The 123,466-nt window shown below is 62.3% G+C and overlaps 2 protein-coding genes across 12 annotated transcripts; both read right to left on the bottom strand.

The window, feature by feature from the left end:
* Nucleotides 1-58,117: 58,117 nt before the first annotated feature.
* MICALL2 (MICAL like 2) lies at nucleotides 58,118-83,379 on the bottom strand. 9 transcript variants are annotated; one of them, XM_089895503.1, is made up of 18 exons: nucleotides 83,054-83,379; nucleotides 75,413-75,461; nucleotides 73,126-73,267; nucleotides 72,165-72,322; nucleotides 70,428-71,503; nucleotides 68,580-68,848; nucleotides 67,985-68,104; nucleotides 67,609-67,702; nucleotides 66,612-66,766; nucleotides 66,020-66,184; nucleotides 65,411-65,475; nucleotides 65,200-65,323; nucleotides 64,997-65,087; nucleotides 64,815-64,888; nucleotides 64,154-64,268; nucleotides 63,752-63,798; nucleotides 63,298-63,399; nucleotides 58,118-62,893 (listed from the first exon to the last, which is right to left on the bottom strand). In XM_089895503.1, exons 1-17 carry the CDS (start codon nucleotides 83,194-83,196, stop codon nucleotides 63,305-63,307), a joined length of 2,982 nt encoding a protein of 993 aa, XP_089751629.1. In that variant the 5' UTR covers nucleotides 83,197-83,379; the 3' UTR covers nucleotides 58,118-62,893; nucleotides 63,298-63,304. The 9 variants fall into 9 exon arrangements, 8 of the variants coding, with proteins under 8 accessions (XP_089751629.1, XP_089751632.1, XP_089751631.1 ...); XM_089895506.1 differs by lacking the exon at nucleotides 58,118-62,893 and having other exon boundaries at nucleotides 63,190-63,399; nucleotides 70,428-71,201; nucleotides 71,391-71,503; XM_089895505.1 differs by lacking the exon at nucleotides 58,118-62,893 and having other exon boundaries at nucleotides 63,190-63,399; nucleotides 70,428-71,201; nucleotides 71,325-71,503.
* A 9,244-nt stretch (nucleotides 83,380-92,623) lies between these two features.
* On the bottom strand, nucleotides 92,624-121,150 carry INTS1 (integrator complex subunit 1). Of its 3 annotated transcripts, none has more exons than XM_089895500.1 (47): nucleotides 120,836-121,150; nucleotides 119,964-120,254; nucleotides 117,499-117,695; nucleotides 117,273-117,410; nucleotides 116,866-117,025; nucleotides 116,615-116,720; nucleotides 116,331-116,517; nucleotides 116,100-116,245; nucleotides 115,846-115,987; nucleotides 115,413-115,589; nucleotides 114,751-114,859; nucleotides 114,030-114,150; nucleotides 113,525-113,602; nucleotides 112,784-112,941; nucleotides 112,053-112,149; nucleotides 109,711-109,802; nucleotides 109,471-109,531; nucleotides 108,432-108,629; nucleotides 108,027-108,156; nucleotides 107,590-107,769; nucleotides 107,357-107,506; nucleotides 106,788-106,967; nucleotides 106,605-106,709; nucleotides 105,448-105,615; nucleotides 105,260-105,371; nucleotides 104,201-104,362; nucleotides 103,411-103,557; nucleotides 103,013-103,111; nucleotides 102,644-102,768; nucleotides 102,025-102,279; nucleotides 101,358-101,517; nucleotides 100,977-101,117; nucleotides 100,637-100,811; nucleotides 100,421-100,547; nucleotides 99,557-99,687; nucleotides 98,978-99,065; nucleotides 98,659-98,885; nucleotides 98,318-98,441; nucleotides 97,241-97,374; nucleotides 96,682-96,874; nucleotides 96,036-96,163; nucleotides 95,684-95,796; nucleotides 94,828-94,941; nucleotides 93,888-93,958; nucleotides 93,430-93,516; nucleotides 93,160-93,269; nucleotides 92,624-92,981 (listed from the first exon to the last, which is right to left on the bottom strand). In XM_089895500.1, the coding sequence occupies exons 1-47, from the start codon at nucleotides 120,891-120,893 to the stop codon at nucleotides 92,630-92,632; spliced, it is 6,804 nt and encodes a 2,267-aa protein (XP_089751626.1). In that variant the 5' UTR covers nucleotides 120,894-121,150; the 3' UTR covers nucleotides 92,624-92,629. The 3 variants fall into 3 exon arrangements, with proteins under 3 accessions (XP_089751626.1, XP_022419201.2, XP_089751627.1); XM_022563493.3 differs by having other exon boundaries at nucleotides 92,744-92,981; nucleotides 93,430-93,521; nucleotides 120,836-121,149; XM_089895501.1 differs by lacking the exons at nucleotides 92,624-92,981; nucleotides 93,160-93,269; nucleotides 93,430-93,516; nucleotides 93,888-93,958 and adding an exon at nucleotides 93,989-94,249.
* Between the last annotated feature and the right edge of the window lie 2,316 nt (nucleotides 121,151-123,466).

Genomic DNA, 123,466 nt, shown 5'->3' on the forward strand with positions numbered 1-123,466 from the left:
GCCATGGGGTCTCCATCAGAGCTCACAGGGCCCAGGCCCTGCCCCCACCCCCGCAGATCTCAGGAGAAGCCTGGTCCGCTGGCTTTGCCTCTGTGCTGTGTGACTGTGGGCAAGGCCCTGCCCTCTCTGGGCTCCTGTCCCATCTGGGCCCCCTGCAGCCCCCCACCTTCTCACGGGGACCCCCGGCATGCACAGGCCCAAGAGGGCGCACGGATAGAGGAGGATGCCAGCTCCCCCAGGCTGCAGCCTCGTCTCGGGGAGCACCTCCACCCCAGCCACTGCACCCTCCACTCCCCTCAGGTCGGCTCCGTCTGCAATCGACACATTTCCCTCCTCCATATAATGCACGTTTTCCCCATCGGGTTTACAAATAACCTCAAATTTTACTGTTTTCTTTCCCTAATGAATTCTCCGAAACGTGTTACAAGCTCCCCGTTAATGAATGTGGAGCGGCAGGCCGGGTGCGCCCCGGTTTTCCGCGGCTGAATTAGCCTAGCTGCACACAGCACACAGCCCTGGCGCAGCCTGGCTCTCCGCAATTGTTGGGAATCCATTATATTGACAACATCCATTTGTGTAATTCCTGCATTAGGATTTTGTGCTAAACTGTGTTTGAAAGGCACCGCCGACCCTGATTACCTCTTTAATTGTGCTTAAAAATCCCGATTAATTCAGAGGCAAAGTCGACCGCGCTGGGAAGGGGCCTTGCTGGGCCCAAGCAGGGGATGGTTCCCAGGTCCCTGGGGTGGCTGGTTCCACGGGGACCTTCCTCTGTGATGCTTCTAGCGTTCTTGAGAGCCTCCTTCAGAGCTGCCAGAGAACTCTGGATCCGAAATGGGGTGGCTGGGGGTCTGGGTGGGCGGAGAAGAATGACAGTGGCTCCTGAATGTGGAACTGGGCAGACGACCAGGGAGCACCAGGCTCCCTGGGGAGAGCATGAGTACTGTGGCCTCTTCTTTACATGGGAGAAGGTCGAGGCAGAGACCAGGATGGCAGGGGGAAATCGACTAGAGGCGGATGGAGGGAATCTCTGCCCCCCGGCGGTGCTCGGCGGAGGGAAAACTTCGGATCCCGAATCCAGCTCGCGTGCACAGTTGGGGTGACCCCAACCACCCAGCCAGGGAGGCCCCTGGGTGGGGCAGGTGAGGTGACAGGCTTCTTGGGTCAGCCAGGCATTGGGGCAGAACTCGCAGGAGGGGCCTGTGGGGTGGCGGAAGCAGATGAGATGTGGCGGAAGCTCGGCAGAGACGTGGTCCAGCTGAGGCTGCTTCCAGCCCGACCCCACCTCAGGCGCTGTGTTCCCCTCTCTGGGCCCAGGGCTGGGGCACCCACGTCACTCGGTCACGATGCAGGCTGCCCCAGGGAGAGGGGTGTAAGTGCCCACGCATCTTCTCTTGGCCAGTGCAAGCAGCGCTCCGGGGAGGGGCACCCGTGAGCCACCGGCAGCTGGGAGTGGGGAGGGCCATCGTGGCCATCCTGGCCCTCACCTCCCATCACCCAGGGAGGAAACAGCCCTGAAATCAGGTCTGGAGCTCAGCAAGGCCGACGGCACCTGACCCCACAGGCTGATTAGTAGAGGGCAGGCGCGCACACAGGTGCACACACACGTGTGCACACACACGCAGGGTGCTCAGCGGCTGTCCTGGGGTGCAGTGCACCCATTTACAGGGTACAACTCAGTGGGTCTAGCATGTTCACAGAACTGGGCAGCCTTCAGCACAGTCAATTTTAGAACACCTTCATCACCCTCAAAAGCATCCCTTTCTTCGTTAAACTTGTTCCTGAGTATTTTATCCTTTTTTTGCACACACATTTGGAAAAACCCTCTGGTGTTGGTTTCGGGAAGGGGGTTAAAACAGTCCCACGTGGTGGCGGAAGAGGCGAGGTTCGGGTAGAGGGCGAATCACCCACCAGTTAGCTGTCTTCCGCTGGAGAACATTTATCCCCAAACGTAGCAGCTTGAATCACACACACTTATTATCCCACAGTGTCTGTGGGTCAGGAGTTTGGGAGCAGCTTGGCCGGGTGGCTCTGGCCCGGGTCTCCCACGAGGCGCCGTCAGGTGTGGGCTGAGGCTGTGTCACCTGAAGGCCTTCGCAGGAGGCGCTTCCCCACGGCTGCTGGAAGGAGGCCCAGGTTCCCCACTTCGCTGACCCTGCAGGGCTGCTTGGGCTCCTGGCCACCCCCAGAGCTGGTGACCCAGAGCACCGGGCGAGTCTGCTGCGCCTCCTACCACCCGATCCCAGAATCCACACACCGTCTCCTTTGCTGCATTCTCCCCGCTGGAAGCAGGTCCCAAGTCCAGCCCACACTCGGGGGAAGGGACTCAGCCTCCACCTTTCTGTGGACGGATTTCAAAACCCGCAGAGGAGGTAGACTTGGGGAAGCGCGTGGGGAGGACCGTGACGGCACCATGGCAACTGGCGTCTCCAGGTGTTTCTGCTCCAGGCTTCAGCAGAAAACACCTAAGCCCAGTTCTGGAGCCAGAGGAGACCAAGTCGGGAGGCCTCAGGACAGGCCTGGCCCTCAGCCCTGCTCAGCCAGGGTCCCCGGGGCCCTAGGCCTCCCCTAACTCTCTGGACACTGACCTGGCTCACTGGGGCGGGGGCCCCGCCTCCCCACTGTCCCCAACAGGAGAGCGGGTCCTCCCCCGGGTAGGCTCGCTTCTGCATCCCACAGGGATGGAAAACTTGGGCCCCTGGAGGGACCCCGTGTTTGGCCCTGACCCACAATCCTCTCCTCACATTTATAACCGAGTTTCCAGGCAGGATTCCGACAGTGATGGGTAATTAAACGGCAGGGCTCTGGGCCTCCCACCCGCTCCTGGCTGTGGCCGCGGGGTCAGACCCTCACCTTCCCAGGGCCAGGATGCCTCTTCCAGGAAGCCTCCCCCACACCGGCCGAGTTATTTACTTTCCTTAACAACCTTTTATGAGGGCCCTCAACGTGGCCTTCAGGAGAGCGGAGGAGGGCTCCGAGGTCGTCCTTTGGATGGGATTTTATTAACTAAAGTCGGCCCGTGGCAGGTTAGGCGGCAGCCCCTCCTCCCCCGGGCCGCACCGACCGCACACCGACCCTCCTGCTTCAGGTGTGGCATGGCTGCTCCCAGTTTAATTAAATCCTCCCTCCGCCCCCGACGGGCAGGAGACCCGTGGCAGCGCCTAACGCCCGGTGCCGCCACCTGCCTCTGAACAGCAGACCTGGATTTTTAAATGAATCCATTTTCTATGTAATCAATCAAAATCAATCAATTGTATTCGATTCTACAATTAATCAATCGTATTGAGGTATAATTTCCACGTGATAGAATACTCCCACTTTCAGCGGACGGTTCGATGAGATTTGACAACCACAGGCTCGTGAAACAGCCCCGCAGTCAAGACGGGGCCCCTCTCCGCATGCAGCTCGGGGGGCCCCAGGCCACGCGGACCACTGAGCACCTGAGAAATGGCTGGTGTCCGCCGAGGTGCACCGTGCATGTAAAACACACACTGGGTTTCCAGGACTTAGTCTGAGAAGAGAACCCCACAAAACAGCACACTAATGATTTCCATAGTCATTACCTGTTAAATGGTGACACCTGAACGTGAGTTAACGCAGTGTATTATTGAAACTGACATCACCTGTCTCTGTTGCTTTTTGAACACGCCCACGAGAAAGTTTAAAACGGCATCAATGGGCTTCCCTGGTGGCGCAGTGGTTGGGAGTCCGCCTGCCGATGCGGGGGACATGGGTTCATGCCCCGGTCCGGGAGGATCCCACATGCCACGGAGCGGCTGGGCCCGTGAGCCATGGCCGCTGAGCCTGCGCGTCCGGAGCCTGTGCTCCACAACGGGAGAGGCCACAACAGTGAGAGGCCCGCGTACCGCAAAAAAAAAAAAAAAAAAAGTTAAAACGGCATCAGTGGCTCACGTGATGCTCCTGTTGGCCAGTCCTGGTACAGAGCAAGGTCCCCGCGCCCCAGCCCTCCCCTGACCCGGGCACCGTACGCCTCAGAGCCCTGTGCTCCCGTCTGTGAAATGGGGACAAGGATGTTGCCGCGTGAGCTTGTCATAGGGGCTAAAGGACACCAGAGGTGATTTGTCTGCAGAAGTCCTGGCACTGGGCACGGGCACTGCACGCGTGGGGGAACCCCAGCTGGGTCACTGCCCCGGCTTCCTGACCCTGCCGTCCTGTGTAAGTTCCAGAAGGTGGGACACGTGGGGGGGAACCCCTCCTCTAGACTCCCTGGAGGGAGGAAACTTGTTCATTGATGGTATTTTCAGGCGAGGCAAGGACGACATCTCCAGCAACGTCCCCCATAGCATCCGTCCCATCTCTCGCTGGGCCCCTGCCCCCTCACCTGCCTGCTGGTTCTGCCGGGAGGATTCTGGGGCACCACCTCACCCCCAGGCACAAGACCACCCCAAACAGAGCCCGGTTTACACAACGCTTCTCTGAAGTAGAGCGCCTGGCTGGAAGGAAGTCAGCACCGAGGCCCCACAAGGAAGGGCCAGTGCTGACCACGGGCAGGGGCGTCTGAGCATCAGAGTGAACAAAGCGGTGACAGATTATAGCAGCTCGAGTAAAGAGTCCGCCCGTCAATGCCGACACACAGAAATAAACGGGGGGGGAAAGCGCCTCCTTACAGAATGGCACAAATGTAGAAAGAAATGGAATTAGAGGATTCACCTTTGGCTGCCAGCATAGAAATGATGGTTCCAGAATGAGTCGTGGATGGACGCTAAAGCCGTTGGGTGCGACGGGGAAGGAGAGAGTCAGTGCCTCCGCATATCTGCCCCCTGACAACTGCACTGATGGGTGTCCACGCGGCCTGTACCTCCTGGTATGCCGGCAAAGCCATCCCCACATCCATCACCCCAAAGTTTCCTCCTGTCTCTTGTAATCCCCCTCCCACCCCTCCATAGACTCTCCCCGAAGCCTCGGGTGACCACTAACCTTCTCTGTCCCTATAGATTAGTTTGCATTTTCTATAGATTCATATAAACAGAATCAGGCAGTATGTACCTTTTCTGGTCTGGTTTATTTCACTCAAGATAATAATTTTGAGGTCCACCCGTGCGCTATTGCATCAGGCATTCATTCCTCTTGGGGGCTGAGCAGTGTTCCACTGAATGGATGTACCACAGTCTGTTTATCCACTCGCTGTGGATGGACACAGTTTTTGGCTATCACCAAGTTGTTACGAACATTTGTGTACAAGTCTGTGTGTGGACATATGCTTTTCCTTCTCTTACGTAAATACCTAGGAGTGGAATGGTTGGGCTGTAAGAAGGACACATATTTCACATTTTAGGACCTGCCAGACTGTTTTCCAAAGCAGCCGTACCATTTTCCACTCCTGCCAGCAAAGTGTACAAAACTCCATTTCTTCCACATCTTCACCACCATTGGCCAAGTCAACCTTCTTCTTCTTTTTTTAAATTAATTAATTTATTTTTTGGCTGCATTGGGTCTTTGTTGCTGCACGCGGGCTTTCTCTAGTTGCACTGAGCGGGGGCTAATCTTCCTTGAGGTGCGCGGGCTTCTCACTGCGGTGGCTTCTCTTGTTGTGGAGCACGGGCTCTAGGCGCGCGGGCTTCAGTAGTTGTGGCTCACGGGCTCAGTAGTTGTGGCTCGAGGGCTCTAGAGCGCAGGCTCAGTAGTTGTGGCACACGGGCTTAGTTGCTCCGCGGCATGTGGGATCTTCCCGGACCTGTGGGATCGAACCTGTGTCCCTACATTGGCAGGCGGATTCTTAAACACTGCGCCACCAGGGAAGTCCCACTGCATGAATTTTAGAATCGGCGTGTTGATTTCCACAGGAAGCCTGCTGGGATTGTGTTTTGGATTGCCCCAAACTGCCTCCAGGGAGCTCCGATGTGGTCACCGGCACCTCAACAGCTATTTCTTGCTGGGCCCAGGGTGGAGCAGGGGGAGGGGGTGGAACCCCAGGTGCAAACCCTGGCTCTGTGCCCCCTTGCAGGGCAACCTGTCATTTCCTTTCTCTGAGCCTTGTGATTTGGGGACAGTGGCACTGAGGCCTAGGACTGTTGGGGCTTAAGGGTGGGGATGGTGTGGGGGCAGCAGCAGTGGGTGTGACTTCCCAGCCGGGCTCTCTGCGCTGCCCCTGCAGCCAGCCACCCTGTCCACAGGCACCACGCCAACTACAAACCGTCTGCAGCCACACCTGTTTAGTGAAGACGATGCTTGTCAAAGACACCTCGTTTAGGTAACTGGACCCTTTCCCCAAAGCCCAGTATCCCAAAGTTCACCCGCATCCTCTGATGCAAACAGGTGAAGCCCAATAGGGGGACCTTCCCCGTGTGCCGACTCGCTCCTCCCTCATCCATCCCCTGCATCCGGCCCTGCAGCTGGACACCTGCCTGTGGCCAGGAGAGCCCACCCACCCTGGGAGCTCCTCCCCCGAGGCCCAGCTGGGCAGGGAGTGCGCTCCCACCTTCCAGACACGAAGCTGAGCCTGGGGTTCCCATCACACGTTGGTTCCCCTCCTCTGGTCCCCCCTGCAGTCCTCGGAGCCAGGTGGGATCATCCCATCGTACCAAAGGCCCAGAGAGGCGCAGGCGTTCTCCCAAGGCTGCTCAGCCTGCGAGGGACGGGGCATACAAGCCGCCTGGCTCCCAGCTGACCCTGTGGCTGCCTAGAGGGTGCCTGCCCAGGCCCACCTGCCCCTGCCCTGCTCACCTGCCCTGTACCTGCTCTGTCTGCAGCTTCTCACCTCAGAAGTGCACCCCAGCTATTTACCATGGACCCATTTAAGTTGGTTAATTTTTAATAATGTTGAAATTTCCATGTGAATAATTCAGGTAAATTATTTATTAAAGCGCAGGATAAAGGGATCAGGAGAACTACCAGTCGACAGTGTTACCTGCCCCATGGGCGGGGCGGGTGGCCTCGTGGCCCAGGAAGGCCGTCTCTGGGTTGGACAGGGGGCGTGGCCCGCCACACATGCTCCGCCCTCCGCGGCCCCCGCTGACCGCCCAGTCGCCTCATCCTGCAGCCTGGTGGCCCCTGGCTTCCCTCTCGAGCTCCCCAAGTCCACCTCCACCAGCTGCCTTGATGCCCCTGCAGCCCCCCGAATCCATCCCCAGTGGCCGGAGGGAAATTCCTATGCACAGATCTGACTGTGTCTCCCCAGGGCGAGCCCTGCAGCAGTAACCCCAGGGCTCTTGGAGTGAGGCCCCAGGGACCCTGCGAGGCCCCTCAGGTCAGGGGATGTCGAGCTCCACCTGCACCCTCACGCCACACACATGCCCACCATTCAGGGAGGAAGGGACCTCCCTGGACCAAGCCCCGGGGACACCAGGCTGGTGGGGCATTTTCTGTACATCTGCCCTCCCCCGACGGGGGTTCCCTGAGCAGGGCAGGGAGATGCAGGGTTGGGGCCAGGGGCGCAGAGGCCGCCTGGGCGTCAGGAGCCACCATCCGTCCAGAGGCTCCGGCCCTGCGCCCAGGAGCTGCCCCGACACTGCTCTTTCCGTCCCACCCTCGTGTCTACTGCCCCCTCTCAACTGTCCCTCCAGAGTCCACTCTGCTTCCCAGGATGGTTCTAAAGGGTAAATCCGATCCAGTTCCTCTCCAGCTTGGCGCTTCCCCGTGGCCCCGAGCACCTCTGGAGAGAAGGCCGGGCTGCTCTGCTGGTGCCCAGGCCCCACCCCACCCATCGCACCCCAACGCTGCTCCACCAGGAGCACGGCCGTTCCAAAGGCAGAGGCACCGAAAACGTAAAACAACCCAATTCTAAAGGCTTAGCTGGGGGAGTGCACATGGAGAAGCAGGCTGGCGGAATGTGTGCGTGGGGTGTGGACCACCGGGGCAGCAGAATATCGGGGGGCCTTGTTTAGAAGAGTCTGGAGTTCAGGGGGGCTCTGGGTGGGGCGGTGGGAGTGAGTGGGGAGACTGGAAGTGGAGGAGGGGCCGTAACCTGCCCTGGGGGGAACAGCCATCCACGCTGCCTCCGGGACCCGCAGGGGTGCCTCGGCCCCTCTATCCATGGCAGCCCCGAGCCTGGCCCCATGGAGCACCTGCTCTAAGCTGGGCATTTTCTCCATTTTCTGTGATACCTCGCAGGAACCCTGCCATGGAACAGGATTCTCCCATTTTCCAGATGAGGAAACTGAGGCACCAGGAGGCAAACAGAGCCAGAACTGGCATCCAGGTCTACATGACGCCAACCTTCTGCTCGTGACCTGGCCCCCGCTGACCTGCACAGGCAGAGACAGGGGTACCTGGGAGAGCCCCCCGAAGGCCTCTGCATGGGACGGCGAGGGGAACCGAGGCAGAGAGCTGGGACCCACATGGTCCCGACCAGCACAAGGGCATCTTCCAGCGCTGGCTTGGCCTGAAGCCCAGAAGCCGATCCAGCCCCCTCGCTTGGGATCTAACTTTGTGGGGGGTTGGGCTGACGGGTATCCTCGTTTTACTGGGATTCAAGTTCACAGACCCAGCCCACCCCCTCCCACCCATCCCGGGGCCAGGGGTCTGCTGTGCCAGGCAGTGCCCCCACGGCCCCTCCACCATCCCTGAAGCCCATAGGTGCCCCTTTGGCCGCTGCTTTAACCATAGCATCCGGGCAGCAGCTGTGCCGGGCAGCTTCACACTGACGACAGAGGAGGGGCCCTGGGGGGACATGCAGTCCATGCAGCGGGCCTGGCAGCTTGAGGATCTCTTCCGAGTTGAACAGGTGGTGAAACCCGGGTGACCGGCCCGGTGAGGGGCGCCCAGGAAGGTGACAGGCAAGCCCAAGGAGGCAGCTCTGCCCCGGAGCCTGGCCCTCCTCTGCCCATAGAGGAAATCCAGCCCCTGAGTTGTGTTCATCACTTAGACAATGGCCCAGGTGAGCGCCAGGCAGCCTCACTCCTCCTGTGTTATCCCACCTGCAGGGTGAATTCCAGGGGCGGGGAGTGGAGAGAGGGGTTCCCAGAGGGTGGAGCTCCCTCTCTGTGGCCTGGCCTCGCCCCACGGACCCTGTAGCCCCACCCCCAGCCCCACGTGTGCCCCTGGCCCCTGAGGCTCACACATCATCACTTAAGGAACCTCACCGGGACCTGACCTTCCCTGAGCTTCCAGCCCCTCACGGGGTCAGCGGTGAGCCCCCAGGGCCGTTCTGGGCCCCATGTGCCATATTGCAGCCCCCAGGGCACAGCCCAAGCTATGGCTGGAGGCAGGAGCCTGGTGAGTGGGCTGCCGGGGAGCCCAGGCTGGCCCACCTCTAGGTCCTTTGATTTCCACTGTGAGCCGGCACCCAGGATGCTGGGGCAGGGCGGCGGTGGGGCAGGCCCTTCCTCAAATTCCATCCCCCAACACCCCACCCCAGGGAGGAGGTGGAAGAGAGATGGGGGGCAGCTCGGGGCTGGAGGACCCTCGTTCCCCAGGGATTGAGGACCGACCCTGTGGGGCCCTCCTCGAGACCTTCACTCTCCTTGGGACACCAGCCTCTCTGCCACAGCCTGGGATGTGGTCAGCTGCTTCTGCAAAGGCCCCCCAGCCCGTTCCAGGCTCTGCGTGCGCTGAGCCCTGGGGCTGCCCTACAATCACCTGTGACTTGGGGCTTCATCAGCCCTTAGCCGTCAAGCTAATGGAGCACCGTACCAGGATGTGATCGTGTAGTACGTCATATACCAGGGGTCGTATAGACATTTGAGTCCCGTGTCCTGACACCCCAGTGGCTTATTTCTCATCCACGTGGGTCTGCCCTGGGTGGTGCAGGGTACCGGACAGCTGGGGCCGGGCGGACCCTCAGAGGGCAGCCTTGTGAACGGGGCTCTGCTCCACGCAGCACGCAGGGATCCAGGGCCTCAGTCCGGCCGAGGGGAGAGAGGGCACTCCGTCTCTGGGCAGCTCTGAGCCTCAGATGCGGCATCTGTAGAGGGGGGATGAGCCCCCGCCCCTCTGGAACGGCACGGTCTCTGGGTCTCGCTCTGCCAGGGTCCTGCGGAGGCTGCAAGGGAGGGCTCTCAGGGGACCGGGGCAGGGGGAGGGGGTGGCTAGAGCCAGACGGCAGGGCTTCCATCCTGACTCCTCCAACTGCTGACCTGGGGCCTCCCTGTAAAACGGGGATAACTGCCTGCCTCACCACGTGGGGGTGAGGTTTCCATGTGCTATAACGATCATAAATGCTGAAAATCAGAAGTATTAATAAAACAGAGCCACAAAGTGATTACTGCTGTAACCACACCTGGGCACTGCTCCAGATTGATTTCTGGTAACAGGAACAGATGCACCCACCAGGCCCATGGCAGGCGCTTCGGAAATATTCGCCCATCTGGGGAGGGTAAGGAGCCCCCAGGTGGCCCCAGCTGGGGAGAGGGTCCCAGCTTCACCCCAGGGACCCAATCCCCCGTCAGGGCTGGACGGTGGAAGTCACACTGACCTGGGACGCAGGCGGGGTCAGAAGGGGATGGGAACTCCTGGAGACCCAGCCCCAAAGAAAATCACTCCCCATGCAGGGCCCAGGTAATAATAACAAACCATTATTAGAAATAACAATCAGTGGAAAAATCAAAATTGAGCATTTGATGATTTACATGTTTTCCTTATTAAATTTTCACCCACCCTAGGAGGGAGGCACTGCTGGTACTCCCACTTACAGAGATGGGGAAACTGAGGCCCAGAGGTTCAGGACCTGCCTGAGGTCGGTCACACAGCTGGTGCTGAGATTTGAGTAGGTTTCGGGGAAGGAGCCTGCAGCCTGCTGGGAGGGGGCTCCCGGGATGACTGAGGAAGCTGACCCTGGAGAGGGGCTGACGACCCGGGTCACAGGGGCACGCGTCGCCCCCGCCTCCCCACCCCAACTCTGTGGGCAGGGCCGGTGGGAGCCCACAGCCAGGACCCGTTGAAAGACACATGCCCGTGAAAACGCATCTTACGTGTTTGATTTAATCGCGGAGCACTGATCCCCCAGAGTGGGACACGACCCTGGTCACTTTGAGGAAATGAATTGCCTGGGAAAATGGAAATTGTCACTTTATTATAGGATTAAAAAATTCAATCCATTTGAATAATAATGGGAAACATGGCAAGCCCATGTCCTTCCCTCTCTCTCTTATTAACAAATGAGGTTTGACCCTCTCAGGGTCTTCTCACGGAGGGGGTGTCTCCAGAGAAAGGGTGTGGCTCCCGCATCCCAGCCTCTCCCGCCTCGGGGATCACAGGGACCTCTCCAGCCAGGGCCACCTGCCTGGTTCCCTGGACACCCCCGCTGGCTCCAGCCTCCTGCCTTTGCCCGGGCTGCCCCTGTCCCGGACGCCAGTCCCCGCTCCGGCCGCCCGAATCCTCCCTCTGGGCTGATATCACCTCCCGCAGGCACAGCCTGCTGGCCTTGGGAGCCATTCCTACACCCAAACTGCCAGGCGGGGTCAGCACACACGCCTCCCACCTGTCGGGGCGCCGGGACCCCACTCCTGCCTCGCCCGTCAGGGTGTTCACCTGCGATGGGTCACAGTGTCGGGACCAAGAGAGTCTGTATCACACTTGTGTGTTTCCTATTGTGGTAAAGACACATAACATAAAGTTTCCCCTCCTAACCGTTTTCAGGTGTGCAGTTCAGGGGCATTAAGTACATTCACACTGTCGTGTAACCATCACCACTGTCATCTCCAGAACTTTCCATCTTCCCAAACTGAGACTCTGCCCCCCATTAAACACTAACCCTCCATTGCCCCTCGCCTATATTGTACCTTCCCTATTAAATGATTAGGTCTGTATTATATTTCATACGTCATGTGCTACGCGACGTTATGCTATGGGACAGGGTCCCCAGCCTGGAACCCTGAGATATGAGCACGGGGCCCCAAGACCCCGATGTGCACAAGCCCCTGAGAAAAGCAGGGAGGGGTCTTGGGGCCCGCCAGCCAGCAGCCAGGACCCCGAAGTGACAAATCCTCACTGGAGACGTAAAGGAGGGCTGCCCAACTCTGAGGGTGCAGGACGTTGGGGAGACCCCAGCGGGAGCACCCGAGATCGTCGAGCGGAAGCCGGGAGCCTCCCTGGGGCTGGTAGCTGGGCCCCGGCCCCAGAGCAGGAGGGCCTGCCTGCGGAGCTCAGGGCTGGACAGTTGGCCAGGACGTGTCTGCACCCATCACCCCCCACCACGGGGCGCTTGCAGGGAGGGGCAACACGGAGCGAGCCGCTGCCTTCACCTGGGCGCCAGGAGGCACTGCTGCCCTGAGGGGTTGCCACCTCCACCCCGTGACCTCACGCCACCACAGGCAGGACCCCCAAACAGGGCTGAGCGATTGCTGCTGCCGTGGGGACAAGAGGGGCTGCGGAGAGAAGCCAGGAGGCGAAGTTGGAGCACGAGGAAAGGGTGTCCCGCCCCGTGGAAGCCTGCTGGGCTGGTGGCTGCAGAGGGTCTGGGGGCAGACATGGGGGTGGGGCAGGGGCTGGGTGGAGAGTTCCTCTCCCCCCACAGAGGTGGGAGGTCACGCCGCCCTCGGGAAAGGAGAGCAAGGTGACTCTCAGGTGACCACGTGCTGCCCCGGCCAACCTCTCTCCTTCCCTGAGGGGCAGGGGTGTGCTGGGCCCCAAAAGCATTGGGATGAATCTTCCTCACTGGTGTTTCCCAGGGAGAGAAAAGCCACGGAAAGCTCCGTGGTTCACACTGGGCTCCAGGCTCTCTGGCCAGAATGATGATGGAGACCCACACGGGGCCTCGAGTTCCGCCTCTGTCGGGGGCGTCTGCTCACCCAGCCGCCTCCCACAAGTTTGCCTGGGGGGGTGGGGGTCTCCCTCCCAGCTCTGACCACGCTCACCGCACCAGGGCCAGCCAGGGTCATCTTTGGCCCCCGCATGGCCTGGCATTTACGCACTGTCCTGGCCAGGCCGAGCGCTGCCCCCTGGCATGGCCCCGTTGCCAGCCTTCCTCTGGGCAGGACGTGGGGTCTCCATGGGGGGAAGCGGGTTATTGCCTTCCAGGGCGGGCTGTCCGCAGGGGCTGTGGGCAGGCGGGAGGCATCCGCCTCCGCCAGAACAAAATAATTAAAAGAGGATTCGCGGCATCAGGCCCGCCTGTCACGGGGGTGGGCCAGCGCGTCACTCTTCCCGGGCTGGGCTCACAGGGCAACACTGTGGCCGAGGGCGGGTGGGGAGGGGCAGGAGGTGGCGCCCGGAACCCCCAGGGGGACCTCAGAGACTCAGCTGGTCCCCCCAGGGATGGAGTGCAGACAGGGCCCCCTGGGGACCCCCAACCCCCGACCCTGTCCTGCCAGGCCATGCCCTCGGCCCTAACCCCACGCCTCCCGCGGGAGCCTTCCCGGACTACGCTTGGCTTTCTGGCCACCCTGCCCGGCCTCTCAGAGGTGGTCCCGGCCTCAGCTCTGCTCCCCTCTGCAGGATGGACAGGGTGAACCAGTGTCCACTGGCGCCCGGCCTCCAGCCCCTCCCCGGACCTCCTTGTCAGACGTGGGAGGAGTGACATCAGCCCCAGTGGGTGCCGGTGGAACTGGGGCTGGACCCTTTTCCAGCCAAAGCCACTGGTTCACCTGTCTTTACGTCCTGAGCCAAGAGCAGAGGGCTGGGCACTGGACCTCGCCCAGGGCAGTGCTATCCTGGGCTCCTGCGGCCGCTCTGGGCTGCCCTGTCCTGCCACCCACACCAGGGTCTCCAGCCTCCTGTCAGGCCCCCGTCCCCCTCCGGGACCTCTCAGGAATCCTTTTAGCTCCTGTTACACAGAGGGGTGAGAGGAAGCACACGTGTATTTTGCAGTCAGGCCATTGGCTATATTCATGTGCAAAGAATGTATTGAGCACCTACTGTATACCAGGGAGCATGGTAGGTACTGGAGTGATGGTGCCCCACAAGGTAGACGGGCCCTGTGCCCAGAGCAAGCAGTCCACAGGGACAGACACACGAAGAATATACCAACCTTGGATAAACAAATAATTGCAATTGGTAGAAACACAGAAAATCGTCCAGCAGAGGCTCTAAAACTGCGGGTCAAGGTCCCCAAACTTAAACCAACAAAAACATCATGAGGCTGACGAACTCTGTGGGTCAGGAATGTGGACGGGGCGCAGAGCGGACGGCCCGTCTCCGCTCCAGTGTCAGGACCAGAGCTCGAAGCCTCGAAAGCCGGGGTGACTCGGCAGTGGGGACCCAGCCGTCTGGAGGCATCTTCCCTTACATTTCTGGGGCCCCGGCCAGCTACCGTCTGACCATCTGGCCTCTTGGCCAGGATGCCTCCAGGTGGCTGCTGAGCATCCTCACAGCATGGCTGCAGGGTCCCAGGGACTCACTGGACCCCTGCAGGGGGGCTGGGAGGTGGAAACCGAGGCCCAGAGAGGCAACCCAACCTGCCCAGGGTCACACAGCGAGACATGGCCGGGCTAGAAATTGGGACCCAGAGCCATGTCCCAAAGCTCCATGCTCCACCCAGGCGCTCACCCCAGGGAGAATCCCCTGACTAGCTGTGTCCTGGGCGCAATCATGGCACTTGGCAAAGTCCCAGATAACTGAACGACACCCACCCTGGCCCCATGGAGGTCACTGGGAAGGAACAAGCAGTGCTCGTGTCTCTGGACCCCAGGCCTGGACTGGCAGAGGGCAAGGGGACGCCAAGGCCCCCTGAGACTTGGTTTCCCCAGGTGGAGCCTTGCTGGCCCTGGCTGTGAGGACGACCACGGGACAACTCACACCCCCCAGGTGTGAACTGCATTAACACAATCAACCTCCCACGGAAACAGGTGCTGGGAGGGGAGAAGACAGCCCTGCTGCAGAGGTGCTCAGCTCTGGCCGACTGGCTCCAGAATCCTTGTGCCCTGTTCAACCTCGGGATGGCCGTGGGGTCAGAAGATGTGGGCCCAGGAGCCCCAGCCCAGGAGCCGTGGGGAGATACACACACACACACACACACACCCACACACACACACACACACACATATATGCTGTCCCTGCTCAGCAGGGAACCCCTCCCACTGAGATGGGTGGGTGGATTCCCTAAACCCAGCACTGCCATCAGCCAGGCTGCAAGCTTCTAGAAGAAGGGCATCCCCAGGGGCCCCCAGGAGCATAAACAAGCCTGGGGGTTCCCGTGGGAGTGAGCCCGCCCCCCCACCCCCTGCCCTCCTGGCCCAGGGCCATCCTGGGGCTGCAGCCAGGACGTGAATCCTTTCCCCAGTTCAGGCTTCTACTTCCCCTTATGTCCCGAGTGCCAGGATTTCCAGGTCCCAGAGCCCCCGCTCAGTCCTGATGCAGCCAAGACAGGTCCTGGGCCCCAGCCCTGCAAGACCGTCGCCTAGAAGGTCGGGCCCCTTGGCCGATGCAAACCCAGCTCAGGACCGAGACACACCAGCTGCGGATTCTGCCCCCAGCCCTGCCGGGGCCTGTGCAGGCCCTCCCAAACACACATGGTGGGTTTTTATTAAACTTCCTTGTTAACTGCACAAGTAATGCACGAATACATCTGGAGTGAGTTTTAAAACAAATCCCAGACACCATATCATTTCACTCATAAATACTTCAGTATACAAATGGGGCTTTAAATAATTTGCTGTTAAAATGATGTTGGTTTCTCCTATGATCAACACAGTACATGCTGACAGAGCAAAGGAGGAGAGCAAGCCCGCTCCACGGCCCTGGGGACCGGTTCCTCCCCGCCCCACTTGCACCTGCGTGGTCTGTGCCTGGGGCTTCCACGTGCCGAGCTCCCTGTGTAGACTGGGGTGTGCACCCTGCCCCTCTCACTCCCAGGATTAGCGTTTCCCTGGGGCTGTTCCCAGCTCACGAAACGTCTGTCCCCAGGGCCTCCTTGGACACCTCCATGGGCACAATTCTCCGCGGTTATAAACACCGCACTGAACATCTTTGTGCTCCAGAGGATGTGTGGTTTTTGGATCATGCTCCCAGACTCCGGATTCCACAATCAAAGCTCCCATCCCCAAATGGCTTTCCAAGAAGACACAAACACTGTTGAAACCCTCATAAATCACAGTGGGGGCAGGGGCGCTCTGAGGCAGCAAGGTCACTCTTGCCTTCGGGGTGACAGCATGTGGGAACGTGGCCTGGAAGGCTGGGGTCTGTTCCTCGGCTACCCCGGTCACTGCCTTTGCCCACGGGAGCAGCTGGGCATGTCTGCCTCCCCACTGTCAGTTTCCTTGTCTGTCAAGCGGGCATACGTCTGTGTGGGCTGTCAGTGCTGTGTCTCACGTGTGTCCTCATGGGAGGCCGACCCCCAGCACCCAGAGGGACAAAGGAGTGCCCCGTCCACTTTCGTGTGACTGCATCCACTCTGGAGGAATGCAGGAGGGGGCTGGGGAGGGGAATACCCATTCTGGGTGTGCATTAAAGTATGTTTGCTCTTGTTCTCGCCTTCTCCCCCGGGGCTCAGACTTGCCCCCAGGGAAGAAAGGCAGCTTTGCCAAAGCCAAGCAGGAACGCTGAGATCTCAGCGTCAGGAGCCCCAGACCTCATCTCTCCCTACCTGCTCCTTTCCTGGGGCCCAGAGAGGGCATGTGACGTGCCCAAAGGCACACAGCATCTTGCAGCAAAGCTCAGGTCCACACCCATCCCCTCAAGCCCCCTGCTGGCTTCCTCTGAGCTCTGAGGTCGGCAGTTCAAGCAATCTGCCTGGCCGTGGACCAGAAGAGCCGGTGGGTGGAACACCACAGCAGCCCCCTTCCTGGGCGGCCTCCAGGTGCCAGCACCTGGCCAAGCTACACCTGTGTGAGCTCCCCGAAGCAGATGCTAACAACATCCCTGTTTCACAGTCAAGGAGACTGAGGCTGGGCCTGGCAAGGCTGGAGCAAGAGCACCCAGCCAGCTGGCCCTGGCCCGGGGGGGAGGACTGTGGCCATGCTTCTCCCCCTGCCCACTCCCCTGCCCTGTTGGAGTGTACATTTCTGTTCATTTGCTGGGGTCCTGCCTGGGTGGGTTCCAGAGGGGAGTGCCAAATGGAATAAAGTCAAGCTAGGTGAGAAATCCAGGCGGAGGGAATCGGGGGTGGGCTTGGCAGATGGAATTGTACCCTCCCCCTGGGGTACCCCAGGAGAGAGGAGGCGGGGTGGGGTGGGGAGGGATGGAGAAAGGCCCCGTCCTGGGCCCACCCCTGGTTCCTTCTGGCCCAGGTGGACACCCTGCACCCGCCTCCCTGCAGACACCCCACCCCCAGGCCAAGCCCCAGGTGCGCAGCGCCGCCGGGCGGCTCCAGCTGTCAGCCAGGCGATGAATTACACGCTGTAAGAAGGTGTTGACAGGAGCAGCTGGACGCGCCCGGGTGATGAAAAGAAGCAAATTCACTGCGATCCCCTTGCGGGCCCTCCGGAGCAGCGGCGGGCGCCCCCTGCCGGCGGCACGTGGGACCGCCCCTCCCCGGCCCGCGCCGCGATCCCATTTCACAGGTGAGGCCCCTGAGGCCCTGCGGGGGGTCGCCCAGGTACAGAGCCTCGAGAAGGGGCCCCGCGGGAGGAGGCACAGGGCAGTAGGGGGGAGCCAGTCGCTTCCTCTCAGCAGCATGAGGCCCAGTTTGCAGGGGGGGTGGGGTTACCAGGGGTCAGTGTGGACGGCACAGCAAAGATAGCTGAATGGAGGCGCGGCTGAGAGGGGGAGGGGAGGGTGAATGGAGACCCCTGGGGCTTCATGAACCCTCAGGTCAGGTGCAGACACTGCTTGGTTTCTTGGACCCTCCCCACTGCACCTGCTCCCGGACGTGGGAAGAGGGGTCCTTGGCGGCTCTGGGAATAGAGTAGGAAGACCCCCCACCACCCTCAGGCCGAGGCCCTCCCCACACAGACACAGCTTCAAAGACGGGAAATCAAGGGGAGCAGGGCCAAAGACCCCACAACACCTCAGCTGTGGGCTCCGCCCCCGCGTGCCCTTGCCTGCCCCCTCCTCCCAGCAGCAGGGGCAGAGGGAGGGGTCGAGAGTCAGACACACAGACAGGGTCTCGGGAACAGAGAGACAGAAACCCAGAGACATTTACACAGATGGGGCAGAGAGAGGGAAGGCATCAGCAGAGAGAGGAGGGGTTTCAGGGAAGATGTTCAAAGGGTTTTTCCCTGGGGTATTTGCACAAAGGATTTTCAAACAGTCTTTGTCTAAGACCGCCCAGGCTCAGCCCACTGCAGCCAGCAGTGACCACCCTGGGACCCAGGCAGGGTCGGCGGGCCCAGTCTTCTCTCTCAGCCCTGATACGGATGTCTGAGCACAGATATGGATACTTCTGTCCCATGCGGGCCTGGGGCACCAGGGAGGGATGAGGCTCACTTAAGGGTCTGGCACAGGCCAGCCAGCCAACACACCTGGTCTGGGCCAGAGCTCCCAGCACCCACCCTGCCCAGCTGTGGAGGTGCAGAGATGCAGTTGTGAGAAGGACATTGGAGGTGATCTTGGTCTCCGCTTGAATGCTCCCACTGACGGGGATGTCACTACTCCTAGAGGCAGCCCAAAGTGTAATTCTGGGCATCTCAGAGAATTAGAAAGTCCATTCTTATTTGAAGAGGATTACTTCTCCCTCTCAGCCCCTCTGACCCTGGTTTCCAACACTGAGCTCTGGAACCATGCACACCACAGACATCGCTTTGACATGCATTTATCAAGAACCTACTGTGTACTGGGGAATGTTGTTGGTGCCGAAGCCATTCCTTGGAAAGAGGCATTAAAGGAGAAAGCCCCACAAGGCCAGAGCAGAGGAGGCAGGGAGCGAGGGTTGACTCAGTATCCTGGTGTGCCAGATCTCAGGCACCCTCGTGACGATGTGGGGAGGGTATTATCATCACCACCACCACTATGCAGAGGAGAAAAATGAGACTCAGAGGGGTTAGGGCCCTGTGCTGGGCACCAGGCACCTGGGACAAGCCAGACCCTGCTTTAGCCACATGACGGGTTTAGGGATGATTATGTGACCTGACTGTGGCCTGGAGCCGCAGCAACCATCAAGGAGGGGCTGTGAAACATGCCAACACAGAAAGCATCAGAACTGAGAGATGGAAAGAGACTGGGTCTTGATGACATCATAGGAACTCCTGGATCAACCCATGCCTGAAGCTGGTCCTGAATTTTTTTTACTTAAGTGAAATAACAATTCCTTTTTTTGCTTAAGCCAATTTGAATTGAGTTTTCTACAGCCTAAAGAATCCTAATATCCAAGGGTTTCTTGTCCATAAGAAACATTCCTAATTTAAAATGTGTGAGTGCTGTGGAGGGAAGTAAGGGAAGGGCCACCCATTATCATCATAAAAGCCAGCATTCATCCAGGGCTTTGAATGTCCTAAGTGAGGGGCTGCGAATGGATTAGCTCATTGAATCCTCACAGCAAACCCATGAAATAGATTCTGTCACTAGCCTGTGTATTAGTTAGGACACATAATGCTAGCTGCTGTGACAAATAAACCTCCAATAAATGACACTGACTTAAAATCAGAGTTCATTACTTGCTCATGTAAAGTCCAGGTAGGTGTTTGGCAGCCTGTCTACACATGGTGATTCAGGGACCTGAGCTCCTTCCATTGTGGGGTCCCACCATCCCCCAAGGCCTTGGAATCACTGGATCTGCCCGGCTGGCCACAAGCCCGGGGGTGGGGGGCACACTCTTGAAGGGTCTTATGGGCCAGGCCCAGAGGCAGCTTCCATCACCTCTGCTATGTCTCATGGGCCACAACCCAGGCACGAGGCTGTTCTAACCGCAAGGGGGGTTGAGAGATGCAGTGCCCGGGAAGAGAAGGGAAAAGCCCAGTCTTGCTTTGAGAGGTCACCCAGATGCCCCAAGTCACACAGATGGGCTGGGACACAACCAGGATCCAGGATTAAAACCAGGTGATTGCTATCACCTCACTCCCATTAGGATGGCCACCGCCGGAAAAACAGAAAATACAAGTGTTGGCGAGGATGTGGAGAAACTGGAACCCTTGTGCACTGTTGTGAGCATGGAAAACAGAGCAGCCGCTGTGGGAACCAGCGTGGCAGTTTCTCAGAAAGTTAAATGTAGAATTACAATATGATCCAGCAATTCCACTCCTGGGTCTACAGCTAAAAGAATTGAAAACAGGGTCTCAAAGAGATATTTGTACACCCATATGCAAAGCAGCATTGTTCACAGTAGCCAAAACATGGAAGGAACCCAAGTGTCCATAAATGGATGAATAGTTAAGCAAAATGCGGTTCATTCACACAGCCTTAAAAAAGAATCAAATTCTGACACGTACTACATCATGGGACGAACCTTGAGGACATGATGCTCAGTGCAATAAGCCAGACACAAAAGGACAGACACTGTGTGCTTCCACTTCTACGAGGTCCCTGGGGGAATCAGGGTCACAGACACAGAAGGTGAAGGGTGGGGGCTGGGGGCTGGGGGAGGGGGAGGGGATTCAGTGTTTAATGGGGACAGAGTCTCAGTCTGGGAAGGTGAAATGCGCTCTGGAGATGGACGGTGGTGACGCCGCCCAACGATACGAGTGTGCTTAATGCCCCTGAACTGGACACTTAAAAATTGTGCAGGAGGTAAATTTTATGTCGTGTGTATTTCACCACAGTGAAATAAGTCAGGGGTAGGGGGAACCGGGAGCTCTTACACATCCTGTTTCCCTGCCCCTGACGTCTCCTGGTTGGACCCTCTCTGAGGGGGCGAGGTGTCTCGGGGAGGCTGGTCCTGTCATCAGGGCCATTTGCGTGTGATTGCCTCTGATTCTCCAACCAGTGCTTGTTATTTTCAAGTGGTTCATTGACCCAACAGTTAATGGTTTTCATGTGGGGCAGGGTTTTGAGCTGTCGTAATCGTAAGATGGTGGCTTTTTTCCCTCTAAGACGGAAGCCAGATGCGGACACCATTTCCCTCGCACGAGCACGCAGCTGCTCTGTGGTCTGCTCACACAGCCCGCAGCTTCTAATGGGGTGCTTGTGACTTTCCACCTCTAACGGGGTGTTTTCTCGGCTTTTGTCCACCCCCTGACTGGCCGTGAACTCCGCCAGGGCAGGAGCTGTGCCGGAAACGGGCCTGGTGCAGAGCGGGAACTCAGAAAATGTTTGCTAAATGGATGAAAGAGGAAAAGGGATGAAGGGCGGAACGTGGATAAATTAAGGGTGGAACGCGTGTCTAGCTTCGCCCCGTGGCCCCTCCAGGGGCAGCCCCGTCTTCTGATGGCTCAGCCCTGCCACCCGGCTGCCCTGCCCCTCCACCTCTCCCTCCCTCCGGCCCCCTTGGCTGCCCTCAGGGGCTGCAGGCTCTTCGGGACACCAGGCTGGCTTCTCCACCCTCCATGCCAGAGACAGTGGACTACGGAGCCCTCTCCCCTGCTCCCCCTCTGCCCCCTTCTCGGCCTGAAGTCGGCCAGGATGCCTCCTGGATCCGTCTTCCAGATTCCTAGCCCCACCTCCGTGTCCTTTAGATCCTGATTTTTGGAATAACCAGAGATGTGTACGTGCAAGTTGGCAATGGCTTAAAGGACTGATCGAATGTCGGGGAAGCGGCCTGGCTGTTTGCATGGCCGAGGTGATGGAGGCCGGCTTGGCCTTTCCGAGGGGCGGTTGGAGGGCCCACGGGGGCAGGTGCCTTGGGCCTCACAGGCGAGTTTGCAGCTGAGATCATCCTGAGGGTGATCACGGGGGCCTGGCATGGGGAGTGGGGTGTGGCGTTTATAGGGGCCGAGGCTCAGTCTGGGAAAGCGGGAAAGTTCTGGAGACGGACGCTGATGTTGGCACGACATTGTGAATGTCCTTAAGGCCACAGGAGTGTACGCTTCAAAGAAAGCCTCTTGACGGGTGACAGCAAACCACCCTCTCCTGTCCATCCCGCGGCCGGGGCAGAGGTCACTGACCGACCCCGCACCCTTTCTGGCCGAGCCTCGGGTATCAGGTCCCTACTGCTGCTGTAACAAATTACTCCAAACTCAGTAACTCAAACCAACAAGATAAAAATAGAGAAATCTGTTTTCTTGCAGTTCTGGGGGTCAGAAGTCTAAAATGAACCTGCAGGGCCGGTTCCCTGGGAGGCTGTCATGGAGAATCCCTTTCCTTGCCTTTTGCAGCTCCTACAGGCGGCATGCACCCCTTGGCTCAGGACCCCTTCCTCCCTCTTCTTGCCTCCCTGACCATGAGGACGCCTGTACTCCATCGGCCCTACCTGGGCGATCCAGGCTCCGCCCCTCATCCCAACAGCCTTAACTCACTGACAGCTGCCAAGTTCCTTTCGCGGTGTAGGTAACATTTTCACAGGCTCTGGGGATTACGATGTGGACATCTCCTGGAGGTTAATCCACACCTGGATTAGACCTCAGACTCCCTCTTACCTCAGTGGTCCAGGAAGCCACAGCAGTCAGAGCTGGTGCTGGTGTTGACACAGCATCATGGCACACACATTCCTTGGTGTCCAGCTAGACGTTACCTGTGTTCTTACCATCAGATAGATGATTGATAGATAAATGATATAGGTGGCAGACATAGGTGATTGATGGATAAATGAGAGATGACCAATAGATGGATAAATGCTGGATCGTAATAGATGGATAGGTACACGATTGACAGATACAGCTGACAGATGGATAAGCGGACAGGTGATAGGTAGATGGATAGCTGGCAGGTAGGCCTCCTTCTGGATGCGCTGAAACCCTGGCTGTAGCCCCAGGTCCTCACGGAGGTGGAGGTGACCAGGGCAAAGGGCAGAGGTGGGAGATTGAGTGGGGAGTTAGTGCTCTGCCCAGCAGGCCGAAGGGGCAGCAGGAGAGACAAGGGGGTGAGGTCATTGTGCCCCGAGGCCAGCAGAGGTGCCGGACAAGACGGTGGAGGGAGGATCTGGGCCAAGGTGGGTCTGAGCCAAGTGGGGGCTTCCTACAAGCCCAGGACCGGGGGGCAAGCCTCTGAAAGCCCCAGAAGGCGACGTCGGGGTGCTGAGCTGGTCCAGGCCCGCTTTCCCCCTTATTCTCCACAGCACCGGCAGGGTCACTCGTGGTGCCCCTCACAGAAGGGGCACAAGCTCCCGCAGCAGGGGTGAGCCCAGCGGGACCTCCCTGAGCTCTCCCAAGACGGGGGGGGGGGGGGGTGTCAGGCCACGGGGGACAGGTGACTCCCAAGAGGTGGCCCAGAGACAGAAGGGCCCAGAGGTATGTGGGGGGGAGCCCCTGGCCTGGGACCAGCCCCCCAGTCCCAGAATCACGGAGCCCGCGCGTTTGTCAGGAATTCAATTGCGTGGGAGAGCCGTTATTAATTGTATAGGCTTTGCTGGTCTGGAGGCCGCGCCGCGGGTGGAATCTGGGCGGCCTCATCCCTCGGAGCCCGGGGTCAGCCTGCGGGGGCGACGTGAAGGCGCTTGTTGAGGTATTAATGAGATGTCTCTAGGTGCAAATACTAGTTTAATAGGTGTGACTTACGGGGCGCCGGCTGCCACCCGCAGCTCCCCGCACGCCCGGGCCCCCCGCCTTGTTGGAATAAGTAATTAGACAGTGCGGACACTCACTTAGACACTGTAATAAAGTGTCAGCCGTCACCCATGTGGTACTTAATAAAATAAAATTAAGCAGTTATGACGTTTTTGTACGCGTTGTATTTCAACCACACTGGCCCCCGCCCCCAAGGTTTTAACCCCAAGGACATGGGGAGAGCCATGCAGAGACGAGCCTGGGGGAGGTGGGGAGGTGAGGAGAGACCCCCAGGCACCCGGGACGGGGACCGGGCGGGACAGGACGGACCCGCAGGGCCGGCTGCACGGGTGAGTGGCAGGAACCAGGGAGGCTCCGAAGACGCCTCCCAAGGTCTGAGGTCCCTGCTTTTTCTGCTTTCCTGTCACCCGCCCCACTTGCCACCTTCGAAGCCGCCATTCCCAAAGGCCACTGAGGCCCCAGCCACGCCGGCCGGGTGCCTGGGCTGGGCTGGGCCAGGATGGCGGGCGCAGGAGCTCCCCCCGCAGAGGAAATGGGCAGGTGTGATGGGGGCTGCATAGACCCCCAAACAGCTCCACCCCCAGCCCAGAGACCAAGAGTGGGCACGTCTTGAGGACGTGTGGGGTCCGAGGACTCGGGGTCACACCTTATCTCCACACGTGGGAACCCCCCCCAGCTCCCCTCTGCAGCTGAAACCTGCCGCGTCCCTGCATCCCACCCCCACCCCTGCTATAGAAACTGTTTTCTGATGACAAAAGTAATAGCCAGGGAGGGGGAGGGAGGGGGAGGGGCATCGGGCGAAGGGCAGCTCTGGAGAGCCTGACCGGGCAGGGTCACGTGGTCACCAGACCAGCCCGCCAGGACCCGGCCTGGGGCCCAGGGATCTGAGCGCCCAACCAGGGGGTTCAGACCACAGGGCACTCGGCGCCTCGGCCCCATCCAGAGGCAGCTGCCTCTCCGCGGGAGCCGCGTCCGCGGGCCCACACACGTTCCCGCAGCGTGGGCCCCTGCACGTGTTCGGGAGGTGCTCAGCTGCACGGGCCACGTGGCCAGAGACAGGAAACGACCCCAGTGCCAGGCGCAGGGGCCAGAGGCCTAGGCAGTGAGGAAAAAGCTCAGCCCACGGCCCCGTTACTCTTGATTCCGTGGGTGAGACGGCCAGGCGGGTGAACTCCAGGGCTGAGGGGGCAGGTGTGTTACCGACGTGCTGACCGTAAGGCCCCGGCTTGGGGCCCCTCGTGAGAGGGGAAGCCTGGAGGGCGGTGGACCCCGCCTGGGGAATCCGGCAGAGAAGGGCCCCTGGCCCTCCTCAACCCCCGTTCCCCCCACACCCACCCACCCCTCCTGTCCCTCACCTGCCCTGGGATGGGCCAGCCCCTCCCCAGTGCCCCGTCCATCCCTTCCCAGCCGCGGGCTGGGGGCGGGGACGCTTCCTGTCTCCGACGAGGCTCCCGGGGGGCTTAGAGGCTAACCCAGAGCCGTGGTCACTGCAGCCTGAGGCCAGAAGGAAATTGGAAACATGGCCCATTGTGCACTTTGTGGATTCATTTTGAGCATTTTAGATACTGGACTAAACTCTCTGACCTTGATGCTGGGTCGTGCCTGCCCACCTGGCCGACGTCCTGGCCCCGCTAACTCGGCAGCCAGGGCCTCGCATGCCGTCACGTCCACCGGGGCGCCCACTGGAGCCTGGAGCACCGAGGGGGCCCGTCAGCATCCTTGCCTCCAGCACCCGATCAGGCCTGGGCCTTCAGCAGAGGCCGACGCAGCTGGGCGTCTCAGGGCTGGTTGGTGACAAATACGCAGGTTTTGAGAGACAGCTGATCCGAGACAAGGGCCACCTGATGCCCAGCGGGACAGTGGGCGACCAGCCAGCTCTGTCTCTCCCACTATCTCCTCTCCTGATGTCTCTGTCTGTCTCTGTCTCTCTTTGTCTCTCTCCTGTCTCTGTCTCTCTCTTCCTCTCTCCCTTCCCCATGTTTGTAGCTGAATCGCTATGAATTAAACTTATGCCCAGAAGATGGGTTTCCCCTGAATTCGGTGATTCTCTGATATGTCACCACCTCCCTCTTCAGACGGGGAAACTGAGGCTCCCATGGGAAGTGTGATGAGCCCAGACCACCTGGGAGCGGCAGAAGGCGGGTGATTCCCACGCAGACCCATCTGTGGATGCCCTGGACGGCCCAGGAGCCATGGCAAGCTGGCAGTGGGCACCCCAGGGACCGTCGTGCTGATGGGGACGTCGGCGGTGGGGGACTTGGAAGGAAGGAGGTCACACCCACCCAGGCTGGGCAGAGCGGGTCCTGCCTCAGAGCCAGGGCACTGTTAGGGCACTGTTAGGACACTGAGGGTGAGGGAGGGGTGGTCCTGGAGCCCACCCCAGGCCCGGAAGCCTCCTGGACCTGTTTTCACGACCTCAGGGCCTGGCTGCGCACAGACCAGGACCCAGCAGGCCAGGCGAGCTGGGCTCCAGCCCCAGATGCCAGCTGTCCCCCACCAGCACCCTCTGGGAACCAGGTCAGGCTGCATGGGGACCCTCCTGCTCTTCTTTCCTCTCCCTCGACCCCCAGACTCCACTCCACAGCTAGGCTGCTGTGCTGAGCTGCGTTATTGGGGTCTGAGGTTTCCCACCTGCCAGACTCTTGGCAAACGTTTTGTTGACGTCCATTGGTGCGGTCTTATTGGTCAGTTATTTGCAGGGTGTGCGGGCTCTTTCCTGGCCCAACATGGGAGGGTGCAGCACCGGGGCCTGCACAGACCCCTCCTCACAGGAGACGTGAGCCCAGGATGCGAACCCAGCCAGAGATCTTCCCACAATGCCCTGTGGTCCTGGGCTGCAGCCGTCACCGTGCAGAATCCCTACCCAGGGCTTCCGCCCACCACACCCCTCCTGCTGTCCCCGATGCTCGGTGCAAGGGTGAGCGGGTGAAGGGTGATGCTGCAGGGCTCTCTGAGACCACGATCCCACCCCCCACTCTGGGGGAGGGACTGCCCTTCGGCCTTGCTGCAATGGCCTGAAAACCCCGGGATTCAGCCTCCCGCTCTAGGCCCCCGTCCCCCATGGCCTGGGCTCAGACCCTCCCCTCAGGAAGCCCCTCTCACACCACCTCCCTGGGCACTGGGGGTGGGGGGCAGGGTGCGAGGCGTGTGCCATCCTGCTTGGATCTGTGTCTCCAGGCACCTGCCAGGGGGCAGGGGGCTTCAGGGATCCCGTGGCTGCCCAGTCATGACCCCACTCTTCCTGCTCCGAGGACGCTTCTCTCTCGGCCTCCAAAGTCTTCAGCCAGATAACGCTTCCCATACCCAGGGAGCTGGTCCCCAGAGCCACCCTCTCGCCACCGGGGGACCTCCCTGAGGCCTGTTGCCCGGCAACCGCCTGTGCAACCAGGGCAACCGCCATCCTGATCTCACCAAAGCCCCCGTGTTCCCACTGCGTCAGCGCCTCTTGGCCCCGGGGGTCCAGGACAGAGCGGCCCGGAGCGGCAGCAGCCTCCCGTCCCATCTCTGGGACTCTTGGTTTCTCCCAGCCTCACAGGTCAAATGTCTCACTGGGGTCCACGTGGCAGCCTGATGGTGGGCGCCCTTGGCCCGGCCACAGGGCGTGTAGGACCCCAGTGGGCCTGTGGCGTCCAGCCCGGCGCTCAAGGCCCTTCAGTTATCCCTGTGAGCTGAGGGCAGGAGGGAATCTCTGCGTGGCCCTCAGCCACCCAACCCGTGAGGCAGTCGGGGTGCTCTGTCATCCGCTTGGGCTTTGTAAACTGTAAAGTGCCCCTGTGTCCCCATCTGGTGCCCAGGTCCCAGCCGCTGTGGAGGCCACGCCGTCAGTGATTCACAACCTGCAAAACTGTACCAACCGCCCCAGCTGCATTTGCATCAAAATTGGTTGCAAAGAGCAATTAGCACCTCATTAATAATCAATGAGGCGCCAATTTACACTACACCCAAGAGCGAATTGCAGACTCAGTTTGGCCTGTGACAGGAAGGGCTGTGGTGCCAGCCCAGGCAGAGAGCGTTCCAGAAGTGACGGGGCGGGGGCAGCTGGGGCCCTTCTCCACTCCCCTCTGCTCCCACAGAGGCGGGAAGGCTGGAGGGAGGGAGGGAAATGGATGAATGAATGAACGAGAGAGTGAATGAATGAGTTCTCACCTGTGCCGGCCAGGTGACGGCAGAGGCTCACCTGGTGGGTGCCAGGGCCCCGCTGGGGATGCAATGGGATGACGTGCTGCTCTTGGCTGCGGTGGGACCCATTGTTTCCCCCTGCCCATCATGCGGTAAGCGGGGCCTTTCCGGAGCACCTACTGTGTATGCTTCACTCTTCACACAGGGTGTCCTTCTGTCCCATTTCATAGGTGAGGACGCCAGACCCAGAGAGGGTGGCGGGACCTGAGCTTGGCCCCCTGGCTCCACACACCACAATCCCACATGCACCACGATGGCTCTCACTTTCTGTCCCCACCACTTGGTGGGCAACTCTGTTTAAGAACCCCATTCCTAGCACCCAACCCAGGAAGACTCGGCCTTACGAGGCAGGCGAGGCCCCTGTGGCCTGGGTCAGTCAAGGAGGGCTCCCTGGAAGAGGAAGAGAGAGGGCCGAGTCAGAAGACTTTTGCTTTCCTCTCCCCACAGACCTTACCTCTGCTGCCCCCCACCCTGCCTGGGTGCTCCCCAGACCCCTTCTGCTTTCAGGTTACCTGGAAGCCTCCTGGCCAGGGGCACCTCGGGGGCGGCCTCAGGGCTGGCACGGGGTGGGGCAGAGGCCAAGGAGAGCCCCACAGTGAACACCTAAGGTGACCCCTGAGGGAGGGAAGTGCTGCCCAGTGGCCGGGACGGGCTCGCATGGCCAGCGGGGCCACCAGAGTGCAGGGCGTTGGAGAGGAGCCGGGCCTGGGGCAGCTGGAGGGAGGGCTTCCTGGCAGAGGGAATGGCCGTGCAAAGGCCCTGAGGTGGGATGGGAGCAGACAGAAGGGCACGCTGACACGCGGATCAGAGAGGGCAGGTCAGAGTCGGGCGGAGAGTTCGGAATAGAGAGGAGGGGGAGGAGGTCAGCCGAGACAGGGGTCTGGGTTTTATTCTGGGGTCTTTGCAAGGGTCGGAGGGTGTGACCTGGGGTCCACTGGCCGCCGTGGGAGGTTGTTCGGGAGGGGACACGGCAGGAGCCTAGAGAGGGTCTGGGTGTCACAGGGGGAGACTGAGGGCAGCTTGGACCCCGGCGGGGGCACTGCGGGGGCAGGACAGGGAAGGCTGTTCTTCAGGTTCAGGCGGTCCTGCTTGTCGCTGGCGGGTATAAGGATATCCCCAGCCGGGGCCACGCGGGACCTCTCTGATTCCACCCGGGGCCTGGTCCCCTCGCCACCTCCTGCCTGCACCCACCACCCTCACCATGAGATTGAATTTACAGCGGACTCCAACACATTTCAATCCATTTATTGCAAAATTACTTTTCAATAATTATATCACCGTGCCGACTCTGTTGCATAATGAAATTAGCATGAGAGATATTAGAGAGAATATAAAATTATAAGAAATATTGAAATACCTCTTCCCGTCTGTCTTCATGAGGCCCCATAGCTTAACTGGGAAGCGGACACACCTCATGGATGGGATTGGAATGCACAGAGTGTAATTTTATAATGTCTTTTGTATAAATTAATTATAATGGTTATTGCAGCTTTCTATTATTGGATTGAAATTTCCCTCCACTGGAGCCAATTAGGGGAGAATAGGACCCTGGCTGGTGGCCCCGAGTCCCCTGGGCCCACAGAATGGAGAGGATGGGGGAGGGGCAGGAGGACAGGCCTGGGCTTTACCGTCAGGCAGGTCACAGTTCAAATTTGGGCCCTGCTGTGTGTCTCCGGTAAAGCCACTTAACTTCTCTGATCTTGGGTTTCCCTCAGCTACTAAAAGAGAAACCACTAGTAACTCAGCCACGTTGCCGGAGGAGGAAACGAGCACGTGTTCGGTGCTGGTAAAAGTTGGTGCAGCAGTTCAATGTTGCCGCAGAGCTAGCAGCTCCCAAGCTCAGTGGCTTAAAGCAGCAGTGAATGTTCGTTATCGCCGCAGGTCGGTCAGGGACGTGCGAGAGGCTTGGTTAAGGGTCTGGCTCAGGGTCTCCCACGGCTGCATCAGGAATCTGAAGGGTCGACCGCGGCTGGAATCTCCCGTCCAGGTGGCTCAGGGTCAGTGCCAGCTGGTGCCCAGGGCCTCGGTTCCCCCCCATGCGGCCCCTGCACAGTCATTGTGTGTCCTCACGGCATGCCGGCTGCCCTCCCTGGAGCCAGTGACCCAGAAGACCAAGGCGGACGCCACAGTGTCCTTTGTGGCCTGTGTCAGGGGTCACATGCCAACAGGTCCCTGGACTCGGATTCATCCTGTGGGGCGCTATGCAGAGGCATCAAGACCAGGAGGTGAGCATCCCGGGAACCACCTAAGAGGCTGGCTACTGTAACTCGCTTCTCCCCCGGGGGTTTCACGGACATGGGTCCCCACAGCTGGCCAGGGCATGCTGGCCCCGAGGGGCCTGCGTCCTTGTCTTGCCTCGAAGCGGGTGAGCCTGGGGAAACGTCTCTGGCCTCCACCAGCCCATCTGCAGGACCTGGAATTAATGAACCTGTGGCCGGGTGTACAGCACCAAAGCCGGGTCCCTATTTCCCGTCCGCTACGGCCGGGGGTCTAGCTGTTTGCATCTCTTCTGACCGTAGCAACTGCAACCAGGCCTCCTGCAGCCCCGGGAGGACCACTGTGCCTTCTGCGCGGGATGGCGCCAGGTGCCCTACTACAAGCCGGGGCCTCGGGGGCAGAGGGAGCTGGTGCTGGGGTTGAGAAGCTGGGCTGGCTGAGGTCTGAGACCTCACAAATGTGCCCACTCTGACTGAGCAATGTGGGGGCCATCCAGCCGGTCCTGGGTCCAGGTTGTTCCTCCCCTGGGGTCCCTGTGATTTCCAAAAGCCATGAGGAGTCGAGGGGGACACACCAGCAGCCCCTCCTGGGTCCCCAGCAACTGGACTCTGCGACGCTCTTGACAATGGGGGTTCGGAGGCAGCCACTGAGAGCCGAACGGGGGTCCCGTGAGTGAGACTTGAATCTGGGGGGGAGGTGGGTTGCCCTGCTTCCATCATCCTAGCGCAGGTGCAAGTGACTTATTCTCAGGAGCCCAAGAGGGCAGGGGCGGGACTGTTATGATCTCCCAGTGTCTGTGGGTCAGGACTCTGGCTTGGCATTGCCGGGCACTCCATTTGGGGGCTCAGGGCTGCGTTCTCATCTGCCAGCTCAACCGGGGAAGACACCCAGGGTGTTGGTGGCTTCCTCTCCTGGCAGGTGCAGGCTGGAGACCCAGCTTCCTTGCTGAGGCCGCTCTCAGGTCCTGCAGTCCCTGGCCACGTGGCCCCTCCCAGCATGGCAGCCTCTTCTCCGAAGCCGACAAAAGAAGAAGTCTCAGCAGCCAATCTGCCGGAGTGACGGAGCACTTACATTATGTGACCTCACCTCGGGGGCGGGCACCACATTCTTTGGTCTGCGGTCGGTCGAGTCACAGGTCCTGCCCCCCCTCGAGGTGGGGGTCATGGGGGCCTCTTCCCCGGAGCTGCACAGCGAGCGAGGGTGGGGCTAAAATCCAGCCCCGCCTGTCAACACCAGCCCCTCCACCGCTTTCTCTGCAGGCAGACATCTGGCTGTAGAAGGGAGGGGAGAAACAGTGGGGGAAGGAGAGGCGGGAACCCAGGCCCCAAAGCGCCTCAGAGGCCATGCCCGGGCCCGGGGGTGAGGCCACGGCGTCCCCACCGCGGAGGACCAGGGCACCGCTCTGGCCCCAGCATCCAGGGGTGGGGTCTCCTCAGCGGCCTCACTCTTCCGGCCTCGTCCAGAGACCCGTTCTGAGCACAGCCTAACTTATTAACGAGTACAGGGAGGAGGCTGATGGCAGCCAGAGCCAGCGGCCCAACCGATGGGACACCGAGAGCGGCGAGCAGCCCCTCTGCGTCTGGACTCTAGTGCAGGACGTGCGCTTTGCGAGGGGCCCCTGCCCCTAAGCGCGCCCCAGAGAGCACGGGGTTGATACGGCTGTTTGATCCCCGCCCATGAGGAGTCCCCCCAGGTTGTTATCAGACTACAGTGCCCTTTCCAGCAAGCCTCCGAGAACCCGATTCTTGGAAGAAGAGCGCCCCTTTCTGCACAGAGGGACTCCCCCAAACCCAGGAAAGCGGCAGAGGGGCCCAGAGCTCCACTCGCCACCCATGCAAATGAGCACCCGCCTGCCAGCCTCCAGGGGCCACGCGGCCCATGAGGCTGAGGCCTGGCCCCAACCAGGCCCCCCAGTGCCTTCGCCCCTGCCGCCTCTGTCCAGGTCCCACATGTGGGTCTGCTCTGCAGGGTGGGTAGCCAGAGGCCCCCGGGACCCCACCCTAGGTGGGGGAGGGGAGGGGGCTGGGGGACCCTGGGAAAGGGGAAGAGACCCTTCGCACTTGCCTGACGTTGGTCCCCATCCTCACGCTGTCCCCTCGACGGTCCTCCAGTGCTGGCCTCCCTGTTGCCCTGACCCCCACAAAGCCCATTCCAGGGCCCACCCCCAGCTCAGGGGCCTGGGCTCCACACGAACATTTCCCAGTTTATTTACTTGTTGAGCAGCTAATGTATTCACAACATTTCAGATTTTAAAAGGAGAGAAGGGGCTAGGTGTGCACCGCAAAGAAGCCAATGGCTCTATACGAGATCTTCATAATCACCAGAAACTGGAAACAACGAAACATCCCTGTGCAGGAGGATGGATAAATAAGCCATGGGGTATTCATGCCGTGGAATGCTACGCGGCAGTGAAAAAGACCACGGCTGCCCATGCCCGATGGACGGGTGTCACCGCACAGCTCTGAGTGAAGCGGCCTCACAGGAATTCCATGCAGGGGGTCCCAGGACAGGCCACGTTTGGTGGATTCACTGAGCTGCTCACCTGGGAAGCAGACACTTTGTGGGATGTGGCTTTTTTTGGCTTTTTTTTAAGCAGAGAAGGGTTTACAGAGAAAAGATTTCCTCTCACTCTGTCCCCAGCCACCCAGTTCCCCTCTCGCAGACAGTTAATGTTGACACTGCCCTAGGGGTCCTTCCAGAAACGTCCTGTACACGTAAGAGCAGGTAAGGCTCTGCAGGTGATTGTAATGACGACTGAGTCCTAGAGCAGCCAAGACCCCCGCAGCTGCCCACGGTTTAGTGAGTCATGGCCCCCTTCACTAGGGGCCTTTGCACGTCTGTGAAGGCTTACAGAACGATGCACAAATATAAATGTACACAATTAGTCTGGGGGACAAAAGTATAAAGTTGAGCACACATTTTCATTCTGTCAGATTCAGCCAACACCAGTCTGGTATACTAACGGCCCTGAATGGATGCAGCAGGTGTCACTTAAAGGACCTGGGAAATGCAAATCATAACCTCGGTGGGATGCCGCCTCGCCCATCACTAAGGTGGCTAAAGTCAAAAAGATAATAACAGATGTCCGTGAGGATGTGGAGAAAGTGGCGGGAATGTAAAATGCTGCCGCTGTTCCTTAAAATGTTAAACATGGAGTTACCATACCACCCAGTACTTCCACTCCTAGGTGTATTGAATTGAAACCATACATCCGCACGAAAGCTAGTATGTGAATGTTCATAGCAGCATTGACCGTAACGGCCAAAGAGTGGGAATAACCCAAATGTCCATCAGTTGATGAGGGATAAACGTGACGTAGCGTCTCCGTGCAATGGAGTATTACTCAGCCATAAAAAAGAATGCGGCTCTGACACCTGCTACACCGGGCTGAACCTTGAAATCACGATGCTCAGTGAAAGAAGCCAGCACAAAAGGTACATGTTGTGCGATTCCATTTATAGGAAAGGTCCAGGATAGACAAATCCATAGAGACGGGAAGTAGATTAGTGTTTCCAGGGCCTGGGACGGGGGATGGGGGCAAGTGGGAACTGCCTGCCAATGAGGATGGGGTTTTCTTTAGGGGAGACAAATACGTTTTGAAATCACACAGTGGTGAGGATTGCAGCGCTCTGGGAATGTACTAGAAACCTCTGAATGGTACACTTTAGAAGGTGAATGGCACGGCACATGAATTACACCTCCAAGCTGTTCAAAGATGCCGAAGAAGGGCCCGGCTCTTGGGCTGCCGGTGCTCTGGAGCAGGCGCTGGGACCACCCTGAGCTGGGGCACCAGCACAATGGCTCAGTCCTGAGTCCCTGCAACAAGCCCCCCGGAAGCACGTCCTCCTCGGGGGACCCCCTTTACAGCGGGGTCTGGGGCCCCTGGAGCCGGGGTAAACTGAGTCAAGGAGAAAAGGCGCAAACGGGTTTTCCAAGAGGCAGGCTGTCTGGGGCGGTGAATTTTGCACCTTCGGGAGGAAATGGCAGTGAGCAGGGCCTGGGTGAGGGGGGTCGTCCTTGAGGGGCCCGACTAAGAAACACTTTCCATTATTCATGGATTTTCCAGAAAACCTGAAAGTCCCGCTGTGGATCGTCCATGACAAACTGTCTCCAGAAACGTCTCCCAGAATCCAGCGTGACTGGCGGAGCCCGGAGAGAAACGAAGAAGCAGGTCTCTTGTCCGAAAGCAGGAAAAGGTGACACTGGAGGGCCAGCAGCCACGGCTGCTCGACCTTCAACGGCCTCCCTCCTACTCGTCAGAAACGCTCACGATAATGCAAAGAGATGTTAAAATATTTTTATTGTAGTAAAATACACACAGCCTACAATTTACCACCTTAACCGTTTCTAAGTGTGGAGTGCAGGGGCATTAAGCACATTCACGTGGTTGTGTGGCTGTTACCACCGTCCACCTCCAGAACTTTCTCATCTTCCCAAGCTGAGACTCTGTCCCCATTACGCACTCACTCCCCCTCCCCCTCCCCCTCCCCCAGCCCCTGGCACCCACCCCTCTGCTTTCTGTCTCTGTGACCCTGACTGCCCCAGGGACCCCGTAGAAGTGGGATCGCACAATGTCTGCCCTTTTGTGTCTGGCTTATTTCACTGAGCATCATGTCCTCAAAGTTCATCCACGCTGTAGCAGGCGTCAGTTTCCTTCCTTTTTAAGGCTGAGTGATATTCCATTGTGTGATGGGCCATGTCTTGTTTATCCATTCACCCGTTGATGGACCGTTGATGGACACTTGGGTCACTTCCACCTTTGGGCTGCTGTGAAGATAGGCATAGAAGTATCTGTTCAAGTCCCTGCTTTAAGTTCTTTGGGGTGTAGACCCAAAAGTGGAATTGCTCCTTCATATGGTGATCCTATGTTTAATATTTTGAGGAATCGTCGTACTGTGTTCCACTGTGGCTGCACCGTTTTACATTCCCACCAGCAAGTGCTCCAATCTCTCTGCATGCTCACCCACACTTGTTATTTTCAATTTTATTTATGTTTTTTACAGCCATCCTAACAGGTGTAAGGCGGTACCTCACTGTAGTTTTGATTTGCGTTTCTCTAACGATTAGTGATGCTGAGCATCTTTTCATGTACTTTTGTCAATTTGTGTATTTTCTTTGGAGAAATGTCTATTCAAGTCATTGAATAAGAATATGAAATTTTCTATTGCTCATGTGTTAATTGGGTTGAGTTTTCTGTTGCTGTTGTTGAGTTATAGCTTTTTATATATTTCTGGATATTAACCTCTTATCAGATATATGATTTTTCAAATATTTTCTCCCTTCTGTGGGAGCTCTTCATTCTATTGATAGTGTTCTTTGATGTACAGAATTTTTTCATTTTGATGAATTCCAGCTTGTCTACTTTTCCTTTTGTTGCCTGTGCTTTTGGTGTCATCCCCAAGAAATCATTGCCAAAAAGGTATTCCCATTTGTTTTCTCCTAAGAGTTTTATAGTTTTGCTGTTCTGTTCAGGTCTTTGATCCACCTTGAGTTAAGGTTTGTACGTGGTGTGAGGTAAGGGTTCAACTTACCCTTACCTCAGTCTTTGGCGTGTGGATTTCCAGTTTTCCCAGCACCGTTTGTTGAAAAGACTGAAAGGCTGTCTGTCCTTTGCCAGTTGAATGGTCTTGGTACCATAGTGGGTTTTATTTGTTATTTAACGTCATTCTAGGTAAAAAAAAAAAAATCTTTTTAGATTTCAGTTATTATCATGAATTTTACCACTCACCTTTATATTGCACAATGTCAGTTTTAAATGCAAATATAAGGACATTTAACTCATATGCAAAACCACCACATAACACAATTCGTATTTCCTCGCTCATACATCATACGTGTTCTTACCTGAAGAGTGGGCTGCGTTCGTTTGCCCAGGATGGCTGCCGTCCCCATGCTCTCCCAGAACCTTCCCGGTCAAGTGGTCGAGTCTATGTCCCCTCCCCTTGAAGCTGGGTGGACGTCAGTGGCTGCTCAGCCAGCACCAGAGCGACTTCCGAGGGAAGGTCATAAAAATGCCGAACGCTGCCACCTTGTTCTCTTCAAAGCCAATCACCGTGCTGGGAAGGAGCCCCGACATGGAGAAGAGCCAAGAGCCCCGCCCACACCTCACGTGTGAGGGCAAAGTAAACATCTGTTACTGTTCGAAGCCACTGGGTTTGGGGACGGCTCGTTACACAGCAGTGCGTAACTGATGGACCCGCCAAGGACTAGGCCCTGGGACGCTCCGGCAGTGCAGCCACTGCTGTCCCAACAGAGGCCAGGGCGGGGTGGTGTGTGGTGGGGGAGACCAGGAAGAAGTGGGAGGATTCAGGACAAGCTTAGGAGTAGGGCCACCACAATGGGTGGGATTGAACACGGGGAGGTGGGCAAGGCGCAGTCCTGGAGGGCTGTGAGCTGGGGGGCAGTGGCAGGGCTATTGGCTGAGCTGTGGCGTGCTGGGGGAGGACAGGCTGGGGACGGGGCATCTGGGATGCACTTTGGGACACCCCGGGGGGCAGCCAGCTGGCCATGTGGGTCTAGGGTTTGTGCCTGGGAGGTAAAGGTACAAGTCAGGGTAACTGAAGCTGTGTGTGTGGGCAAGACCCTGTCCTTCCCAGGCAGTTACGGGCTGAACTGTGTTCCCCTCCCCCTAGTTCATGTTGAAGTCCTAACCCCCCAAACCAGAGACTGTGACCTTATTTGGAAATAGGGTCCTTGCCAATGTAAGTAGTTAAGATGAGGTCCCACTGCTCTGGAGTGGGGGTGGTCCCCGATGCAATGACCACTGTCCTTAGAAAGGGGGACATCTGGACACAGACATGCACTGGGAGAGGCCATGTCAGGGGAAGACAGAGATGGGGCGACGCATCCACAAGCTGAGGAACATTTGAGATGGGTGGGTCCAGCAGCAGCAGCAAGGGGAGAGCCGGGGGCAGACCCTCCCTCAGAATGTCCAGGAGGAACCCGCCCCGCAGACATCTCCATTTCAGACTTCAGCCTCCAGAACTGAGAGACGACACATTTCCCTTGTTCTAAGCCACCGGATTTGTGGTTCTTGGTTCCAGCAGGAATGATCCCGGCCTCAGGGTCCCATCTGTCGCCTGGGGGCCGGGGGAAGGAGCTGCACGGTGGAAGCTGGCCTGGTATATCCCCAGCGGAGGCCCTCGATGGGGCTGCTAGGCCCGTCTCAGCACCTTGAACCTGGAGCACAGCCGTGTGTCCAAGCAGCACCCTCCCCCTCCCCCCTGCACACAGCACAGCAGCCCTGCTGAGCGCCAAGCTTCCAGGGGCAGACTAACATTGATTGAGCATCTGCTGTGTGCTTCACACATGCGTCCAACATGACGACAGACGAACTTCTATTCATCCTTCAAAGCCCAGCTCAGGAGTCACCTCCTCCACAAAGGCTTCCCTTCCCAAACTTTGGGAGTTTGGCAGCAACTCTCAAAGAGAGGGGAAGACCCCCAGCCTGCATGACCCACCTCTTACTTCCCACTGTTGGCACCTAAACAAAGGGCCAGAGCAACGGAAGTTCTTCCCAAGAGGCTGTGAGCCCCCAAGAATCTTGTTCATCTCTGTGTCCCAGCACTTGACACAGGGGCTTGCTCACAGTAGGTGCTTAATAAATGCTTGTTGGATGAATGAATGGACAGATGTTTGGTCCAGTGGAACTGGGCTGAGTCTCTGAGTTTACTCTTAAGGAGACGAACAAGTCCTCACTTTGCTAAATACAAGGAGAATGTGGCTGGTTGGCGCCCTGCTATGGGCACCTGCTGTCCACCAGAATCTCAGGGGGAATCCAGAAGGGCTTCCCGGAGGAAGCGACACCTGAGACCTCTCTTTGAAGCACAGGTTTGCCCTGCCTGAGATGAGGAAAGGGAGTGAGGTGGTGGGCGACGAGACCGGCAAGGGGAAGGGGGGGCTGCCCAGGGCCCCCATGACGCCCCACACTGGCAGATGCCACACCCCACGTTGCAGTCCCCACCCTCCCACAGGCCCCATCCTCAAAACCCTGGAGGGTCACCTTTGTGTACACCGAACAGGAGCCTCTGGGAGACAGAGGGCTGTGAGTGTGGGCAGGGGGCCTCTGGGCCTCCCGCCAGTCACCCTGGATAGGGCTGCTTTCCTGCGTGACCCTGAGCTTGGATGTCCCCAAGCTCCCCTGCGACCTCGGGTGACCCCTCTCCCAGCTCTGGGCCTCCTCACCGCCCCCCTGCCCCCAGGCCCCATCAACACAGGTCACACCTACACCCTGGTCACTTCCCCCAGCTCAACCTCTCCACCCCCAGCAGGTTTGCCTTCACTGCCCTCCTTGCCCCCAGGCCTGCAGCCTCCGTCCACCCGGAACACAGCATCAGGTGGGCGGGAGACGGCATCCCTGCCCCGTGTACATCCCGGCTCCTCCGCGGAGTCTGTTTGTTTTCATAACCAATTCAATATTTAAGACGCAGCGAGCCGCTGCCTGAGCTCGCGGGCTCCCCCTTCCTTTGTCTCCACTCCCCTCCGCCCCTGCACCTCCTGACAAACCGAGCGGTTCTGATGGAAAATTCATTAGTGGTCGGCCGCCCCCCTCCCCTCCCCCTCCCCTCCCCTCCCCCTCCCCTCCCCCTCCCCTCCCCTCCCCCTCCCCTCCCCTCCCCCTCCCCTCCCCTCCCCTCCCCTCCCCCTCCCCTCCCCTCCCCCTCCCCCTCCCCCTCCCCTCCCCCCTCCCCCCTTCCGCGTTCCCAGGCAGCTCGCGCCTGATGTGTCAGCCTCTCCATCGTGATTATCTGGAGACGCCAATTTCAAAGAGACATCTTAATAGTGATGTCAACGAATTAATTAGATGTGTTAATGAGCTAAAAGCAACCCAAATTAAATTAATGCAGTAATAAGCGCAGACAGCAAAATTAGCTCCAATTTCTCTAAATGATTCTGAACTGTACACAACACCTCATCTCGCTAGAACGTTACCATCCCCCAAAGCTAATCAAGAACCCGGCGCAATTGACTGCGTAATTACAAACAGGCGCGTGCACGGGCAGGCGCACACACACACATGCGTACGCGCACACACACACACACACACGCGCGCGCGGGCGGGCGGGGAGGATTCCGCCTGGGCCGGCCTGGGGGTGGTGAGGGCGGTAGATCCCCTGCAGATAGCCCAGGTCACCATCCCCACCCCCATCCTTCATGGATCTGGGAGGCTCAGCCTTTCCAACGCTAAGGTGAGTGCTGTGGGCAGTGTCAGGTGTCTGGACCAGGCCAGGCAGGGAGGAGGGACAGCTGGACGGCTCCCCCAGCGCCCCTGGGCATCTGCCTGGTGGTGGTGGGGGGGGGGGGTTGGCCAAGGTGGAGGAGGGGCAGGGGAGGGAGGGCAGAGGGAGGAGGGGGCCGTGTCGGAGGCAGAGGAGCAGGGGAGGGGCAGCACGAGCTGAGTTGTTTATTGCTTGCATCAGAATCTGAGTTGCAACTATAAAGCTAATTGTCCAGCCCGGCTGATTTCCCACCGGGCAGGGAGAGCTGCTAATAGCTTCCAAGCCGCTCAGGTACCTGATTAGCTGTAATTGCTGCTGGATACGGGAGAGGGGTGAGGACAGAAGTGGAGAAGGCGGCAGGGAGGGGGAGACAGGGTGTGGGTGCAGAGTGAGGCCAGATGGAGGGCGGGGCCGGGTGGGAGGGGCCAGGCAGGTGCAGGGGGAGGGCCGTGGCCAGAGGAGGTGAGGGAAGAGGCAGAGGTGACTTGGGAAGGGCCGGCCCCTCAGCAGCCTCTCTAAGGACCACCCCCCCATCCACACACCACGTGTGGGCCCAGAACCCAGAGCTGTACACAGTCGGTGCCAACAGGCGGGGGCTGGAGCAGCTGCCCCCACGGGCCCCGGGCTGGCAGGCGGCTCAAGCAGGACCCCCACCCATCTCCCACCCTCCCGCCTTTTAGAAGGGTGAGTTCAGTCTCCTTAGCCAGGGAGCTTCTTGTTCATTTCTGACCGACCTGGGGAGCAGTGAAGGAGCTGACTGATGAGCCCCGCCCATCACCGCCCAACTCCCCCCACCCCGGGCACCCCGCCCCCTGGAGAATGGCTCTCCCCAGAGCAGGGCAGCGGTGGGGTCCGCAGGAGGACCACACATAGGGGTCGGGGCAGGGGGCTGAGAAGCCCTATTGGCCTACAGGCCGCCTCTTCCCCGGGCAGGAACCCTCCTCTCTCTCCCGCCCTGTCCTTCCCTCCTCATTTCCTGGGTGTTTTTCGCTCACGCATTTGTTTGTTTTTCAGCTTATTGATTCACTTAAAATATATTCATCTTGCTCCAAACTGGAAGGAAGGTGACATCACCTCATTAACCCACCGGCGGCCACAAGCTGCGCCCCCTGTGGTGGCACCTCACCCCCCCCCCCCCCCCCCGGGAACCAAGGTGACTGTCACTCCCCTGCCCTGGCTGAGCTCCTGGGTGCTGAGCCCCTGACATGCGCACTGTTGATGGAGCTCGGGGCCCTGGGGGAGCCTGCACACCTGAGGGCAGAGGACAGGCCCCGGGAGGTGGCTTCTGGGGGGAGGGTGTGGGTTAGTGGGGTGCCAGGCATACATGGCAGGACAATGGGGGGCTGCTGGGGCTCCTCATGAGTCCCAGAGCCAGGCCTCACCCCCTTGGCCTCCGCTTTCAAACCTGCAAAATGGGGGCATCACAGCCATGCTTTCCAGGAGCAAAAAGGCTCAGGGTCTTCAGGGCCAGAAGACACGGCGGCCACCTGAGGCCACCCAGGCCACATGTCTGCGGATGAGGCGTTGCGAAGCGCTCATGAGGGCAGGGGGGTCCGTGCCCACCTGGCGTCGGGGTGTGTGGCCCCCACGGGTCCAAATTCCCAGCTGGGGCCTCGCTCCATTCTACAGGTGGGGAGAGTGAGGCTGGGGGCCGGGGTGGGTATTGCTCAAGGTCACACGGGCCCTCGGCACGTCCCCCTCCAGGGCTGAGTGGTCACCTTTGGCGGTTGTTTGAGGATTTTATTTCCCAGCAGCAAGAAAGGATTGTTTTGCTCGGCAAGAGTTCCAGTGAGCTTTCCCCTCTCTGGGCAGGGGTGAGTCCCAGAGCCCCTCCCCCCCCACCCCCCCACCCCCCCACCCCCCGGGGTGAGGACAGCAGGGGTGGGAGGGGCTGTGGGCAGGTGATGGAGAAGGGGCGGGGCCACACATCGGCCAGTCAGGTGGCTGGAAGTGGCAGCCGCATGGTCACGCTTTAGTCTCCATCCTCTGACACGGGCAAGTGGGCTGGGGGCTTCTGTGGGTGGGGAGAGCCCTGTCGCATCGCCCAGGTGCAGACAGGTGTATGTGTGGGCCGGCCGGCAGGCCTCGGGGAGCCTGGCGTTGGCGTGTCGGTCACACACCTGGAGGCCGCCCAGGCTCCCACAGCCCACACCAATTAGGAACTCACTTTACATTATTTTAATTTGTCTCTGGGGCCCTGGAAGGAAAGTCATGCGATTATTATTATTATTATATTTTGGCTGGAAATTGCAGCCATCGTTATATAAATTACATATAGTTGAATCCACCAGTTTCTTTTAAACGACCATGTTTTCCTTTCCCCAGCAACGGGCAGCTTCTCCTCACCACTCGCCTCCGTGCCCCTGGTGAGAACTTTCTGGCCCTGGGAGGAGGGGGGAGGCCTGCAGACCACCCGACCACCTCACCCACAGAGGACAGGGGGCTTTGAAATCCAACCCTTGTGGGTCTGCCCCTGTGGCACCACTGCTCGCTGTGTGACCTCGAGCTAGGTGCCTACCCTCTCTGAGCCTCAGTTTTCTCATCTGTGACAGCCTCTGCCTCAAAGGGCTGGCGTGAGGTTTAAAGGCAATAATGCCTAGAACGCCCTCAGGGTGGTGCCCACGGGCAACATCCTGCTGGGAGAACTCGGTGTTCAGCCACCCAGCCCGCAGCACGGACACCTAGTACTGGGGTCTGTTTTATCAGGTGTGGGGAACACACAGACTCAGAAATGATTGTCCTGAAAGAAGAAGTTCGTGTTATGATCACAGAGTTCCCTGAAAACAAGAGGCTGCACACACAGGGCCACGCCAGGAAGCTCCGGGGTCAGGCAGGAGGCAGAGGCAGGGGCACTTCGGGCCAGGGGCTGTGTCCCTGGTTGTCTGGGAGCTGTCCGGAGATGAGGGCAGGTGGACCGTGGCCGGGAGGGTGCCAGCCTGTGGGGAAGGGGGTGGGGCAGGCTCTGCATTAGGTGTTTGCATCTGAAAACACACTCTGGCAGGTGAGTCCTAACTGTGTCTAGGACTTGGCTGACCCCGGGGAGGGCTTAGCCAGGCCCCGATGTCAGCGCATCAAACATACAGAAAATAAGAAAACACAGTTAACACGATGGCATGAAAGTGATACCAGTGACTGATCCCTCTGTGAGGGCTGGGAGAGGAGGCTGAGCCAGAGCACAGGCGGGCACGCCGGGGCCCGGGGGAAGCCACGTGCTTGAGGCCACCCAGGGAACTGGGCAGGGCCCGGCGAAGACCAGCCTGGGGTGGCCTCAACCTCCTTGGGCTTCGGGCTGTTGGGAGAGAGAGGGGGGAGCCTGCCAGTGGGTTGGATGTGGGTGGACGCAGGCCGTGTTGGTCTGTGTCAGGGTCCCACGAGGCCGTATCTGTGGCACACGGGTGCATAGCCAGGGCTCCATAAGCACTCATTCTCTGGGTGACCTTGGACAAGCCCCTGCCCCCTCCAGCCCTGTCTCCCTGTCCACACTGCGGGGGATGCCATGTTGGGTCAGGGGCTAGTCTCTCAGATGGCACGTGCCCCTCGCCCTGGCACCCTTGCTTCTGGGAACGTATCCCACGATGCTCTCGGACACGGGGCCCAAGTGGTGCCCCAGCTGATCCCCGCACACCCCGTTTAGAGGTAACCTCCTGGAAACGATTCACAGAGGGGCTGGTGGGCTGGGGCTACAGACAGGACCCTGTGCCGGCCGGCAAGACGCAGGATGGACGCTGTCACCGTGGGGAAAGGGGGAGGTCAACTTTATTCCTCATACAACCACGGGGTGCTTCTGGGTACACAAGAGACCGCGGGCGGGCCTGGCAGCCTGGGATCTGCAGTGAAAGGGAAGCTTACTTGTCAGCCCATCCCTTCTGTGCCCGAGATTGTTTTTTACCATGTACCTGTGTTACTTTCTTTTTAAAGAAATTTCAAGCACTTCTAAGTGTACATCCAAGAAAATTGAGAACATTTGTCCATGCAAAAATCTGCACACGGATGTTCAAAGAAGTGTGACTTACAATAGCCAAAACGTGGAGACAGCGCAAACACCCATCACAGGATGAGTGGATAAACAAGTGTGGTCCATCGACACCAGGGAATATGATTCAGCCTCAGAAAGGAAGGAAGCACTGACCCCGCTACAACATGGATGAACCTTGAAGACGTATACACAAAAGTGAAAGAAGCCAACACAAAAGGACACATACCCCACTTATTAAAAAAGTGTCCAGGGGGCTTCCCTGGTGGCGCAGTGGTTGAGAGTCCGCCTGCCGATGCAGGGGACACGGGTTCGTGCCCCGGTCCGGGAAGATCCCACGTGCCGCGGAGCGGCTAGGCCCGTGAGCCATGGCCGCTGAGCCTGCGCGTCCGGAGCCTGTGCTCCGCAACGGGAGAGGCCACAACAGTGAGAGGCCCGCGTAGCGCAAAAAAAGAAAAAAAAAAAGTGTCCAGAGTAAGCAAATCTACGTAAACAGAGAGGGCTGGGGGCTGGGGAGGAAGGGGAGCAGGGCTTCTTTCGGGGGGGCTGTGACGGTGTTCTGGGGTCAGGTAGTGGTGACGGTCACACTGCTGTGTACACACTGAAAACGCTGAACTATACACTTTAGAGAAGACAGTTGTACTGTACAGTGTGTGAGTTTCCCAGGGCTGCTGTAACAAAGCACCACAAACTAGGTGACCTGAAACCACAGGTGCTGGAGGCCAGAAGCCTGAGCTCAAGGTGTCGGCAGGGCCAGCCTCCCTCCACACACTCGAGGGGAGGGTCCTGACTTGCCTGCTTGCCTCCTGGGGGGCAGGGGGCATCCTTGGCTAGTGGCCGCATGGCTCCAATCTCTGCCTGTGTCTTCCCGTGGCTTCCCCGCTTCCTGTAAGGACACCAATCACCCTGTTTTAGGGCCCACCCTAAAGACCTCATCTCAGCTGGATTACCTCTGCAAAGACCTTATTTCCAGGCAAGGTCCCATTTACAGGTACTGGAGGTTAGGACTTCAGCATGTCTTTCAGGGGTCACAGTTCACCCCACCGCATATGTGATTTGTATCTCAATAAAGCTGTTATTTCTTCTAGAAAGTTTTAAACAATAGAATGTAAAAAGAGAGAGAAGAAATATATCCCAGTGTAGGGGCACGGAGCCTGAATCAGTGGGGAGGTGACCTCACAGGGCAGACGTGACACCCCGCCAGGGAGACCTCTGCCACCCTGGGCTCTGTGATAATCTCTTGAATAACTTTCCTGAGAACAGCAGCAGTGATAACCGCATCCCTGGCCTGCGTCTTGGTCCCGCCTCCTCCTCTGCCCTGAATCACCAGGCCTTCCTCTAAGGTCCGCCCCTGGCCTGCCCTTGAGCTCTGGCCCCGCCCACCCCTCCTGGCTCCTCCCTCCCCTCCCCCCCACCCCCACCCCCCCGCAGGCCTGTCAGGCGCCCATGTCCCCAACTTGTAAAGTAACAACCTGTCACACGCACAACCTCTTTGCACCCAAAATGTTCTCTGATCTGTGTAAACTGCAGCGCTTGATATGAATACCTTTTGTTTGTGTGTCAGGGTTCTGCAGAATCTAATTAAGGCGTGTTCTCTGCGTATCCGGGGTGTTGGAACAATTCCACGGAGTAGACAATGCAAGCTGTTGACCTGCAAGATAAACTGTGCTTGCGAAGGATTTGGGGGTGGCGGGCAGGGGGCACACGGCTGTTCTTTTCTGCTGGGGCACCAGCCTCCCTGCCTACGGGTCACCCCTGTGTGTGGGTGGCAGAGGCATCTTCACTGGGGGACGTTTATCACAGCAACGGTTTTCTGTGTGTACTTCTGTGTATACACACGTGCACATGCACAGGTGCACACGCTCATGGGAGCTAGGCCTCCCTGGCTGGGCGACTCCTGTCTCAACAGCCCTCTCCCTGCGGTGTCTGCGAGGTGCGAGTACTGACCCATTACACAGATGGGGAAGCCGAGGCCTGTGATGCATGTGTTCAGGTGGGAGCTTGGCTGACTCTGAGCAGCCACTGGGTGCCAGAACAAACCCACGTCTGGGAGGGCTGGGCCTGGGCTCGGACCAGGTCAGGTGAAGACACCCAGCCCACCCTCCAGCGCAGGCCCAGGTGAAACTGTCATCCCTCCTGGACAGACGGGGAAACCGAGGCCCAGAGAGGGCAGGGGCTTGTCCATGACACACAGCGAGCTGGGCCCTTCCTGACCCTGCGCCCCACAGCCTGGAGGCTGAAAATAAGTGTCCATCAGTTCGAGGGCAGCTTTGGGACCCCTGGACCTGAGGCCCTGACCCCATGTGAGGTGACCTTGGCCAGCGCCCGGCCCACTGCGACTTCAGTTACCCCCGGAGGGGTAGGAAGGGGTGAGGAGAGCATCACAGCAACGCGGCCTGCCCGCCAGCCTGCCCAAGCGGCACCCAGCAGTGGCGGGTGCTGCCCAAGCGGCGCCCAGCGGGGGCGGGTGCTTGGAGCTGCCATCATCACTGCTGCTGTCCCAGCTCAGGACCTGCCTGCCCGCCGGTGTGGCAAATAGAGTTGTTCGCACCAGGTTGGGGTGAGGGGCATCCTTTGGGCTTTCCTCTCCCCGTCTGCAAGATGCACAGGGGATCCCAGACTCTGAGTGCCCCGAACAGAGAAAACCAGAGGCCAGGTCTGCTGAAGTCCGGGTGGGGAAAGACTCCAGGACCCGGGATGCAGGTGGAGGAGGCCACCCCGACGGGGCACACGGTGAGGACAAAGGCCTACAGACAGCCTGAGCTTGGGATTCAGGCCAGGACAGGTGTTTGGGTGAGAAAACCAGTGTGACCGTGCGCTGCGCGGGTCTGCGCCCGTGTGTGCATGTGTGTAATGGATGGGCAGGCACGCGGCTTACGTGTGCATGCAATCGGGTGCACGCAGCACCCGTGTACATCGTGTCCAGCCGTGCACGAGGAATACCTGCCTCGCGGACCCAGCAGGGCCTCGCCGCCCGCGCCCCTTAGGAAACGCCGCAGCGCCACCTGCCGGCCGCGCTCCGGCCCGCACAGAGGGCGCGGGGCGGGGCGCGAGGCCCCGCCCACCCGGGCCCCGCCCCCACCAGGCCACACCTCCCGGTGTCCCGCCCCTGGGGACGTGGCTCAGGAGGCGGCTCTGGGATCCCTGACCCACTGGTGCCTCGGAGAGGGGGGCGCCTGGGTCTGGGCTTTTGAGGTCCCGGGTGAAGTGGGGACAACTGCGAGGATTAAACGCCCACCAGGGGGACAGTGAGCGCATCGCCCCGATATGGCCCCATTTCACAGATGCTGAAAACGTCACCCGCCAAGGTCCCACGGGGGACGAGGCCGAGCGGGCTTTGAGCCGGCAGCCTGGGTGCAGTGTGCCTTCAGCCACGACCAGCAAACTGAGATGTATTTGTTAACTATTAACTGTTAATGAACCCATTCGCCCTCACACCGCTTTGTAGAGGTATATGCTGACAGCCGCTTCGGGAGTGAGGTGCTGAGAATTGCCTGTATCCGGAAGTGACCCGGCAAGACTCACCCCCGCCTTCTGGGCAGCCTCTAGTACCTGACGTGGACAGGAATTTGGGGTGCGGGAGGGAACAGTAGGATTTCAGAGCAAAGTCAGTAGTGCTTGACCCCCTATAGGCCTCGGTTTCCACACTGTACAGTGGGGTGGGTACGGGGAGCTAGAATAGATATTTTCTCAGGTTCTGTCCCTGCGGCTCGCCCCCCACCCCCAAGACAGTGCAGGATGCCAGAAATCCATGAAGGACTGCGCCGGTGCAGGGACTGGGGGTTCAGGTGGTCTATCCCCTGGCCCAGCCCCCCGAGGGGTCCCTCCCGACACCCATGGCTGTCCCTGACGGGAAGTTTGAGCCCCTCTGCCGGCATCTCCTGCCCAGGGCCCCACCCCCTCCAGCCCCCTCCAAGGAGGAGGCATCTCCGAGGGTACGGGGCTGCCGGGGCAGGTGGCATCGCCCCGGTGCCAGCCCAGCTGAAGTCGCCAGAGGAGCCGGCAGAGCCTGGCTGAAAGCCTCTTCCGAGTGCACGGCGAGCCCTGCACGGGGTGGGGGGGGGGGGGGCGGGAGGTCATGCTGGGGAGACCCTGAGGGGGGGGCGGGGCAGCTGCCAGCCTGGCTCAGCAATATCCCTGACAGGCTTGACCTTGGGCAAGGCCCTCTGCCTGGCCTCCTCCTTTCCTGGGCCCCAGGCCCCTGTTAGCCGAACTCCTGCCCACCAGCTACCGTGTCACTCGGGGGCCAGTCACACACAACTCCATTCACACCCCAACTGTGCCCCTGATGGGCTGTGTGGCCTTAGGCAGGTCGCCTCACTGCTCTGAGCCTCAACGGCCTCGTCTGGAAAATGCGCTGACACCTGGGCTGGCTCTGGCCAGGGTGTGGGCCCAGAACCAGAGGCTGGAGCAGAGGAGGGCAGTCCTGCAGCCCCGGGTCTGACCACAGCAGGTCTCAGGAGGCCCCACCGTGCACCGGTGCAGCATCGGACGCAGGTCACTGCTGTCCACTCCGTCCTCACAACTGGCCCAAGAGTCAGGCCAGAGTGCCTTCATTTTACAGGCGGGAAAATGGAGGCTCAGGCGCTACGACTTTCGCAAGGAAGTGACGAGTCAGCTGTAAGCGGGACTCGAAGTGGATCACTGCACCCCATCCTCAGGCCCAGGGATCCCCCAGTCTCACATCTGGCCTGGCCCGGGTACTGGACTCTGGGACTCCTGGAGAGAGGAAGTCCACACAGTTCACAGATGCTTGGAACGTGGCTCCTCCTCCCAGACAGGGGCGCAGCTGAGCCCTTCAGCCCATTTTATGGACAGGCAGCCCAAGGCTGAGGCAGAGCTGCGGGGGAGTCCGAAGTGTGCGTGCCTCTGAAGACCACCGCCGTCTGGACACAGCATGGGCGGCACGGCCACCCGGCTCCGCTAGCACCCAGCACGTGGCACACGCGGCCCGTTTCACCACGGTCACATCCCCACACCGACGCACAGGCCCCTTTGGGGCCCCAGAGAACAGGAGGAGCAGAGAGGTCGGGCACCTGCTTTCCTCCATCCTTGGGTTCAATCCCCAGTCTGCTCAGGGCAAGGAGGCCTGACACCAAGGGCTCAGAACTAATGTCCCTGCAGGCTGTAACCATTTGCCCAATCCCCCTCACACACACACGTGCACACACATATGCACACAGGTGTGCCCAGCTCACACCTGCCCACCCACCCACCACAGGTGTGCCTGCTAGGCTGAGCTAAGTCAGGTACCTACTTTTGTACGTTCAGACACTGGGCAGCCGATATAACCCTACAAACACCCACTGCAGTTGCTGGATGGATGGAAGGATAGATGGGGCAGGAGGGACAGACAGATGGACAAATGGAAGAGTGGCTGGTGGGTAGAGAGACTAAAACTAAGAGCGACCAAGTACACTGCTCACACCCCCTTGTTTCCCGGTGGAGATGGGTTACTCTGAGGCCTGCTATGAGCCCATTCCATAGATGAGGCAACAGAGGCAGGAGGTAGGAAGTGACTGGCACAGGGTCATACAGTGAGCTCTCAGTGACGCCCAGGACCTGGTCCTCAGGGAGGCACCTGCCTGGCCTAAGTGGCACAGGTGGTGTCGGCACCACAGCCACGCAGATCCCCTGAGACCACAGATGGGCACCCACTCTGGCACCTCCGGCAGTCCCGTCCCGGCGGGCCACCTCCTCCCCTGGGCCTGCATGTCAGGCCTCAGTGACCTGAGGACCTGCCCCACCCACTTCTCTAGAGCCCCTCTCACAACATGGGCCAGACACGAGGGGCTCAGAAGCAGGGCACGGTGGGCTGAAGCCCGGGAACTCTGCCCGCCCGCGGCAATCACAGCTCAGCATTACGCGGGAGCTGGTAACTAAACACTTGGGCGTTGTCAGACACCCCAGCACGGTGCCTGATGAATTAATTATGGGAACACTACACCCCCCACTTCTCAGCCTCCCCACTGAGTGTGGAGTGGTGGCCCTGAGCTCTCAAGTGGCGGAGACATTCTAGGACAGCAGATCCCATCCTCACGGCCTCCACAGCCCTCCGCAGGCCCCCTCCCGCCCCCAGCTCCGTCAGCCACCCACGCCCATCCCAGCGCCCAGGCCAGAAACCGAGGTCCTCCGGGCCCGCTCCCCCTGCTCCAGACTCAGCTCCGGAGCTGCCCACCTGCCCCTCCCCTCACCGTCCTCTGGCCACCCCAGCCCCTCTCCCCCTCCCCTCCCGTGCCCGAGTCCCGTCCACCCCACCCTAAAGGGCCGGGACGCAGCCGCTGCCCACACTGGCTTCCTGCTCTCCCCCACACCTCCTCCCCAGACAGCCAGACTCATGATCTCAAAGCCCAGATCTGATGGTGGGAACCTTCCTCCAGAAACCCAGAGCCGCAGTCTAACCACGGGAAAATACTCAGACAAACCCAAATCAAGGGGCGCCCTGAAAAGTACCTGACTAGCACTCCTCAAACCTGCCAAGGTCCTCAAAAGCAATGACAGTCACAAAACAAAGGAGGCCAAGGAGACGTGAGGACGAAATGCACGTGGGATCCTGGAATAGAAAAGGGATTAGCGAAAACGAGGAAATCTAAGGGATTAGCTACCAGGAAGGTACCAGCCTGGGTGTCTCAGCGCTGACACCCACCGGAGTGACGTAAGGTGTTAACATGAGGGGGAATGGCGTGCGCGTGCGCAGGGACCCTCTGTGCTGTCTTTGCAACTGCTCTGTAAATCTAAACTATTGTAAAACAAAAATTTGTTTCAAAATGAGAGAGTGTACATACAAGGGATCTGATTAAAGTACGGTGAAGTGTTCACAGTTGTTTAATCTTGGGGATGGGTCAATAAGTATCTATTATATTGTTTCCTGTGTGCTTGAAATGTCTCATAATTAAACATTTAAGAAAAAACAAACCCAGATCCAATATGTCACCCTGGCCTGACACCCTCCAAAGTCTCCCTTGAACTTTAGGATTAAGTGCAAAATTCTTAATCCCGCCCACAAGACAGACCAGGACCCTCCCATCCGCCACTCTGCCCCTGACATCACACAGGGCCTGGCCAGTCCCAGTGTCTGGCCACCTGAGGTCACGCGGGGCCCGGGGCCTTCCCTTCCGCCCAGTTCTGGCCCCTGGACCAGGCTCCCCATCTACAACTCTGGCAGGTTCAGCCTTGGCAGGGATAGGTCACAGGTCCCAGCCCACCGTGAGGTCACCTCACTGGACATCACTGGTTGTGGTTCACGAAGCCCTCCCCACCCCCAGGCCTGGGTCTGGGGGCCACCTGTGAGGCAGGCATTGTTCTCCCATTTCACAGATGGGGAAGCTGAGGCTGCCCAGTGATCAGAGGGATGTGGGCTAGAGTCCAGAGTCTGTCCCCCGGACCAGGGCTCTCCACCACGCTACCCTCCCGGCGTGGTTTCCCACCTGTGAAATGTTCCAGGGGCCATGAACACAACCTCCCGCCCAGCCTGGGTGGAAGAAATTGTTGGGCCCTCGTGTTCTGGGCCCTGTTACCTCTCCCCCCTCGGGGGAAGGACAAGGACACCGTATTAATCAATCGATCCATCAACTGATTAATTAGGCAAAAACTTCCTGAGCACCTAGTACGGGCCCAGCCCTGGGGACACAGCAGCAGCAGGTCAAGGGCCTGCCATCGCGGGGCTTGTGTTCTGTGTCAGGGCGGGTGGGGACAGTAAGGAAGCACGCACATGATGTACTGACTGGAGGAGTGTGACCGGACACAGGAGGGAGAGGGGATGCGACATCATGGGAGGGCTCCTGGGAGACCCCCCGAAAAAACAAGACCTCCTTGGGGAGGTGAGGGAGGCAAGCAACGACTCCAGGAGGTCATCCCAGGCTGGCAAGAACAGATGCAAAGGCCCTGAGGCAGGAGCTCACCTGCCCTCGCTGAGAACAGCAGAGAGGCCGGAGCTGCTGGAGCAGAGCGAGGGGACACGAGGAGAGTGGTGAGGGAGGCTACTAACCCCAGGGCCTCCTGGGTGAAAAGCCCCCCAGGAGGACACCAGTGGTCACAGGCCACAAAAGACCAGGCTGCTGGAGTCTAAGGACTGGCCCGCTGGTGGACCCTGGGTGTCATGGGCACCAACCGCACCAGGCTCATCCACCAACTTCAGAGGTGCCTCTGGTTTGGTGAATGTCCCCCCCTCCACCAACCCCACCACAGGACTGGCAGGGAAATGGAGGCCGGCAGGGGTGGGACAGGAGGAGCGGCCAACAGTCTTCAGAGTCTGCACAGCCCAACTCCCGTTCTACCAAAGGGAAACCGAGGCCCAGAGGCATAAGACCTGGCTCAGATCCCTCAGGAACTCAGAACAAGCTGCTCTTGGGTCCCCTGCTCTCTTGGCCAGGTGTGTACAGGTTGGTAGGCAGGTGCGTGGCTTACCTGGTGGGTCCCCTGCTCCCTTGGCCAGGTGTGTACAGGTTGGTAGGCAGGTGCGTGGCTTACCTGGTGGGTCCCCTGCTCCCTTGGCCAGGTGTGTACAGGTTGGTAGGCAGGTGCGTGGCTTACCTGGTGGGTCCCCTGCTCCCTTGGCCAGGTGTGTACAGGTTGGTAGGCAGGTGCGTGGCTTACCTGGTGGGTCCCCTGCTCCCTTGGCCAGGTGTGTACAGGTTGGTAGGCAGGTGCGTGGCTTACCTGGTGGGTCCCCTGCTCCCTTGGCCAGGTGTGTACAGGTTGGTAGGCAGGTACGTGGCTTACCTGGTGGGTCCCCTGCTCCCTTGGCCAGGTGTGTACAGGTTGGTAGGCAGGTGCGTGGCTTACCTGGTGGGTGGGTGTCCCAAGGCACAGCAGAGAGTTTTGGTGGGAGAACTTGGCCCTGTGAGGCCAGCTGGGCCCACCTACTTGGCTTCAAGAAAGGGAAACTGAGGCCCCAAGAGGGCCTGCCCCTTCCTAAGATGCTCCAGTGCACCTGGGTCAGCTGGTCCCCCATCTTCCTGCTCTACCGCCAGGCCTCGTGACAAAAAGAAGCCTGGGCCTGGGGCTGCGGCCCACCCTGGACTCACCCTGCCCCAGCCTCCAAGGAACAATTTACCTTTCAGAGCCAGTCCAAGATATTAATTAAGATAAATCTACCTCAATTTTGAGATTCTCTTATCATGTAATTTATCAAAATTATGTTAATTATTTCTGTAGGGCAGCAAAATTATTACCTCTTTTGTGTCTGATTTGTATTAATATTCATAATTTAATAATTCAGCATCCTGGCCATCTGGTCCTGGAGCAGCTCCCTCCCCTCCCTCAGTCCCAGTCAAAGGGTCCCCACCGCACCCGCCCAGTGTCCCTGGGGCTGGACCTGCCCCTCCCCGCGCCTCCGCCTCCAGCCCGGTGGCCACCGCCCCCCCACGCACACTGCCCCCGGCCCGCCCGCCCCCAGCGCCCGCAGGTTGGAGCGCAGGTACTGCGCTCACGCCGCCACCCTCGCCTGGCAGGTGAGCCAAGCTGAATTGACATTTTCCACACTCTGTGAGTTTTACACTGTAATTTGACATAATTAATGCCTACATTACTGCTGATAATTTAGCCAGTTAATTAAACTCGGAGGAGATAATTAAGGAAAGGCTACTGCTTGGATTGCTAATTGTTTTTGTCATTATTTCAGGGGCCGACAGCTGCCGGCTGAGTCATCCTGTTTTGTCAGCTGACGGGTCATGTGACACAGGGGTCCCCGGGGGGACCCCACTTCCAGGGGAGGGAGGCACGCAGCCGGCTACCTGGCTGCTGCCTGGAGCCCCGCCAAGCACTGCTGGACAGTCCCGCCCCTCCTCCCCTCCCCTTCCCCCTCCTCCCCCTCCCCTTCCCCCTCCTCTCCTCCCCTCCCCCCTCCTCCCCCTCCCCTTCCCCCTCCTCCCCCTCCCCTTCCCCCTCCTCTCCTCCCCTCCCCCCTCCTCCCCTCCCCTTCCCCCTCCTCCCCCTCCCCTTCCCCCTCCTCCCCCTCCCCTTCCCCCTCCTCCCCCTCCCCTTCCCCCTCCTCCCCTCCCCCTTCCCCCTCCTCCCCCTCCCCTTCCCCCTCCTCCCCTCCCCCTTCCCCCTCCTCCCCCTCCCTCTTCCCCCTCCCCTGCTCCTGTCAGTAGTGACAGCCACCCCCCACACCGAGCCCCTGCCTGAGAGCTGGCCTGGGGTCACTCGAAGGTCAGCCTGAGCAAGCAGGAGGAGGTTGGGGGACCCCTCCCAGCCCCACATCCGAGCCCAAGGGCTGAAGTGGCCCTGGCAGCACCCCAGCCTTCTGCAATGGTCAGATAGGAGGTAGGACTTCCTGGGCCCACTGGAAGCCAGAGTAGATTATCCCACATGGCAGAGAATGACGGGGGATTGTGGGAGCAGGGGAGGGGGAGAGAGGACGGTGGGGAGGGGCTGTGAGCCCAGCTCTTTGACATTGATGGGGTGGACGGAGCTGGGTCTGGAGAAGTTCTCTGACTCTGTTCCAACCCTCCCAAGGCCCCATGCCACCCACCCACCTGGTGGCAGGTAGATCTGAGACCAGAGGAAAGGGGGAGCTGCTGAGCTCCCCACCCCGCCACGGGCCACACTCCCTGGGACCAGCCGACAGCACCTCCTGCATACAGTCACCTGCACACAGTACAGCATGGGGTGTATCACTGTCACCCGGTGTCTCCATTTTCCAGGGAAGCCAGGGCCCTGCTCGAGGCCACACCACAGACCAGATACGGGTCCTGTGGAGGGCGGGAAGCAGGAGGACAGACGTTGAGCCCAGAGCCACACTGTCCCGGATGGGCTGGGACAGCAGCTCTGCTGCCTGAGCAGGCCCTGAGGGAGTGTGTGAGTGTGCATTCAGGACCAGGTCCTCATCTTCATGGGCTCACGGTCTGGGTGGGAGCACACACACGCCAGGGGAAAGGGCAGCTCCACGCAACTGGGCATCCCTAGGGTGCTCAACTTGGCTATCAGAACATGCAAGACAGAGGCTCAAACAATCCTGGTTTATTATCCCTCAGAACAAGAAGTCTACACGTAAGAAGGTTCTAGATTGGCTAATTCAGGGCTCAGCGACAGCCACGGGACGTCAGCTAAGACCCAGGACGCTTCCCTGTTTCTGCCCTGCCAGTCCCTGCTTGGTGGCCATATCTTCCCGCATGGTCCCAAGCTGGCTGCTGTGGCACCGTGAATCTCAAGTCCCACCATGGCACCCCACATCCCAGAAGACATCCAGCAAAGATGGGAGGGGAGCAGTGTCCCACATAATCATATTATTGTCTTAATGGGCCTAGAGAGGCCCATTAAGACAATAATTTGTCTCTCTTAATTGCAGAGAGGCCTAGAAACTCGAGGTTTTCTGCTGAGCCTCCTACTTCCTTTCCGCTATTGGCAAGAGCTTTAACTTGGACCAAAGGAACTGGCTTTCCTCTCACAGCGGAGCTCCTTTGTGCAATGCTGAATCAGTTTAGATGCCTCGCCTTGGACAAAAGTGCTCTTTTAGCAAATCCAGAACGTCCTCCCTTAGCTTTCAGGTTGGCCGCCTTCACCCCAGACTCACCTCTCTCGTATGACTTACCAAAAGCCACAAGAAGTAGTCAATTAATACCGATATTCTGAATATTTTCCTACTATTTTCACAGCCTTGATGAATTTGTGGTCTGGGATCCAAGGTACCACAGGTAACAGCTGTACCTAATTTTACGTGAGCTCATCACAATGAAATCCAGCTTCCCAACCGGTACAGGAGCCTCACTGCCCGGTACCCGTGGGCCCTCCCTTAGACAATTCCACATTTGAGGTTCTGTTAGTTGTCACACCCCCACTCCTGGAAACAAATTCCAGATCATCCACAAATATCAGAAAATCTGAGTAAAAGTTTAAACAGAAAGGGGATTATTTTCCCATATGTGGTGAGTTGAATGGTGCCCCCCACCCCCCGCAAAACTTCATGTCCACCCAGGACCTCAAAATGTGACTTTATTTGGAAATGGGGTCATTAGGGTGCACCCTAATGCATTGTGACTGGTGTCCTTGTAAAAAGGAGGCATCTGGACACAGATGCAGACAGGCTGACGGCCACAGGAAGCGACTGGAGGGAGACAGCCACAAACCAAGAACACCAAGGATTGCTGGCGACACCAGGAGCTGAAGAGAGGCCTGGAACAGACTCTCCCTCACAGCCTTGGAAGGGGCCAACCCCACCGACACCTTGGTTTCAGACTTCTAGCCTCCAGGGCTGCAAGAAAATTAATTTCTGGGTTTTTTTGGCTGTGCCGCACGGCTCATGGGATCTTAGTTCCCCGACCGGGGATCAAACCCGGGCCCTCGGCAGTGGAAGTGCAGAGTCCTAACCACAGGACTGCTGGGGAATGCCCAAGTTTCTGTTTTTTTAAGCTACCAAGTGCGTGGTATTTTGTTTTGGCAGCCCTAGGAAATTCATACACCGTAAGAAATCCAGAGGTAGGGAGGTTCTAGGACTAGCTAATTCAATGATGTCGTGAAAGACCCAGGTGTCTTCAATGTTTCTGCCCTGTCATCCTCAACATATCAGCCATGTTCCCCCTCATGGTCACAAAACAGCTGCTGCAGCACCATGCATCCAGACAGGTATCATCCAGCAAAAAAGAGGGTGTGTCCTCCTGGTGGCGCCTCCTTTACTGGGGATGAGAAGGGCCATGATTGGCTTGTATTAAATATGATTCATTTCCTAGGGTTGGGGAGGGGGCCATTTCTCCTGAGCCTACAGGACGGGGTGGGGTTGGGGGGCGACATCCAAACAATATAGGGAAAACCAGCAAAGTCTGCCATCATGCACACCCAGGGTCCCAGGAGTGAGTAGCAGACGAGACTGCAGCACACAGAGGCAGGAGGGGAATGTTGTGGGGTCTCTTGGGGGCGGGGAGAAGGGGGTAGAAATAGGTCCCCTGTGGGTGACTGGGCAGCAGACCCTCGGCCCTGCCCACTGCAGCCTAGTCAGAGCTCGGCTTTGGGCACCGGCCACCCTCACCGCCAGACAGCGTGGCCCCTGGACCCCCGGCACCATCACCCACACCCGCCCGAGGGAACCACGAAATCATCCGTGTGTGTCTCTGGCTCACCTTTAGGACTCAGGGCCCATCTGGGTCCCACGAGTGCCCCCGGGTGCCGGAGAAGGCGGGGAGGGCCTGTGGCCTCAGCAAGCCTGGAAATTATCCTGTTAGGGGTTGCCTCGCCTCCCAAAAGATATGCTGAAGTCCCAACCCCCAGAAGCTATGAAATGGGGTCTTTGCAGGTGTGATTGGTCAAGATGGGCACACGCTGGACTGGGCTGGGCTGCAGTCCGATGACCGGGGTCCTTATAAGAAGAGGGGAGTCTGGACGCAGACCCGCAGGGAGAAGAGGGCCGTGCGAGGACACAGGCGGGCGGGAGCGAGGCGGCCGTGAGCCCTCAGGCAGAGGCAGCCCTGCCCACACCTCAACCCTGGACTCCTGGCCCCCAGAACTGGGAAAGGATAAACTTTCCCTCTTGTAAGCCCCCCAGCCTAGGGTGCTTGGTTACAGCTGCCCCCCACCCCGGGACACTCGGAATCCCCAGGATCCTGCGGCCTGCGTGGAGGCCTGGATGCAGACGACACTCCCCAGTGCCTTTGCAGCCCGGTGCGGACACGCCGTGAAATTCTGAGTAGAGAGCACGTCACGCTGAGCAGCCCTGGGTGGGGTGGGGGTGACCCGAGCTGCCCCCACGTGTTCCCCCTTTCGCTGATCACGGGGTTCCCACCTAAAGCTGCTCCCCAGCCGAGTCTGAGCTGCAGCCTGAACCCCACTCCTGACCCAGGGCCCCTGCACAGCTGCCGCCCGCATCCGTCCCGACCCCACTCACCCTGCTTGCCTCTCCTAGGCTGTCCTTTCCCGCGGAGCCCCCTCTGGGACTGCAGCTCCCTGAGCTCGCCCTCCGTGCGCTGAGCCCTCAAGGCAGGAGCTGGCCTCTGGTCTGCGGGTGGAGCCCGGTTCACGGACGGACGTGCCCGTGACCTGTTGCTGGATGAGCAGGGTGTGGCGGTGCGAGCCCCACACGGAGTCTCCCCCGCAGCAACCGGAGGTTTCTCCCCCCCGGGGCGGGGGTCTCGGCACGAGGGTGGACTCCCTGGAGGGTAGCGGGGAGACCCCGAGGGTTTCAGCATCTGGGGCAAGTTGGGAGCGCGGGGAGACGCCCAGAGGACCAGGGGAGAAGAAAGCTCAGAGTCGGGACACATTTTGAGAGAAAATGAACAGGGAGTGGACAGAGCGGGGCGGGGGCGGGGGGCGATGGCAGCACCCACACCCCCAGAAGCGATGAGGAATGAGGGGACACGGAGCTGGCACAGGCGGACACCCCAAAACTGGCAAACAAGATCGTGATGAGCCGCTGACGTGGTCAGTAGCCCTGCCCACCAGAGAGAGAATGCAAGCCACGATTGCAAGGGCCGTGTGTATGATTTTGAATCTTCTAGTAGTTGCATTTAAAAGAAAAGTAAGAGGGACTTCCCTGGTGGTCCAGTAGCTAAGACTCCACGCTCCCAATGCAGGGGGCCCAGGCTGGATCCCTGGTCAGGGAACTAGATCCCGCATGCCGCGACTAAAGATCCTGCGCGCAGCCAACCAAATAAATAAATATAAAAAAAAATAAGAGACGAGATTAGTTTTGATAACATATCTTAGTGAACCCGATATATGTGAAATGTGTCCATCTCAACATGTGATCAATATATAATTCTATAAGCGAGCTGTCATATCCTTTCTGTGGGCTCAGTGTTGGAAATCCCGTGTATCTCTCACTCTGAGGACGCGTCTTACCTCGAACCGGCCGCACCGCAGGTGCCCGATGGCCACACGTGTTGCGCCCGCTGTCACCATCCCCCAGGGCCATTTGAACGCCCCCTCTTCAACGGGCTGACAGGGAGGGGCTCTGGCGGAACTCAAGGCTACAGCAGAGCATCTTTTGCTCCCAGGAAGCCCAGCAGACCAGGCCCCATCCTCAACGTCACACCTATGTTCGCCCACCAGCCCACCCTCTGTCCCGCAGCCCTGCGGACCTTCCTTCCTGGACTTCTGCCCTCCTCCCTGTGCCCTCGCTGGCCCCTCGGCTTGTCCCTCACTGTGCCACCAATTCCTGCATCTTCCCACCCCCCGCCCCCGTCCTAGACACAGCATTTTACAGCTAAAACTGCCCCCATCCCGAGCGGAGCCTCGGGCCCTGACCCCAGCCCCCCTCACACCCCCCACGCGCTCACAGAGGGGGTGGGTCCACCCCAGGCGCTGGCCCCAGAGCCTGACGCCTCCGCGCACCCGTCCTATCACCTCTTTCCAGAAAGTTCTCCCTCATCAATAAATGAGAATAGAAATGGCCCATATGGAAATATTGTCAAAACCACTGATTAAGTTTTACACAACAAGTGCGAGAGCAAACGAAAAGGTTTTAACTTTTTAATTTAAGGAACGAGGAATCTGATATAATTTCAATTTGTGATGAGATAAGATGTCCTCAAGTCTGTGTTTCGATTGGATTTTACATCCTCGCGGACTCTGCGAAGTGTCAGCTGCAGGCGAAGGTGCGGGGAATGCTCGTTATTAACAGCGTAACGGGCTGGGCGTTCACGCCATCGCCTTCATCGGCATCTCCTGGGCCCACCTGAGAGACCTCGTTAGCGCAGAGCCTGGAACTCCGGCCTGGGACGGGAGGGCTTGGGGAGGCACCTAGGTGGACCCGCAGAGGGGCTCTCAGGACCTGCCCCGGCCACCTGGGCACAGGCCGCTGCTAAGGGGGGAGGTAGGGGGTGGAGGCCCAGGGTAGGGGGAGCCCAGAAATCAGAGCTCCTGACTTGGGGGTGGATGGGAGCCGAAGCACCCTGGGGGGTGGGGGGAGGTCCCAGTTTGCAGAGGCAGCGCGCAGAACGGCGGGGTCTGCAGCGCAAGCCTGGTAGGAGGAGGGGCTGGGAGCCCTGTCCTCTGGCTGTACCCCTCCCAGGGGGTTGGGGGCCTGCTGGGCCGAGGGTATGCAACCACCCCGAGCTCACGTCCACCACCCACTGCACAGCTCCGGGTACACGGGCTCCAGAATGCCGTGACCTGATCGCACGGCCCCAACGCCCCCTTTGGGGCTTCATGAGCCCCCAACCACTTGTGTGCACGCCCCTGGGCCTACCCCGCGTCCACCACGGGCAGGGAGGTCCCTCCCAGGGCAGGACAGGCCCCCAGTGGGAAGCGAACGGGGAGGCCTGCGGGCCCTGGGGAGGCCCCTCCCCTGAGCAGGCCCAGCTCGACCCCTGGGCGCCCTCTGTGATTCGGCTATGAAGGCACAGCCAGCCCTGGGGTCAGTGGCCCAGGAGGGACCTGGTGGGTGGGAGGAAGCCGGGTCACTCCTCGATGTGTCACGTAGAGACCTGGGCAGCCCTTTCTTTCCGGGACCCCGAGAGATGCTGGGATGTGAAGACATAAGACCACACAGAGCTTCTGTTTGTGGGGCGACTGTGGCTCCCGCCCGCGCTCAGCCAAACGGGGCTCCTCCCCTGGGGAGCTCCCAAACGGGAGGGGGCCCTCGCTGGGGGAGTCCAGGCTCTGCTCCCCGCACCTCCCAGACGGAGGCCAATGACACCAAAACCCAGGCCCCGCCCATGCCCCTGCTTCCCGGGGGGCCAACCCCTGCGTCCCCATCCCGGTGGCCCCCCTCTGCCAGCTCTGCCCAGCCAAGGACAGCCCTGCTGTCCCCTCCTCCTCCTGCATCTGTCCTTTGTGCTGTGTGACCCAGGGAAGGCCCTTGCCCTCTCTGGGCCTCAACACTTTCCTCTGGGAAAGGAGGGGAGTTGGCTGGGGTGTGGGCACAGGGAGCTCAGGTGCCATCCATGGGAAGGGCCAGGCCAGCCTCAGTTGTCACAGACCGAGACTACTAACCTGTGCACACCCCCTGGCCTCCCCCCAGGCCCTGGCTGAGGGGGGAGGCTGGGACCAGCCAGTGGGGGATGCAGGGGTGAAGGAGGCAGGTGGGGACACCCCCCGGGGTCTCACAATTACTTACAGCCGCTGGGGCCTCATGTGCCCGCTAATCCCCTGCTCCTGGCCAGGGGCCGTGTCAGATGGGGGTCGCCTAAGGGAGCCCCTCTCTCTGACGCTCTGGGGGTGGGGGCCCACAGGCTGTGCAGACCCCTGCACAGGTGCGGGGTTGACAGCAGGTGGAAACTGAGGCCGGGGACGGGGTCGCGGCATCCCGCGGGCCAACCTCCCTCTGGGCCTGGGAGGCAGGGCCACCAGCTTTGAGATGTCCCAGAAAGCCCCGGAGCTCTTGAACCCCTTCCTGCATCCTTCCCGTCTCTCTCAGGTCCAAGCGGGGTGGGAGGGGCCTGCTGTGTGCCCTCCCACACCCCGTGGGCGCTCTGCCCACCTGAGCCCACGTACTTCTCCAGCCCCAGTGGGCCCCAACCACAGCAGGTCTGCGCCCGGCCCGGGGTTCAGGCAGGCTCTGTCCCCGGGGTCTATGGACACCCAGCAGCATCACTATTCCCCTTCCCAGATGAGAAAACTCGAGGCCGGAAAGGCCAGCCGAGTGGTCCAGCGTCACAGCTTGAGATGCAGTTTTCATTCATTCACTCAGTCACTCACCGGACAGTGTGCTGAGCTCCACCGCGTGCCAGGCCCCGTCCCGCGAGCTGGGGACACAGCCCAGCTCCCTGACTGGGGGACGTGGAGTATCCGTCTCCGAAGACAAAACCCCAAAATTCCGAAGGTGACCTCCAAGTGCTGCAAGCGGCCCGGGCGACGGGCCATCCGGGGCTCAGGGGAGCGTCTCCGAGGACAGGCCTGTCTAAGGAGCCAGGCTTGTGGACGGCGGGGTTCCAGGCGGAGGAGCTGCGAGGGCAGGGCCTGCGGCACGTCTTCCTGGACCGCGGCGGGCCGCAGAGCAGAGGCAGCAGTGGGAGGCCAGGGTGGAGGGACGGCGGGAAGCCGGCCAGCTTCCCCGGGGCAGCCAGGAGCCCCTGCTGGGTCACCCCCCACCCTGAGTTCCCAACGGCCCAGACCCTCCACACAGCCAGGTCTTAGTCCGAGGGTCGCCTCTGCCCTGAACGTCCTTCAGTTCAGGCCCCAGGCCCTCGGGGCTGCGGGGTGTGTGTGGGCGTGAGGGGCGCTGCCCAGGGAACGGCCCTCCCTGACCCACCTCCCCGCCCCGGACCCCGTCCACGGATGGGAACATGGTTCCGCTGGGCCATGTCTGGGGAAAGGCCCTGATACGTATTAAGCACCACCTGTGCGCACAGGCGGGATCTCAAAGCCCCAGGAACCACTCAGCAGACAGGGGCTTGCGTCCGGCTGGGCCCCCACTCGGTGCTGTGCCCTGCCGTGCCCGGCACCCCTCTGGGGTGTGGACCCCCTTGCAGTTGTCAGGGTCCCTGGGGTGGGTGAGCACTGGCTGATTCTCTTCCAAGTTGGGGGGCAGCAGTGAAGCCAGGCCCCACCTGTATCCTCAAGGGTGGTCCCAGGGTCCCTCCTGCCCTGCCCCCTGGCTGAATGGACGTTGCACGACCTGGTAACTTCCCTGCCCCTGAGGACACCTCCGTGCTTGTCCTGCCGTGACCGGGTTGTACGGGGCGTGAAGGCACTGGGCCCCCGGTGGACAGCAAGGACACCCTGCTGGCGGCTTGGGGCCTGGGGACGTGACCACCGGAAGGGGCTCTGCTACCCTAAGCCCACCCAGCACCCCCGGGACGGCCTCTGGGGTCCCAGGGAGCAGCCGTGATGGAGGGCAGCATGTGTGTCCCCAGCAGGACCAGCCCCAGTTGCCCACAGCCTAATGAGCTGGATAATACACGGTCGGTGGAATCCTCCCTGCCCTGTCTTAAAGATGCCTCGCACACCCCAGCCCACCCGGGCTCCCAGGACCACGTGGAGGGCGCAGCCCTGGGAGTGCTGGAGGCGGCCTCATGCTCCAGTCCCAGGCCACAGCTAACTTGCTGTGTGGCTCCAAGGGGGTTGCCTTGCCTCTCTGAGCCTCAGTTTCCTTATCAGTAAAATGGAGCTCCTTTCCTTAGTGGCCCTCTGCTGCCCCCTGGTGGTGAAGAGGCCACATTGCCGCAGGTCCCAGGTGGGGCATGCCTGGAAGGGCAGCGTAGGGGGCGCCGGGGTCTCAGCTAAAGGGTCAGGCAGGCTGGTCCAGGCCGCCCTCCACAGCCCTCCTCCTAACACGCAAGTCCCACCAGGGCCTCTGCTCAGAACCGCCTGAGGAAGGAAGCCAAGCTGCCCCACCTGGCCAAGTCCCTGCACGGTCCAGGCCCCACTGACCACGCAGGGCCACCCATCTCCCTCTATCACCCCACCCTCCGGGGGGGGCTCACTGTGATGGAGGGCAGCAGACAGTTTCTGAGCTCCTCCACCATCACTGCTGGTCCAGACACAGCCACGTGACCCCATCAACCTCACAGGCAACAAGCAACCCACCGGTCACCAAAGGCTCAGAGAGGGCAGGGCCCTAGCCCAAGGCCACACAGCCGAGCAGCACAGACATGACTGTGAATCCATCTCCACGCCAGGCAGCTGCCCTCCTTGCCCCAGATCACATCCTGACCTCAAGTTCCAAAAATCCCCACCTGAGCCCCTCCAACACCCAGTAAAGAAAGCAGGAGTAGTGAGAGGTCCTGGGGCCCAACACACTCGGCCAGGACCTCCCAGCTCTGTCCCTAGCAGGACCCACAGGTCAGGACCCGGCCTGGCACCCGGTGGGGAGGACTGGCACTTCGCCATCGCTGAGGGTCCAACGGGACCACCATGAAGGGCTCTGCAGTGCAGACAGCACAGGAAGACACAGCTACAGCCGCCGTACACAGGTGAGGAAGCTGGCGCCCGGAGGGGAGGTTACTCTGCAGGTCTCCCGAGGGTGGGGGGCAGCGCTGCTGAGGACTCAGGGCTGGGCCGCAAGGAGACTCTGCTCCCTCAGTCCTTCCCTGCACGGCTGTGGGCCCCCACCAGAAGTCGGGAAGGGCGGTGGGCCCCATTCCCTTGCTGGATGCCAGGAACTCGGTCCCAGGGTCCAGCTGGCCTCCGTCCTAAAGGTCAAAGTCACAGATCTTGACTGCGATCCCCACATGGGGGTAGGGCCAGCACCGACTGCAGCTTCCACAGACCCGCCCTGTCCCAGTTCCTGTAAGGCTCATGTCCAGCCTGTCCATGCAGCCAGGTCAGGAACGGCTAAAATGCCCGTGTCAGAGGGCCCGAGCCAAGCCCAGAGGGTCAGCGTCTTCTCAAGGCCATGGGCACATCCACGCTGGTGCAGAAATGGAACATGGCCAAGACCCCTGGGCTGCCCAGGAGCACGTGACCACATGGGAGAGGGAACCCAGGCCACATGGTCAGTTTCTTTATTGAGGCTGCTCAGACCCCACAGAGAGGGCGGTGCAGGTCCCACCACCCACGTTCCTACCCCACCCGCGTGAGGGTCCTGGAGCCCCACCAGGCAGCTACTCGGGGGTCCTGCTTCTGCTCTTCGGGGACCAGATGCTGGACAAGCGGAACCTGGGCTTCTTCCTCTGCTCCCCACCACTCCTCTGCAGGTCTGGGGGACAGACACAGATGGGTCACTCGCCCACCTGGTGGCCAGTGCCCTGCGGCCTTCCCTGCCACCCACAGAGCCTCCCAGGCCCCAGCAGAGCCCAACCCTCTGCCCTCCCCGGGGGAACCACCGTGCGCCTGCCCTTAGAGTGTCCACTGGGCTGGGCACGGCTGGAGAGCAAAGCAGTCCCCTCACCCCGACCACAGGGCCATCCGTGCTTCTTGGATCCCTCAAGCGATGGGGAACTCACTCCCCTAGGGTGAGCCTGCCATGTGGGTCCCAGCACCCACTCCTACAGGAGGCCCAACTCCCCCGGGGTCCAGCCCAGCCCCGACCTCCCACGCCACCCAGTCACCCATCTTCCGGATCATGTTCTGCAGGATCTCGTCCTCCTGCTGCTCCCTGAAAGAGAACGGCCGTGAGGACCACGCCCGCGGTGGGCCTGAGCCCACCCAACACCGGGGCACCTGCCCTCTCACCCGCCCATAAGCCACACACTGGCACCACCCTCTCCCCTCCCAGGGCAGGTGCCTGGCCCCTCGGGGCCCAGCCCCTCAGCAGTGGCCTGGGGACAGGAGGGGCCTGGGTGCACAAGAGGCCTCATCGGGGGAGAAACTCGAATACAGGCTGCAGGGCAGGGCCTGCCCTCGGCCTCTGGCCCCACCTGCAAGGTTTACGTGGCGGGAATCCCCCTCCCGATGGGCTCCGCCCTCCCCTGGGCCCCAAGGCCCTGCCCTCCCCTGGGCTCCACCCTCACCTGAGCCGGTCCTCATCCAAGAGGTCGATGATGTCACTGCGGTCATTGACGGTGTTCACGTACTGGTTCAGCAGGTCCTGCTCCCGCTGCCGGTCCTGGGGGGACTTCAGAGCCTCTGCAGGGACAGCTGGCATCAGCCGGAGCCCTGCTGTCCCCACGCTGCTCAGGGACAAAGTGACCCCACTCCCCAAGGGTCAGGCTCCTCCACTGGAAGAGGGGGTGGGGTCTTGGGGCCTATGGTGGGCTCTTGGCAACGCCGGTTGAATGAATAAGTGAATGTATGAATAAATGAGTGAATGAATGAATGAGTAAATGAACAGCCGTATCAGAGACTGGGCACTCACTACCCACCCCCTGCACACATTAACTCAGTCCTCACAACAGCTGAAGGAGGCGGCGCTAGAACTGCCCCCACTTTGCAGGGATGAAACCCAAGCACAGAGAGGTTGAGTGACTCAGCCAAGGACACACAGCCAGGAAGTGGAGGAGCTGAAACTCCACCGCGGCTCGAGAGAGTGTGCCATGATCGCCTCCTCCTGGCAGCCACCCGTGAGAGGGACTTGGAAAGCCGCACCCGTACCCGCCTCCTGGGACTGAGCCCCCCTCACACTCCCTCCCACCTCCGCTGGCCTGGGCTCCACGCTGGGTGCGGGGGACGCACCCGGCTTGGCCATCAGCCGGCGCAGCTCCCCCTCGATGTCCAGCTGCTGCTCCTCCAGGCGCTGGTCCCTGGCCCTGCCGCGGTGACACGGATGTGAGCCCGGCCCGGCCACTGGCCTCCCCGCGCCGGACAGGCCCATGCGGGGAGGAGCACCTTCCGGAGGCCTCAGGGGAACCACTCACCTGTGCGTCAGCTCAGACTCCAGCCTCAGCAGGAGCTGCTTCTCGTGGACGAGCCGGAGCCAGGCCACCATGAGGGCGTCCTCAGAGGCGCCTGCGGAGAGGGGCTGCTGGGCAAGGGGCGGGCGGGCCTGCGCGGGGGCGGGGCCCGGCCCCAGGGTGGAGCCGGCAGAGGGGTTTGCGGAGAGGGTCCGCCCGGGGCTCACCCTCCTTGGCCGCACGCAGGCGCTTCTCCAGCTCCACACCCCGGAGCTCCAGGGCATCCAGCTGCCTCTCGATGTCCTGCACCTGCCGCTGGATCTCCTCCTGGGGCACGTAGTCAGGGTGCAGCTGGGGATGAGGGCGTGGTGAGGGGGGTGGGGGCGGGGGGCCCCCCGGGGCTGAGCCCCTCACCCACCTGCACCCTAGCCTACTCACCCTGACCGGGGAGGGCACTGACTCGCCAGGCGGAACAGGGATGCCGGCCGGGCCCGAGGGCCTCCCTGGAGAAGGGGCAGGACAGGCCTCTTCAGGCACCAGGCCCAACATGACCCAGGCGTGGTCTGGAAGGGGGCCCGACCACCCACCCAGCCCCATCCTCCCGGGACACCCCCTGCACCCCGGCTTCCCTGCTGCACCCAGCAGGCCCCTGGGCAGCCCCGGCTGCTGTCCAAAGGGCGAGAGCTCACAGACAGACCCAGGCCCCGTCCCCGAAGTCCCTGTGTCCACCTGGGCCCCTGCCCTCCTCCAGGTCAGCAGCATCGGACACCCTTCCCACCAGCTGCCCGGAGCAAATGCTCCATCGTCGCCGAGCGCCTGCGGACTCCGGCACCAGGCGGCAGGTGAGGCCTCTACTTGGTCCACTGTCCCTACCCTGAAAGGGCCCGGGGCGCAGCCTCCGCCAGGTCGCCCCCAGGCTCGTCCTCCCTCCATTCTAGGCTCCGTGGGCTCCTATATATCCTCCAAATCCCCGCCGGGCACATCCTCCTAGAGGAGCCCCCTTCATCTGCACCCCAAGGAGGAACCGGGCGGCGTGCCTGGGCTGACCTGGTTCACCCTGGGGAGGGGCTTTCTCCTCCTTCTTCCGGCTCCAGGCAGGGGCTTCCTTCCCCGAGGGCTCCGGCTGAAGCCAGCTGCCAGAAACGTCTAGGCTGGCAGGGACCGCCAGCTTCCTGCGGCGGGATGGGGACTGGAAGGGGGAGGGGGATGCAGCTGCCCACGGGTGGGGGACAGAGTCACATGTCAGGTCAGCAGGCCCGGCGCCCTCCCCCCACTGCTTCCCTGAGCTGGGCCCCCCCAGAGGGGCACCAACATGGGGGTCAGCCCTCACAGCCACATCCTGCCCGACGGGAGGGGTCAGGTCCACGGGCGGGGGAAGGGGCAGAATCCTGACCCTCAACAGCACATGGGGAAACGAGCCCAGTAGGTTGGTGACCTGTGCAAGGACGGCTGAGTGCTAAGAACAGACACGCACAGTCACGCACGTGCACAGGCATGCACACACGCATTACACATACATACCCACCCGCCAGGACCACCAGCTCCCCTGGCCAAGCAGGGCCACTGCCCCCAAGGAGAGGACCACCTAGACCCGGGCTGTCTGGCTGGAGACGGCCAGGGGGCTTCTGTCTGGCATTACCTAGGAGGCTAGACCCGGCCGGGCCTGGTGTCCTGTCCGCTCGCACAGGGGTCAGGGTGATGCGGACACCCCCCTCGGAGCTCCCAGAGACCTTCTGGGGTGCATGACCCGCCCTCGGCTCTCCCAGGACCTGAGGCTCCTTCAGCTCCAGAGCCCTGAATGGAAGGCAAGAGGTCAGGGGAGGGGGGACAGGCTGCCCAGCACCCCGGTGCAGACAAGCCTGGGGGACGCATGCCGGCCCGAAGGAGGGGCCTCGTGGCTCACGTCCCTGACTCTCCCACCTCCTGGAGCACAGGTGCATGTTGACAGATGCACCTACATCACAGGTGTGAGCATATGTTCAGGTACCCACAGCCGATGCACACATGGGCACCGGCCCCACCCCTACCTGGGACCCCGAGCATGCGTGACGGACCCCCGCGGGGCACACACAGGGCAGCCGCCACGCACAGCGGACCCGGACCAACATGGGCTCAGTCACCTGTGTGACCCCAGCGGCTGTGACCTCATCCACGGAAGGCTGCAGTGGCCTTCTCTCCCTCTCCATCCTAACTGAGCTTTCTGGGGGGGCTGTCCCCTCCCCACAGCGAATGGGGGTCCCAGCCCAGCACCAGGGTCAGGCCTGGTGGGTGCACACCAGTGAACGTGCTCGCATTCCCCAGGGCCTCCAGACTGGTTCAGAGCGAGGATACCGAGGGTCCTGATGGACCCTCCCTGACTTGCAAGTCCAGTTACACGAGGGCGCTTGGCCTGGGCCACTCAGGCCGGCAGGAGCTGGTTTCTGCTTCTACAGCTGACACGCACGGCGAGATGTGCACACAGCCCTGCTGTGGATGTCAGTTGGTGGGTGTGTGTGTGTGCTGTCACTCACCTGCAAGCACGTGTGAAGCGCCTACTGTGTGCCAGGCCCTGTGCTTGCCCCGGACATAGGCTCCTGTGTGTACAAACCCACGGCACGGGCATAGGTCCAGCGCCCAGCAGACCACCCACCGCTCACCTCTCAGCGGGGCTTTTCTTCTCCACGGGCTTCAGGCGGGCCCTCCATCCTGCCGGCCCGTCCTCCTGGCCCTCCTGGGGGCTGGCACTCGGGCCTGGGTGGGGGTGAGGGAGGGTGGTCTGCTGGGAAAGGCTGCACCTCCCCCACCCCTTCTTCCTGCTGCCATCCCACCCTCAGGTACCCCTGTGGCCAACCTGGCTCCCGGGAAGGAGCCACTGGCTGAGCTGGGGACAGGACTCCACCCTGTGCTGTGTGTGCCTGGGAGATTCAATTCACTGCCCCTCTCTGGGCCCCAACTTCCCCTGCTGCCAAACAGGCAAGGGTATGGCGGTGAGCCCCAGGGATGCAGACCGGCTGTGTGTGGGGCGGTGATGACCTGCAGGCCTCCTTGGCACAGGGGAGAGTGGCCTCCAGGCTGGAGGCTCAGCCACGGGAAAGAGTGGGAAGAATGCTTTGCGTGCTGCGTGCTGCCAGCTCAGTGATACCACGGGTGCCCCTAAGAGACAGCCCCAGCACCCAGAAAGGACCAACTCTGTAGTTCCGCAGAAAGTGTCCAAAACAGCCCAGGGCCCAAGGCCAGGGCAGTCAGGGGGGCTTCAGGGCCTTCAGAGCACAGGGCCACCGTCGCCAGGACAGGGCAGTGACGACGGACGCACATGGACAGCGGCGGCAAACGCCGCAGGAGAGGGGGGACTCCACAGAGTGCGGCAAAGCGGGAGGGCAGCACGCATGGGCACCGGCCCCACCCCTACCGGGCGCCGTCACCAGGGAACAGCAGCGCGGCAGGGGCCGGGCCACGGGGCATCCGGCAGGCGGGTGATGGTGACACAGGGTGACGCATCCCCAGGCGGGACCCCGGGAGCCAGACTGTGCGACAGCAAACCGCAGGCCGGGGAGCAGAGCGGCCGCAACGCATGGCGACAGCCTGGGTGCAGTGACCCCAGCTCCGCCCGTGACGTGGGGGCCCTTACCCTCGGCCCGCGGGGCCTCCGGCTTCAGCCTGGAGCCAGCACCCGCCCCGACGGCCCCTGAGGGTGCAGCCGAGGCTTTCCTGCCCGCCTGGGGCGGCGCGGACACCAGCGAGATGCTGCCTGCACTCCGGGGGGCCGGCGGCACGGTCCTCGCAGCGGCGCTAAGGGCCTGCGGAGACGCCGACTGTGGACGCGTGGCTGCTGGACTTGCTCCTGGCCCTTCGGACCTGGGATGGGAGTTGGGCGCAGGGCCGGTGGCGAGGGAGGGCCTGTGGGTGAGGGCGCAGGTGTCGGGCATGGCTGCATCCGGAAGCCCCCCCACGACCCCCAGGCAGAAGCCCCTCGGCCTCCGCTGGCAGCTGCTCCCCAGTGCCCACCCTCCCCTCCCGAGAGATGAGGCGGGTTGTAGGCAGACGTCACCCTCCTGTTCAAGCCCAGTATCGGCTGACATTAACACCCCCCCAGACCCACCGCGCCTAGGGCGCTGCCGTGGGATCTGCCCCCCGGGGCCTCCCTCCTCCACCCACCCGCCTGCCCAGGAGCAGCTGGGCCTTCAGCATGGAGGCCGAGCTCCATCCTGAGCCACATCCAGGAGGCCCGCACACGGCCACACTGCGTCCCCCCACGTGCACACGTGCCGGAAGTAAGGCTGTCGACAGGGCCCCCGGGCACCTCCGCGAGCCAGGGCAGCTCCTCCAGGTGCCCCGGGCCCCTTATGCGACCAAGTTCTCTCCCCCTGCTCCTCCCCCATCCCAGGCTGGGCTCCCAGGAGGGGCTGGGCTCCCAGGGGTAGCTGGGCCAGATGCGCCCCAGGGAGCACTCCCGGCAGAGTCCTTACACACCCTCACTCCCGACAGCCTCGGACAGCCCTCAGCGCTGGGGTGGCAGGCGGGCCCGCTGTCCCCCACCCTGTGCCCTCCCTGGGAGCCCCTGGCACCACCCGCTGGCCCGGGGGGTCACAGCATCAGCAGCTCCTAGCCGAGGCAGCGGGCGCAGCCCTGTCGCCAGCCCGGTGTGGAGGCTTGCTGGGCGACTGTAGCAGGGCCAATGGTGTCCCCCCAGATTCCCACCCCCCGGAAGCTCAGGGTGTGACCTGATTTGGAAGCAGGCTCTTGGCAGGTAAAATCAAGTTAGGACGAGGTCATCCTGGACTAGGGAGGCCCTGACACCGAAAACAAGCACGAAAAGGAGAGGACAGACGCACAGAGAGGAGGCCGTGAAGACAGAGGAGACGCGAGTCAAGGGCCGCGGGCGCCCTCAGGAGCTGGAAGAGGCAAAGGGAGCCCCCGCGGGCCTGCAGAGGGAGTGGCCCTGCCCACACCTGGAGCTCCGACTTTGGGCCTCCAGCTCTGTGAAGGAACAAGGTCCGCTGTTCCAGCCACCCAGGCTCGGTGCTGTGTCCAGCAGCCCCAGGACAGCAGCACGGCGACCCGCCTTCACCCCGTCACCCCATCAGCTCCGTGTCCATTGTGCAGAAGGCACGAGGCCCTGGGCAGCCCCACCTGGGGGGCTCGGACCACCCCCGGCCTCAGTTTCCTCATCTGTGAAATGTGTCCTCACATAGGACTGGGTGTGGCCAGGCCCCGGGCGGCAGCGTCACTGCACCCGTGCCCCCAAGCAAGTCAGACCGGCTCTACAGTGTACAGCCGCGTCCCCGTCCTGCCGGCCACCTGGCACTCTGCTCCCTTGTCTACGTCGCCACATTTCCCAGATGAGGACACTGTGGCAGGGCACAAGCAGCCCCGCCGTCACACAGCCCCGCAGGGCCAGAGCCCAGAAGCCCTCCCCAGCCGCCCCAGCCCCTCTGGCCTCCGGGCTCGCACCCCCTGCCCCTCCTTCTCCACCCACCTGCCGGGCGCCTGAGTGCCAGCTGCCCCCAGCTCGTGGAGGGCCTTGCGGAGGAGGCTCAGCACCTGTTCCCTGCTGCCGTCCCTGGAAGGAGCGTCCGCCGCAGCTGGGGCCCCGCCAGCCGGGCCAGCGCAGGGGGCAGCTCCAGGCGTCTGGAAGAACCTCTCCCGGGCCTGCTGCGTCCTGGAGGACGATGGGGTCCAGGCCGGGGCGCTCGCTGGGACCGGAGACGCTGGCCCTGAGCTGAGCTTGGTCTGAGGGGCTGCCCCTCGGGGGGTTACCCGGCCTTGTGGTGTGGCCGGGTGAGAGTCCCGGGCACTCGGGGTCACGGCGGAACGAGGGCTGCCTGCCGGCGACGACCACCCCGTCGGAGAGCTGTTGGTCACGCGAGTGCTGGCCTTGCCACCCACGGGGCCCACCGAGAGCCTGGCCCCGGCTGGGCTCCCCGCGTGGACGTGGGAGCAGGCGGTGGCCGGAGGGTCAGCTGCAGCCGGAGGGTAAACTTTGGCAGTCGGGCTGCCCACCGCGGGCTCCCACGCGGGCGGCCTGGCCTTTGGCCCTGCGTCTCTCTGCCCGCTCGCCTCCTGGGCCTTCTTCGGGGAGCCAGGGGTCTTGGAGTCCATGGACAGGGCTCCAGGCCGCCTGGGGGCCGAGCCCGGCAACGTGGGGCCAGCAGAGGCGGTTCCAGGGTGGTGGTCAGAGCAGACGAAGACGCCGGGCTCTGCTGTGGCCTTGTGGGCCCCCGAGTGCAGCGTGTAGGAGCCCTGCTTACACCTGGGGTAGGCGGGGAAACCGGAGGGGGCTCCAGCCACAGGCGTGTTCCCTCCCGCCTCCCCAGGGCAGGCACACGTGGATCCCGGGTGCCCTCGTGCGGGTGGCAGCTCACTCAACGCACACCTCTTCTCCCAGGCTCCCCCGGGGCCATCAGGGCTGCTCGTCCCATCAGCACGCACACGGGCCCACCTGAAGCAGCTCCGGTGGTACAGCCTCCCATCTGCCAAGTGCCGCTGTACAAGGTGCACGTGCTTCCCGCAGACGCCACAGGTGCTGCTGACAGAGCCAACCGCAGCCTGGCCCTGCCGGGGGAGCCATTGACAGGCCTGCCCCACCTTCCCTCCTCACAGCCGCCCCGTCAGAGATTCCACCGTACAGACGGGAGAGTGTTGGTCCCAGAGGCGGCCCGTGCCCAGGCCGCCGGACTCTGCGTGCAGGGTCTCCAGCCTGGCCCAAGGGCAGGGGGCTGGGGGCTGACTTTGGGGGTCTCCAGAGGCCAGGAGACAGATTCTGGCACCTCCTATTCCCACCCCAAGGTGCAGAAATCCTACCCAATCCCCAGTGCCCCGCCCCAAGTCATCACCCTGTCCCATCTCCACCTCTGAAAAGTGGGGCAACCGTACCTCACTTTCCAGGGCTGGCCTGGGAGTGAAAGACATGCCCACATGCTCTCCTGGCCCTACGGGGTGGGGGGTGGCCTAGGCAAGACACCCGCTCGGGGCCCTACTTGGCCTTCGGGGCCTCCCTGGCCTCGGTTTACCTGTCTGTACAACGGGGATCATATCCTGACCACCACTTGGGGAGCCAGTCCAGGGGGCAGCTGAGGCCGTGTCTGGGACCCGAGGGGACCCCACCCCACCCTGGGCACTGTGGGTTAGGGACACACTCAGGCCCAAGAGCCCCACTCAGTAGAAGCTGGTGGAAAACCCAAGAACCAGAGGGAGGGCGGGCCAGGGTGCTTACAGCCTTCCGCTGGACGGTGGGGTTTGTGCTGACCGGGGACAGCGGCTGCCCCCGGGCTGGGGTGGGCGAAGGCCTGGCAGGTTGGGACGGGGCCTTCTTTCCAGACGGTTCCTCACTGGTGTCCGACAGGGGCCTCTTCACGCCGGCCATGCCCCCAACTGGCACGAGACATACAGGGTCAGGGGCCCCGGCCCCGCATGCTGGCTCTGAAGGACTCTGGGGCCACCCCTGGTCCAGGTTCCCTGGAGGCGCCAGTGCCCAGCCTGGGACCTGGAGCAGGGGGTGGGGATGGGCGGCCCCTGCTCTCTGGGGGCCGGGGAGGGGGGAGGGGTAGCCCCAGTGAGCATCCATTCCCGGCAGGGGCCTGGCCTGCCCCACCTCCTCCCCTCCCCTCAGAGAGCCCTGATCTGAGGTCAGGGAAAAGGCACTTTCTGTTTCTCCACCAAGTAGGGCTCTAAGGCAGGCTGGCCGTGTGCCCAGAGCGATTCCGGGGATTTCTAAGCCCGGGTGAGGCGTGTTGGGCCGGGGCGGGGGGCTGGCCCTCAGCTGCTGGTACACAAAGTGGCTGGAATGATGAAGCCAGGCCGGCCCCTCCCCTGCCCGGCCTGCTCTCAGCCACACCCCGCCAGGGCCAGCTGACCGTCAGCACCACGTGGGGGCCTCTGCGGCAGGGCCTGGGAGCCCACACGGGTCAGCCACGCCGCCCGAGGCAAGAGCTGTGCGCACAGAGAGGGAAAGGCGTGGAGCTGGCTGTCTGCCCGGTGGACAGGGAGGCGGACGGCTGAGCCTGCTCCAGCGGGGGCAATGGGAGGCCTGGGGGCCTGGACCCCGCTTTTCACTTGCAGCTTTTCACTTGCAGCAGGACGTGGAGGAGGTGGCGGCACCTGGCAACCAGGGCAGTGCTGGTGCGGGCTGGGGGGCCGGGCGCGGACCCAAGAGGGAGGGCCATGCAGGCACTCACTGGGGGAGCGCCCGTGGAAGTAGTTGTAGTACTGGGACACGTAGGTCAGGATGCTCAGCCGGTCGGGCACCTTCAGGGCCACCATGTCCTCGGCGTCCAGCAAGGCCGGGATGCCCAGCTGCTCCTCAGCCACACGGAAGGCCTGGGGGGGGCGTGGTCAGCGGGGTGGGCTGGGAGGCCCCTCCCCCGCCTCAGCCAGGCCACCAGCTCCCACCCCACCCCCGGAGGGAAGGTGGGAGAGGCCCGAGGCAACAGAGCCACTTGGAGCCCAGAAAGGTCTGGGTTCAAGGTTCGAGTTCTGCTCGGCCCGCATGGCCTCCCTGGCCTCGGTTTACCCGTCTGTACCACGGAGAGTACAGCCCAATCACAGGATTGAAGGAGCTCTGGGGCCCATCCCGGTGGGTCCTCGGTAACAGCAGCTGAGGCCACGGCCCGGTCCTGAGGGGGCCTTGCCCAGCTCGGGCTATTTGCTCTGGGACTTCGGCCCCAGGTCACCGTGGAGACCCCCTCAATGGCCCCCACACCCGTAAATCTGTACGGCCCTGGCCGACACCGACCTTACAGGTCAGGGGGCAGCTTTCTCCATGGGAGGAGCCTTCCCCAGCCCAGGGGGGACACCTGTGTCCTAGGAGACAAAGCCCAGCAAGGGACACTCACTGGGCAGGGGGTGGGGGTGGGGGTAGGGGTGGGCTCCCCGCCCTGGGGGAGGATGCAGATCTCTGCTGCTGCTTCTTCCCCACCCCTGCCACAGCTGATTCCTCTGCCCCGACTCTGCAGTGGCCTGTGGAGGCTCCTCCCCCCTCCCCTCCTCTCCCTCCCCTCCCTCCCTCCCCCCTCCCCTCCTCTCCCTCCCCTCCCTCCTCCCCCCTCCTCTCCCTCCCTCCCCCCTCCTCCCTCCCCTCCCTCCCCTCCCTCCTCCCCTCCTCCCTCCCCTCCTCTCCTCCCTCCCTCCCGCATCCCCTCCCTCCCCTCCCCTGCCCTGCCAGCCCAGCAGGGCTCCTGCCTTCACACTCTAGCCCTCCCCTAAACTACCACAACCCCCACCTCAATCTTTGTGCCTCTAAGACGAGGCCCCTGGGCTCCCAGACCCGCAGGCCCCAGCAGTGACCACCCCGCCACGCTAGGATCAAAGCCCTCCTATTGCCTCTGACTCCTTCAAAATATCGACTTGGCCAAAAAGTTCGTTCGGGTTTTTCTGTAGGATCTTATAGTAAAACCTGAACGAACTTCTCGGCCAACCCAATATACCCAGAAGCTGGCCACTCCGGCCGCCAGCGCCGGCCCCCTAACCCCACCCTGCTCTCTGCACAGAGCCTGTGGAACCGGAGCGCTCCTATAGCACAGCAGCCTTCAGAGAAGAAGCCAAGTCCCCCCACACCCCAGCCTCCTCTCTCTGTCCCAGCCTCCCCGCCACCCATCCACCCTCTGTCCCAGCCTCCACCCCAGCCACCCGCCCCTCTGCTCCTGCCGCACCCACAAGCTTGGTGCCCTCCAGCCCCAGAGGCTTCACCCCTGCAGCCCCCTCTCCTTGTCTTCACCCAGAGTCCCTGCCCCTCACCACGCCCCCACCCCACCTCTTCCCTGCGGCTCCCGTTCCTGCCCACACGCTAGCCGTGCTCAGCGTGGTCCGACGACCCTGTCACAGTGGACACATCCTACTCGGAGCCATCCACGCGTGGCTAGCGAGTGCCTGAAACGCGAATGTGTCATTTTATTTCATCTCAGTTGAGTTAAATTTAACTTCCACTCGCCAGCGCGGCGGGTGCTGCCCCCAGACTCGCAGACCTGACGGGGGTGGGCATCCTGCTCACGGCTGCACCCCAGCAGGGACCACAACGGAAGCGCAGAGAACATGGGCCAAGTTTCTGGGCATCAGCCCCGTGGGGTCATGGAGCTCATTTTGCAGCAGGGAAGCTGAGGCCGGCTAGGACTTGAACCCAGCCATCCTGAGAGCGGGTCCATCCCAGGACCCACCCGGGGGCCCTGCCGCAGAGCCACCTCTGAGCCTGCTCTGCCTTGGGTGGGAAGGAGGGTCCGGCCCTCCTCTCCCCTCCCCACCGAGAAAAAGAGGGACCAGGAGGCCTGGCTACGAGATCTGGGGCTGTTCTGGGGAGCTGGGATTGCCCAGCTCGGGACAGGCTGTAGAGCCCAGCGGCGAGTGCCCGGCCTCCCCCTGCCCCCCTGTGGGCAGCAGTGACTCCATGGCTACCCCGGGGGAGGTTGTGCCCACTCGGGTCCCTGGGACACGGGCTGGGGACGGCGCAAACCGGGCTGAGAAGGCACTCACCAGTTTGTTGTTCTCGTAAATGTTTTCCTTCCTGAGGGCATCGAAGTTTCTGGAAAATTTAAATACAAGTGTTCAAAGTAGCTCAGGGTCCAAGAAGGGAGGGGCCACAAGGGCCTCAGAGGTCATCTTGCCCAAAGGGGGAAACCGAGGCCAGGGGTGGAGCAGTGAAGGTACGAGGTCACACAACGACCAAGAGGAGGGTAGGGCTGGGCACCAGGCCTCAGGTTCTGGCCCTGCTCTGGGCCCGGGGGTGCCGTCCAGCACCTCCCGAGACCTGGACCCCAACGGCGTTTGGGGGTCGAACGTGCCCACCAGGTGCCCAGCCGTCCTCCCGAGGGGGCAGACCCTCAAGGCTGAGAATATTAGAGCCCCCGGTGCCTCCCACACACACTTGACCATAGGGGTGCAGGGGCCCCAGGCCCGGCCAGAATGGTAGGCCTCCCCGGAGAGGCCAGGAGCACAGCGATCGTTCCGAAAGGAGGAGAAGCCCAGCGCCAGCTCCAGGCTGGTCCCGGCACTCCACACACACGCCCCGCACAGCACACCCGGGAGGACGCTCTGACCGGAAAACACAGCCAGACCCCAGCAGGCGGCCGGCCCAGCGCGGGACGTTCGGCTACGCGGCCCAACGCCTATCGGGTGGGCGGTTAAATACAGATCTGTCTGTCTGTTCATATGCTGGGCGGCAGCCTTGCCGCTTTGGGGTCAACTGGCTTGTTCCGGAAGCCTCGTGGCACAGGAGAGAGCTGGGGGCGGGGCAGGGGGGCCGCATCCCAACTCATCCCGGCCGTCCTGTCTGACCCAGGCGGGCCCCCTCTTCTCTTGAGGCCTCAAGGTCCCCGTCTTAAGAGGGTGACCACAGCTTCTCATGGTGAATTCGAGGGCGCTGGCTCAAGGCCGGGCAGGTGGCAGGCAGAGGGGGGAGGGGAGACCTTGCGGCCACCTGGCCTAGGATGGCCTGGCTCCCAGCCCTGACCGTGCACTGACCCCACCTCCCTGACCCTGCGACACCCCCGGGAGGCCTATTACACAGATGAGCAAACTGAGGCTGGGGCAGCGGCTGCCCCTTGGCCACACATTGGGGGTGGGAGGAGGACAGGGGCTGCGGTTTGCCCACCTCCCGCCTCAGGGGCCCCATCGGCCTCCAGCTGCTGTCCATCAACCTGCCCGGCTCTTTGGGAAACCTCCCAGTTTCCGCCTGGACCACCTCCCAGGTAACGTGTTCCAGATGTGAGACCACCCCAGGAGAACAGAGGGTGCTTTGTGCCCGGGACAGGACAGCGGACAGACCCGTCTGCGGGGGACAAATGACCGGAAGAGTGGGCGGGTGGGCGTGGCAGCCCGACATCCAGGGACGGCCATGGGCACGTGGAGTGGCTGGGCTCCGTCCGCCGCCCCGGGGGCTCTCAGCCGTGCAGGCCCCTCTATCCTCAGCGACTGGGGTCTCGGGAGCGCCTCTCCCTCCCTCCCCCCACCACCCCTTTGAAAGCTCAATCTCTTCTCCAGACCTGCCCAGGGTCACTGACCGAAACGGCCGTGTCCTCAGCAAGATGCCTGGCGCTGGAGGGCAGGATAACAAGGTCTGTTTTGTCTCCAAACAAGAAGGAGAAGGAAGCCCTCTGCCCCCCGCGTTGGCCTCGGTCCCCCAGGGGGCCGCAAGGGCTCCGTCTAGCGATCTGGGGCAGCCAGCTGCCCCCAGCGCCCTCTCCGCCTGCAGACCCAGAGTGAGGGTCTCAGGGCTCAGCGTAAATTGGGGCACCCACGACGCAGTGCCAGCCCCCCTGAGCAGGGTCAAAGGCACGATGGCCAGAGGGTGCAGAACTGCCCTTCCACTCAAGTTCAAGGAACACCACCCTCAGCACCAAAGCCAAGCTGCCTCCCAGGACCCGCAAGGCGCCATGGCTGGGCCGGACTACCCTGGCCAGTCCCAGGACTACCACGCCCCTCCCAGCCTGAGCTCCCCGGGGCCTTGGCTCACTGCTCCCTGTGCCCAGAGCGGCCCTGCCCATCTCCCGAGGCCTGAGCTCACGTCCCCTTGGCAGGGGGTTCCGCCAGCATCAACTTGGTCCCTGAGAGCTGCGGGCCAGAGCTCTGAGGCCAGCAGAGACGGGCGAGGGGTCAGAGCTGCCTCGCAAATCCCTTCTGAGAGCGCCAAGGAGGGGCCCGCCCGTCCCCGTCAGGAAGTCCACAGGACCAGGTTTCCGCCAGCAGGCGACCCCCCGGTGGGATGGGCTGAAGTGTCCCCCAAAAGAGGCCCGATGGAGTCCTAACCCCCACAACCTCAGGACGTGACCTTATTTGGAAACAGGGACTTTACAGAATCAAGTTAAAGTGGGCCCTAATCCAAAATGACTGGTGTCCTCACACACAGGGGAAATGTGGACGCAGAGATGTGCAGAGAGAGAGGACGAGGCAGAGGCCTGGGGAGCAGACAGCGTCTGCACACCCAGGGCGGAGGCCCCAGAAGGAAGCAGCCCTGCTGACACCCGCCCTGGGCTCCTGGACGGAATGGGTGGAAGACTCCTTCTGTCGTCTCAGCTGCCCGTTTGCAGGACCGTGATCAGCAGGCCTCGCGGGCTGACACCTCAGGCTGACCTCAGGGAGGTGGCCGGCTTGCGTTTAAGGCCTTGCGGGATCAAACTGCGTCAGCACCTTCATCCGAGAACCTGCGCACCGGCGGGCGGGGACCCAGGGCACCTGCCCCAGGTAGATCATTTTTTCAGGTGAACTCCTGTATTTAAAATCAGGGATATTCTTGGAATTCCCTGGTGGTCCAGTGGTTAAAACTCCGTGCTTCCACTGCAGGGGGCACGGGTTCGATCCCTGGTCGGGGAACTAAGATCCCACAAGCCGCTTGGTGTGGCCAAAAATAAAAATAAATAAATAAACATCAGGTGTGCTCTGCTCCGGCCCCAAGGTACCTGCCTGGGGCCAGGCACACAGCTGGCACTCTGTGAGTGCTGCCGATGAGGTAGTTTGCCCAGGGCTTGCTGAGCGGGGGGCCTTCGGGGGCATTTGTTTACTTTTTCGGCACCAGCCTAATGAATGAGCTCACTGGGTCTGTGCGCCCTGCCCTGGCCGGCGCCGGGCCTGGCTGAGAGAGCCCGAGGCACGCACGGCCCCTCCCGGCCTGCTTCCCGCCGGCCACAGCTGACCAGGGCTGCTGACCTCCTCCTGCCCCCAACGCCTCGGGGGCTCTTGGGAATGTGTACCCCCTTCCAAATTCCTGGAGAGCTGACCTCACGCTGTTTATTTCCTGGAACTAAATGCAACTACATGGGGGTGGGTGCTGGGACTGGGGGCGGAGTGGGGTGCGGGGGGAGATGACAGAAGCCCAGCCTCTTTTCCAGGCATCCCCAGCACATCTGGAGTTAATCCCACCGGGAAGGGGAGCAGAGAAGGTGAGAGACAGACAGACAGACAGAGAGGCTGAAATACAGATGGAGGGAGACATGGGTACCAAAGTGCCCAGAGATGAGACAGGAGAGCCCAAAGGGCAGAAGTGCGGGGGCGGGGGGGGGGGGAGGCGGGGCTCAGGGACAGAGACACCAAGGCAGACACCCTGCAAGAGGCCAGGGGAGAGGGAGGACAGAGCCAGGGAGGAGTGGACGGAGGAGGTGCCCGAGGCGAGGCGGGGAGGAAAGGTCCCCCCTGCTGTAGGCCTTCCTCAGGCTGGCGCAGACCCCGACCCCGACCCCAGGGCCCAGCCAGGAGGGGTCAGCCTGGGACTGCTGCAGTGGCCTAAGGGGTAGTCATGGGGGTGCTGGGCCCGAGCCCCTTCGCAGCCACAGGCCCTCAGGCCAAGAACAGAGGCCTCTGTCCCCAGGCGGCTTCCTGCTGACCACGAAGCCAGCGTCGGGGGAAGGCCAGCCTGTACCCGGGGCCCAGCCCCCTCTGCTCTGGCCCAGAAAGCAGCTTCTGGGTGCGGGCCTCTGGGGGTGAGTCTCCTGACACCCCACGACGGGTGCGTCTCCAAGAGCAGCCAGGGAGCCACCCTCAACTTGTGGCCCAGCCTGGCGGGGGCCCCAGAGCTGCAGGGAAAGGTCAGGTCACCCCCCACGGGACTGAGGAGTGGGGGAGGCCCAGTGAGTTTACACAGAACCCACTTCCTAAGCCCCGACCCCTCCGCGGCTCCCACAGAGGGCCGGGCTCCAGCACCCCTCCCGCCCCAACGGCCCTGGAGAAGGAAGCCCAGCCCCTGCCTCTGGGAAGGGCTGCGGCCCTGGCCCTGGCGTCTGGCCTGCCCACCCTCCTCCCGCCCTCCCGGCCTCCTGGAGCTTCAGTCCCTCCTGGTCTGGCTAGAGGGGAAGGAACACTCCAGCCCCACAGGTTTACTGCCGGGAGCAGGAAGGCTGTGTTTGTTTTGAGCAGTTCCTGCTCTCACCTGGCTGCTGGGCTGCTCAGGCGGATGTGGTGTCACTGGGGAAACAGACCCTGCGGGCGGGCGGGCACCTCCAGGCCCATCTGAGAAACCTACAGCTATGGGGTGGGCACCTACAGCTCTGGGGTGGGCACCTACAGCTCTGGGGTGGGCCTGGCGGGCCGGCCAGGGGCGGGGATGGGCCGGGCGGATCCCTGGGTGAGCCTGAAACCCGCACACCTGTCCATGTCCCTGGTGGTGTGGGGCAGGGGGGGCGACCACTGCAGGGCGCAGGTAAACTCGCAGATCCCGGTGGACAGAGCCAGCAGGAGGACAGCCAGGCAGCTGGAGCTCCCACCCGGCGGGCTCAGCGCCCAGCTCCTCCTTTCACGGCCGCTCCCCTCCACTGGGGGCCAGGAGGAAACAGGCTCACAGGAGCAGAGAAAGGGAAGGACTTCCTGGTGGCAAAGCTAGGAGACAGGGAGACAGGATGTCCACTTTCCTGCTGCTGGAGGGTCTTCACAGGATGGGGGGGGTGGGGGTGAGTGTCACCGGGTCTGAGCTCGGGGGCTCCCCCGGGAGCACGGCCACCCCACGAGGTTCCTGCGTGTTTCCTCCCCCCTCGCGCAGCACTGGGGGCCGGTGGGGTGGCTCAGGGCTTCTCGGGTGCGACCACCCCTCCCCCAGCCACCAACTTGCCCAGAGGCATCGCCGGGACCAGAGGTGGCGGAGGGGTATCTAAGGCATAGACACAGGCCCGTGACACACATGGGCCCACACGCACGGGATTCGATCAGCCAGTATCTGTGGAGCCCCTTCTGGGCCCCGCCACGTATGGGAGCCTGACTGGCTCTCCGCAAACTGGGCGCCTTAGAATAACAGACATTTATTCTGTCCCTCCCAGCCTGGAGACCAGAAGTCTGACATCAAGGTGTGAGCAGGGCCAAGCTCCCTGTGGAAGCTCAGGGGCAGACTGTGTTCCTTGTCCCTCCCAGCCTCTGGTGGCCTTCCCTGACTGTGGCCACGTGCCTCCATCTCCGCCCCCGTGGCCTCCTCCTCCCCTTGCCTGCTGCTCCCAGGCACCTGCAGAGCCCTCACCTGGCAGCAAGGGCCATACATGCTGGGCCCCAAGCGGACCTCCCTCATCCACAGACCTCCGAGCGCTTGTCACGTGCCAGACGTCGTCCAGGCACCGGGGACACAGCAGTGAACAAAGCAGACAGACGTCCCCACCCTCTGGAGCCGAAAGTCCAGTGGGGGCAGGTGACCAATGACCAAGCCAGCAGTGAGTGCGATACCTCACCGCCGAGTGCGAGGGTGCGGCCGCCTCCTCCCGCGTCCTCCCTGCCCAGCCTTCCCCACCCTCTGGAGCTGCCTGAGCTTCCGTTCCTTTATCTGTTTGCTGTCTGTCTCTGTTCCCAAAGCGTCCCTCCCCGAGGCAGGGGCCAAGGCCACAGTGCTGCGCATACAGCAGGCGCTCAATAATGGTTATGTGAACTGCTGTAAGACACCAGCTTGTGCCAACACGTGGACACACCCACATGTGCACGCCTGTCATCACCCGCGGGCAGTGCGTGCTGGGACAGGTGCACACACACACACACACACACACACACACACACACACACACACGCCTCTAACCCCAGCACAGCTGGGAACAGATGGAAGCTCCCGGGGCTCGGAAAGGCCCCAAATCTCCATTTACACCCACGCGGCGTCCTGAGGTTGCTGGCCTGGCAGAAGGCGGCACCCTCCTTCCCGCCAACGGCAGACTTCTCCTGCTGACCCGGTGCGGGCTGCCTGGGGTCAGCCACCAGCCAGCCTCCCGGGGACCCTGCCTGCCCCAGGCTCCACTGCCAGTCCGTCTCCCAGTCTCCATGACCACGCGCCCCGGCCCCCCACAATCAAAGCTCAGCTTCGGGTGTTCAGAGGGTAAGCGCATGCTGCCCCGATATCTGGCTCTGAGGGCAGCTAAGGCAAATCCGAGGCAGGGAGCAGAGAGGGCTCCCCACGTGGCTCCACAGATGCATTTCACAACCCCAGGCGGGAGGAGGAAAACCCTGCAGGCCTCTTTCTTAAGACTAGCTTCCGCATAGAGGGCGGTGCTTGGGGACAATCCCTGGGGGTACAGCGGACATCTGGGTGCAGGGGAGGAGCCCCATGTGCCAGCCCTGGTTCTGCCTGACATGCTCTGTGTCCTGAACAAGGCTGTCTCCTCTCTGGGCCTCAGTTTCCCCGTCTGTACAGCAAGAGGCCCAAGGGCAGCATTGAGAAGGTGCTGCCTCTGACTGCTCCCAGCCAGAGCCCTCCCTGGCAAACACGCTCCACCTGCCCCTGGTTCCAGCCATGGCTTCTCAGCAGAACACTTTTAACATTTAACAAACAGCATGCTTTTTCCAGGAGGCGTCTTCCAAGGACACCCTTCCTGAGCGTCCATCCGCCCAGCCCAGGCACCCTCCCTGGCAGCTTTACTCATTGTGAATTCTCACGAGGCAGGGGGGCCAGGGCCTCACAGCACAGAGCTGCCCCAGCAAGCCGGGTCCCAGTCCCGGCCAAAGAGCGTCTGCTGAGTGAATAACAGACGGAGCGGGTCCAGGGCGGGGACAAGATCTGGCAACAAGGCAGGGCCAACCTCCCAGCCTTGACCCCTAGACCCTCCTGGGGGGAGACGACCTAGCCCCCTCCCCTCCCCACCTCCCAAAGCTCCCATCTGATGCCCCATCACCCTAGGGTAAGGAGGCCCGGCCAAGGGGACCTGGGGGGTGGGTGTCTCAAACTTCCTGCTCTGCATTGGCCCCTCCCCCACAGTGACCCTGGGCTGCATTCCTAAAGGTGCCGGAACAGGCTGGGGGACGGCCAGTAAGTACCACACAGTAAGACCCGAGTGTCCCCCAGCCCCTGATCTGGTAGGTAGGTCCCAGGACAGTGGGGATCTCAGAGGGCCCAGAATATGCTGGCCCTTTCCCAGGGAGACCGACGGGGAGGGCTGGCTGTGGCCGGAGCCCAGGACGCTGGCCTGAGTCATGGACTGACTAAGCCAGCGGGGGCGGCCGGACGTCCTGGCTCCGGCCCAGCTCCACTTGGTGGCCGGGCAAACTGAGACCCTGCAGGGGCCACGGGGCGGGCGTGCCTGCAGGGTCCGGCTCCGCTCGGCCCCGGAGCGTCCCACCAGGCCCCGGGCCGGGAGCTCTGACCGCGGCCCATTGCCCCGCCTCCCGTCCGAGCAGCCTGGCCTCAGTTTCCCCGCCGGAGGCCGGCGCGCGGGGAGCGGGCGCACTCACATGAGGTCGGGCCGGTGGCGGTGCAGGATGGCGCAGAAGGCCAGGCCGTCGCGGAACGACGTGGTCATGTTGGTGATGCTCACGTCCCGGTAGCCCTCGCACTGCTGCCGGCACCACTGCTGCAGCGCTGTGATGGCCGCCATGAGGGCAGCGGCGTCCGCCCGGCCGGCGCCGAGGCTCCGAAAGCGCTCCCGGGGGCTGCGGCCCGGCCCGAGCCCGGGGCAGACGAGCAGCCCGCCCCAGAGCGCCGGGAGGACTACGAGCCGGCGTGAGCGCGGCGGCAGTCAGCCCGCCAGCCCCTGCCCCCGGCAAGGCCGCGCCTCCGCCACCACAAGGCCCCGCCCTCCAGGCGCCGCTCCTCCCTGCCACGCCCCCGCCACACAAGGCCCCGCCCCATCAGGTCCCACTCCTCCTGGCCAGGCTCCGCCCCGGAAAGGCCCCGCTCCCGAGCCAGGGCCGGCCCAGGCCCCACCAGGCCACCACAAGGCCCCGCCCCTATAGACCACGCCCAAGGCCCCGCCCGCCACTCGCCTCCCTCCCTCCCAGGGGTCCGCGGGAGGCTTCAAGACTGTCTTTCTTTTCAAAGCCTCCGCCACCCCACCCTCCTGGAGCAGTGCGGTCAAGGCCACTTTACAGACGGGGAAACTGAGATCTGCCCGAGGTGCAGCGCGGCCCCCACCCCCGCCCGAAGCGCAGCAGGAACGCCCGTCGCATTTCTGGGCTTTGAAAGGACTTTCCCATCCGCCCTCTCTTGCCGGCGGGCATGTGAATCTCCCGGATTCACGGAAGAGGCGGCGGAGGCTGGGGAAGGGGCATGGTGCCCGAGGTGGCCCTGCGGGTGGGGCAACTCCCTCCAGGAGCCTCCCCGCCTGCGGCCTGTGCGCACGGGCTGCTCCTTGGGCCTGAGACCCCTCGGGGGTTCTTGGTGTCCTGATCTGTTTCCCAGTTTTCCACTTTGAGCATCTGTGACCCAAGTCATTACAGAAAAGTACCTCTTGTGGGGACCTCAGTTATTGGGCTGCTCCCCTCCACATTCTCAGGGAAACCTGTCTGTGGGCATGGGGACAGACAGCCAGAAACACTGACACCAGACAAGTGAAGTGACCCCGCCCACCCGGCCGCAGGCCCAGGGCTTGTCCAGACAGGGCCTGGCAGGAGGGAAGGTGTTTTCCTGAGATAGGCCTGGCAGGGGGACAGGGTGGCTTCTGTGCCCACTTGCAGGAGCGGAGACAGTCTTCCAGTCCAGAGCCAGCTCTTTCCTGCAGCTGGACCCTGTGGTGGCGAGCTCCCTGTCACAGGGGGCAAGCAGGTGCTAGACAGGGAGCCGCTGTGACCTGGGACTGTCACTGGCTGTGGATGCTGCCCTGACCTGCTGGGGTTTCCCAGCTAGAGGACAAAGGGCAATGTCCTGTCAGTTCAGTTGGACTGGTGGCTAGTCCCAGAACCAGGAGCCAAGTGGGTTTTCCTGACCCCCAGGGCAGCATTTAGGAGAACTGGAAAAGCGGGTGAGGTCGGGTAAGGCCAAGGTCAAGAAGGGGGGTGGGTCGGTGGTCACAGGGCTGGACGAGAGGCAGACAGGGCGGGGGGCTCAGAGTGAAGAGGACGAGGTGGCCAGAGCTCTGATTCTGAGGAGTTTAAGCTGCACGCTTGCCCCCACTGGCCACCACGTGGCCACCTCTGGGGACAGTGACTTGGGAGGCGGCATTCGTGGTGGTGTCCCCATCACCACCTCACACATAGCACATCCTCTGCTGGCCCTGCTCCTCTCCAGGGCCCCCCGATCCAGGACACCCCCAGCCTGCCCACTTCTCCCCACTGCGGCCACCAACATCTTGCTCCTGGCCACTGGCCAGTCTCCCTCGGCTCCCTCCTGCCCCCTGACCACCAGAGTCCACCCCTCCCCAGCAGCCAAGGGATCTTTCTAGAGAGCCAGTTGGACAAGCCCTTCCTTGCTTGGCCTCTGCAGCGCTCTGAATGAAGTCGTCCGGGCCCCTTATCACATCTCCAGCTGCTCCCTGGCCTGCCCTGCCCTGCTGGCCTCAGAACCTCCACCCCTCTTGCCTCCTGCACTCAGCCACTCCTGGTCCTCCCAGACCTCCCACCAGCCCCACCCACAGCCGGCCCATGACGTCCTGCCAGCTGCTGGGGCCACAAGCCTGGGCAAGCTCCTTGGCCCCTGTCCTCTCACTGCCCACATCCCATCCTGCAGGAAGCTGACCACTGCCACCACCTCCACAGCCACCAGCTGCTGTGAGCCTGGGTTTCTACAGGAATCTTCTAACCATGGCTCTGCCTCTGGCTTGCCACCTGCAGTCTATTCTCAACACAAAATCTTTGATGACCACGGGAGCCAGAACTTGCCCCTGCCACTTCTCCAGCCCCTCCTCCTCACAAGGAAAGCACTGTCCTCAGCATGGGCCATTGTTACCTCTCCCATCTTCCCTCCTACGACCGCCCCAGGACCTCAGCACTTGCCATTTCCTATGCCTGGTCCGATGTTTCCAGCCTCCCTTGCAGGTCAGTGGGGCTGTTGTGGCTGAGTTCTGGCCAATGGAGGTGATGGATGCACCTCACACTCTAAATCTTCCCCGGTCTGCTGGCCGGAGGCAAAGGACCTACTAGATGATGGGGCCACAGGTGGACGAGCTTGGACACTGCAGGGTCAGGCAGAAGGTCATCACTGACCGGGGACATCCAGATTGGCCTCTGGGTGAGTGAGAAATGCAGGCTGGGTCCAGTTGCTGGAACTTTGGGACCTGTTTGTTACAGCAGCTAGCATTCTTACCCTGACTGATACACATACACAGATAAACGCAAAATTGCCCCTGTGACAGTGCTCCAAGGGACACACAATGCCATTAGATGGTGAAGAAGGGGCCCTTGTCTTGGTCCAGAGGCCGGAGATGGCTTCCCTGGGGAGGGCACATGAGAACTGAGACCTGAAGGGTAAATGGAAATTGGCTTGTCACAGAGGAAAGGGAAGAGTGTCCCAGGCAGAGGCCCTGCAGCAGGAGTATCCGAGGAATGGAGGAACTGGGCAGGAGGCGGGGTGCGGCTGGAGAAAGGGTCGGGAGGGCTTCTAGCATTTTCACACCCATTTTCTCACTTAATGCTTAAAGCCACTCTTTAAAAGTGGGTTGACCCTACCCATTCTGCAGCTCAAAAAATTAGGTTCTGAGGAGAGAGGAGACCAGTGGATCAGCCAGGCAGAGCTGGGACCTAGGACCCGGCACGGTGGAGGGCCCGAGGAACCCGGGTCAGCCCGGGCCGCTGCCCTGCCCGAGCGGCTGCCCTTGTCTGGGTCAGAGCTTCCAGGCCAGGTGGTCTCAATTTCCCCCGGTCCTGCTTTCCAGCACGTGTTCAGACCCCTCGGTGATGATGGGGGCCCCTCCCCGGGAGGAAGGCTGGCAAGGACATTGCTGGGGACCCAGGGAGGATCGGGACCAGGGCAGCACTAATTTGCATCCAAAAAGCCAGCTCCCGGAGGATGCACCGCCTACTGGGCCCCTAGGATGGTTCTTGGTGGTGGGAATGGGCACGACACCTTGGAGTGGTGGCGTCTGTAGACCCTTTAACTGGTAGATTGAACCCCAAGTAACAGATTTGACCAAGGCTGATGGCCTGAGCTGGAACATAATCGGAGGCGCCTGTCCAAACACAGCAGACCTGGCGGTGCCCTGAGCCTTCAAGGCAGAGCAGGGAAACCAGGAGAGGCAGTGGGGGGCGAGAGAAAGAAGTGGGGAGGCATCCACCCATGCGGCCCTTCCCGCAGGACTTCTCAGAGCCTTCATGCCCTGCCGTGCACCGTGACTCCCAAGGGAGAGGCCACGCTACACAGGGGTTCCCAAACTGACTTGCCCACAGAACCTCTGCTGCAGGGGTGTCTCGGGAAACGAGTGCCACACAGAACAGAACCGGGAGCCCTGGCTTGTGCAAAAGACATGCTTGGACTCCAGCGGGCAGGTCCAGGTTGGCAGCCTCGCTCAGCAGCTTCGCCTTGTCACCCTCACTTCTCTGAGCCTTCACAGCAAGGTGGGGGCCCTCATCCCCAGTAGCACCAGGCTGAGCTGTGGAAATGCGGCTCCCTGCCACAGTAACAGTGTTACCTAGCCAGGTAATTGTGATCGATGCCGCCTGTCTTTCCATTGATTGGTCTGGACTGGTTAAGGATATCATTCACGTCACCATCGCACCCTGAGCACCTCACCTTTAATAAGTAAGTGAAAAAGGTAAATAGTGCTATCTAGGTTTGGCTTTCCTCAAGCTCCATCCATGAAAAACAATTAATTTTCATGGCCACTGTGGTTGTGAGAGACGAATGCTGGAGGGTGGTAAGCAGAGCCCCCCAGAGGGATGCCAGCCCCTTGCCGCCTGCAGCGGAACCACCTTGGGGGGTCACGCTGGCTTCACAGCAGAGCATACAAGGGGTGTCCCCTCATTCCCCAGTTCCCAAGGCCATGGTTGGGTCAGCCAATGGCTCACGCAGGCGGCTGTGAACACCCGCACCGCAGGCAGGAGGGAGCTGGAAGCTGCGACACCCCATTTTAAGGGGCCACCCATTAATTAATTAGGCCCAATGAATAATGCATGCCGCCTTGTGCATATTTATACGGCGTGCTATGGATGGTATACGTTCTAGTCCGAACACCTCACAAATAATTCACAACCCACTCCTTCCCCGGGCTCCGGGGGAACCTGGCCGGTGCTTCGGCTGGGGCTCGTGGGTTGCTTCCAACAGCCAAATTTTACATTTCATTATAAATGGCTTTGCTGGGCATGTCGGTAACTTTTACATTTCCATCCACTTTATTATTAATGGCTTTCCCGAACTGTAGCAGCCCAACGCTGCACACAATGCGTTATAAATATTTGATCCGGCATCTATAGTCTGCCATTTATCATTTATAACGGGTTACAAAAACATTATAAAACATTTACTGCACATTTATAGATCATTTTTGGCTACCATGACGATGTGTTACAAATACATTATTAATCCTTCTCACGCCATTTATAGGAACCCTTTGTAATGGGGCCTGGCCCTCCTGTCCCATTAGCAGCGCGCAGGGGCTGGCAGGGGCGCCAGGGAGCAGGACCAGGGCGGAAGGAAGCCTGGCCCTGCCTCCAGTAGCTGTGTGTCCTTGGCCAGATCACAGCACCTCTCTGTTCATAAAGCAGGTCACATGACAGGCACCCTTCACTGAGCACTGCCTCCGTGCTCACGGTCCCCTGAGGCTCAGGCGTTATTTTCACACCCCTTTTACAGATATGGAAGCAGAGGCGAGTGGTTTGCCCAAGGCCACAGTCAGGGAGCACTGAGCTGGCCTCAGAGCCCTGGGGTGCCTCCAGAGTTACCCGCCCCAGGTCCGGGGGTGAGAGGTCGGTCAAGGCTGCCCCTGGCCTTGAAAGGAGCGGGACTGGCAGCCTCCAGGGATGGAACACAGAGACTCGGGGTGAGGGCGCCCGGAGTGGGGGGACCCAGGGTGGGTGGCCTGGGGCGGGGGGACCTGCACTCTGGCCTCTGACCTGGTAGCCCCCCAGCTCCTGCCGCCATGTGCTTTGCCATCCCAAAGGCTCTCCTGGCTCACGCTCTGGCCTGTGGGCGCCTGGAGCGCCGTCTGTGATGTGGACCCTGGATGAAGGGGTCCAAGGGGTCTTTGGAACCCAGCGTCTCGAGAGGCGCCCAGGAGCCTGGCCCAGGTGTGCCAAGCAGGTGGCAGTCAGCAGCTGCTCCCTCCATCACAGGGGTCAGGGGCGCCCTGGGCTCTGCGGCCGGAAGTCCCGCCCCATCCCACTCCTCTCCCTGCACATGGCCTGTGACCGCTCACTGGACAAACGGCCGCTGAGCCCCCAGGCCACACTTTATACCCAGAGGGCACAGACAGGAGACCGGGGCTGTGGGCTCACCACCCACACGTGATGAGAGCTCTGGGCCCCGACGAAAGCTGACAAGCTGAGTCCTCACCTGGAAAACTGCTGCTCACCCTCCAGCTCCTCCTCGATACTCCACCTTCTTGAAATAGCCCTTCCCAACTCCCCCAGGCACGAGCCTTGTGGGGTCTGACCTCTGGTCCCCCTGGGGGCCCCGCCTGGGCCTGGACTGGGGAGAGGGCTCCAGGGTGAGACCTGGACTCCAGTTCTGTCCGCCTGTCCTCCTTCCCCAGGGAGGGATGGGGCGGGCAGGCCCTGGGAGAGCCCTCAAGCCACACCCCTCCCTGCCAAGACACCCGAAGTAACCCCACCGCGGCCTGGGTCAGAGTTTTAAGTGGCTCTGAGGGAGGAAACAGGGGAGAGGGGAGGGTCCTGGTTCAGGACCCCTGGGCAGTTCTACCCCATGTGACCTTGGACAACTAACTGGGCCTTACTGCCTTCATCTGTGAATTAGGGCCATAAGCCAGCCCTCCCAGGGCGAACGTGGGGGCCCTGGTGCTGGGAACCCTCATGGGGAGACCTGGGGGCCCTGGGGCCCCAGCTGCCCACACCTCTCTGGCCCTCTGCCCAGCTGCTGGCTGTCTGGCCTGTTTGAAGGTCAGGGTTCACCCCTTCCCAGGACTGAATGTGAAGGAAACAGGCGAGCTCATCACCATGGCAACGCCACACCTGGTCCCACCCTTCCCCACCTGCTGAAGCTGGTTGATGGGGTGCCCTTTGATCCTCCCTGGGGGGCCTCCCCTCCCCCACAGCAAATGGGACTGTGGGGTCCAGGCGGGAAGCCTCGTTTTCTTGTCTTGCTTGTGGGTGAGCGCAGTCCCTCTTAACAAGAGGGAGGCTGAGGCCCAGAGAGGGGAGCTCAGCTGCCAGGGTCACGTGCCAGGACAGGAGCCTAGGTGGGCTCCGCCCCGCCCCCTCCACCTCTCCTCCTTCCTGACACTCAAGGAGCCCCTTCCCCAACCTGACCTTGGACGGGTCAACTTCCCAGGCCTCGCAGGCTGTAAGCCAGGCGAGAGCAGCCCCTGCGGAGAGCCTGGGGCTGGGGGCCGGGGTGGGACACACGGGCTGACCTCACATCTTCGCCCCGGCCCCCCACGCCCGACCCCACCCCGGCTCCCGCCAGGTCTGGGGCTTTGGACTCTTGGAGACTGGACTTCACTTCCTCCCTCGCCTGCTCTGCACACCCCAGGCCAGGCAGACCCTGGCTGGATTGACAACTCCAACCACCCAGCCAGACCCCCCACCACCCAGCGTGGCATAGAGCGACAAACAGAACACACAGCGCCTGCGTGGAGAAGGCACCTGACCCTGGGTGCCAGAAGCCTTCCTAGAGGAGGTGCCACAGGAGCTGAGAGCCGATGGAGTGGGAGCTGGCACAGGGGGCAGTGAGGGGGGCGAGCAAAGGCCCCGTGCAAAGGCCCTGTGGCAGGAGAGAATGTGGCAAGCTTGGGCTTCGCAGTGGACGTGGCTGGGTGCTGAGCTGAGGCAGAAGAGTTGGGATCCAGAAGGTTCTACCTGGCTGTGCTCCTGTACCTTGGGCCTCCCCGCTCAGCAGCCAAGCCCCACTGCGCTCTGCGGGGCACAGGCTCCGGGTTCAGGCCCACACAGGGAGCTGGCACTCCAGCTCCCCACTCACGCTGTGTAGACAGGAGCAGGTCAGGTGGCCTTGACCCCGAGGGGGCTCACCCGGCCTCCACAAGCCCACACTCACCCCACACACATGCACACCCACGCCCCTGCCCGCCATCCACTGGGCCCCCTGGGCCCCTTCTCCCCGAGGCCCTGGGCTGGGCGCACCTGTGTAAGACAGAGCCGGCTGGATGGTGTTCACGGCAACGGGGACCATCCAAGGAGCGCTGCCCTGCACACCCGCTCTACCCGCGCCCTCCACGCACCACCGCCCATTCCCACGGGCCGTCCCCAAGGGTCCCGCTGCGCCCCCCCACCTGCCTGGCAATGCTGCAGCGCCCAGGCTGGCAAGTGCGGGTTCCGTGGGTACCGCCCGTGCACCAGCCACCCGCCCGCACCCCTGCCAGGATGTCTGCCTTTGCCCGCAGAAAGGTGAAGGTGGAGGGTGGTTGGCATCCCCGCTCCCCCAGAGCCAGGCCGCGGCCCACCCCCAGGCTCCCCCAAGCCTCGGCCCTGACATGGGTGGGACTGGGCAGGAAGGTGGTCCAAGGGCTCTCCCAGAGCCTGCCTCTCTGCCTGCTGGGCCCTCACACAGCCCAGTGTCACAGGTGAACTGCCCCAGCCCCCATCCTCCCAAACCCCAGGGGGCCTGTGCTCCCCTAGCTCTGGGTGAGGCAGTGGCACTTTGGGGCATGCGGGTGTCCCAACAGCTGTCACCCAAGCCCAGATGGGCAGGGCCGTGGCATCCTACGAGTGGCATGGCACTTCCTGGTAGGGCACCCAGGGCAGGAGGCAGGAGGGGGCCCTTCGGCTCCATGTCCCTCTCTGCAGGGACTGCAGTGGGGCAGGAGCTGCCAAAGGCCAGTTCCACGTGCCCCTGAGCAGGAGCCACACGACGGGGGCCAAGAAACAAGCCAGGCAGGACAGGAGGGCCTGGGGCTCCACCACGGAACCGGCAGGATCTGGGTACTGAAGGGCTGTCGCGCGGGCAGCGGCATGGTGGCCGACCCGTCAGGGGCTCAGGGGAGCAGGGAGGCTGGCAAGGCCGGGGCCGACCAGGGGCCTGTGGGGCTAGGGGCACAGCCCTGCCCCTGGTGGGCATGGAAGCAGTGACCACCCCCCACCCCACAAGGGTCTGTCCAGCCCCAAGCAGGTGGGACTGAAGAGCCTGGGTCTGTCTTTAGCCTCAGCGCCCCCTGGTGGCCCCAGCTGAGGAGCCGGGTAGACGGGGACCCTGCGGGGGGGAGGGGGGGGCGCGCACCAGAACCCGGGGGCCATCGGGGAGACTGGGGCTCTACCAAGCGCTGGGCGCCAACGGGAGCAATGGGAGGGAGAGGCGGGATGCCATCTGCGTCCAGCCTGGATGGGGTTGGGATGGCATTGCCCCCAGAGACGAGGACACTGGCCTGGAGTAACCAGTGCCGCCTGGGGGGACCCCGGGGCCCTCACTGGAGGGAGCACTGCGCCCTGCCCTCAGAGTCGCCAGGCCAAGTTCTGGGGCAGAGCCCCGCCCGTCCCCTGCCCCAGCACCGCAGCTCCGCGGGGGATGCGCCCCTCAGTGGCTGCACTGAGCCAGCCCTCACCCCGCGGCCAGCACGCGGGGGGGGCTTCCTGGAGCAATGCCCGAAGCTGAGGGTCTCGGGGTGCTGAGGTCCTTTCTGGGGTGGGAGAGAAGACTGCTCTGCCGACCCCCGGCGAGCCCCGCTCCCTCCGGGAGTTGACGAGGCCGAGCCCGTGGGCAGAGAACTCAGGGGCAGGGGGCACCCGGGCACTGTCAGCTCTCCCCCAACCCCGAAGCTGCCTGAAAGTGGGGAGCTGGGTGGAGGGCAGGGAGGAAAGGCCGAGACTGTGCCCAGCAGGCGGGCGCCCTCCTGTCTCCAGATGGACACCGCCACGTGCCTGCCCAGGTGCAGGCAGGCTGGCCGGGCCCTGGGGGCAGGGCTCCAAGCTCCCAGGTCCCACTCACTCCCGGGGTCTCCAAGGAGGCAAACCACACAGGCAGCAGCATCGCGGAGTTCAAAACGTTTCATTTGAACCCAGCCTCTCGCCTCGACTCACTAGGATGTCAGCATCCCCTCCCAGCTGGGCTGTGCCCCCGTCACTCCGCAGGCGGGACACCTTCCGGGGCAGACGGCGCCCACACTGCTGGCCGGGGCGGCTGGGCGTGGGCTCTGAGTACTGGCCCTGCCTGTCTTGGTGCTCCCGGAGGAGACCACCAGTGGACCAGGCGTGCAGTCGGGCTGCGGCCCGGCTCACATCACAGCCTCCATGTGCAGGATCCTCAGGGCCTCGGAGATCTGGGCGCTGGTGTCCATCTGGCCATACATGCCCACCAGGAAGGCCCGGTGCAGCAGCACGGCTGCGTGCTCTGGGGACAGACGAAGACCCCGTCAGGCTGCACTGCCCTGACATCCTGGCCGCGGCGGCCAGGTCACCAGGCAGCTCTCAGAAGTGGAGCCTCTGGCCTTTCCCCGAGAGCCCGGCCCCGGGCACCGAGGCCTCCGGGGGCGCCAGGGCCTGGGTGGGTGGGGTCGGGGCAGACTCACCGTGGCAAAGGAGGGTGTACTCCGGCAGGTTCCGGAGGGCCGTCTGCGCTACTTCGAAGTCCCGGCTGCCCAGGCAGTACATGAACGTGGGCAGGAAGTCGGCTGCGATGCTGGAAGAGCCACGTGCGCAGGTTGGCACCTCCCCCCGTGCCAAGACGGCCGAGGCCCCGACGCCTCCCAGAGCCCCGCGCCGGGCCCCACCGGACGGGAGGAGTGGGAGGCCTGGCCCAGGGCACCGGGCGGCCGTGGTGGCGGGCGACGCCGGCTCACCTGGGGTTGCTCTGGATGGAGCGCAGGGCCAAGCTGAAGGCCAGGCCGCGGCAGGACTCCTCGGCTGAGCTCATCAACCGCTGCAGGCTGGTCTGCGGGGGCGGCGGCGTCAGCAGGGCCACCCTGCCGCCCAGGGGACCCCGCTCCCGAAGCCTCCAGCCCCCTCAACACCCCCGTCGCTGGGCCCTGGGACCTCGGGACCCGTGAAGCACATAGGAGGCCCAGCGCAGAGCGGAGGAGCGCCGCCTCAGTTCTGGGCGGGACTGAGCACCCGGGGCAGGGCCGCACTCAGACATGGCACCCGCCCCCAAAGCCCAGCCACTGCGGGCTGAGCTGGGTGCCCAGCAGGAAGGAGGGTGGGGGCGGCGTCCCTGTTCGGGGCCCAGCGTGCCTTTGCCCTCCCGCCCCAGCCTCTGACACGTGTCCCAGTTCCTCCGGGCACATGGCCGCTCCCGCACCGAGAAGAAGCCCAGGATCTCCGGTCTCCGCCGGGACATCTCGTCCACGTCGCTCAGAACCTCCAGCAGATCTAAAATGGGTAGAAAGCGTGTTGTTGAGGGCCGGGCTGCAGCTGCTGGGCTCGGGGGCGAACCTGTCCCCCACACAGCCCAGAGGCAGGAGTGGTGGAGTCCTGGGGCCAGAGCCCGCTGCCCCCCAGCACACCTGCCGGGCAGGGACCCTGGCCCGACCTCAGCACAGGCTCTGGTGGAGGGACCTGGTTCTACAGGTGTAGCACGGCTGCTCATAACATCAGCGCCGGTGCCTCCTGGAGCTTCCATAGCATCCCTGGTGCTTGCTCAGGCCAGGGGGCCCCCAGCACCTTGGGACAGAAAGCACTGGGGGTTCTGCTGCCTTCCCAACTACCGAGCCAGCGACCCCAAACCGGAGGTGCTGGTCGACCAGGCTTTCAGAGGTTTCTGAGGGGCCCAGGGATCTGCATCTGCTCCACGCTCCCCGGATGTCTGCCCCGAAGCCACACTGCAGAGACATGGCTCTGTCCCTCCCCGCAGGTGGCCACCCAGGCCCTCGGCTCCCCCGTAGGGGACCAGGGTCTGTCGGCCAGCTCCCCGCCAGGCCCCTCTTCCTCGGTATCTACGGGGACTCCAGGGGGCTCCCCAGCGCCACTGGCCAGCAGAGGAGCCGCCCCCAGTCTCCAGCCCCGCTTCTCCCTCCAACCCCCTCTCTACCCACCCCTATTCCCACTCTGAGGAAAGAGCCCAGCCCCTCCCGGGACCTGGCAGGGGCCCTGCTGTCTTCTGGATGCCCCCCCCCACCCCCAGGAGAAGCCTGGAGGGCCAAGGGCCGCTGTGGGACCCAGGATGCTGCAGGGACAGAAAGGGAGGCCACCACCCACCGCGGGGCCAACTGGGCCTGGGGGAGCCAAACCCCCAAACTTACCCTCGACCGTCTGGCCCCGGGAAAGCCTCTTCACATAGGGGGCCACTTCAGCTGCGGTCAGAGGGGTGAAGAGGGAGATGCTGACCAGAGGCAGGGGGCCAGCCGAGCTCTCGTCTGCAAGACAGGAGACCAGTGCTGTCGGGTGGAGACGAGGACGGTCCGCCCCAGGCCACCGTCCAGAGGGCCCGAGAGCCCCGGACACACTCGACACCGAGGCCGTGGGATCCATGTGCGTAAGCGAGGGGCAGCCTCGCTGAACAGCGCCCGGAATCACACCAGACCCCCAAGATGCGGCCCCTGCCCTGGGCTGAGCACGGTGCCTGGTACACAACGGGCGCTCAATAAATGTGCTGAAACGACGAGCCTGCTGGGAGCTGCCTGGGAGACGCGGCACTTCTCTCTAAAGCCTCTCACCCACCACACCGCGTGGCCTTCCCTGCTGCCCCTGGCACACAGCAGGTGCTCAATAAAGGCACCTGCGTGCAGAGCACTGTGCTAGGCGCGTCCGTGGACGGCCAAGAGTCACACTCAACACCAGCGACTTGGCAAAACCAGGGCAGAATGGCCGTGAAGGGCCAGCACCGGACCTGGGCCCCCGGGCACTCGGCCCATTCACAAATCCACCGCATGCCCGCTAGACACAATGCTGCAGGTGCCGGGTCGCCCCACTGTAGGGACCCCAGGGTGGGGACGGGGACAGAGAACAGAGGGGCCTGGTTGGTCCCACAAAGGGCAGGTGCTGTAGGTCTCGCTGGCCACAACACGACTCGGTGCTTCGCGCATGTCACGGACCCAGGGCCAACGATGCCCGAGGGACGCCCAGGGCAGTCCAGCCCGCAGCCCCAGCCCCACTCACCCTCGCCCTCTTCGTCCAGGCCTCGGTCAGCCCTGCCGTCCCTGCTGGGAAGGCTCAGCCCCGCCAAGAGTGACTTGAGCATCACCAGGTCACTGCTGTCAAAGGACAGGTCACTGGGGGAGCAAGGTTCTCCGTGAGGACCATGCCACAGATGGGAGGCAGGCAGGGCCCCGTGGGCAGGGGCTCAGGAGGTGCCCCGGGGGCCGAGGGAGGAGGAAGCCAGCTCAGAATGGCCCCGGCGCCATGGGCAGTGTCCATCCCCGCCAGCACGCCCCTTGGGAGCTCCCAGCCCTGAGCACCGCCATGACGGGACCCTGGCCGGAGAGGAGCCGTGCCAGACGCGCACACTCACTGGAGCGCGTCGGAGTGTTTCTGCAGGAAGGCGATGGCGGCCGGGGCATTGCAGGTGATATACTTGTGGGTGAACTGCACGAACTTGCTGATGAAGGGGGCCAGGTGGCGGGAGGACTTCCTGTAGTTCTGCAAAGGGAAGCGCGAGGGGGGAAGCATCCAGGGCCTGAAGCATCCCGTCTTGCCCGCGTCGCTCCCCCTGGAGCCTCACAGCACACCCTGGACACCGCCAACACGCCGCCCTCTGCCGGGCAGCATGTTAAGGTCCCTAAGGGTCAGGAGTGGCCTTGTCCCTCATGAACCCTGAGGAGCGTGGGGTCTCCCCAGGCACCTGAGCAGCTGGGGGCCTTCCCCGGGTGAAGCTATCAGACAGGCAGAAACCTGGCCGTGCCCCTGATGCAGCCAAGGGCTGTGCCCTCACCCAGCCGCCTCAGGTGGACAAAGGGACGGACCCTCAGTCCTGGTCAGGAAGACCGGGGCTGCCAGAGTCATGGGAGAAGGGGCACGAGCTGAATGGGGAGAGCTCAGAATGGTGGAGGGAGCAGGCAGGGCGAGCAGGGGCACCGGCTGAGAGAGGCACAGGGAGAGGGACCGGGCACCCGACCCCTGGGGACGCCCGGGCCGCCGAGGGTGGGTGGGGCACCCACCAGCAGCAGGCGGAGAAAGGAGAGCAGGCAGTCCCACAGCGCCCCCTGGTGCTCGCTCTGGAACACGTGCGGCTGCAGCAGCTCCAGGATGCCCAGCACGTGCAGGAAGAAGGTCAGGTGGCTCTGCTGCCGGAACTCCTGGAAGTTGAGGTGGCTGCGGCCGTGCAGGAGGGCGGCGATCATGGGCAGGTGCCTGGGGGTGACGTGTGCGCTCGGCGGTCCTGGGCCGTCTCCCCCGGCCCCCCTCCCCGAGGGCCGACATCAACTTGCACTTGGAGACCACCCGGAGCCCGCTAACCCCCACCGTGATGTCCTGGGCCACTCACCTGACCCACCCTCTCCCGTGTCCACCAGGCCCCTACCCCCGAGACTCAGGAAGCAGCCGAGGCCCTGGCTGCCCGTGGCGACACCACCACGGTGTCCGTCCACCCGCTCTTAGTCGCAGAGCCCACCTTACAGCAACGCCTGGTGTGGGAGCCGCTCCAGGCTGGGGCGGGGAGGGCACCCTGACAGCGAGCTGTGCCCACTCGGGCTGCAGGTGGGACAGGCCAGGCGGTACCTGAGCAACAGGATGGGGTGGGCCACAGCCAGCTTCCGACAGGCCACGTTGGCGTCGGCCACTCGGTTCTCGGCCGCCCGGGAGTCACTGGTGTCCGCGAGGAGGGTGACGAAGCGGTGAATGAGGCCGTCCAGCTGGGAGGGACGGGGGTGGTCAGAGCCGGGGACGCCTGCAGCCCTCGCACCCTACCTGTCCGCCCCCCGCCGAGTCCGCCGCCCACCGCCGCAGGGGCTACGATGGGGCTCCCCGGGCAGTGTGCGGGCCCCTGCTCCAAGGCCCCCAGACCCCAAGGCCCTGGTGTGGCCCCTAAGGACCTGTGCAGTGACCCAGAGACACCTGTTCCCCCAGTGCCTTCTGCTGCTCTTGGGGCTCAAGAGGCCGTGGCCAGAGCTCCCAGCCAAGCTCAGCACGTGATGTGAGGTCACCCTCTCCGCACAAACAGGATAAAAGCCCTGTTAGCTTGGACGAGAAAAACCAACCTTACAGATATAGCATAATTTCACGTATGCAAAACAAGTAACACACCAAAGTGGAAGGAAGCACAACTGGAAAAACATCAACTTCCCTCCCCGTCCCGAGAAGCAGGGCAGGCGGCAGATCCGACTCCAGGGTCCAGCCCAGGGAACACGGGCAGGGGGCCCACCAGACCCCCCTTCCCCCGCCATCACCCAAGGGGGGTGAAGGCAGATGCCACGCAGACCCGCGCACGGAGGACCCACGCTGGGCCAAAGGCCAGCGCCACGGCAGGCAGCCAGGAAGGGATGGGGGTGCTGGGACGCATGCAACACCGTCACACACGCACCACCCGGCCTATTGTAGTCAATGGTCCCTTATCAGGGAACGAGGGGGGACACCCACTCTCCTCGGCTCCACACCCAGAGGACTTCTTGGAGGAGGAAAAGATCGTTTCCAGACCCTTCGAGAGGTCGGACAAGCGAGGGTGGCAGGGCAGGCTCTGCCCTCAGACGTGCCATCGACACTCACCAGGTGCCTTTTTTGTCTTTAGATCTGAGAAGTTGGCATTTCTACCTCCAAGTGAAGGACAAAGGCGGCCCCGATGACCCCGGAGGGCTTTACCTTGCAGACGCTGCTGCTGGAGGCCCCTTCGCTGTGCAGCAGGACGCCAGGCACAGGCACCCGGAGGTCTGGCCGCTGCAGGTAGAGGTGCACGAGCAGGTCTCGGCAATGCCTACCCAGCACGCTGCGAGAGACCAGAGACCAGACTCGGGGTGGCCACGGGACCGGGGAGCCGCTGTCCCCACTGCGTGCACAGCTGGCGTCCAGGCCCCTCAGCCCTACCCCACCCCCACTGGCGGCCTGGGCTCGCTCCCACGGTGCTCACGTCTGAGCCGCGGCCTCCCATCACAAGGGCAAGGGGACAGGCGGGGGGTCCGGAGCCCGGGGTCCAGCGCCCTCACCTGTCAGCCCACTGCTGGATGCAGCTCGTCAGGTGCGCCGTCACCTTCCTGACGCCCTCATCACCACCGCGGCAGCAGCTGAGCAGCAGGGGCAGCCGGGCCTGGAGAAGGCTGCAGGCGCTGCTGTCCCCGTCCTGGCTCCTGGTCTCTGCCTCCGCCAGGATCAACTCCGCCAGGCTGATGAGCTCCGGGGCCTGGACGCGCAGCACCAACTCCTCCCGCCGCTTCTGCAGCCGGGCACCGCCAGTCAGACCCGGGCGCGTCTCGCCACGTCCGCCCGCCACCCCACCCTGCGGGCGGGGGACACCCCAAAACCTGCCTGAGGGGTGCGCTGGTCCCTGCCCTGCCAGATTCGAGGAATGTGGATGCAGGCCCAGAGGAAGTCCAGGGAGGCCGAGGGGTCAAACCTGGAGGAAGCGAGGCGACCTGGCTGAGCACCAGGCATGTCTCCAGGCGGAGGGAGGCGGGGGGTGGGGCCCAGGTCAGCTGTCAGGGGACGCGGGCCGCCCCACCTGACCTCTCTGCAGCTCACAGTGGCAAAGCTAAGGTCGGTCCCGCCCCGCCCCACGCTTGCAGCCACGCACAGGGGCCTCTGGCACCCCCGCAGCACAGCACGGACGCCAGCCATTCACGCGACCGGAGGACAGTGAAGCCGACTGTCTGCCTGCTGGTCACCCAGAGAAGGGACACCGGGCCAGGCAAGAGGGCCTCGGTTCCTGAGGACGCCGGGGGAAGGGTGCTGGATCAGATCCCTCCCACCAAGGCCCCCGACACTGCCCTCTGAACTCGGCTCCTGGAGGAGTCTGGGCAGGGCGGCTGCCACATGGCACCCCAAGGCCCACGCTGCCTGTGGCAGGAACAGACCTGCCGGTGGGGGACAGAGGTCTGGGGGACTCACCTCTGCTCCCGGTTCTTGCCCAGCAGGATGTGGATACACTGGTGCAGTGTGGACCAGTTGGACTGGTGCGTGAGCAGGGCTAAGAGGTAGGGTCGGAAAGACGGCACCTGCGGGCCAGGATGGCCTTTGCCCTGGGGAGGGAGGAAACCTGGGATGGTCCCCGCCGGGCTGACGGCTCTGCCGGGTAGCGTCAGCAGGTGACAGCCCACGTGTGCCAGCACAGAGCAGAGGAAGGTGTCCGTTTCGAGGCAGATCTGAGGCTCCTGCCCGGGAAGCCACCCAGCCCGGCCGGTCACTCCGCAGATTAAGCACGGGCTGAACCGAATCCACTCCTCAGAGACCAGGAGACATGCGAGCAAAACCCTGGGTGTGGGAACACCTGGGCAGGCGGGGGGCGCGGGAGCGTGACCGCCGCTCTCAGAAGCGCAGACCCACCAGCGCGCGGCGGGATCACGGGCAGGGGATGCCCAGCCCCTCCCCGGCCATCTGGTCAGTGTTTCCTCACCTTCCCCACGGCCAGATGAGCTAGGGGACCCCACCACCCCCGCAGAGCCCTGACGTGGGCTCCGACCCCTCTGAGGACCCCACCCCTCGTCAGGGGGTGCTGAGCTCCACTCCCCCTACCGCCTCGTGCCCTGTGAGGACCTGAGCCCACAAAGGACCAACCCACCTACCCCCCGCCCGCCTCCGTGGCCAGATCTGGCCAGTTGTGGCGACCCACTCAGAGGAAACATGGGACCTGTCTGGCCATTGAGACTCCGGCCTCGGATCTGCTGGAACCGAGAGAGCCAACCCCACCCGGGCTGCCGGGCGGACTGTGGGGCGGACTGCAGGCCCAGGGCGCCGTGCGCGCACGAGGCCCACCTTGTTGCTCTGGGAGAAGAGCAGCCGCTGCTGCAGGTCAGGGCAGCTGCTGACCACCTCGGGGTCCAGCACCTCCAGCCAGTCGACAAGGAGCCCCGAGCAGGGCCCCAGCCACACAGCCTCCAGGCTGCAGGGAAGGGGGGGTGGGCTCAGACGCGGCCGGCCAGGGCCACCCCCCGCTCCCCCTCCCAGCCGGCCACTGCCCCGCCGGCTCACCTGCAGCCGTCAGAGTCCTGCTTCCCCAGGGCCGGGGGCTCCCCCTTCTCCTGCAGCAGCAGTGAGCTCACCACGGACACGGGCCCCGAGGCCGGGAAGGTGGAGGCAGCGGAGAAGATCGCGGCCAGCAGCTCCTCCAGGTGAGGCGACCTCACGGCAACCAGACCCCGGAGGACTGAGGGTGGGGCAGAGAGGGCCCCTGTGTCACTCCAGCTCGGGGCGCCACCGGACGCGAGGACAGAGAGCCCCGTCCCTGGGCCCTGTTCTGGGGGCGCCCAGGAGAGGGACCTGTGTGCGGGGCGGCGAGGCGGGGTCTTTGGGGCGCCCGGGGCTCGAGTACCTTTGCTGATAAGCTCAGGCTCCACGTCACACCCCTCCCCAGACTTGAGGGTGGCTGCGATGGCGCGGATGGTGGAGCTGACCACTTCCGGGTCCCCGCGGAACGTCAGGGCCTCTGCCAGGTGCAGGAACCCGCTCCGCACTGCAGGGGAGCGCTGTGTGACCCACGGGACTCCTGCCAGGGGTGCCGGGCAGGCGACTCCCCTCGGTTCCCACACGTACGCTCCCCCCTGGGGGGCCTTCCCAGTGCCCCGACCCCCAAACCTCTGGGCCCCACTCACCCTGACGCCACCCGGGACCCATCTGGGAACAAGGCCCCGGTCCCCCCTACGCGACGGCAAAGAGCCCAGGACCCCCGCCGGCACCATTGACCCTGGCTCACCATCGCTGATCCGGCGCCGTGCCGAGTACTGGGCGGCAAACAGCTTGAGCTGGGCCTGCAGAGGCCCGGCCTCCACAGCGGGGCTGTCCAGCCACTGCAGGGTCTGCACGAGCACTTTGAGGAAGCGCGACGAGAAGCCGGTGTCCTGGGGCACACAGCGCTGGGGACAGCGCAGCACGGCTCAGACAGGGCCAGGGCCGGGCGGAACCATCCCGCCTGCCACAGCGGGGGCCCCTCCAGCGCCCATACCCACAGCCCATGAGGGGTCTGCTGCCGCCTGTCCTCACAGGGCTCAGAGAGAAACGACCAAGGAGGTAGCACACACGTGGGCACGCACAGAGGCAAGTAAGGCGAACGTGGCAAAACTACTGAAACCAGGTGGGGGATGTGGTGAAAGCCCAACATGCTCCTGCCCTGCTCACGGGAAGCTTCTGTCACAGAAGCAGGGGACGTACCCCCAGATCCGCAGCAAAAGCTGCGTCTCTTCACTTAGGGGCAAGAGCTGAGGCCACGGGACAGCGTCAGGGCACCCGGTCAGCCGGGGCCCGAGCAGGCCTGGCCACAGGAGCCCCGAGCCTGGGGGGCGGGACGGGGGCCTTGGCCACGCGAGGCAGAGCCCGGGCGCGGGGACTCGGGGAGCGAGGCACAGGGCTGTGCCAGGGCCTACCTGGTACTGGCAGAGCTGGCGCATCAGAGGGCAGGCGAGGAAGTGGTTCTGGTGCATGACCATGACCAGGGCGCCGCCGTGCGGGGAGTTCAGCAGGGTGGCGAGGGCCTGCAGGAGGCGCACCGCGACGCCTGGCACCTCGGGGCTCCCCTGGCGGACTCGCGCCAGCTCCCGGCCCAGGGCCTGCTGCAGCGCCAAGGCTACAGGGCGTGCACTGGAGCTCTGCCACCGCGGGCTCGGGCTCAGCGGGAAGATCTGGAGAAAGGCAGCCATCAGGACCGCGCGGCTGCCAGGTGGGGCCTTCCCCAGAGCCCTCCTCTCAGCCCACACCCCGACCCCACAGAGGCTGCCGGCAGTTGGCACTGGCGTGCCTGGTCCCCAGCAGACTCTCCAGAGGGGCGTGAGGTGGGGGCCAAGGACTGGGACGAGGCCCATGGCAACAGGCCCAGGAAAGGCACACACGTGCGCATACGGGCGTGTAAGCGTGAAGATGGAAACCACACACCGCTGCTCTGCAGCGCCTGTCACTATGAGGAGGGGGCGAGAACACACGTGCCTAGGGAACCCCTGGCTGTGGATTCCAGGCGGGAGGAGGGACCAGGGAAGAGGGGGGCCGTACCTGCAGGAGCATGCTGGCCAGGTCGTCCTCGGGGCCCAGAACCCGCACCTGTGTCACGGCCCGGGGCCTGCCCTGGCCCGGTGGCTGCTCTGGGCTGCTCTTGGGTTTCGGTGCCTCCGTGCTATCTGCAGGGAAGGAAGAGCAGGGCGGCTGAGAGGCCATCACGGCCAGCTGTGGCGGGGACCATGCCGACCACGGCCAGGCTCGCCCGGCGGCCCACCGCCCAGAGAGGAACGGGCTCCCAGGCCCTGCAGAGGGCTCTCTCCCCGGGACCCCCAGCCTCGCCCGTGGGCCCATCAACAGGAGCCCGGACGCCGGGCAGAAGCAAACGCTTCCCGAGTGGCTGTGCGAGCCGGGATGGGTGGGTACCTCGCCGGACGGGCAGGGAGGCTGTGAGCAGGGAGTGGAAAGTCTGGCCTCCGGACGCCCCTCGCTCGTGCTGGACCTCGACTAGGTGAGCCATGTAATCTGCAGGGGGGCAGCAACGGGTAAACACGGGCCCCCAGGGAGGAGGGAAGCCCTCCGCACGGTGCCCGCAGAGCTCCAAGCCTCCCCAGGACCCGGGAAGCTGGGCGACAGGGTCTTTCCGCAGAGAATCAGGCAGCGCCCGCAGCTCCCTCCACCCTCCAACCCGAGGGGTGGACGCAGCTCCACCTTCCTGCTCGCAGCCCCTGCCCTGGGGCTGTTCCACTCCACCCACAGCCTGGCTCTCCACCCGCAGCCCCACGGCGGGCCCGGGGTGTTTGGGCGAGGACCCTGGCTCTCACTCTTGTCCATGATGTTCTGCTCCAGGGTCTGGGGGTCGTGGGCCACCGCCTGGTCCAGATACTGGAGGAGTTTGCTCATACTGGACACAGGGATGCCGAAGGACTGCACGAACAGCAACAGCTGCTGGGGCTCCAGGTCCTGCAGGGCTGAGGGTGGCGCTCACTCAGCGACTGCCACCTGGTGACCCTGGCCCGCGGGGCCTGGCGGGGCACAGGGCCCAGAGGGCAGCTCCAAGTGTGGCTGCTGGGGCCTCAGGCCCCCCATCCTGCGTCCTGAGGCTGCGGGCCAGCCCTGCGCTCCCTCCAGCTCAGAGTCAAGGCTCCCCTGAGTGTGTCCTGCTGCGCCTCCCAAGCCAAGCCAACCCTCAGCCAAGCCACCCCCCAAACTGCCCGGCCTGCCACCCCTACTGGATACCACGCTGACCACGGGCGGATGCCCTTCCTCCTCACCGCAGACTGCCCGAGGCCACTCTGCACCCCAGAACCAGCTCGGAGGCCCCAGCCCCTCCTCCTCCCCTCCGAATCCCTGGACCACTTGGTCTTCTTCGTTCCTCCTCCAGCACCACTTCTCACTGGAGGCTCTCAGCCTTCCCGCCTGACCACAAGGGCCTGCGGGCACCCGTCAGGGCACTGACAGCTCCACAAACATCTGCTGAATAACAGACGCCCCGGAACCCACCAGAGGCCCCCGAGCTGTCCTCTCTCACGGGCAACAGCTAGAACACACACCCAGGCCCACAGCAGGAGGCAGGGCCCGGTTCTCCCCACTCGAGCCGCGCCCAAGCCATACCGGCGTCCACCAGGCGCGGGACCTCCGAGCGGATCATGCGCAACTTCAGCCAGTCGGGCAGCAGCAGCGCCTCTTCCGACGTGTCCACCAAGAAGGCTGTGGGCAGGGGCTTCTTCTCCGGGAACCAGATGTCCAGCAGCGCCTGGAACTCGCCGTCACCAGCTTCGGGAGAGATGACAGGGCAAGCACCAGGGCCGCCTCAGCGAGGCCTTCCCAGACCTCGCCACCCTAGGAGCTCCGGCCGCACTGAAGGCTGAAGGCCAAGGCCAGCACGTCCTCGGTTTACAGGTGCGAACTGGGGCTTCAGAGAATGGAGAAGAATCTACCAAGAGCTGAGCACCGCCCAGCGACAGAGGCTCTGCACAGTTGACTTGTGTAATCCTCACAATCGCGGCGTCGCCCCGCCTCAGTTGAGGAAACGGAAGTGCAGAGCTGGCCAGGCCGCCCAGGGGACGGTGTGAGGCTGGGGCCAGCAGGCTCTCTGGGCTCTGTGGGCTTGGCCAAACCGGCTCCTTCCAGGGCTCAGGCTGCACAAAGCCCCGGGCAGCCAGTAGGCCACGCCGGCACAAGGCCAGCCTCCCCTGGACACAAGTAAGTGGCAGAGCAGCCCAGCGTCAGCCACGGAGGAGGGAAGGAGAGGCTGCCAGGCAGAGAGGTTCCAGGAGGCCGGAGGAACAGCCGGCTCTGGACACAGCCCACGGCCAGCGAGCCGAGGGCCACACCCCAGGCCTGTGAAGAGGACCTGGGGCTCACTGCTCTGGGCACCAGTGTCCCGTCGGCTGGAGAGCCCCATGTGGACACCTCCACCTCCAGAAACCACAGTGCAAAGAGGAGCAGGCACAGAGGTGCCCAGCAATACCCGCGTGCACCTCACGATGACAGGACAGCGTGTGGGATGAGGCGGCAAGGAGTCTGGAAACCCCCTGCCTGTGGATCGGAAGGGTCGGCGGTGCACGGGGTCCCGCCACGTGGAGGCTCTCGCGTGCGCCCCCAGGACGGGCAGGGAAGGGGGTCCACCTCCACGGGAGACCCAGGCCCCACCGCCCGCGGGCTGCTCACCGCGGGGCGGCCCCAGCGTCAGAAGGATGACCATGGCGTGGACCACCAGGATGTGCATGGTGGCCGTCTCCCCACTAGTCCAGCGCAGGAAGACCTGGTCTTGCGACTCCGACTGGAGGGAGAGGAGGCGGGTGAGCGGGCCGAGGCGAGGGCCGTGGGGCCGGGCCCAGGGCACCCGCCCGCCTTACCCAGCTGTAGACCTCCTCGCCCTCCTTGCTCTTGCGCATGCGCTGCACGTAGCGGGAGAAGATGGAGAGCAGGGCGGCCAGCACGGCGTCCGACTCGGCGCTGCAGGAGCGCTTGGAGAACAGGTGGGACATGATGGTGGAGCGCTCCACGATGAGCCGGGCCACGTCCTGGGGGAGCACGGCGTCAGAGGGCGTGGGGCCCCCCTCCAGTCGTGCCTGGGCAACAGCCCCATCCTCTCGGAAGGCCGCCCCGATGCCACGTCCGCTCTGCACAACCACCCCCCGCCACCGGGCAGCAGGCCGATGACGGACGGAAGGGCCCCACACGCAGAGAGAGCCCCGCAGCCGCGCAGGGCTGTCAACTGCCAAGCGGGCGGGAGGGGCAGCAAGAAGTGACAGGCTCCCTGGAGAGGGCCGGCCCCGCTCGCTCGCTGGGAAAGGAGAGCGAGGCATGGGGCACGGCGCCATCTGCCCTCGAGCGACAGTAACACACGCTTCTCAAGACCCAAAGGGAAAGGCCGTCTGCAAACAGCCGGACACCACGTTTACTTGAAACCTGCAGCAGTGACGCGGGGCAGGCTGGCCCCTGGACCAGACTCAGAAGGGCGAGGCCTCCAGCCCCAGACTTTTATTACCGTCCAGCCCCTCGACGAGGAACCCAGGCTTGGACAGGATCCCCCTGCCCACCGACCTCTGTCTTCAGCCCGTTCCCTCACTCCGTCCACTCACTCATTCTACAAAGACCCAGGGCCTCCAGAGCCTGCATCACTGTCAGCTGACACGCTAACAGGGGAGCAAGGCCAGAGGAAAGACGGCCAGAAGAGAGGAAGACGAAGTAGAAAGCGGGCATGTGCTCAGCTCACAGGGCCTCCCCAGCAGGAGCGGGATGCGGGCCCCAGCCGCAGACTCCTGGGCTGGCCTCCTGCCCCTTGGCCTCCTGGGTTGGCCAAGCCACGCCTCCCCCAGCCCAGAGCCACAGAGGCGACCAGGCCTGGATGATCACAAGGGCACTGGGGGCTCCTGCCCTCGACCCCTGCTCCGGACAGAGGGTCACCGGCAAGGCAGCTGGGCGCTCAGAGCCCGCAGCCGAGGTGTGGCCCTGCTGGCCCTGCATCCTGACTGGTCTGGTCGGTGTCCCCCAGCCCTGCCCCCCTCACCAGGGCCAGGTCGCTGTGCTGGCTCTGCTCCTCCACGGGCGTGTGCTGGGACAGGTAGACCAGGTAGGCACTGATGGTCTGCGGGTCCGTCTCCATGTGGATGGCCTGGGGAGTGGGGGGGAGGGAGGGCGTGTGAGCGCATGCCCGGCAGTGCAGCCCGCTGCCCGCCCTGCGGCCCCTCACCTGCTGCAGCGCCAGGGCGGTGGTGGTCCTGACGCTGTCGAACAGAGGCAGCCTGGGCAGGTCTCGCAGCAGCCACTGGTAGCCCTGCAGCGCGTCCGTGTCGCCCGAGTCCTCCTCCGTGGGGGGCTCCTTCTCCTCCCCGTCACGCAGGCTGCCCTCCGAGAGCACCAGGGACAGGCCCTGCAAGCAGACACGCGCCGGTCTCGGGGCCACCACTCCCTCAGAGCCACGTGCGAGGGCCGCTTCCCGGCAGAGGCGTGGTGCGCCGGGAGCGACCTCGCCTGGGGCGGAAGGGGCGCGGGCCGGCTCCCCTGGAAAACCGTCGCCAGCGCCTCGGGAAGCACGGCAGGCGGCCACTGAGCTGCTCTCGGGACGCTTCCCAGTACCACCCAGGGAGGGGGCCCACACGGGGAAAAAGGTCTCTGAGCCCTGCGAAGCTCATGACTGCAGCCTTTCCGTGCCCAGGAGTCAGCCAGAATACAAGTCTGGGTGAGCAAAAATTCGCATCTTAACAAAAACGGGGAGAGCAGGGGTGCGCGGGGAGGAGTGGGCCAGACCGGCCGCCTCACCTTCGTGGCCAGCACCCGGGAAGCCACCTGGGAGGAGCCGAGGCGCCGCAGGAAGTAGTCCAGCACCTCACACGTGGTCTGCTCGTCGGCCCTGGGGCCCAGCAGCAGGTCCTGCAGGCGGCCCAGCAGCTGCCGCTGCTTCTGCTGCCTCTGCAGGGACAGGGGGGCCTCAGGGCGGGTCTCCAGGGCCTCAGGGCGGGTCTCCAGGGCCGGGGGCGGGGCGGGGCGCCCACCTGCCGCTTCTTGGCCTTCTGCTCTCTGCTCTCGCCCTCCTCCTCCTCCTCCCCGGAGGCGGGCTCGTCGGCAGCGTCGTGCAGCAGGAACTCGCACAGGCACTGCACGGGCAGCACGTCCAGGGAGCCCTCGCTGGACTGCACCAGGTCGGCCAGCCAGGGCATGGACTGGGAGGAAGCCTGGGCGGGGCGGCAGCCGCATGGCCCCTTCCGGCTAAGCCTGCCGCGGCCCCCCGACCCACCTGCCCGCCCCCAGCGGGGACTCCCGAGGCGGCCCTGTGTGTGCCCAGGAGCCCGTCGCCATGTAGCCCTGTCTCCGGGTGTGCCCTCTTCTGGCCACGGTCTCAGCTAACGCCGCAGCGCACTGACGCCCCTAGAAGGTTCCCCGCCCGCCCGCCTGCAGCCAGCCTCCTCTCCCAGACCACAGCGGGACTCACCTGCCTCTGGATGATGTTGAGGAGGAAGTCCGGGTTCCGGCTCCGACACAGCAGGTGCCCGAGGCGGAGGGATTGGTTGAGGCCTTTCACCTGATCCAGGACGTGAGGGGGAGGCCTCCGGGGCGGCCCTCTGAAAGTTCCACATGACCCAAGCGTGTCGAAGCCGCAAGCACACCGCTCCCCAGTCGACAGTGCCGGGTGAGGGCGGGGCCGCCTGCCTCCCACCTGTGGGCAGCTGCCCGTCTTCCCTGAGGCCCGCGGTCCCTCCCCTCCCAGCCCAGCCACGGGGGGCTCTCGGCTTCACCATCGCCCAGCCGCACAGAGAACCAGGACAGCGGCCAGGACGCGGCACCCCCGCCCGCCCCTGCTAGCCCAGGCCCGGCCCGAGCTCCGCGCAGCGCATACTGGGGCTCAAGGCTGGTGAGCTGGGACAGGAGCAGGCTGCTGCTCTCAGTGATGGTCTGCTTGGTGGATGCAGCGGCCAGGTGCCCCTCGAACGCCAGGATCTCCTGCTTCTCCCGCTGCGAGACCTGCAGCTCTCGGGTGACCATCTCAGTCCGGGTCTCCTCGTCCGTCAGGGTGCACGGTGGGTACGAGTAATTGCTGGGGACCAAGCAGGAGGAACCTGTCGCTGGGCCACCAGAGGCTGGCTGCCACCAGGCGGCGCTCAGGGTGGGGGGTCAGAACTTAGGACGGCGTCCCTCGCCCAGGCCCAGCTCGAGCCGTCAGGCTGTGGAAGGGACCCGGGGCGGGGGGGGGGGGGGGGGGGGGGCGTCGGCAACATGGTCACAGTCAGACCCCCACGAGGGAGCTGGGCAGCCCTCAGAGCCCACAGCCGGCCACCCTCTCTTCCCACACAGCTGAGTGCTGGCGCCTCCAAAATCAGCCAACGTGTGTCAGGATCCTGGACCCGAGCGGCGTCTGTCCGGGATGGCCACATGGGACCCCTGGACCCTTTCCAACAGGCCAAGTGGCCCAGGGCACACAGGGCATCCCAGGCCGACTCACGGCTTCAAAGACACATGTGGCTTTCTGGGGTCACAAACAGCTGGACTCCTGTCACGTGTTCAAAATCTAACCTAGCTTCCTGAGACAGCCATAGGACGGCCCGGACACGTGCAGCCTCGGGCCGCACCCAGACCCCACGGTTCCCACACGCCACGGCCTCAGGCACCGCTCCACCTCAGCCAGTGTCCCGCAGCGACCCTCGCTGCCCCCGAGTGCGCCGGCAGGCTGCACCCATCCCCGCCGCAGGAGCACAGCACACACACGCGTGCCGCCCAGGAGGGCCCAGGGCCCCACAGCACATGGCGTCGCTTGATCCCACTGCCCCCAGTCCAGCGAGGGGGCAGCCCCGCAGAGTAGGGAGACCGCAGAGCAGCGGGAGGCCCAGCGCAGCACCGGTGGGCCCGCCCTCCCGGTCCCAGAGCGGCGAGCCACTTACTTGGTCATCACCATCTCCATGAGCATCTTCAGTGTGGGGTACTCCTCCCAGGCGGCCAGGCCTAGGCAGCAAGGCGACAGCAGGTGGTAGCTGGGACTCCCGGCTGAAGACCCACCCCCTCCCACGCCCATCCTCCAGTGCCCAGCCAGGCTCTGCTCCAGGTCCTGACATGCAGGACGCCCAGAAGAGGGGAAGGTCAACACCGGCCCAGGGGACCACGGCTGGCCAGAGGGGGCTCACCGATGTTCTCTGGGTTGAACGCGGCGACAACCAGCAGTAGGGGCCACGCCTTCCAGTAGAGGGTGGAGATGGCGAGGTTCGGAGGCTGGTACCTGGGACGCAAGGTGTCGATGGCTCAGCCTCGGGCCATGAGGTCCTGGACGGGAACGGGTCCAGGCCATGGCGGCAGCCGCTTCACAGACCCGAACGTCAGCACTGGAGCCTCAGTAACTCCTCTCTGGGACTTGCACCCCCAGGATGTGCATGGCTGTATGCAGCACACCGCTCAGGCCCACACCCCAGCCCTGGGCTCCGGGACACGTGCCCTACTTCCCTCAGCCTTGGCCTCCCACCCTACAGCACGGGAACAGGGGAAAGTGCTAACTACTGTTGTCATTCTGTATCAGAAAACCAGAAAATACCCCAGTATCCGTCAACGTGTGACCGTAACTTTCAAAAGTCACACATCGTGCTACCGTAGTAACAGTCCTTTCAGATGACGCGACCAAAAGCAGCTAAGAAGCTGTTAGGAAAAATGAAATAAATCTGATATGATGACTTGGCAACACTCCCCAAACTTGTCTACAGCTTGGACGCAGTCCCCCCACAATCCCGGTTGGCTTTTTTGTGGAAACTGACCAGATGACCCTAAAATTCACATGGAAATGCGAGGACCCAGAAAATCCAAAATAATGTTGAAAAAGAATAAAATTGGAGGACTCACACTTCCCAATTTCAAAACCCAGCACAAAGTTACAGTAATGAAGACAGAAGTGTGGGCGTGAGGACAGGCATCTAGGTCAATGGAACAGAACTGAGGATCCAGAAATAAACCTATATGTTTAAGGTCAACTGATTACCCATAAAGGACAACGATTCATCCGCGTGAAACAATGACGTCAGAGCCGCACCTCACACCATATACAAAAATAAATTCAAACTGGATAACAGACCTAAACATTAAGGCTAAAACTATAAAACTCTTAGGAGAAAACACAGGAATACATCTTTGACACCTTAGATGAGGCAATGGTTTCTTACGTGTGACACAAAGACCCAAGAAACCAAAGAAAAATGAACTGCACCTTAACAAGATTAAAAAGCTTTTGTGTCTCAAATGGCACTAAGAAGGGAAATATCGACAAATTATAGGTGTGTTAAGGGTCTCACTCCAGAACCTATAAAGAGCCCTCACAATCCAACAACAAATATTCAAACGACCCAGTTTAAAACTGGGCAAAGGACTCAGATAGACATCTCTCCAAAGAAGGTGTTCAAACAGCCACAAGCACGTGAAAAGCTGCTCGATGTCACTAGCGATTACAGAAATGGAAATCAAAGCCAAAATGAGGGACTTCCCTGGCGGTCCAATGGTTAGGGCTCTGCACTTCCACTGCAGGGGGCACAGGTCTGATCCCTGGTCAGGGAACCAAGATCCCACATGCTGCGGCCAAAAAAGAAAAAAAGCCAAAATGAGATGCCATTTCACACCCACTAAAACGACTAAAATAAAAAGATGGACCATCAGTCTCAGCAAAGATGTGGAGAAACAGGAACCCTCGGACCCTCTGCTGGGAAAGTGAAACGGTGCAGCCGCTGTGGGAAAGTTTGGTGGTTCCACAAAAGGTTAAACACGTGACCCAGCAATTCTACTCCTGGGTATCCTCGCGAGAACTGAAAACATACATCCTCACAAAAACGTATCCGTGGAGTTGCCAGCAGCATGGTTAACAACAGTGGAAACAACCTAAGTGGGCGTCAACCAGCAGACAGATCAACAAAACGCAGTGCCTGCGCTTGGCCACAGGGAGGGACAGAGTACAGGTGCAAAAACTAAAAGTCGGAGGGACCCCGCACACGTGGTGCTCAGAGGAAGGAGCCAGCCACACAGGACCACGCGCTTTATGACTCTGTTTACATAAAGTGTCCGAAAACGTCCAATCCACAGGGACAGAGTTGATTCGTGGGGTCTAAGGCCTGTGGGTTTAGGGGCGGGGGGACGGGGAGCCACAGTTGGCGGGAACAGGTTCCTTAAGGGGACGTGGTTCTAAAGTTAGGCTGGCAATGGCTGCACAACGCCACGAATGTACTAAAAGCACCAAATCACAAACTTTAGATGAGTGAAGCATATGAGAAATGAGAACCGTATCTCAGTCAAGTGGCTTAAGGAAACAGAGCACGAGCTCACTGCTGTCTAGAAAACACCGTGAATGTGTTCACACACAGGAAACAAGCATCTAAGTGACAAAGACCAAAAAGGGAGCAGGTCAGAGACCCAGGTGACGGCAGTCACCCAGTCCCTGGGTCGCTCGCCGCGCGGCCCAGCCTCGTGGGTGTCTGTGGACGGGCCCCTGGAGCCTTACCCAGGCGGGAGCTGGATGTTCTCCGGGTGATGGTAGGTGCACAGGTTCAGAACAGCGTCGATCAGCTGGATCCTCTCCACCTTCAGCACTTCCACATCTGAAACCCAGAAACCACACACGGCTCACTCGGTGGATGTCCAGGCCCAGACTCAGGCTGTGGACATCAGAGAGCAAGGAGACGGGGCGGGGGGGCCGGGGACGACACGGGCACAGGGCAGGATGCAATGACACGCAGCCAGCATGAGCTGGCCTGGGGAGCCGGGGCCCGTCTCCACCACGTGGCACCCGAGCTGGAGGGGAGCAGGCAGGACCGTGGGCAGCACAGCGCCGCTGGGCTTGGGGCAGGGCCGAGACGTGACCACGCCCGTTTCTGGAGCAGAAGCGCCAGGGCAGAGCCCCCGGGGAGGCAGCGAGCCCCACCACACTGAAGGGTCCGCTCCAGGCCCATCGGCAACGGGACACACGTACGCTCTAGAACAGGGACTGCTCTGCACAAGGCCATCGCAGTGGCCCGTTAAAGAGGCGAGAAACACACACTCCTGCCGAAGTTCAACCACATGGGAATGGGCACAAGTCCAGGGTGAGCTCCAGAATTAGCCTAAGGACTAGGTTGCCGTCCGAGACACACGCACAGCCTGACGTCCGATGCCCATGAGGTCAGCAGCGGGGGTGGAGCCCAGTGGCAGGAGGCCGTCACCCACAGGGGGCGGGACAAAGCCCGGGGCCCTCACCGTCGGCCTGCACGGCTGCAGCCCGCTTCACCAGGTGGTCGGCCAGCTCCATGGCATCGGCGGGGCCCAGTGGAAGCTCCCGTGACAGCCCGATGACCAGGATGCGCATCAGCGTGTCCTCCAGGATGGGAACCTCTGAGCAGAGGCGGAGGAAGAAGCTGCGGGCACAGCAGGGAGAGGCGGGGCTGGCGGGAGCCCGCCCCAAACCCGCCGGGGCCGCCCACCCCCACGGCGGGCAAGGAGGGAGCAGCCGCCCACCCTCCCCGTGGCCACTTGTGCCCGATGCCCCTGTGGGCCACGCCCCGCCGTCCCGAGGAGGAATGTGAGGGGAGCCCAGCCTCGTCCCGCAGCCCCCGAGCTGTGACACGAGACGGGCGTGGAGCACAGGCGGGTGCGAGATGAGCACGCTGACCGGGCCCACAGTGGGGACGGATGGGAGCGGCCTGTCAGCACAGGGCAGGGTGTCCCCAGGCTCAGGGGACAGAGCACGACACTGGCTGAGGGAGGAAACACGCGTGTGCAGCAGCTTGGAAGCGAGGAGGGGCAGGGAGCTGGGGAGTTCCGGGGCACAGGCACCGGCTGAGTCCCCGGGAGGGTTGCAGGTGATGTAGCAGACACACCACACCCTTGGGAAAAGCGGCACAGGGTGTGCCAGGCGGGACAGGGACGGTGACCCTGACCAAGACCAGACAGTCTCTGGGCTGGCAGCCCTCGTGGCCCAGGGCCGGAAGGCGTGCTCACTTGCGGTCACTCTCGGGTGGCCAGTTGTCCCATTTGTAGTAGGTCTCGGGCTGCTCTGTGAAGAGCACCTTGTGAAGGCTACAGGGTGGAGAGAGCCATCAGGGTTGGAGTAGACAGGGCCCCCCACCAACCCTGTCAGCCCCCACGGGCTGCGAAGCCGCACGTGCAGAGGGACCGCCCGATTCTTGAGCTCGGCAATCCCATGTCACCTCTGCAGGGCCTCCAGCCACCCCCCAATAAGGCCTGGGCGGCTGGCAGGTGACAGAGCCCCCCAGCAGGGGGCTCCCAACCCTGGTCAGACGGGACCCCACCTCCCCTTGTAAGAGAAGGCTCTGCCCGAGGCCCTGACACCACACAAGGGTCGGCTGCTGCCCACCAGCCCCTCTGGTTCCTAAGAGGCTAGTGCAAGCCGGTGGCCTGTCACCTATGTGGTGAGCCCTGTCACTCGTCACCAGTCAGACCAGGGAGTGGCTGCTCATCCCGAGCAGAAGAGCAGCGGCCGTACCAGTGCACGTAGTCCTTGGGGGCGAGCTTGCTGATGGAGGGGACGACGGTGTGCAGCCACCAGACGGCATCCCGCTGGATTGCGGCGATCTGGTTCTGGAAGGAGCGCAGCACCTCCAGGTCTGCGGGGTACAAGACAGTTACAGAGCCCGCACGGCAGCCAGAGGGTCTAGCTCAAGGCCAGGCGCAGGAAGGAGGCCTGGGCGGCACAAGCATTCTGCACCGTCTGCAGGTTAGGAAGGCAGACCTGAGACGGAGTGGGGAACTCGGCTAGGATAAGGTTCAGTGAACACCTGACCACCCTCACAGGCCCAGGGCAACTCGGGGAACTGAAACTCTCAGGTTCCAAGTGTCCTTCCAGCCAATCGCTTAAGGGGCCTGTGCAGCCAGGCCTCCCCAGGATCAGCCATGAACCAAAGCCGGCTGACCCAAACACCACCGCCCTGCTTCCCCACCTACCCCTGGCCCAAGGGCCACGAGCCCGAAATGCCTTCACAGCGGCACCAGGATCCACGTGAGCAAACCATCGAAGCAGAGAACGGGCCTGGGCCAGGAGCTGGCGTTCTCAGCCCACATGGGAGGGACGGGAGCAGCAGGTCCCACAAGCTCCCTCGGTCTCTAGGAGCTGTGCCGTGGGAGCGCCCCTTCCCGCCCCCTGCCTGGGCCTCGGGGACGGCCTACAGCCACGGAAGCGCCCAGCACTGCCAGGCCCGGAGCCTTACTCTTTTTCTCTCCTTTGTCCCAGGCGATGCCGGCCTCCTTCACCTGGGCCGTGATACCCAGCATCATGGACACGGCCAGCACGTCTGTGATGTGCACCACAAAGCGCTCCTGCAAGCACAGCCCAGCTCAGCGGGGTCTGCATCCCTTGCCCAGGCCCTGGGCACACGAGCCACCGGGACAGGAGGACGCTGGACGGAAGGAGGCCTTGGGACCAAGAACCGGCCAGCAGCAAGGCCAGGCCAGGCCACAGGGAGGAGGCTCAGCCAACAGAGCTGGATGAAGCCCGCCCTCCCGAGAAGAGGACCACCCCGTGGGCTGTCTGCCGACCTGCCCACATGGCACTCAAGACCCTCCACCCCCGGCCCCAAGTCCTGCTCTCCAGCGGCACCTCCCGCTGCCCCCAAACACCCCAAAATCTACGGCCCTCTGTGCACCATCTGCGTCGCCCTGGCTGCCCCAGTCCCGAGGTCACCGGCTCCCCTGGGGGCACCCGGCCAGTCCCTCCTTGGACCTCGCAGGATGCAGCCCCCGCTGCCTCCGGGGTGGGCCACCGTGCACACGGGGCACCAATCACCGCCAGGTGCACTCCGGACAGCACAGGGGAAACCGCTGGGCGGGACCCGAGCACTAGGCAGCCCGCACGGGCCTGGGGGCTGCCCACCTTGAACTCCATGTCCAGGTACTGGGGCTCCTTGCGCTCCTGCATGAGCCCTAGGCAGAAGGCCTGGAAGTTGATCTCGTGCTTCGTCTGCTTGATGATCTCGCGCAGCAGGGCCCGCGAGGCCCGCAAGTAGTCGTCCTTGTTGGTCAGCAGGTCCTGGAACACCATGGCCAGGAACTGGGGGACAGAGAGCGCCAGCAGCTGCCGGGGCCGCCCGCCAGCTTCCGTCCTCACCAGGCTGCAGGAGGTCTTCCCAGAGCCCCCGGACGAGGCCCCCGCCAGCTCCCGCTGCACGCCCAGGCCTGGCCCCTGGACCCCCCACCCCCGAGCCTCTCACATACGGCTTGGCACCATGCCGGCCGCCGCCGTGCCCTCGTCTCCAGCCTGGGCGCGGGGCGGGAGTCGCGGGCGTGAGGCCACGCCAGGCTCCTACCTTGGGCGCCCGCGCAGAGCTGTGCTGCAGCACGGCGTACAGGGTCTGCATGTTGTTCGGGTTCCGGGCGTTGGAGAGCTCGTTGAAGATCACGAACTTGATGGTGGTGCCCAGGTTGTCCTTGTGCGCATTCAGCAGCTCCCTGGACGCGGGCCAAGCACCAGAGTGGCTGGGCTGCCCCCGCCTGCCGCCCCCCCCGCCCCGCTTCCCCCCACCCCACTTCCCCCCACCCCACTTCCCCCCGCCGGGCGCACCTGACGCAGAGCATGTAGTGGTTGAGCAGGACCTTGGGCTTCAGGCGGATCTTGATCAGGTGGGAGATGACGTCCATGTCCTCGGGGCCGTGCGTGCCGCAGTTCATGCACACGGACATGAGCAGGTCCTGGGCCGGCCGGGTCAGCTGTGGGGCGGCCGGGGCGGGGGGCAACGTGTCAGCCCCATGGCCTGGTCCGCCGGCGGGGCCCCGCACGCACAGCACCCCTCACCTTGGGGTTCTGCAGCCACATCTCCAGCTTCTGCACCGCCATCAGCCGCACCTCCTTGTAGCCGCAGGTGGAGGTGAGCAGCCGCAGCAGGTTCCGCGAGACGTTGTCAATGGGCTGCCGCCGGGTGAGCTGGTCGCGCAGCACATCGAGGACATACTCCTCCACGCTCTCCGCCAGCTCCTCGTACCTAGGCCAGAGGGGGGAAGGCAGGCGGGCGGGAAGGCGGGCGCGCGGGCTCTCTGCAGGGCGGGGCCTGGCAGGGCGGGGCCGCGCAGTGCACCTACCTGGGCATGGGCTGGCCCTCCTGATCCGGGCTGAGCTTCTCCTCCGCGATCAGCAGCTCCGTCTGGCTGTCCTCCTCCTCGGTGAGGGAGGGGTGGGGGCTGCTCCCTGCACACGAGCACCTTGTGGATACGTGCGCCCAGCCGGCCCTCGGGCACCCACGCCCCCGGTGGTGCCTGGCGCCGTGGAGGGAGGCGAACCGCCCCGGCCCCTCCCGCGGGGAACCCCAGACCGGCTGCCCAGCCTCTCTCACCGGCACTGAGTTCCCCTCCACTGCGCCCCGCCTCCCCCTGCAGGAGCACGCTCTTGGGGGGCATCTTGGTGTTAAAGGCCGTCTGGATGTTGTCCACAAAGGTCTTGCAGTGCGGGCTGTCCACCCAGATCCGCTCCCCCAGAGAGTCTTCAATGTACACCTGTGAGGACAAGGCCTGCACCTCCTGCCTGCCCTCTGCCACGTCCCAGCGGCGCCGCAGGAACGAGCGAGCCGGGTGCTTCCCCAGGGCCCCAGCGGACAGGAGCAGGGCCGCCAGACACAGCCCTCCGGGAAGAGCGCGTTCAATTGCCCCTCTCTCGCCCCGGGGCTCCAGCGGCGCAGCCCACCTCCCAGGGCCCTATGCCCCCTTCACCGCAGCGGCGACCTCCTGGGAGAGGCCCACTCACCTTGACAAAGATCTCGGGCCAGTTCTCATCCTCCTCGTACGCGGCCATGAGGAGGCTGCAGGCCAGCACGGACACCAGGCTGTTCCCCTTGGCCTTGAAGTTGATGGAGGCGTCCCGCCGCAGGAGGCTGCACAGAGCCTGCAAGAGACGGCGTGGTGGCCGGGGAGGCCCGTCTTGCCTCCACCTGCCCCTTCCCAGGACGGAGGAGGGGACGCCCGGCCCTCACCTCGATGACCCCCTCCGTGGCGAAGATGTTGGGCTTGATCTTGGCCAGGTACATGAGGCTCAGGTACAGGGTGCTGTCCGGCTTGGCCCGCGTGACCTTCAGCTGCTTCACGGCCCCGCACAGCACTCCCTCCAGCCTGTCGTCGTTGCCCTCCAGCTCGGCCGCCTCGATCTCATCCAGCAGCACCGCAGGCGGGACTGGCGGGGGAGAAGGGGCCCTGTCAGGCAGGCAGCTCCGAGCAGAGGCTCGCGGGGGCCCCAGGCCACGGGCTGACTGGGCCAACCACCAGAGACCGGCCGGCGAGGGTCTCAGGGCTGAGCCGGTCTCCCAGGAGGCTGACGCCGGGCAGATGCTGCCCCGACCCGCGGGAACGACCAAGACCACGAAGGGTCGGCCTTAGCCAGGTGCCACCACGGCCCTCTCGCCACACCCACACGGCTACCCAAGGGTGATCTGTTCTTGAAACACCTACTTTCCTACAAGTTGGACATTTTTTCTAAGCTTTTAAGTTAGCCAGCACAATGCACCCGCAGCCTTCCTTCTCTTCTGTCGTGGCCGCTTCTTTGCCGTCCCTCCCTGGGTCTGTCCCGCAGAGGCTTTTCTGCTCTGTCTTTGCAAGGAACCCACTGGGGGCTTCGAACCTCTTCCTACACAGCTGCCCTCTGCTCTGCTCTCCACTCCTTTCCTCTTCACTTCCTTGCGCGCGTCCTCTGTCCCCCACCTGCCTTCTCCGACGGGAACCGCAGCTTCAGCACAGCCCCTGCCCGCACTTGAGTCCCCGCTCCTCTGAGGGTCCCTCTCAGCCGGGCTTCAGCTCCAACCCATGTTTGCTCTGCGCTGCGTTTGTGACTGTTCCGTTCTACCTATTCTCTCACTTCCATTACGATGTCTTCTCTGACCCAAGGGGTTTTTTAGGATTGTGTTTTTAGATACCCAAACAATGGAAGGAGGCGTTGTTACTGATTTCTAACTTAACTGCACTGAAGACAGAGAATTCAACAGTAGCCCCTGAGTGCCTTCTATGTGCCGGGGAAAATGACAAATAGGCAGGAAAGATGGACCAGAGCTACGGAACGTCCTGGCCGTGGAGATGTTCCAAGCACCACATGCTATAAGTAGCTCAAGTCAGCCTTTTCTCCGTTCTGCTAAAGGTGTTTGTAAAATACGTTATCGTTCTGGACGTGCTTTTCAGAATCGTATTCCATCCAACCTTCAAAGCCACCTTTTCTGGGAGTCACGCAATGGTACAACAATACCGAAGCACAGCCAGCAGCGCAGAGGACCGTGGCCTGAGTCAGGACTCGGCCCCGCAAGCGCTTCCAGGCCTGACGGGCACCAGCCACCAGGGGAGGGCCCTGAACCGAGGGTCTGACTCAGTTCCCAAAGCACTGCTCCAGCCCCGTCCTCCGCCTCGGCTCTGGCCACTGCGTGCCCTGTTCCCCAAGCACAGGTCCCGCTCCAGGACGCGGGCCTCCCCTCAGTGGTTTCTCCTCCAACAGCCTGCACTGCCTGTTAAGATCCCATCCAGCCTTTCAGGCTCAGTTTCACGCTACGTTTCCCTGATGGGCCTTCCCTCTCCGGAGGCTGTCCCGTGAGCACCTGTACGCTCAACACCTGGGACTGGTGTGATGTTTAACAGACCTGATCTACAGGGCATCGTGGGGCCACTAGAAATAATCAACGGAAAGATGGTACAGAAAAGTAAGGGAACGTTAGGGGCACACAAAATTAAAAGCTTTCGTGTAAACAGCGGGCTTGTGGATCAGCTATAATCTGTCTTTAATGCTGTCGTGTTACCTTTCCAGCTAAGAGAATAAGAGCAGGGAGGTAAGGCCTTCATTGTCAGGAGCCGGGAGAAAGGAGGAGGCAGCACATACCTCCTCGTCCCGGGGGGAGAGGGGTCCTCACGAGACGTACAGGCTACGAGAACAGCACCTGTCTGGGTGCGCTGCCCTGTACCCCCCATGCTCAGAGCAGAGCCTGTCACAGTGGAGCGAGCCCGTTCCCAGAGGGCAGGCGCTGGCGGCCCCCAGGAGTGCATCAGCCTCACACCAGCTCTGCCCCTGGAGCTGGGACAATGGAAATCCATACAAGGCTTTCCAATCCAGGAGGCCCTGGCACATGCCCTGTCTGCTTCACAGAGAAGGCCACCGAGACGCGCGCCATCAACGCTGCTCCCGCTACGTGGCAGCAGCCCATTCGGGCCCCAGGTCTACCTGTGCCGTCTTGCCCTGAGCGACACAAGCACTTCCCATCGCTGTCACAGAATCTGAAGCACAGTGGGGTGAAGGCACCCTTACGAGAGGTGCTTTGAAAAACAAACTTGCAGATGACTCCTGGCCTCCATTCTCCAAAGAACCTACACTCCACCTACAGTGCTAAGCCGGAAGTGGCCGTTCCAAACCCCTGGTGCACAGACAAGGCGTGGGCTACATTCTCTGGGGGACGTCAGGGGCTGACTTTACCTTCAATCGGGACCACAGACGGTTCCTTAATCGAGGGAGAGATAGCACGTTTCTCTGCCACTGCGGCCTCAGCCAGGCGTCCCAGGGCACTCAGAGGGGGTGTGGAGGAGAGTTTTGGGCGCTTGGTGAGCCCGGTCAGGGCCGAGGCACCCGCCAGAGCAGTCGCAGCATCCCGCTTGCGCTCCGAGGGCAGGCTGGAAGGGGCAGGCTTCAGCAGGGTGGATGCCGTTTTCGATTCAGTGGCCTGACCCTTCGAGCCCAGAGCAATGAAGTCTCCTGGAGGAGGGTGCCCTGCAGAGAAGAGACATGGAGAAACAGGCACCTTCACACAGTGACCGAGGTGGAAAGGGTGTCCGAGACCAACTCCAACCTCCTGTGATTTCCGAGGGGATTAAACAAGGGCTGGGGGAGGCAAGAAACCAGTCACCCAGCAAGTCCACGGCAGAGCTGGGACCGTATGACGGGAGCAACGACAGCCAGCCACACAGAGCTTACTACAGACCAGGCCACCTCTTGTGGACAAGTGTCAGTCCCCTTAACCCTCAACGAGTGTCTGGAACAGGCAGCGTTACTCTCACTTTACAGGTGAGGACAACCAGGCACAGAGAAGTTAAGTAACGTGCCCAAGGCCACACAGCTTGGAGTGGCAAAGCGCGGGGCTGAGGCCAGTCTGGCTCCAGCCTGCTTTTAGCCACTGTGTTTGTGCTGCCCCCTCCTCCCGGCTCGCGACTCCCAGAGGCGCCGGGACCAAGGGCTGCCCTTCGAGACCCCATTCCTGGAAACCGCGTTCGGCTCGGAGTAACGAAGCCGCGACCCGACAGAGGAGCCAGGCCGGAAGCCCCGAAGCCGCGCCGCCGGGAGACGTCGCGCACCCGAAGGCTTGGCCGCAGCGCTGGGCCTGCGGACGGTGGTGGGCTTGGCCCGGTTCATTCTGTCCCCGTCCCTTCGCCGCCGCTCGCTGCCGACGCCTCACTCGGGAGAAGACCAGCGCAAGTCAGTCGTCCGCCGTTCGCCCATTCATTCGGATCCACCGTCCGGGGTTGGGGTTCGGGGCGAACGGCCAGCCCCGCCGCGCACAGCCACTCCCAAAGGGGCCGCGCGACCCCGCCTCCCCGCCTCGGACCCCAGGAGGCTGTATCTCGCCGGCAGCCGCTGCCCAATCACTTCTAGCGATGGCCCATCGCACCGGCTCCCCGCCACCGCCACGGCCGCCCCGGAACCGGAAGCTGCCCTCGGAGCCCGACTTCCGGAACACCCGGCAGCAAAACAGCGCGGCGGGGTTGGGGGGGACGGCGAGGAAGCGAGAGGGTCCGCGGAGCCTGCAGCGCTCTCTGGCGGCGGGAGGCCGGCGGGGCCTCGCAGCCGCTGATCTCTACCTGGCGAGGCGGACGCTGTCACCCCCTCCTGCAGGTGAGGCTGACCTTAGAAAGTGACGTGCCCAAGGACAGACAGACAGGAAGGGTGGCCTCGGATGCTAACCCATACGTGCTGGAACTTTAGAGTCCTCTCCCATTTGTGGGTAAAAGGGCAGGTTCTGGGTCCCCTGGTGGGGTCCAGAAGGGAGCCCAGCAGCCGCGAGTGGGCAAAGCCGGCAGAAGGGCGGGGGCCCAGGTGAGGCCAGGCCCTCATCAGAGCAGCGCGGAGGGCATCCATCAGCCTCAGTTTGCCGGCCTGCGCAGTGGGTCACGGTGATATTCACCAGGTCTGCTCAGTGGCAGAGGATTTGGGGTCCATGCTCAGACCCTCGCGTCCTCCTCTTACTGGGGGTCTTCATGCCGTCCCGGGGCTCTGCACCCCGCCACTTGCAGCGGGCAGCCTCCCTCGAGGGCAGCCCTGATGGGTCCCTGCAGAGCGGAGCGGGGTCCCTGCGCGAAGGGCAAGGTGCTCCCCACAGAGCAAGTGCGTCAGAAAGGCAGCATCGCAGGCAAACGAAGCCGGACGTGGGCCAAAGGTGTGAAATGGATTTTACTCAGTAACGACTGCGGCGGGGAAAGCGCTGCGTTTTCAAGGGAGAAGGAGGGGGCGGGCCCAGGTGAAAACTTGCAGCCGGTGACGTGATGTCTGGGCGTGACGCTCGCGGGCCAGAGGCCACCGGAGGCTTTAGGGCAGGCGGCCTCACCGACTTCAAGCCACTGAGACTCCGACCAAGAGCTCAGGCCGTGCTTGCCTGCAGCCTGGCGTGCAGAAGGGCCCGACTTCGGGAATGTGTTCCTCGTCCTCTCTCCACCCTGAGGCCCCCACCAGCCACCAGCCAAGATAGCGCGCCATCTTGGAAGCTCTCCCACCCATCGCAGCGTGGAGCAGAGACAGCCCTGCCCAAATTGCAGACGAGCAAAACCGCGATTGTTATTATTGTAGGTCACTAAGGTTTAAAAACCTTTTGGGGACATAATTTCAAACTCATGGAAAATTTGCAAGAATTCCCATATATCCCTCACCCTGTACCCTGAAGGTTAACATCTTACTATCTTTGATTTATTCATTTATCTCCGTTCGGATTTTTTTTCCTGAATTATTTAAGAATTGCAGAAGAGTCCCCTTAACTCCTAAATTCTTGAGTGTATATTTTCTAAAAATAAGACATTCTGTTATGTAACAACAACAGTACAATTATCAAATCAAGAAATTAACATCAAAACAATACTCTTCATTATGCTAAGGCCTTATTAAGACTTTGTTGGGACTTCCCTCGTGGCACAGCGGATAAGACTCCATGCTCCCAATGCAGGGGGCCCAGGTTTGACCCCTGGTCAGGGAACGCGATCCCGTGTGCTGCAACTAAGAGTTTGTGTGCTGCAACTAATGAGCTGGCAAGCCACAACAAGGAGCCTGCCTGCCACAAGTAAGACCTGATGCAACCAAATAAATAAATAAATATTTTTTTAAAAAAAAGATTTTGTCAGTTGCTCCTATAATACCCCTATGATGGGAGGCCATCCAGGACCCTGCAGTGCACTCCATTGTCATACGTCCCAGAGACCCTTTCGTCTACAGCAGTCCCTGAGTCCTCCTTGGTCGTTCACGACCTTGACAGGCCTCCTTGTCCAGGACTGCTATTCTGCAGAATTCCCCTCAATTCGGGTTTGTCCAATGCGGCCTCGTGAATAGGTCCAGGTTATGCACTTTTGGCAGGAATGTCGTGGTGATGCTAAATTCATCTCTGTACATCTTATCAGGAGCTACGTGATGTTAATTAAGCCCATTACTGGCAAAGTTAATTGGATTACTTGGTTAAGGTGGTGCCTGCTGGATTTCTCCTTTGTCAAGTTACCACTTTGCCTTTGTAACAAAGAAGTGCATGAGAGATAAGTGGGACATGCCTTGAGACTGGACAGATGTCTCCTTCCCCCTCAAACTTTTACCAGCTCAGTTTCAGCGCCCTGGATGGCTTGAGCCAGAATCAGTGATGGTGGTGGTGATGATGGTGGTGATGGTGGTGATGATGGTGATGGTGATGGTGGTGATGGTGGTGATGGTGATGGTGATGGTGGTGATGGTGATGG

This window comes from Delphinapterus leucas, chromosome 15 (assembly GCF_059928025.1).
Source record: "Delphinapterus leucas isolate spDelLeu-1000000601 "Yukka" chromosome 15, BTC_Dleu_Yukka2, whole genome shotgun sequence".
Taxonomy (NCBI): Eukaryota; Metazoa; Chordata; class Mammalia; order Artiodactyla; family Monodontidae; genus Delphinapterus; species Delphinapterus leucas.

What these genes read in the sequence shown, in the direction of transcription:
- MICALL2 (XM_089895503.1), bottom strand. Translation starts at nt 83,196, where the DNA reads ATGGCGGCCATCACAGCGCTGCAGCAGTGGTGCCGGCAGCAGTGCGAG. An exon ending in TTTACGAGAACAACAAACTG is followed by an intron (nt 73,268 to 75,412) that starts GTGAGTGCCTTC and finishes CGCCCCCCCCAG; the next exon opens with GCCTTCCGTGTGGCTGAGGA. An exon ending in CCACCGTCCAGCGGAAGGCT is followed by an intron (nt 71,504 to 72,164) that starts GTAAGCACCCTG and finishes CTCCCCCGGCAG; the next exon opens with GGCCAGGCTGCGGTTGGCTC.
- INTS1 (XM_089895500.1), bottom strand. Translation starts at nt 120,893, where the DNA reads ATGAACCGGGCCAAGCCCACCACCGTCCGCAGGCCCAGCGCTGCGGCC. An exon ending in TGGAGGGGAACTCAGTGCCG is followed by an intron (nt 116,721 to 116,865) that starts GTGAGAGAGGCT and finishes GCTCGTGTGCAG; the next exon opens with GGAGCAGCCCCCACCCCTCC. An exon ending in GTTCAACCCAGAGAACATCG is followed by an intron (nt 109,532 to 109,710) that starts GTGAGCCCCCTC and finishes CTTGCTGCCTAG; the next exon opens with GCCTGGCCGCCTGGGAGGAG.